The 135,263-nt window shown below is 42.1% G+C and overlaps 1 protein-coding gene across 2 annotated transcripts; it reads right to left on the bottom strand.

Annotated features, from left to right (window-relative positions):
- Positions 1–18,688: 18,688 nt before the first annotated feature.
- LOC126354788 (proton-coupled amino acid transporter-like protein pathetic) lies at positions 18,689–98,347 on the bottom strand. 2 transcript variants are annotated; one of them, XM_050004696.1, is made up of 10 exons: positions 98,166–98,347; positions 57,775–57,845; positions 53,791–53,895; positions 52,161–52,311; positions 45,325–45,449; positions 41,491–41,575; positions 35,703–35,984; positions 26,548–26,726; positions 22,064–22,233; positions 18,689–20,027 (listed from the first exon to the last, which is right to left on the bottom strand). In XM_050004696.1, exons 1-10 carry the CDS (start codon positions 98,181–98,183, stop codon positions 19,789–19,791), a joined length of 1,425 nt encoding a protein of 474 aa, XP_049860653.1. In that variant the 5' UTR covers positions 98,184–98,347; the 3' UTR covers positions 18,689–19,788. The 2 variants fall into 2 exon arrangements, with proteins under 2 accessions (XP_049860653.1, XP_049860655.1); XM_050004698.1 differs by lacking the exon at positions 98,166–98,347 and adding an exon at positions 76,161–76,461.
- Between the last annotated feature and the right edge of the window lie 36,916 nt (positions 98,348–135,263).

Raw genomic sequence — 135,263 nt, 5'->3', positions numbered from 1 at the left:
AATCCGATGAGGCAGATGTGGTAGACCATGAACTGGCGTCTGACACACTTAATGGTTAAAACATCCACACAAAAGCAGGTTGTCTCATTTCTTGACTTTCAAATAAGACGAAATGTCGTCAGGTGGTCATTGTACCAATGTGACAAACTTTAGCTCCGCAACAGGAAGCTCACAGAACACCATGTGCAGCGAAGTAAGGTAGATACAGTTATTCCATATTCGCTATAATTTGACCTCTTGCAAATGGACTACGTCTCAGACTGCATTAATTTTTAAGGTGGAAGAAATGGGTCATTAACTAATTGAGAGAATGATTCATAACTTTTCTCTGTTACACTCACACACACACACACACACACACACACACACACACACACATACACACGCGCGCGCGCGCTCTCGAGAACTATCCATTGACAAAATTTAGTGTCATAATGCATCTCGCAACATCTAAGAAACGCAACAAAACTCAAAAAATGCAATGCACCTCATAGAAAACCCGAGCATCACAATAATATGATGCAACAAAGATAAACAGTACATAAAACTGGTAAACTTTATCGCAGGGAGATACTATAACTCTTTCTGCCATAAATTTGACGCCCCACGCGCCACTCACATTAATTCCCACTAAAGGCGTACCATATCAACAATGCAGCAGCTACAGAAAGTAAAATGATGTAGCGTGTGATGATGGAGGTGTACCACCATCGATGATGTGGCGTTTGAGGGAGGACAGATACCCTCATTAATATCCTAAGATGTGACATCTGTTGAAGTAATAAAAACCCTACCAACTACCACTCATATGGCATGTGTTGAAGTAACAATAACCGCATCAACCATTAGCAATGAAAATATAAACCAGAAGAAAAAGGACCAAGTCACTGTAGACGGTGACAAGAGCAGCAAGGCACACAAACTTATGAAAACATATAAGCCCAAAAAACTAAATGTGGAAGTAAAGTTAACTCTCACAGTAATCACTGTAAACAAGACACAAGGATAGAGGTGCATAAACAGATAGTGGGTAACTTGAAGGACGAGCGGGAATATCATTATAAGCAGGAAGTAACAAATCATAGAAAGTCTGAACTGAACAACACACAGAATGAACAAGTACCAACCAATTTAGGAGGTTTGAACTGAATTTAGTAGGCTCGAGCATAGCTATATTCTTCAAATTGAGCAAATACACTACTGGCCATTAAAATTGCTACATCACGAAGATGACGCGCTACAGACGCGACATTTAACCGACAGGAAGAAGATGCTGTGATATGTAAATGATTAGCTTTTCAGAGCATTCACACAAGGTTGGCGCCGATGGCAGCACCTACAACGTGCTGACATGAGGAAAGTTTCCAACCGATTTTTCATACACCAGCAGTAGTTGACCGGAGTTGCCTGGTGAAACGTTGTTTTATGCCTCGTGTAAGGAGCAGAAATGCGTACTATCATGTTTCAGTCTTTGTTAAAGGTCGGATTGCAGCCTATCGCGATTGCGGTTTACCGTACCGCGACATTTCTGCTCGCATTGGTCGAGATCTAATGACTGTTAGCAGAATATGGAATCGGTTGATTCAGGAGGGTAATACGGAACGCCGTGCTGGATCCCAACGGCGTCGTATCACTAGCAGTCGAGATGACAGGCATCTTATCCTCATGGTTGTAACGGATCGTGCAGCCACGTCTCGATCCCTGAGTCAACAGATGGGGACGTTTGCAAGACTACAACAATCTGCACCAACAGTACGACGGCGTTTGCAGCAGCATGGACTATCAGCTCGGAGACCATGGTGGCGGTTACCCTACACGCTGCATCACAGACAGGAACGCCTGCGATTGTGTACTCAACGACGAACCTGGGTGCACGAATGGCAAAACGTCATTTTTTCGGATGAATCCAGGTTCTGTTTATAGTATCATGATGGTCGCATCCGTGTTTGGTGACATCGCGGTGAACGCAAATTTGAAGCGTATATTCGTCATCGCCATACTGGCGTATCACCCGGCGTGATGGTATGGGGTACCATTGGTTACACGTCTCGGCCACATCTTGATCGCATTGACGGCACTTTGAACAGTGGACGTTGCATTTCAGATGTGTTACGACCAGTAGCTCTACCCTTCATTCGATCCCTGCTAAACTCCTCCATTTCAGCAGGATAATGCACGACCGCATGTTGCAGTTCCTGCACGGGCCTTTATGGATAGAGAAAATGTTCTGTTCAAATGGCTCTGAGCACTATACGACTTAACTTCTGAGGTCATCAGTCGCATAGAACTTAGAACTACTTAAACCTAACTTACCTAAGGACATCACACACATCCATGCCCGAGGCAGGATTCGAACCTGCGACCATAGCGGTCGCTCGGCTCCAGACTGTAGGTCCTAGAACCGCAGGGCCACTGCGGCAAGCCAGAAAATGTTCGACTGCTGCTCTGACCAGCACATTATCCAGATCCCTCACCAATTGAAAACGTTTGGTCAATAGTGACCGAGCAATTGGCTCGTCACATTACGCCAGTCACTACTCTCGATGAACTGTGGTGTCGTGTTGAAGCTGCATGGGCAGATGTACCTGTACACGCCATCCAAGCTCTGTTTGTCTCAATGCCTAGGTGTATCAAGGCCGTTATTACGGCCAGAGGTGGTTGTTCTGGGTACTGATTTCTCAGGATCTATGCACCCAAATTGCGTGAAAATGTAATCACGTGTCAGTTCTAGTAGAATATATTTGTCCAATGAATACCTGTTTATCATCTGCATTTCTTCTAGTTGTAGCTATTTTAATGGCCAGTAGTGTATTATAGAAGATGAGGATGATTCTATTTGCTCCCTACAACGATGCAGATGGACACGAAAGAATGGAGAACTTGTCCGCTGATGAGAATGAGCTTGCTGACCTCCTGAGACAGGTCTACAGGTGGCGTTTGGAAGTTTCCAATACTAATAAAATTTACAAAGGACTTATTAAGCGTCATGGGAGGGTGTACATTGACCTACAGCAGATGAGAAGGAAGTGCTACGTGTCCAAGAGGCAGTCGTAGGGATGTTGCAGTTCAGTCTCATGAAGAGAAGTATCGTAAGTGCAGAATTCATCAGATTGTCTCAAGTGTTTAACTTTGATGAGCCTTCAAGAACTTTAGTACAGAAATGGGTAGTAAATGTTTGTGCTCTCCCCCACCTCCGCCCCCTTCCCTGGACGAAGATAACAGTAGATAGAGAGGCTATAGTTGCTATAGTGATAATGGACACCAAGTAGCTTACTACAGAAATTAAGCAGTTGTGAAATAAAACTGTGGTAGTTACCAAGGGTAAAGACACATGGGTACTGGCGTCGTCTTATGCCAAGTACTGCTACAGGTTTCAGCCATATAGAGACATGATTCAACAGATAGCAATTAACTCAAAAAGGAACAAGATGATCTTTGCATCCGACATCAATGCCAGATCCATCTTGTGGCATTGTGGTCACACTGATGGCCGAGGTCAGATCTTCAGTGGTATTCTAAGTGCGAAGAAACTGTACATTGTTAACAGAAAAGGAAAACCATCCACATATATTTGAAATACAGGTGACAATAGCAATGTAGAAACAACTACATAGCTATAAATACAGAAAAAGATTGGACTGTACATTTGAATCTAATGAAAAGCAATCATAATGCAATCATCAGTGTCACAGAGACTTAAGCAGATCAGGCACCATCATTGCATAAATATGTATTAAGCAGGGAAAATAGAGAGAGGATTGAAAACTATGTAAGAAATAAACTTATAGAAAGCGTAGATGAAAGTGTATACCTAAGGAAACACGGACTTCAGCAAATGTTACAAACTGCCCAAGGAAAGTATGTACCACCATTCGAAAACTAGACCACATCCACTCGGAGACATTGCGTCAGGTCACACTACAGTTAACGCTGTATTCAACAAATTTATTAAATGGTGCCATTTGGCTGGTACGGGCTCCAGTAGGCTGGAACACATCTAACACAGTAATTATTAAAAAGGCTCAGGTAGGAATCCACTAGAATCAAAACCAAAGCGACTAATCTGTTTGTTAAATACACTGCCAAAGGCACATGAGAGGCTTCTATGTAACGATCTTCAGGCTCACACGGACACCATGGTCTTAATCAATATAAATTTGGCTTTACACAGAGAAAATCCATTGTCGAAGCTGTAAATCGTATTTTTAAAATTGTGGAACAGCCACTACAGAAGCAGGCAGTTGCGATTCTTATAGAGACATCTGGGGCCTTCTATAATTTTTGCTGGCCATATTTGCACGATTTCGAGAACTACAGGTGCCAAGATCCCTCTATAGTAGTCCCCGAGACTAATGGCAAGAGGGCAAGTGCAAGGTGTAAAAAGGATTATCAAATGATGTCGACAAGGTTCTATCTGCGAATCTATCTTTGCGATATCACAAATGAACCTCTCTTGAAATTAATTGAGGGAGATGAACGTTCAAACGAAATCGTTGCGTATGCAATCTTAGAAAACAAAGTCAGTGGTATGCTACACATAATACAACAGTGGTGCAACCAATAAAAAAAGGGTCATTGCAAATACACTCCTGGAAATGGAAAAAAGAACACATTGACACCGGTGTGTCAGACCCACCATACTTGCTCCGGACACTGCGAGAGGGCTGTACAAGCAATGATCACACGCACGGCACAGCGGACACACCAGGAACTGCGGTGTTGGCCGTCGAATGGCGCTAGCTGCGCAGCATTTGTGCACCGCCGCCGTCAGTGTCAGCCAGTTTGCCGTGGCATACGGAGCTCCATCGCAGTCTTTAACAGTGGCAGCATGCCGCGACAGCGTGCACGTCAACCGTATGTGCAGTTGACGGACTTTGAGCGAGGGCGTATAGTGGACATGCGGGAGGCCGGGTGGACATACCGCCGAATTGCTCAACACATGGGGCGTGAGGTCTCCACAGTACATCGATGTTGTCGCCACTGGTCGGCGGAAGGTGCACGTGCCCGTCGACCTGGGACCGGACCGAAGAGACGCACGGATGCACGCCAAGACCGTAGGATCCTACGCAGTGCCGTAGAGGACCGCACCGCCACTTCCCAGCAAATTAGGGACACTGTTGCTCCTGGGGTATCGGCGAGAACCATTCACAACCGTCTCCATGAAGCTGGGCTACGGTCCCGCACACCGTTAGGCCGTCTTCCGCTCACGCCGCAACATCGTGCAGCCCGCCTCCAGTGGTGTCGCGACAGGCGTGAATGGAGGGACGAATGGAGACGTGTCGTCTTCAGCGATGAGAGTCGCTTCTGCCTTGGTGCCAATGATGGTCGTATGCGTGTTTGGCGCCGTGCAGGTGAGCGCCACAATCAGGACTGCATACGACCGAGGCACACAGGGCCAACACCCGGCATCATGGTGTGGGGAGCGATCTCCTACACTGGCCGTACACCTCTGGTGATCGTCGAGAGGACACTGATTAGTGCACGGTACATCCAAACCGTCATCGAACCCATCGTTCTACCATTCCTAGACCGGCAAGGGAACTTGCTGTTCCAACAGGACAATGCACGTCCGCATGTATCCCGTGCCACCCAACGTGCTCTAGAAGGTGTAAGTCAACTACTCTGGCCAGCAAGATCTCCGGATCTGTCCCCCATTGAGCATGTTTGGGACTGGATGAAGCGTCGTCTCACGCGGTCTGCACGTCCAGCACGAACGCTGGTCCAACTGAGGCGCCAGGTGGAAATGGCATGGCAAGCCGTTCCACAGGACTACATCCAGCATCTCTACGATCGTCTCCAAGGGAGAATAGCAGCCTGCATTGCTGCGAAAGGTGTACATACACTGTACTAGTGCCAACACTGTGCATGCTCTGTTGCCTGTGTCTATGTGCCTGTGGTTCTGTCAGTTTGATCATGTGATGTAGCTGACCCCAGGAATGTGTCAATAAAGTTTCCCCTTCCTGGGACAATGAATTCACGGTGTTCTTATTTCAATTTCCAGGAGTGTATACCCGGCAATTAAAATCAACAACACAAACGCAGGAGCCAGAGTTGTAACTCAGAATGGGGGGGGGGGGGGGGGGGGGGTATTACACACCGACGAACGACATAGCTTCAGTGAACACTTGCAACCATTGACGAACAATGCCGAAAGTATCCATCGCGAACTGGCCACACTAAATTTGACACAATGCAACCACTTACAGACATAAGAAGGTACTAATGTGCACTTTTTGAGTCGGTATTGACCTTGCAGCTAGTACATGGGCAGAGAGACTCTTTTCGTCATGAACAGGATCACTGTTAGGCAGGGGCAGAGCAGTGTGCTGCCTAGAGTACCCCAGGTGTTCCGCACCACATCAGTTAATTCTCGGTATGTTGTGCTTGGAATACACACGATCGATATAACTACCAGATATCAGGCTGCATCATACTGGTTGAAGATGGGTGGACCTGAGGGAGGGATGTAGATCACTGGGCGGCCAATATAAATAGACTCCAGCTGAAAAACTGACATGTGGATACTTCGCAAAAACAGTAGGACGAAAGTGATAAGGGTTGTCGAATCTATTCATTTTCTCCCAGTATCCAGAAGCGCTTACGGATGCGCCGTCAATCCCATCGGACGCATGATTAATTCTGTCTGGACACTGCCCTTATCCTATCCAGTTGCGGCACCTGTCGCTTTCAGAAAACAATCGATGCACGTGTGGGGAAATTGGTTCCCCAGAACAGTTTATTTAAAAATGCATTAGATACAGGCAGTTACATAACAATAGAGAACACATAACCGAAACTACAGTATACAAAGCACTGAGGAATACAAATACATGGACACAACTGTACAAAATCGCTAACATCATTTCAAAAGCGGTACATGATATGCATACAGGCTCATCAATTCAGAAGACGTAGAAGAAAAATATAAGCCGACATAGATAGTTCGAGTAACTCCACTTACGGCAATGAAATGAGTGGCAGGAACTACACTGACACCACATAGGAACACAAAATACACCCAACATAAAACATATAAACAAAAGCAGCAAGTAAAATAAACATTAGGTAAAGATGGCAATTTATATCTCAATATGAACGAATGTAATTAAATGTAAAAGTAACTATAATAGTCAATGGATAGATATTGTTCTAGAATCCACGTTAAATTTGTACACATCGTTGTTAAGAAGTAATGCAAATAAACACATCATTGTAAATTTAATAATATGAATGTAATTCATATGTACTATGAAATAACATGAAGACACTAAGAAGTAATTGAAACACAGTGTTAATTTAGAACAGCAACAAATCACAAATATTATGCAATATATACAATATTAACATGCATAATACTCAAAGAAACCAGTTTTATGATATAAATACGTTCTTATGAGATTAATAATTAGATTTCCTGTGGTTCTTCATGTCTTTCTACAGCCACCTAAGGTTTTTATATATATTAATTAAATTACATCATGGTAGGATATTTTTCCAAAGCGACACAAAATTTGTTTACTTACTATACGGTACTAGTAGCATCAGTTGTTTTGTATGCTGGCAAATACTAACTCAGGACGCTAACAAACAATACCAACACATCTTGTGTTAGATCTGCATGAAGTGAACAAATCGAGTTTTGCCGAGGAGTGATGTACATTGAATATTACTAACATCTGTAGCACCAGCTAGACTTGTTCAATACTGAGTCCCTCCCCCTAATGTTGTAACTTCCTTTGCACGCTTTGTAGTTCTTTAGCGGATACAGGGGAGGTGAATAGATGTGGTTCATGGGCAGGGAATTCAGACATTAATTTATTCTACATGTGATTTATTTTCCATCCAATATCAAATAGTAAAATAATACACAACTTTGCTTGCTGTAGTTGTAGCGTCGGCTGCTAAAAGTAGACGTAAATGTTTTACAGATATAAGGGTTTACAATTTAGTCAGTCCCCAGCACAACGATTATTCCGTAGATGACGAGCCGTGACCTCTAAGAAAGTCTGTAAATGTTATGAAATGGCAAACACAAAAAATTGTGTATGAATGTTTGCAAATTAAGAGACACACCGATGGACCTCCGGAGAGTGGATGCTTGGACATCATTGGCAGTGCCTAAGTGTTGGTGGCTGCAGCCTCGTGCTGCGGTGGCGGCTGTAAGAAATGCGTCGGCGTGACTGGCGGGACGCGCTTTTTGAAGTGCGGCCGACTTGATGGTGGCCGATACCACACCCAGATATGTTGGTGAAGTGACATCTGTATCTACCCTTTCGTGTCGTCTTTTCTTTTCTCTTCAAAAATTGGCACTAAATTTGTAATTCTCTACTTCCAGATGCGTGTATTTCTTCTTTCAAAAATTGGTGTCACAGCTATAAGTAAATAAAAGATAATACCAAAGAGTAGACAAAAATAAATCAACGCAACCACGCCTCCACGTGGAGTAGAATGGGCAACAGTGCCCACGGCCTCAACTGCATAGAAAAATTCTGTTGTGCGATGGTGGCCGTGTGTGCTGGCTGAGACGCCCGTTTGGAGCACTGTGACCCGCATGACTTAATGAGATGGCAACCATAGCAGTCCTAATCCAGCTTGAAAAAAAAAAAAAAAGCCGCTTGTGGACTCGACTTGAAAGCTGATGCGCGCTTACGTGAACAAAGCAGTTACGTCCATTCACAAACAGTACCATCTACTGCAAGCACACACAGAAAACATTCTGAATTATAATACTTGTCGAAAAACTGCCAAAAACATCGTACTTACGACTCAGGTTATTACATTTTATATTATTACATGGTTAACCTGGGTATCCTGCACAGTTCAAGTTGTTTGATAGCCTTTTCTCCCCGTTCATTAAATTTCGTGGAAATTACTTTACCAATTTGCTTTTCAAAGTCCATTTAAAAAATTCTTCGGTCAGTTATCGTCTATGTGTGTCAAACTGCTTCATTAAAATTCTTCCTGTTCAACTAAAATATAATTTATTAGCTACTTTTTGGGCAGTTTCCACTAGACCTGTCTGAACTTCAGTCATTGTAATCTGCGCTGACAAAATAATGCCTTCTTACATTAGTACAATACTCATAGTTTGGTTCAAAAGATATACACTCCAGGAAATGGAAAAAAGAACACATTGCCACCGGTGTGTCAGACCCACCATACTTGCTCCGGACACTGCGAGAGGGCTGTACAAGCAATGATCACACGCACGGCACAGCGGACACACCAGGAACCGCGGTGTTGGCCGTCGAATGGCGCTAGCTGCGCAGCATTTGTGCACCGCCGCCGTCAGTGTCAGCCAGTTTGCCGTGGCATACGGAGCTCCATCGCATTCTTTAACACTCGTAGCATGCCGCGACAGCGTGGACGTGAACCGTATGTGCAGTTGACGGACTTTGAGCGAGGGCGTATAGTGGGCATGCGGGAGGCTGGGTGGACGTACCGCCGAATTGCTCAACACGTGGGGCGTGAGGTCTCCACAGTACATCGATGTTGTCGCCAGTGGTCGGCGGAAGGTGCACGTGCCCGTCGGCCTGGGACCGGACCGCAGCGACGCACGGATGCAAGCCAAGACCGTAGGATCCTACGCAGTGCCGTAGGGAACCGCACCGCCACTTCCCAGCAAATTAGGGACACTGTTGCTCCTGGGGTATCGGCGAGGACCATTCGCAACCGTCTCCATGAAGCTGAGCTACGGTCCCGCACACCGTTAGGCCGTCTTCCGTTCACGCCCCAACATCGTGCAGCCCGCCTCCAGTGGTGTCGCGACAGGCGTGAATGGAGGGACGAATGGAGACGTGTCGTCTTCAGCGATGAGAGTCGCTTCTGCCTTAGTGCCAATGATGGTCGTATGCGTGTTTGGCGCCGTGCAGGTGAGCGCCACAATCAGGACTGCATACGACCGAGGCACACAGGGCCAACACCCGGCATCATGGTGTGGGGAGCGATCTCCTACACTTGCCGTACACCTCTGGTGATCGTCGAGGGGACACTGAATAGTACACGGTACATCCAAACCGTCATCGAACCCATCGTTCTATCATTCCTAGACCGGCAAGGGAACTTGCTGTTCCAACAGGCCAATGCACGTCCGCATGTATCCCGTGCCACCCAACGTGCTCTAGAAGGTGTAAGTCAACTACCCTGGCCAGCAAGATCTCCGGATCTGTCCCCCATTGAGCATGTTTGGGACTGGATGAAGCGTCGTCTCACGCGATCTGCACGTCCAGCACGAACGCTGGTCCAACTGAGGCGCCAGGTGGAAATGGCATGGCAAGCCGTTCCACTGGACTACATCCAGCATCTCTACGATCGTCTCCATGGGAGAATAGCAGCCTGCATTGCTGCGAAAGGTGGATATACACTGTACTAGTACCGACATTGTGCATGCTCTGTTGCCTGTGTCTATGTGCCTGTGGTTCTGTCAGTGTGATCATGTGATGTATCTGACCCCAGGAATGTGTCAATAAAGTTTCCCCTTCCTGGGACAATGAATTCACGGTGTTCTTATTTCAATTTCCAGGAGTGTATTTTCTTAAAAAATTCTGCCTTCTTCTTGACCTGTCGCTTACTTGAACCAACTGTCCTGCTGCTGTGGTACTGTGCTCAAACTTAACTAATAGTTTGTTTGCATCCATTTTTTGTTGTTTGGTAAGTTTGCATAAACATAAAAATAAATACGATCAAAAATCCTGTTCTATTTTGCTCCTGTAAATTAAATAATTAATTTCTCACAATTCTAATTATAATTTTGCAAGCATGTACACATGATTGTGTCTAAAAATGGTGTCTAACACAATAAAGCAATGTAACAGTGTTGTGCATGCAGGAAACGTCCGCAGTTAGAGACAGCCATCTTGATTTTGAAATATATAAAGTAGTTGCTTCTATTATTACTGGCCTATTGAATACTAATTTAGTCCTGTTTAATTTTGCACCAACTAAATTTTCACTAAAAATGACGGTCTTTTGAAAATTGGGATTTACCATTAGCTACTTCGCTCCAACATTACCATTAGTTTTCTGCCTCTAAGCTTTGATATATACTACAAGTCTGAAGATATTCTTCTCAGAATCATTGCTTCCAATCATATGTTTCTGTGCATTAATCTTGATAGATGATTTCATGCAGGAAGCGTGTCTAAACGACAATATCACAAAAATTTTTAATACCAGTTTACGATGGAAGATTTGTTTTGGATTTTTGTGATGAATAACATAGTTTTTTCTTATCACATAAAATAGAAGTTTACTTCTTTGGCTTGTTACCATTAGATCGTGGTGCCAATTTTTCAGTACATAACGACAAAAATGAATGAAAATCGGAAAATTCTTCCTATATCTGATCTACTTCTATAATGTACCCTACATCAGCAACATATTTACTTTTTTCACATGAAAAGTTCAACACTTGCTGGAGAAAGCGATACAGAAACGGACGCTGGAAGATACTGCATTATTACTCAGCTGTAAAGACTATTCGCATCAAGATATGTAATATAAGATTCGTCAGTAGATAACTAGCTATGAAACTGTTGTTTGCCGTGACAGTCTACATGACCAATGAACAAAACTCTCTCTAATGCCGCCTTCAATAAAGTTGTTCATTGTCGGTAACAAGCTAGTATTCTACTAGAGTAATTTTCAGTGCAGCATCCCATGAAAACTAGGTGAAATAGTGTAATGAACAAGATAAGTTCATATGTTTTCAGAGAAAGGCTATAAAAGCTTTTGAATACATCAACAAATAGTAGTACATCGATTTTTAAATACAGAGCAGAACACTCCTCTCGTGTCTTACATTTGAGCAAATTCCACACACTGCATACCCTATGGTCCTCGCCTCTTATGTTAGATTCACTTTTTAGAACACTGTGAAGTTTCTCAGTTGGATGTAAATGATCTTCTAATATACACTTTTCTCATGGGCTAAATTAAAATCATTATCGTCAGGTATACAATTCCTCATCATCTTGAGTTTGTACAATTTAAAATTGCGATACACAGATCTCAAGGAAACTTGCCAAAATGTGAGACGAATCCATAAATCAGAATTTTATAATTCATCTCCACTCTCGTTAGGTTACTGAAATACTGTGCTTAAATGATTTATACTTCTCCATATCCGATGGAAGCACAGGTGAAATATGATTGGGACTGTAAAACAAGGTCTATATTTCAAGTTAAAGTAGGCATTTGCAGCACCCCAATAGACACTAGCAAAATGGCAGCTATCTCTATGTTTAACATCCCCTTTCTTAAACAGTTCTTGGCAAATATGGCAGGCCTCGCGGGACGTTAAACACTAATCTCCTCCTCCTCCTCTTATGGCAGGCCTCTGTTGAATGAAATGCTAATTCTTCTTCAGGGCTATTTGGCAACTAAAACCTAGTGACTGTCTTCGTAATTACATACAGCCTTTCAGCGAACCATGTCGCAGAGTTGTTACCTCTGTACAAACTAAACTCTGAAAATTCTTTGCCGTAGCTACACCATAACACGATATGTAAAGAAATACACTGGATGGTGTATGGAAATGTACTTGATGGAAATGCAAACCTGAGCTACTGCTACCGCGGCAAGTAGCAAATAGCTCTAGCATGTGTTCTACATCAGCATAAATTACAAATGGAAGATGTATCATGTTGCTAAACTTTGGAAATTGTATGTACAAATTCCTACCACCAGGCATAATACGGTGGAATGGATTACTGTGTCCAGTCAGCTCACATACCGTTATGATGGAGTGATGAGGAGTAATGCTGATATGTGGTAGAATTAAATGGTTTTTATGCAACAGAAATTGTATGTATGTGTATTAGCAACCTGCAACATTAATAGATTTACATGACTCTTGTGTAACAGGGTTGGCATGTTCAGTTAGTGGTACAGAAAGTACTCTACACCACACACCATTAGCACGCTTGCGGATATTTGGTAGGTGTAGATGTAGATGTAGATGTAAGGTGCATTGTGAAATATTTTCTCATCTTTCTCGTCCACTAAGAGCAGCCATTTGTAACCAAAATACGAGATACTAAGCAAGTTAACAGAGACAAATTATTCTGCTTTTTGAATATATGTACATGTTTCAGCTTGGTAACAAATGGTTACTGAGAAAAGTTTAACTTGCTTGCGTATAGCCAATATGAAGACAGAATCTGCATTCATATTTATGGGATACAAAACAGCTACAACTGACCACTTCAAACAGGCACCTCATTTGAGTGAATGTTTATTTGTTATTACTTTTGGCAGTTTTTGTATAGTCTTCCATATAACCCTTTATTGTAATTAACATTAACATAGTGGAATGGTTTCTTTTAATGACCAATCAGAATCTATCTCTTCTTTAACATGTTGCCAACAACAGTAGTGGAACACTATTCATCACTGATTCTGCAAGGCATTCAACCTACCTTTTTTATTATTGGGTAGATTTCTTTTATGTCGCCTGACGTATTCAAGAGAGAATTGCAGACTGGTGAATAACTGATTTTAATAGGTTGGCTAATTTGAAGCTCTCTGTTCTCAGAGACGGAAAAATCGGCTTCCAAGAAGTGTCACGGGTCCTTAAACCGAATTCGACCACCTATCACTCCCGTACTAAATTAATATCATCGTTGTTCATCTCGCAGTCAGATCCCCTCCCAGTCGCTTCAGATGCTGCAACATTGGATAGAAAGTACCTCTATTGTCTTCCGTTTCAGAAAGTGATAAGTAGGTGGGACATGTGAGATTGTCAACAGTAATTTGAGACCTGCATATTGGAAAGCTGTGTGTGTGTGTGTGTGTGTGTGTGTGTGTGTGTGTGTGTGTGTGTGTGTGTGTGCGTGCGTGTGTGTGTGTGTGTGTGTAAGAGAGAGAGAGAGAGAGAGAGAGAGAGAGAGAGAGAGAGAGAGAGAGAGAGAGAGATCAAACGAATGAACATGGCTTGTTGGAACACTTTTGCAGTTATTTACATTGAGGCGACAAATGTCATGCCATACCTCCTAATATCATGTCAGATCTCCTTTTGCCTGACATAGTGCAGCAATTCGCCCTGCAGAAATACTGAACATACAGCCTCTATAACTCCGAAAGTGTTGCCGATGCAGGATTGTTTGCACCAGCTGACCTCTCGATTATGACCTGTTGATGTTTCATGAAAAGCACGCGTGGTCCAGAGATAGCATTCTTGGTTAGTGAACAAAACGTCATTGGTCCTGAGCTTGAAACCTACTAACGCTTAAATTTTGATTAATAATCAGCATTGGCAGCCGAAGACTTCCAGCATAAGAGGTAAACCTCGTTCTGCCAACAGCCTTGTCAAAGAGGACGGACGAACAGACAGAGGATCAGGGCATTCTCTTATCCTTAGGGTGGGAAACTGGCCATAAAGGCGGAAGAATCAGCAATGACCAACGGCATGAGGATGCCGAAGGCCATGGAAACCACTACAAAAGACACGTAACGTGTATCCACTGGACATGTGGCCTGTAATTGAAGAGTGTCATGATGATCTCTTCATCGGCAAAAGATTTCGGAATAGTCTCCCATTGCGATCTGTGCGAGGGAACCGCCAAGGGGCAGGTGACTATGAGAAAAAGATTGAATATTCAACGAAAGGATAATGTTCTACCAGTCGGGCCAGTATGGAAGTGGAATGTCAGAGGCTTCAACGTGGTATGGATGCTAGAAAATCTGAGAAGGGAAATGCAAAGGCTTAATCAATATATATCAGGGGTCAGTGAAGTGAAATGGAAAGAAGACAAGGATTTCTGGTGAGATGAGTATAGAATAATATCAACGGCAGCAGAAAATGGTATAGGGTTGTAGAAAAAAACGGTTCAAGTGGCTGTGAGCACTATGGGACTTAACATCTGAGTTCATCAGTCCCCTAGAACTTAGAACTGCTTAAACCTAACTAACCTAAGGACATCACACACACCCACGCCCGAGGCAGGATTCGAACCTACGACCGTAGCAGTCGCGTGGTTCCGAACTGAAGAGCACAGCTACCGCGGCGGGCGGGTGTAGAACAATAGGAAGGTAGAGCAGATTGTGATTTACTGTGAACAGTTGTCGTCTGATAAGAATCGACAGGAAACCAACACAGATAACAATAGCACCGGTATCCATGCGACGTCGCATGATGAAGTTGAAGAGATAAAGAAAGTATGTGAGTATATTGTAATGGTAATACAGTGCGTAATAGGAGATGCAAATGTAATAGTCAAGGGGACTGGAATGCAGTTGTAGGGAAAGGAGTCGAAGAAAAGGTAACAGGAGGATACGGTCTTGGGACAAAGAATGAGAGAGGAGAAAGAGTAATTGAGTTCTGTAATAAATTTTAGATAGTAATAAGAGTATTCTATGATATTTTAAAATAATAGCAAGTGGCAGCAATAAAAGTGCAAGACCTTGAACGACTAATTGGTTGGTTGATTGATTTGAAGGAGGTGACCAGTCAACGAGGTCATCGGTCCCATCGGATTAGGGAAGAAAGGGGAAGGAAGTCGGCCGTGCCCTTTCAAAGGAATCGTCCTAACATTTGCCTGAAGAGATTTAGGGAAATCAAGGAAAACTTAAATCAGGATGGTCGGACGCGGGTTTGAGCCGTCGTCCTCCCGAATGCGAGTCCAGTGTGTTTACCACTGCGCCACCTCGCTCGGTAACGACAAATTATTATTGAGAAGTATGAAAGGTATGTTGCAGAGTATTGTCATTTTTGTTTAACATGTGTGGAGAAGTTGCAATAAAGGCATAGGCGTAATCGAAGGAGCAGAGCAGGGGTGGGGATGGGTGGGGAGGGGGGCGGGTGTCAGGAGAGAGTGCTTGCTCCCCTACCTTACAATCAGGGTACAGGGTTATTATTCACTACAGAATTATCGTTAGTGATTTTCCTTTATTTATAACCCCCTCCCCTCCCAGATCCCTTTAGGCCAAGTACAGATGATCGGTTGTATTCTGTTTGTTACGTTCTAGATAAGGGGGTTTATGTAGGATCCTTATCACTATCAGGAGTACACAATTTTATTCATTGCAGAGTTCTCATATTCTTCTGGTAGTCATTTCACGTGATTCCTCTAAATGTCTTGTTTAAGCAGTTTTGGCTTACGTGGCTTGCAGCGTGAGAAGACATGAATCTGACTTGCTCATTTAAATCAAAATTGACATAACTCCGTCGCCCCCCGCCCCCCTTCTCCAGAAAAATTTCTGCGGATCCTCGTGACTGAAGTTAGCGAAATAAATTTAACAGAGAGGAATAACAGCATAAGTGAATAGACGTCAATGTAAAAGTATTCTTACAGAACTTCCCATCTAATCAAATGTAAAGGAAATTTAGTTTTTCTTTTGTTTGGAATAATATACAGAATGCATGGCACTATATACTTATTGTTGAGGAGCACATCTAAGAATAAACTGATAAATATGAGTATAAAGATAATAGTACCTAACATCAAAACAAGAGAAGAGTACAAGCATTGCTTCTCCACAACACAGAGGTAACAGTTAATCCACACTGCCCTTTGTATACTTTCGCCAGGCGGTGCACACTGCCATCGAATCTGTGTTTCAGACTCGCTATTCAGAGCATAGTACAAATCGTCATAATTTTTCACTTATGTTTTCTTAAGTCTTCGGACGACTGCAATAAGCTCCAATAAAAGTGCATTAGCTTAAGAAGAACAAATGCGAGGGTAACGTGAAGAGTTCTTGAGGGTGAATTTGTTTGTTAAAAATTATAATAGTTCTGAAGCTGAAGTGGTATAACCTCGTATAAAGTTCTTGTGCTGTTCTAGGTGTAATACATCTGATCTGCACCGTCTGCAGGAGATGACAGCTGGGATCGACATATGTCTTTGATACACAAGCGGTGTGACTGGCTATAAATGGAGTGCCGTCACTTGCATGCACAAGCAGTGAATCAGCAGTGAAAGAAAGACGGTTCCTTTGTTCTTCGGGCTGGAATTATGGAGTGGAGGAAGAATAGAGACTGCCCCAAGCACCGTTTTCCCCTCTTTGACATTAACTGTTTGATGTTTGCTTTTGAAGAACGCTCCGTTCTAACAGTTGTCCCCAGCTTTCATTAAGGTTGTAGCCATTGACCCTAATGAACGCACTGGTGCAGTTGCAAATATTTAACGTTTCGTTTAATGTAGACTCCTAGTGCTGCGGAGCGTGGAATAGGGTTTAGATAGCTTCAAAGCGAAACCCATGTCCTTTCATAACAGTATGAAACCTTTGTGACAGTAGATCACCTTTCATTAAACACAGCATTTCTTTAGTTTTTCGTGATGGACTAAACACTGTCCTAATGCCATATTTGCCATGATACACTTCGCAAGGGGTAAATACGTAACTAGCGATACTACGAAACTTTTAAGGACTAGTCTAATGAAAAACTATGTGAGAATTGTCTCGAGTTCAGCACACTGCACCCACCATAATGCAGGACTTCGTGAGAAAATGAAGACTAACGTACTTAGTGTAAGAATCTTCACCCATTTCACTACATTGTGTCGCACTCCTACTTATTTCCACACCCCATGAAATTTGTTCCTGTTTTATATCATTTTCAGTCCGACCAAGAAGTTGTAACTAGAAATGAATGATTCGGAGCCCATTCAGAATAGCAATTCAGGGAGGGAATTTACGCCCTACGCACACATTGGACTAAGATTAAATGCATTGGCTTTTAAATTTTTTATATTTCCTGCTATTCATTTTTGACATTAGGTGCTGGACTTACATCTCACTCCCAGTTGCAAAATGGGGTCTAAATATCAACTGATTGATGTTTAAACAATTTTGAACGATCGAGAAAAACTGATATTCGCATTTTTCTCTGTCAGCATTCAATAATGCAGATTTTGCATAAAGCTATGTCGTATTTATTTCTTAATGTAAAATGAACATGCTTCCTTTTACACGTCTGTGTCAACAACTACTTCATAGGCCATTAACTGTTCACCTACTGTGAAATTGAGGGACATACTTCACGTGGATTAACTTCACATTTTAGTTAGGCAATGGAAGCTTGATGTGTTGAAAAGAATGAAAAATCGTAATTTATGTACCATCAGTACCTTTAGATAAATTTTTGTCAGAGTTATGTTGCCATAAAAGAAAGAATTTTGTAATGAAAATATATCAGATTATAAATTAGAACGAAACGCACACAACATGACTTCTTTAAATAGCTCTATAAACAGTAATATTTAGCAGATTAAATTGACGACGTAGATTTATGGACGACACATTTGCAAATATAAAAAAAAATGCTTTGCCCCAAGGAGAGAAGTTTAAAGTTTTCCTCGTATTCCTCAGTAAGTCAAAATAGCCTACATTTCATGACTGTAGGTAGCCAATTTTTAGAAAAATGTGTGGACTCGTTAGAAGTGTGTAGTTCTTACACAGTGTGAAACATTTCAGCATTCTGTAAAACGACAGCCCTATTGCGGGAAGTGACTACTTTTAACTGCCAATTTATACTGATAAACAAACAGTGTGAGAGTAAGCCAGTGATTATGCAGTTTCAATAAGAAGGATATTTTTTTTGTTATTGGAGATTTAGTATTTACGTGATAATTATTTGCTGCTACGTGTTGACTTTCTCTAAAGGTGTACAACTAAAATTTAATCATTGTCAATATTTGAGACACGCACGAGGAAAGAGGGAAATCAAATAAAACATAGTCAAATATACTGGAAAATAAATATAATTATCAGTATCACAAGCAAGCCACTATTCATTTTCAGTATCTCGTGACGAGGACATATTAAAAGTGACATTTACATTACAGCTGCAAATGATACAGTTCTTTAAACAGGTACTGGTATTGCTTCACATTGACAGAAGCGAAACAATGATGTGCGACTTAAAGTTAGGCACTGTTAAGCTAGTAATTGCAAACTAGAAGTAACAAATTCCGTCAACGTGGATTATATTTGGAATTGAATACAAAAATTCTTACTAATATAAATAATAACTCATTACATTCATGCACTTAACAAAAATAGTTATGCTTCTACAAACAGAATGTACAATTGTATTCGGCCAATGTTAGTTGCACAATTTGTTGAATAATCGTTCAATACAACTGCAGTTATATTTTCATTGCTTTTTTATAACAACGTCAAATGAGTTGTCATAGACACTTCAGACAACTTCATATGAAAGCTAATCACCCACACTGTAAGAAAAAAATTCGAAGACACTACTATTTATCCCCATTTGTGGCATAATAGCTTTTACAGAGAATGAAAAAAATGAGTGCTACACATGAATCAGTGGGTACAGATGTTTTCTGACAACTGCAAATTACATCTGATCTGTTTAGCAAGTGTATATATTTTTCTCACAACAGCACATCATCCAGTCATCGTCACCTTTGTATTTTTTGTACGCTTTGGAAACTGCTAAATATTTGTATGTTGATGTGTTGCGTGTCGAGAGTCATTGTTGGACCCGGAATGTAGCAACATAAATACAGCGAGAAAACACACATACACACACACTTCTCAAACACACGACATAAACACACTAAAAGAACTCTGATATAGGAACTTGATTCGCAAAGTCCGTATCCACCACTTCTGTCCTTCGCAGTTCATGCATACAGTTCAACAGCTACAGTCCGGTTGAACTTGTCACTGATATTCTCCTCGACGCCGTAGATTGTCACACGTTTAATGATCAGCAGGCGTACAAGCCGACACCACATCGAGAACATCTCTCGCGCAGACGCTACAGCAGTGGATCCAGTTTTCAGTCCACGGGTTTCCAACTGCAGTTACATCAGTCTATACTGTGTTGATTATGTCAACAATACTAGCGTAGCAACCAGTTGCTAGGCCGAAGAGTGAAAAGGTGGCGATGAAGATGTCTTTCCACATTCTCCAGCGCTTCCAGCCGAGGCCCTCGTCCCAGAAGACGACGATCTCCAGGATGGGTGGGCAGAAGAGTCCCAGCACGGACAGGAAGACAGCTCCCACCAGCGACACGATGGGCTGCAGCTTCGGGATGGCTACCGCTATTGACACTGAAACAGAAAAGAAAAAAAAACTGTAGTTTATTGCATTGGCTCTCGGCAATGTGATTTCTGGTGTCAAGCGGACTTGGCACAATTCGTTATGGAAACACAGTGTTGTCTATACAGGTTGAGCCATAGCGCCACCGATAAACTTTCAGAGGTGGTTGTATGGACCAAAACTAGAAAAAAATCCCGTAAGCATGGGCTCTAAATTGCATACCTGAAGAGATCTGAGAATTTTCCCAGTAAAAGTAATGTATTTCACAGTATCGTTGATGAAAACATGCTCATAGCTTTTAAGGTGTGCATATTAGAGCACATGTTTCCTGACAATTTTTTCCTCGTCTTGGTCCATACTAGCGCTTTTTAGATATGGAAAGCAAAGAGCTGTCAGTAGAAATGTGTCCAACAATAGCGAAGTGGAACAAGTGCTCATAGCTCTTAAGGTATTCACTTTGGAGCTCATGTTTACTGAACATTTTTTCTTGTTTTGGTCCTGTGTACGTTTGCCGGGAGTTCTGGCTTACTCTATACACGGAAACGACTACTTACTACTGGCACGGTAGTGTCTTTGAGTGACTTTTGGAGGACACAGAATGGCTTCGATCGAATTTATGTTTGGTGTGAGGAATAGCATCTTCCTCCACCTGTGGGAAAATGTAATGAGGGTGAGTTGGAAAAAATCATCCTTTAATATTTGTGTACAGTATTAGTGGCGTTCTGCTGGACACAGTCACTTCGATTTTAAACCTAGGTATAACACTGAAAAGCAACAGGAAGTGGAACGAGCACCTAATGCCGGTTGTAGGGAATGCGAATGGGCGATTTCGCTTTATTGGGAGAATTCCAGGTACGTGAAAATGTCTATCTATAAATGAGACAGCGTACAGAACACTTGTAATACCTATTCTTGTGTACTAATCGAGACTTTGGCTTCTCCACCAGGACGGATTAAAGGAAGACACCGAAGTAATTCGGTTTAGTTCTACCACATTTGTTAGCGGTTAGTTTCATCAACACGCGAGTATCGCGCATATGCGCCGTGAACCGATGGGAATTGGAAGAACTGCATGTTTGCCGTCAGCAATAGAAAATTATTCTTTGATTTCTACTCTTTACTGTCATAGCGATCTTCTTCAAAGGAAGAAAGAAAAACTGTTCATTATATGGATGTGCAGATCTGCAGATCCACTTTCCATTGGTTACTCGCGTTACCACCTTAATGATCGTTCTTTTTAATCATAGAGAAGTCAGTTTTGTGTGGTTTTCACGTTATTATCTAAACATTTTATGACTGATGGTTTTAAAATTATCCAGTGGAAAGTGGAATTATATATCCGTCAGATATACATCTTTTTTCCTCCTGTGAAGCTGGTCATTACGACGGATAACAGTAAAAAATACACAATAAACCTGTGCATCTGATGGCCACCATGCAATTCGTCAAATTCCCGACAGCTGTGTCAAGTTATCTCATTAAACTGACAGCTACATGGCAATCACTTGAGGGAGGATGGCGCTCATTTCACAAAACACTGCTGAGAAAGTTTAGCGAACCAGCATTTGTGACAGGCTGCAGAATAATCCTACTGTCCCCAACAAACGTCTCACATGCGTAGTGCAGACCCTACCTGAAGACATCAGGGCTTGTACAGAAGTAAGTCAGTTGCTTTCCGTCGCACCATTTGCTAATGGCAGGGAGGGGAATAACAGGGAAAGAGAGTACTCTCACTCATGTACCGTATGATGGCTTTCGGAGTGTGTGTGTAAAATGGGAAGTAGGAACGGTATCATTACTGGCTTTGAATTTTTTTAAATCATCAGACGTTTTGAAATAGTTACGTAGTAAGAAGTCAACAAACGAGTAAAGAAGTGTTTTATTGTATCTGACTAAAGTAAACGTAAGAGGAAGACGAGGGCATTACAGGTGTACATTGACTGCCAATAGTTTGTTGCTAAATCTGTCTTTTTCTTACTCGTTAGAATAACGACTTACGAGAAGTATTAACAAGAGCATAATGCGAGTGACTAGCAATTTTCCTTACCTGAAGCGAGGACGACGAAGGTGCGAAAGACGTACTGGACGACTTCGGCCCTCTTAGGAGAGACCTTCTCCAGGATCATGGAGAGGGCGATGTTGTTGGGCACCATCACCGCCAGCCCGAACGTCACGAGCGTAGCCAGCGCGATCAACACGTTCACCGCCTGCGCCAGGCTGCGGCCACAAGAGAGCGAAACACGTCAGCACAGTACAGGTAGACTCACAAGTCTCGAAGAAAAAGTAGAAACGGAGCCGAGGTGTGAGTTCCTGAGCTGCTTTATCTCTACTGCAGTGTGTAAGTAACAGGTAACGCCTGTCTTGCATTCAATCAGACGCTACTGTGAGTCTACCAGACAGTCGCATCTGTCTTGCAATCCTTAAATTAAGAACGATCAGCGATCGCGTCGTTGCCCAAGAATACCAGCTGCTTTATTTGTGAGCAAACCTTTATTTGTAATTATTATGAATGCTCTGAATGTGACTGAATGTTTATAAAATTTCTTCATCAAAAAAATGTTGTAATTGGTTAGTTCAGTATGGGAAGTGATCAATTTAATCAGATCATCTCTGCAGAGGTTAATAACGATATAATTTTGGTGGGAACGGCCGTCAGCCAAAGAAAAAGCAGTGGCGGAACACTGCGGGAGTCGACTGGAAACTGGGACTTTCCGAGTGAAGAGACGAAGGGAGCGGTCTGATACTTTGTGTCGTAGCTGGAGGAAGGCAGACCTGCCTGTGGTAATGTGCGTGGTTTAGTCGTATAGGTGATTGGCTCGGGACGGTGAATGCCCCCTATAATACTCCAACTTTTGAAGGGATTCTAACTTACGAGAGATCCGAATATACCACAGAGTAGGATTCAATTTTTTTCCGCTTGTATTACGTTACTGAGGATAGGCAGAATATTACTTACTGTTCTTCGTGTCCCGTGTGATAATTTACAAATCATCGTGTTCAACTCTGAACTATTTGAGCTAGTCAGTCATTCACGTATTGTGAGCATGAAATGGATTTATTTTTCGCGACTCTTTGATGACTTTTTAGTTTGAAAATTTTTTTACCGTTATCGAAAAGTTCTAGACGTAACTTTATTGCATTTCATAAATATATTTTCTGTCTATCTTCCCGTTTATTTCAGATGTCTTTTCTTGAATAAATATTGTTCCACATAATTCCCTGTCGTCTAAACCAAATACGGATGCTGGAATAGAACCCTTCTCATTAGATTATTGCCGCGCGGGATTAGCCGAGCGGTCTGAAGCGCTGCAGTCATAGACTGTGCAGCTGGTCCCGGCGGAGATTCGAGTCCTCCCTTGGGCATGGGTGTGTGTTTGTCCTTAGGGTAATTTAGGTTAAGTAGTGTGTAAGCTTAGGGACTGATGACCTTAGCAGTTAAGTCCCATAAGATTTCACACACATTTGAACATTCGAACACTAGATGATTCACTTAACTTTTATTTCGTATTTCTTTATATTTCATTAACCCAGATTTTAGCCAATGGATGGATTGTTTGTCTGCAGGATCACAGATACAGTTTATTATTTGCAGCGAGTTGGATGTGGCTCTACACTTTGACTACATCGAGCTATTCTTTTTAAATAGAACAGCGCGTAGCCCGACAATCAAAGGTACGAACAATACGAGGGAAAATCGCTACTGGTTTACTCGTCTGGACTGCTATTTGGAAGAGCAACTACTCAGCATCAACTGTTAGGTAACTTCGCAGTGAAGAACTGGCGATAGTCTCATTTACGTCGTATTTTACAACCGAGAAATAAAAGGAAGTCTATTAACTCTTCGCGTACAGTTTACGAGCACACCTTTGTAGTGTGGTGTGCATGATGCATGTCTGCTTTAGGCCACTGCTCGTTTTTGTTGCAACCATTTTTGTCGATGAAAATATAATTTTGCAACTCTATATCATTTGCCCACCCCTTTCGCTGAGTGTTTAGCGCGTCTGACTGCCGTACGGGGGGCCCGGATTCGATTCCCAATAGGGCAGGAGATTTTCTTTCTGTGGGACTGGTGTTGTCTTCATTACCATTTCATTTATAATGAACACGCAAGTCGCACAATGTGGCGTCAACGGAAAAGACTTGCATCTCGCCGGCCAAACGCCGCCAGGTGGAAACTTCCGACCATCAATGCCATAGCATCGGTTCAAATGATTCAAATGGCTCTGAGCACTATGGGACTTGACATCTGAGGTCATCAGTCTCCAAGAACTTAGAACTACTTAAACGTAACTAAACTAAGGACATCACACACATCCATGCCCTAGGCAGGATTCGAACCTGCGGCCGTAGCGGTCGCGCAGCTCCAGACTGAAGCGTCTAGAACCGCTCGGCCACTCCGACCGGTGCCATAGCATCGTTACAATTTGTATTGTTCAATGGTAATGACTTTTTCCACATTGTAATACCGAATCCGCTAGATGTACTGACTTTGGTAAGACTTTTTTGTTATTCTTGTAGTGCAATTCTGTATCGTAAGAACTGTGAAATTTGAATACAAGTAGCATGGATGTCCTTGTGTTGTTCATAATATCATATACGTTTAAGCCTGTCAGTTCGTGTATGTATGAGCTCAGTTGAATATGCTACTAAAAAAAAAAGAAAAAAGAAAAAAAAGTGGACTTGGCTAGCACTTTGATGGGTCATCGTCCCGTCTACCGCGTGAGGTCAGTTAAGGAGGTACCTAACTGAGAAGGCCACCAGGCACGAAAACTGACAACAGCTGGGAGAGCGGTATGCTGACCACATACCCCTCCGTGTGCGCTTCCAGTAACGCCTAAAGGCTGAGGATGACACGGCGAGCGGTCCGTACCGTTGGGCCTTAAGGCCGATGTTTGTTTTTGAGACGTTTGAATAACATCCTATCGTAATCGCCGGTCTTCTATAATTAATCGCCAGAGATGAAATGTTTACATTTAACAAGGTAGTGCAGTAGCTTGATCCGTCGGAAACGCCATTCCTACATGCACCATCAGTGGGTAGAATGGCGTTATAGGAAGCCGACGTCCCTGCATACGGAGCCATTTGAAGCATTTTTCAAACACAAAAAGTGTTGGGCAAATTTCTATTCACGCGCAAATCTTACCTGAATGTGTTTTCATGTGTTTCAAAAGACTGTTTTCAAAGACCATTCATCCACCAACACTTCCAGTTACTCAGTATATTCTAGCAAAGAAACTGAATTCCTATCACTACATCACAATGTTGCGCAAGAAAGTTTTTTTTTTTTTCCTTAGACTCATGGGTATTAAAATCCATGGAGAAGAAATAAAAAATTTGAGGTTCGCCGATGACATTGTAATTCTGTCAGAGACAGCAAAGGACTTGGAAGAGCAGCTGAACGGAATGGACAGTGTCATGAAATGAGGATATAAGATTAACATCAACAAAAGCAAAACGAGGATAATGGAACGTAGTCGAATTAAGTCGGGTGATGCTGAGGGAATTACATTAGGAAATGAGACACTTAAAGTAGTAAATGAGTTTTGTTATTTGGGGAGCAAAATAACTGATGATGGTCGAAGTAGAGAGGATATAAAATGCAGACTGGCAATGGCATGGAAAGCGTTTCTGAAGAAAAGAAATTTGTTAACATCGAGTATAGATTTAAGTGTCAGGAAGTCTTTTCTGAAAGTATTTGTATGGAGTGTAGCCATGTATGAAAGTGAAACATGGACGATTAATAGTTTGGACAAGAAGAGAATAGAAGCTTTCGAAATGTGGTGCTACAGAAGAATGCTTAAGATTAGATGGGTAGATCACATAACTAATGAGGAAGTATTGAATAGGATTGGGGAGAAGTTTGTGGCACAACTTGACCAGAAGAAGGGATCGGTTGGTAGGACATGTTCTAAGGCATCAAGAGATCACCAATTTAGTATTGGAGGGCAGCGTGGAGGGTTAAAATCGTAGAGGGAGGCCAAGAGATGAATACACTACGCAGATTCAGAAGGATGTAGGCTGCAGTAGGTACTGGGAGATGAAGAAGCTTGCACAGGATAGAGTAGCATGGAGAGCTGCATCAAACCAGTCTCAGGGCCGAAGACAACAACAACAGTCTCATGGGGCTGTCTGAGTGCTTGTCTTTGACGGGAAGATGATTATCAGTTCTTACTAGACAATCGCTTTGATTAAAAGCACTGGTATAAACTTTTCTGATTCCAAAAGTGTTAAAACGCAAACAGTAGTAACAGAAACTAAATTCGATCACAGTGTTCGCCGATTGTCTGTATCTTCACACAAACTAATATAACCGAACGATTACTGTGAACTCAACCTTCGACATGAACATGTAAGTATGTTAATGGTTTTAAAGTTTTAACTTACATTGACTGCACTGATGATGACCACACAGTGACCGCAATCGGGATTTGCCATAAATGTTATTTGCTGTACCCTTTACTGCTTACTAATGAGTTACGTTACTGTCACCAACTATTGTTACGAGATCTTAGAGGAGTCAGGAACACTTACATCTCATTTAGGGGCAGATTGAGAGTGATGCTATCCATGGTGTCCTCGCCATACTTCCAGTAACCGACGAAGCCCATCATGGCGTACAAGCCGACGACGATGGAGAAACCGATGTTGAGAACTCCAGGGCAACCTAGGAAATGGCTCGGTTTCTTCATGCTGTTTTCTACCGGCAAGACCTGTAAAACGTAGTATGAGCTTTTTGCACTGATCCGGCAGCGTGTACAGCCAAGATTAGTTAAGATATTTTCACTTGCATTTTATACAAAGTGGTCAGAAACAGTGTGAAATGATTGTAAAGGCGTTGCAGGGTAGGTTGTACTGAGAAATAGATGTTTACAATATTCGATACGTTGGGTCGTTTACGATTTAATTAGTACTGAAATTAGACAAGCCCAAATTTTCCGTCCCGCCAGATACAATTAGTGTCAGTTTTTCCCATAGCGTAGATGACTGCGTACGAAACTGCTCAGTATTTGACTCGGGTTCCATTCTTACTACCGTCCCATGTCAAAATATTGTACCGCTCTCTTGTTAGCTTTTGGAAACCCAAACGAAGAACACGCTAATTGCAGTCCTAATTAAATCAGAAACGACGCAACGTACCGAATATCTGCTTAACAACTTATTCTCAGCATAATCTACGCTGAAACAGCCATCCAACGTTTCAGACTGATTCTGGCGATATTCTGTAATGCCATTCGAATAACATTTCCAAACAAAAGACAAGTCAAGCCGTTACCAGACGTATCTACTACTCGTAAATATTGTCTATGTGGTGTAGACATTTGTAGAGTGTTTGTTGTTAAACTATTATTTCAGATTCTTGGTCAGTATAATTTCACACAAAAGACCCTTGTTACTTTGTAATGGACTCACAACAACTAGATAAGTAGGTGAACCATGTTTGTAAGTGAAAGAGCTCTCCAAGCAGACAATAATAGCTTCCAAAAACGAACGCAGTGAGTGATAGGAAATGCAAACTGGGGAAAATTTAGAAGTCAACTTTCCAAGAGAAGGCTTAACTGTTCTATTGTCTAAGGGCCGAGACTTCAAGAGACGGTTTTAAAAACGAAATCTGTTGATATCATTTATCTTACTATAAAAGACAAGATTTCTGAAAATACGTATTTGAAGTGTAAAAATATCTTATTGAATCTTAAACGGTGGATAATTTGGTTGCAAAAAATTTGAAAAAATTACATCTACTGCTTTAGAAAGATTTTAAAGATTTAGTAGGCACCGAAACGACGTATTTTTAATAGAACCAACTACAAAAGCGGTATGTTAACGACTATCACCACAAAAGTGTTGCATATTACCTTAGTTTTTATGGCTCTGGAGGGAGTGCCAGATCGGAATACAAAGACTGTTATAACTAGCTGATGTTATTAGCGACATTCTGTGCAACATGTACGCAAATATGAGGGAAACTATGCAGGACTAAGAAATTGTAAGTCATTATCTGCAGATGTAAATACTGAATACTATGGCCCAAAATAACGGGTACTGCTCTCTGTAGTCTTTGCCGAAGCCTCTCACACAGTTACAGCAGTCTCTCTTTTACGTCCTGACAGATCCTTCTGGTTCATTATCGAAAATGTCTATTACAATCAATGTGAGCGTTGATCACACAGCACTACGTAAGGGAAATTGGAGGCTTCCATTCACTGGTAATACATAGCGGAACATTTGCACGGGCTGTGCTGCAAAAGTGCATGGTTGCGAACGATCTTGGGTCTGGTGTTCTAATGGTAAAGTGGGTACTGAAAACCGAAAAGTCGTGGGATTGAATCTCAGTCTGATCACGAAATATTTCAATTTGTCTTTAACTTCACCTAAACCTCTCAGTGATGTGATGACTCGTGAGGAACGACATGCGATTTAGATTTCACGTTAAACTGTAGTTCCCCTTTCCTTGCTGGAATCACTTGGGTAGTTTAGGGACACACACAAAAAACCGAGTGGCCACCTGTCGAAAGATCATCGTGAGTAGCAAGGAATTATTATTATAGCGAGAGTGATCCATGGTGGGTAGACCAAACAGAGAGCATGGAGCATAAGCAATCAAAGGCAACGAAATTAGAGGCTTGTATACCTTGTGGTAGTGTGAAATAGAAAGCATGAAAAATCTGATTTCGTAGGCAGTCTAAATTATTCGTATAATGCCTGCATTCGTGAGTGATTGACGTGAAACAGTAGGACTTTTCTCACTGTTCACAGTAAGCATCGAAAGCTCAAACCATCTACAAAGCAGAATGAGCCATAAGCTATTTGGGAACAACATTTATTTTTCTCTACGATTTGTGCTTGTAGACTTTTCGAGCCAATGAGAGAATTACTTCGGCAGCGATTATGAGAACACTGCAATAACTCCATGGTGCAACAGAAACGAGTTGGCTGCCACGTGAATGGCGCTTTTTGCTACGCCAAGTCACATGATGTAATAGTGTGCATAATCGACGCTCTTGAGATTGCACTCACAAGCAATTTTCGTCCTGCGGAAATAAGATGGAAGGATCACTACACTACTGATCATTAGAACCGCAGCGCAGCATGCAATAAAAATCAAACTAGAGTACTGGATGAGTAAGTGACTAATACATCATCACAACTGCACCTAGTAGGTAGACGTAACGTCATCTACATTCCAAATATAAAAGAAAATTACGCAGCGGGATTCTCATTCATATGTTGCATATGAATGTTGTTTCTCTTTTTGTAATAAATGGTTGGGTCTTGTGTTGGAAAGAGAAACATCTATCAGCACATGTTATATTTTGGCAGTGGCAAAATTGTGCCCCGTGAGAGTAGTTCATCATTCTGCGTTATTGTTCCTCGCATTGGTTGGGATCCCACGATAGTCATGCAGATAAGGAAGCAATGAATTGAAGGGGGTCATAGTCAACGCCAAGCAGGATTTTAATGACCCACACGACTAAGGCCCACGTGACCAACGCCAGAGAGGGCAGACAAATTGTTCTCTCAGTCGAGCAGGATTGTGCAGCTATCTCACACACCTTAAGCCAGAAAATGAGCTTATCTGCAGCAAGATAACTATCCACATAGATAGTGCGACAACTTCTGTAGCACCACTGTCCGGTAACATGGTGACCGTTCACGTGGCTTCTCTTGACAGCCAGGGGTAAGGCGCGCCCAACGACAAGACGGGCACAGTAGTGCCATCACATCGTCTAAACAGACGAGACCTGTCTCTGTTTACAACACGATGGACACATATGTATCTCAAAGTCCCGCAAAAAACGAACGACGCCAGATTTCAGTCGTCATCGTCATGTGGGTCTAACACCTGGTATGATGGTATGGAATGCAATTGGGTGTTTGGTATACAACACGATCAATAGTGCTTCGCTTAGACATTAATTCGGACAGTACCCTTTACATATGTGATGTCTTAAGACTAGTGGTTGTGTGCTATCCTACAGGTCTCTGTTGTGTTCCCAGCAAGATGAGGCAAGTCTGCATGTTCCCTCTACTGTCCTTGGATACGTCGAGATGGAGGGTGTTAGGCTGCTGTGCGAGGCAGCACAATATCCAGACCAACTGAAGATATCAGGTCATGGATGGACGAGACTGGCACTTTGTCGCCAGCGACCACGAATGACGATCTCTGGCACAGAGTTCAAACACCATGGAAGCTCGACTCATTGTTTAGCAGTGTTGGAATCATTATTGTTTCTCAGAGTTGCAACTCTGTGCACTCTAGTACTATGGAAGTTATCCCCTGGTACCATAACAGTTGCCCTGTCATCCTGTCCCTTCTTCACATATGTTCCTTTCTTCCACGATTCTGTGGAGAACCTCCTCATTCTCATTCCCAACCTTATCAGTCCACCTAAGTTTCAACAATCTCATCTCAATGCCTTCGATTCTCTTCTGTTCTGGTTGTTCCACAGTCTATGTTTTACTACCATATAATACAGTGCTCCAAACATACATTCTGTGCAATTTCTTTCTCTCGTTAACATCTATGTTACATACTGGCGGACTTCTCTTGGCCAGGAATGACATTTGCTCCAGTGCTAGTGTGCTTCTTATGTGATCCCCTATTGTAACGTTGTAACTTTAGGTTCCTCGCTGTCCTCATTTCTGTTACTTGTCATTACCTTGGCCCTGCCTCGATATACTCTCAGTCCATGTCTTGTACTCATTACACTGTTTATTCCATTCAACACATCTTGCAATTCTTCTTCACTTTCAGTGAGGATAGCAATGTCATCAGCGATTTTATCTTTAATATCCTTTCAGCATGAACTTTAATCATATTCTTAAACCTTTCTTTTACTTCACTGATTGCTTTTTCGATATACAGATGGAAGAGTGAAAGACTGGATCTTGTCTTACACTCTCTTTAATCCGAAAACTTCTTTCTCGGTCTTCCACTCTTATTATTTCCCCTTCGCTCTTGCACATGTTATATATTACCCGTGTCTCCCTATAGCTTACCGCTGCTTTCCTCAGAATTTCCAACATCTATCACCACTTAACATTGTCGAACGCTTTTTCCAGGTCGACATATCCTATGAATGTGTCTTGATCTTTCTTCAGTCTTGCTTCCAACGGAAACGACACAACAGCTTCTCTAGTGCCTTTACCTTTCCTGAAGCCAAACTGATCGTGATCTAACACATCCTTAATTTGCTTTTCATATTTCCGTGTATTATTTTTGTCTGCAACTTGGATGCATGACCTGGTATATTGATTCTCTCAATTGTCAGCTCTTGCGATCTTCGGAATTATGTGGATAACGTTTCTCCGAAAGTCTGATGGTAAATCGCTCTGATGGTAAAACGCAGCCTCATACATTCTACACTCCAAAGTAAATAGCCTTTATTTCCACTTCCCCCAATGATTTTAGAAATTCCGATGGAATGTTATTTATCCCTTCTTCCTAATTTGATCTTAAGTCTACCAAACTGCTTTTAAATTCTGATTATAGCACCGGATCCCTATCTCTTTCCTGACGACTCCTATTTATTATTCTATCACGTCATCAGACAAGTCTTCCCCTTCGTATAGCGCTTCAGTGTACTCTTTCCATTTATTCACTCTCTCCTTCGCAATTAACAATGGAATTCCCACCGAACTTACCACCTTCGCTTTTAATTCTACCGAAGGCTTGTTCTGTCCTTCCAGTATGCTGATTCCACCCTTCCTACTATAATTTCTTTTTCGATGTCTTCACATTTTTCATGCAGCCATTTTCCCTTATCTTCCCTGCACTTCCTGTTTATTTCATGCCAAAGTCATTTGTATTTCTGTATTCCTGAATTTCTCTGATTATTTTTGTCCTTTCTTCTTTCGTGAATCAGCTGAAGTATTTCATCTGTTATCCATGGTCTTTTCTCAGCTGTCTTCCTTGTACCTACGGATTCATCAACACTGAATCTATAGCCTGTGACAATTTCAAACATATCTCACGCTTCTTAGTGATTCCGTATCTCACTTGTTTGTGCAATGATTCTTGTGACTAGTATTTCAGCCTACTCATCGTTACTAAATTGTGATCTGATTCTATATCTGCTCATGGGTACGACTTACAATCAACTATCCGATTTTGGATTCTCTGCACGACCACGAAAGTGATCCAACTGAAATCTTCACGTATTTGTAGGCCAAATATGCCTCCTCCTCTTATGGTTCTTCAACAGAGTATTCGCTATACCTACTTAATATTTATTGCACACCTAAAATTTTCCCTCTTTCGTTTCTACTACCAAGTCCATATTGTCCTGTAGCCCTTTTTTCATCTCCTACACTTACAACCGCTTTCCAATCCCCCTGAGTATTATATTTTCATCTCCCCTTACTTACTGAATTACTCGTTCAATAGCATCATATACTTCCTCTATCTTTTCATCTTCTGCTGGCGACATCGGCATGTATACCTGGACTATTCTTGTCAGTGTTCATTTGCTTTCGATTCTGATGAGAATAACTATCACTAAACTGTTCGCAGTAACTCACTCTCTTCATAACGAATTCCACTCCCGTTATACCTTTTTTCACAGGTACTGATATTAACCTATACTCGTCTGACCACAAATTCTTGTCTCCTTTCCATTTCACTTCATTAACCTCCACTATATGTAGAGTCAACTTTATTATTTCGCTTTTCAGATTTTCTATCTTTTTCTTACCACGTTGAGACTCCTGATCTCCTCGCTCAGGCTCGTAGAACGTTATCCTTGCGTTGATGATTCAATATTTTTCTCACGGCGACCTACCCTTGTCAGTCCCCTCCTGGAGATCCGAATGGTGTACTACTCCTGAATCTTTTTTCAATGGTGACATCATCATGCCACTTTTTCAGTTACAGGCCACATGTCGTGTTGATATACACTGTGTCTGTAATGCCGTGGTTTCCACTGCCTTCTGCATCCTCAAGCCGTGATCATTGCTGTTTCTTCCGCCCTTAGGGTCAGTTTGCCATCCGAAGGTAAGAGAGTCCCGTAAACCTGTATGCTGTCCTGTGACCCTCTTTGACAAGGCCGTTAGCTGAATGAGGGTGAGTTCTTATACCGGAAGTCTTTGGCAGCAATTTCTGGTGATTCTTATTCAAAATTTTAGCAGTGCCGTGGTTCGAACCCGGGACCGAGGAGGTTTTGTTTATGAATGAAAGACTCTGCTTCTATATAATGGGTGCATTACATTTAGTTCTTACCCAGTGAAATCTGACCAGGCAACGGTTTTCCAGTTATCTAGGGTCCAACGGATACGATCACGAGCCCAAGACAGAGACGCTGCAGGCGATATCGTGCTATTAACAAAGGCACTAGCGTCGGCTGTCTGCTGCCATAGCCCACTAACGCGAAATTCTGTCGGACTGTTCTAACGGATACGTTTGTCATACGTCCCACATTATTTGCTTATCTGTTAGCGCTGACAACTCTATGCAACTGCCAGGCCGGAACCCTCTGTATTGTCCGTGGTGAGAGGGAAAGCCTGAAATTTGGTATTCTTGGCACGCTCTTGACTCTGTAGATCTCTGAATACTGAATTCCCTAAAGATTTCCGAAATCTAGTGTCCCATGCGTCTTTCTCCAAGCCGCGGTGGTCTCGCGGTTCTAGGCGCGCAGTCCGGAACCGTGCGTCTTCTACGGTCGCAGGTTCGAATCCTGCCTCGGGCTTGGATGTGTGTGTTGTCCTTAGGTTAGTTAGGTTCAAGTAGTTCTAAGTTCTAGGGGACTGATGACCACAGCAGTTGAGTCCCATAGTGCTCAGAGCCATTCGAACCAATCTTGCTCCAACGACCACTCGGCATTTAAAATCTGTTAACTCCCGTCGTGTGACCATAATAACGTCGGAAAACCTTTTACGGAATTCGCCTGAATACAAATGACAGCTCCACCAATGCATTGCCCTTTTATGGTTTGTGTACGCGATACGACCGCCGTTTATACAGGGTGTTTCAAAAATGACCGGTATATTTGAAACGGCAATACAAACTAAACGAGCAGCGATAGAAATACACCGTTTGTTGCAATATGCTTGGGACAACAGTACATTTTCAGGCGGACAAACTTTCGAAATTGCAGTCGTTACAATTGTCAACAACAGATGGCGCTGCGGTCTGGGAAACTCTATAGTACGATATTTTCCACATATCCACCATGCGTAGCAATAATATGGCGTAATCTCTGAATGAAATTACCCGAAACCTTTGACAACGTGTCTGGCGGAATGGCTTCACATGCAGATGAGATGTACTGCTTCAGCTGTTCAATTGTTTCTGGATTCTGGCGGTACACCTGGTCTTTCAAGTGTCCCCACAGAAAGAAGTCACAGGGGTTCATGTCTGGCGAATAGGGAGGCCAAACCACGCTGCCTCCTGTATGTTTCGGATAGCCCAAAGCAATCACACGATCATCGAAATATTCATTCAGGAAATTAAAGACGTCGGCCGTGCGATGTGGCCGGGCACCATCTTGCATAAACCACGAGGTGTTCGCAGTGTCGTCTAAGGCAGTTTCTACCGCCACAAATTCACGAAGAATGTCCAGGTAGCGTGATGCAGAAATCGTTTCGGATCTGAAAAATGGGCCAATGATTCCTTTGGAAGAAATGGCGGCCCAGACCAGTACTTTTTGAGGATGCAGAGACGATGGAACTGCAACATGGGGCTTTTCGGTTCCCCATATGCGCCAGTTCTGTTTATTGACGAAGCCGTCCAGCTAAAAATAAGCTTCGTCAGTAAACCAAATGCTGCCCACATGCATATCGCCGTCATCAATCCTGTGCACTATATCGTTAGCGAATGTCTTTCGTGCAGCAATAGTAGCGGCGCTGAGGGGTTGCCGCATTGGAATTTTGTATGGATAGAGGTGTAAACTCTGGCGCATGAGACGATAAGTGGACGTTGGCGTCATTTGGACCGCAGCTGCAACACGGCGAACGGAAACCCGTGGCCGCTGTTCGATCACCTGCTTCACTAGCTGCGCGTTGCCCTCTGTGGTTGCCGTACGCGGTCGCCCTACCTTTCCAGCACGTTCATCCGTCACGTTCCCAGTCCGTTGAAATTTTTCAAACAGATCCTTTATTGTATCGCTTTTCGGTCCTTTGGTTACATTACACCTCCGTTGAAAACTTCGTCTTGTTGCAACAACACTGTGTTCTAGGTGGTGGAATTCCAACACCAGAAAAATCCTCTGTTCTAAGGAATAAACCATGTTGTCCACAGCACACTTGCGCGTTGTGAACAGCACACTCTTACAGCAGAAAGACGACGTACAGATTGGCGCACCCACAGACTGCGTTGTCTTCTATATCTTTCACATCACTTGCAGCGCCATCTGTTGTTGAAAATTGTAACTACTGTTATTTCGAAAGTTTGTCCGCCTGAAAATGTACTGTTGTCCCAAGCATATTCCAACAAACGGTGTATTTCTATCGCTGCTCGTTTAGTTTTTATTACCGTTTCAAATATACCGGTCATTTTTGAAACACCCTGTATATGTGCGTATAGCCATCCCCTGTCTATATTACCTCAATGAATACAGTATAAGCACAATATGTAAAATTTCTTTATTTACTGTGTTTCAGGTGTTGCAATCTTAAGGGCCAGGAGGGTTGAGTCTGTTTCGCGAACCCCTTCTCAAAAATGGTCAGCTTTATGACGGAAGACTTCAACTCACCACGCCGATGCACTCCATGGCGAAGATCGCAATGCTGAAGAAGATGGGCAGCTGTGCGACAGTTGCGAAGTTCTTGCGCTCAGCGATGTCCGGCAGGTCGCAGAACATGTAGTAGAGCGTGATGCCGCAGCTGACGCCCACGGCCACGTTGGCCGCGTGCGAGAAGGGCACCAGGTACTTGAGCTCGCGCAGCACCCCCAGCACCAGCAGTATGGGCAGCGGCATCAGCAGGTAGTAGCGGATGTCCAGCTCCGCCATCGCGGGTACGTAGTACCTGCACACCTGCCACGCAGACACCCGATCAGCACCGACGGATACGCCAATAGACGAGTACACAGGAGGTACAGGGAGAAAAACGTCATCTGCTAACTGTGCAGAACTCATACTGCAATTCTAATAGTAAGAGTGGGCACCAAGAGTTAGCAGTAGGCGGGAAGCCGGTAAAGGCCCGTCAACACGCAACGATCTGTCTGCGCAAATGTCTGCGCACATCACATCTGCGCAGACAGATCGTTGCGTGTGGACAGAAGATTTGCACCAACCTGATGTGTGTGCAAACCTGGAAGTTGGAGTTGGAGGTTTGAGCGAAACCTCTCAAATCTGTGGGTTCAAACCACATCTGCGCAGACAAGTTGGAGCGTGTGGACAGGAGATCGCCGCAAATCTGGCACAAAACAGCTATTTGATCATTCTAGTGTTTGTATTTGTGCGCACAGGGCATTAAAATGGCTGCTACTCGTTAGTGTTCTCGAGAGTTTGTAGGTGAAGTCACTGAAATAAACAGAAACCACCAATGTTCGAGGAATATCAAACGTAAAGAATATAATGATCGAGACAAAAAGACAGCAGCATACAATGCTCTACTTGAAAAACTGCGGGCAGTTGACGCTTCGGCAAACAGAGAAAAGGTAGTAAAAAAATTATTTCGTTGCGAACTGGCGAAATTATGCGGATGGATGTTGAAACTTATAATTATCTCTTAAAGCTTGTAACCCCTCATATTATGAGAAAAATACTTGTATGAGAAGGGCAATTTCTCCTCATGAACGGCTGGCGGTAACATTAAGATTCCTAGCAACAGGAAGTAGCAACAAGGATTTAGAATTTTCATCTGCAATATCGAAACAAGCATTGAGTGAAATAATACCCAACACATATGAAGCTATTTACTCTTTCCTGAAGGATGAGTTCATGAAGGCAAGTCAAGTAAATTAAGTCTGTCAGCGAACTGTTTACGGTAAAGAGTTATCCAAAGTTCAGAAATCTAAAAGATCTGGTGTAGGAGTAGATCTAGTATACCAGCCAACGTTATGGTATTTTGATCTGCTTGGCTTTCTTAGTGATCAAGAAACACCAAGACCTAGCAGGAATACAACTGAAGATGAAATTGGAGTATTAATGTGCGAGGAAATGAAACACGAGGTAATGTAAAACAAAACAGGTTCGCCCTGTAACTCTCGCAGTAAATTTACTTGAGAAAACTGCTTTCGCTTTAGCAGCCACTGTCTACATCATTTTGACCGCTTTCTCTGTTTCCTGCGGTTGGTCTGAATGTTTTTTGCAACATACGTTGCGAACACTGACCACAACAGAATTTCCTCCATTTCTATATTTCAAAATAACTGTATTAAATTTTGACGTTTACGGGGAGCGTAGTCGCTTGCCACTGATATTTCGTTTCTACACCGACAGATGGCGGGCGAGTAGTAGATTGGGGTTTGTGTCGTGTGAACATACCACATTTGCAGCGATCTTCTGCATGTACAGACATCTGCACCGATGTCTGCGCAGACAGATCGTTGCGTGTGGACCGGGCTTAACAGAATCGTATCCATTCCCCAGTGTTATTCGTTCTGTGGATCGAACAAGAAGCAAAGAAATCTAAGGAGTTTAAGTTCAGGAGCAGAGATAAAAACATCAATGAGTCGAATCAAATCAGGTGATGCTGAGGGAACTAGATTAGGAAATCAGACACTTAAAGTAGTAAATGAGTTTTTCTATTTGGGACCCAAAATAACTGATGATGGTCGAAGTAGAGAGGATACAAGATGTAGACTGTCAATGGCAGGGATAGTTTTTCTTAAGAAATTTGTTAACATCGAGTACAGATTTAATTGGCAGGAAGTCTTTTCTGAAAGTATTTGTCTGGGCTGTAACCGTGTATGGAAACCAACGTGCACAATAAATGGTTTAGACAAGAAGAGAAGAGAAGCTTTCGAAATGTAATGCTAAAGAAGAATGCTGAAGATTAGATGGGTAGACGAGGTACTAGTGAGGAGGTACTGAACAGAATTAGGGAGAAGGGGAATTTGTGGCACAACTTGACTATAAGAAGAGATCGGTTTGTAGGACACGTTCTGAGGCATTAAGTGATCATCAATTTCTTATTCGTGGGAAGCGAGGAGGCTAAATATTTTAGAGGGAGACCAAGGCTTGAATGCACTAAACAGATTCAGTAGGATGTAGGTTCAGCAGCTACTCGGAGATGAATCAGGCGCAGGATAGAGTAGCATGGAGAGCTGCATCAGACCAGTTAAAAAATGGTTCAAATGGCTCTGAAAAGTGTGGGACTTAAGTTGAGGTCATCAGTCCCCCAGAACTTAGAACTACTTAAACCTAACTAACCTAAGGACATCACACACATCCATGCCCGATGCAGGATTCGAACCTAGAACCGCTCGGCCACCCTGGCCGGCCATCAGGCCAATCTTTGGGCTGAAGACCATAGCAACAACAAAACAACAATCCTCGATGATATGGTAATTCTGACAGACACGGCAAATGGATGGAACATCAGTTGAAAATTCAGACAGAAAGAGGCAAGAAGTTTTGAAATGCGATGTTACAGAAGAATACTGAACACTTGATGGATGGACAGAGTTATTATTGAGAAATTGGCAAAGAAACTATAGCACAACGTGATAACAAGAAGTGATCGGCTAATAGAAAACATTCAGAAGCATCAAGGAAATGTCAGTATGGTAATAGAAGAAGAGTGGAAAGAAAAAGAATTAGTTAGTAATGTCAAGTACGCAGATTCAATTGGATGTTGGTTGAAGTAACAGTTACGTCGAGATAAACAGGCTTGCATGGGATAGACTAGCATGGCGACAACAAAAACCATAACAAAAGTAACAAGTCAATATTCTCTTTAAGTCAGTGACGTTTCTGCTTTTATTGTACTAAGGTCTTCATTCCTACATAAATGAGGTAATGATTTCACACCAGTGTTTACAGGATGCTTTCCAGCAGCAGACTAAACTTTTCATCGTCACAAAAGAAGTAGCCTGTTAGTAATATGATAAAGCAATGTTTTATTTACATCACTGCAACCCTACTTGAGCCTGCAATGTATAAGGTTATCTCTCAGATAATTGGACAGTATAAATAAGACTAGAGATAATCAGATAAAAAGACAAAGAAAGGAGAGACAGGCTGATAGTGACGAAATTATAAATTATGTTTTAACTGTGCCTCTCGGAATCTTACTTCAAGAAGCCAGCTATTTTTAAAGCAGCTTAGATATGTGTCACCTTCTGCATCATTTTTTGTCAGCATCGTTGTGATGATTAATGGACGGACTGTCAGCAGTTTCTAAGCACATCATTATATCAGTGCTGCTTTGACAGTACCGCAGCCCTTGAAATCCGTACTTACTGTTTCTCCGATTATTCATTAATAACAAGCTTTCGAGGTATTTCTTTAACAGGAGCAGCTCCCTCTAAGTGGCTCCTTAGTGATGACATCCAAGGCTTAGAGACAACAAAATTCTTAACAGATATTTGGACAAGATAAACGTTACTCAACAATACTGATGAATTGTAGCCCACCCCTCATATGATTCTCAGAAGCATTTCAGTTGGGACGAGTACTTTCCTTGTATGATAGTACCAGTTCATGATACAGAAATAGGTTAGCTGTTCTTATCGAGGCAGTTGTTATGTCTCAATCGATCACGATATCAATGTATTGCTCAGTACTAATGTTTACTTGTCACTTGCTGTTTGAGAACACCAGAGAGTCTCTCAAAACAGTTTGCTAATTTTCTGCTTTAGATGATTCGAATATTTTTCTCTAAATAATCGCAAACGAGAACTTTTGAAAGTATCGAATATGAATATGTGCTTCATATTTTTAAAAAAAGCGATCTATAAGTGATGTATCACGTTTCATTGTGCAGAAACTCTTCTGATAAACATCAGATGATTTTCTATGGTTACTGAGTACGATGCATCTTAAGAAGCCACGGAGACCACATTGGCTCCCTACATGTACAATTTCGCCATTAAATAACTATTTCAGCTTGAATTTCCACATTTCACTCATCACGATGTCAGTATGTGGGGGAAACGTTATCAAAGCGTCAAATCATGCCAGCAGAGAATATAATATGCAGTGTCGAACCGGGCGGTTCCATACAACTTCTGTTTTCAGTACATGCAATCGTCTTATTTCTCTCTAATGCCAGCATGAACTACGAATGTAGGTGATTAAGAGCCTATGGCGTCACAGAAGTTCAGTGTCGAAACACCTTCCCTTTCCAATCCCACAATACTAAATCTTAGCAGGAAGAGGGACGACTTGAAATTAAGTTGTTGCAACATGAGTCAGTCGTGCAATATGCAATTCGGTAGGATGGAGGCACAAATCAATCAATCTGATTTATTTCCGTAGAGTGACTGTGGAGAAAGAGGGTGAAATCCGCCTTCTGAAAATAATTTTTTTGGAGGGGGGGGGGCAGTTTTGTGACTGAATTCCCTATAATTAGACTCGTGAAACTTTTCGCTGAATCTACCACACCCGGAGAAATTTACTGGTAATAAAACAAGTGCTAATTTATGATTCGATGACAGAAAAGCATTAAGACTCAGGCGACGACAGAAACCGAAATTTTGAGTGTTATTTTGCGTTAATGATAGTTTATTTCCTACATATTGTTACAGGACTTTCGTTTATTTCCGGCCGCTGTGGACGAGTGGTTCTACGCACTTCAGTCTGGAACTGCGCTGCTGCTACGGTCGCAGGTTCGAATCCTGCCTTGGGCATGGATGTGTGTGATGTCCTTATGTTAGTTAGGTTTTTGTAGCTCTAAGTCTACGAGACTGATGACCTCAGATGTTTAGTCCCATAGTGCTCAGAGCACTTTGAACCATTTTTTTTTCGTTTATTGCTCTCTTAATGTGCTTTGCATGGTAAGTAAATTTGTTTCAATCTGCTATAACGATTCGTGTGTTGGATCGAGAGTTTTAGTCTTATGTTTAAAAGAATGTATGTTTAAAAGCATGTACGCTTAGTCATTTCTGTTGCAAGACTGAGAGAGGTAGCGCAGTGGTTAGCACACTTGACTCGCATTCGGGAGCAGGACGGCTCGAATTCGCGTCCGACAATCCAGATTTAGATTTCCGTGATTTCGCTACATCGCTGAAGGCAAATGCCGGGATGTTTCCTTTAAAGGACACGGCAGATTTCCTTCCTCATTCTTCCCTAATTCGAGCTTGTGTTCCGTGTATAATTACCTCCTCGTCCTCTTCTATTGCAAGGTTTGCGGGCTTACCGAACGTACGTGCACTCACGCACGCACGCACACACACACACACACACACACACACACACACACACACACACACACACAGGACACAGGAGAGCGCACGACTTCCCCCTCCTCCCCACCTCCACAGTCACCCACGCTTAAATCAGAGTCAGTTACACAAGTGTCGTCATCAGGAGCTTGGAAACATAGAAAATAGTTTTCCTGTGTAGCAGTTGTGTTTGCAAAATGCAGACTCACCTGCTGTACCGAAGTGGCGAGCAGCAGCAGGTACACGGACGACGCTCCATAGTAAGATGACAGGATCCCGACGTTCACGAAATTCCTGTGAAGAGGACTGCGTGAGTAAATCGAATGCCAAATTAAGAGCAGCGGCTGACAAGCAACGTAATTATTCACAGTAAATACATTTTGCGGCGCTTGAGTAAATGAAACACCTATAACTAATTCTAAAACCACAGTTAAATGACTGAGATCGTTACTGGTCAGGGCATGGCACTTACAGGAGATGAAGGTGGCAAAGTCCGGCCTCCCATCCGGATTTATGTTTGACGTTGTTTGCCTACTTGGATAAGACTGATGCTGGGATGGTTCCTTTCGAAACCACACTGCCGATTTATTTCCCTATTCTGGACCTATCTGAGATAGTGCTCCGACTTTAATGACCCCTTCCTCCACGGGTTGCTGAAGCTTAAGGTTCTGTCTTTAAGGGAATGAACAAGTAAGGAAATAATTTGAAAGTGAATGTTACCAACAAAGCAGAGAATATACACTGATAAGCCAAAACATTATCACCACCTGCTTAATAGCCTGTTTGTCCGTCTGTAGATCAAAATACATCACTGATTCTGCGCATCAGGGATCCGACAGTTTGCTGGTAGGTTCGTAGAGATATATTATATTTCTACGCACAGGTAATGTAATTCGCATAAATAAAGGGTCACTGGTTTGCGTACACAGTGATGGCGCCCAATAGTGACCCAGATGGATTCTGTAGGGTTTACGTTAGGTGAATTTTATCTCTGAGGCATCAGCGTGAGTTTATTGTAATGCTCCTCAAACCACTGCACAAGTGTTATCGCTCCGAGGCGCGGACAATTATACTGCTGTAAGATGACGTCGCCCTTGGGGAAGACATCAAGCTTGAAGGAGTGCAAGTGTGTCGCAGCTGTCAGTGTGTCATCGATTACTAGCACAGGTCCTATGAAAGCAAAGGATAATGTCTTCCATAGCATAATTCATCTCGCACCAGCCTGCGTCCGAGGAGCGCTGCACATCTAGAGTTGCCGTTCGCTTCGATGACGTCTTTTGTGGACACGACCATCTCCCTCGTGTGTCAAAAATGTGATTCAACGGAACGGAGGAGCCGACACGTTTCCTTTGATGAACGGCAGAATCCCGATGGTCCCGCGCCCACTGGAATCGCAATCGCCGATGTCGCTGGGTCAACATGTGAACACGTAGTTGTCTGCTGCGGAGTTCCATGTTCAACAACGTACGATGAATGGTGTGCTCTGAAACACTTGAGCGTGCACCACCATCGGGAGAGATGCCACCGATCACCATCTGTCCTACTTTTCAGAGCAGACAAGCTTCCAGACAGTGCTAATGAATCATTAAAATCGTGTCTGTTAACATTGTTCATCTGGATGATATGTTGCTGGGCACTTACGTTTTCACGACACCGAAAACTTTTCGTTTAAGTCTCTCTATTCTGTTCGTTATAGCATGGATGACGGAGTCAACGCTGAGTGAAGAATTCGTCCATTCTACCCTAAAGTGCTTTTTGTATGACCTGTTGCGACAAAGCCCTTCATATCTCTGCATCTATAAGGAATGGTAAAGTTTTGCATTGTAGTAAAATTTGTCTATTTAATGTTGTGGGGGTATACGGAACTCTGTAATAGAACCTTCTAAGTATTAAATGTTGTATCGTATGTGTATCTCCTTGAAACACGTTACCATGTCGGGAAGACTTTTAATCCTAATTGCAGAAGGCGCCGCTGATCACTATTTTTAAATTTTTACGTGAAACGTCTTACCGATTTGCTCACGAAACGAGACACTGCAAATGTAGTTCGCAGAAGTATAAAATAAAAAGACACGCGCAACAGAGGTAGTTGCGAAAGTGTGTAGAATACAGATGAGAACTACATGACATTAATCAAAATATCCACGGGTGTACTGCCGATCTATAGTGTCCAACGGGCACGTTCACAGGAGCTCAGTCCGTCAGTTCACCTGATGATGGCGACATGTTTGATCGCCGAAATATTGTGCCCGTTGGACACTATAGACCGGCAGTACAGCCGTGGATATTTTGATTATCAAATACGCCGGGAGAAACTCAAGAATCACACACATGACATTACTTGTTACTAAACTAATACGAGTAATTTGTATTCGGAATAAAATGGCTCTGCTTTAATGAAGACTTTTAGATATCTTTTTATCTTTGTATGAAACATGTAAGCCAGTGGACATATCAGTTACCAGAAAACTGAGCGTTTGCTCTTTTTGCCCAAACAGTGTGTGTCGTTGTCTGAACCTTTTACTGTCCACTTTTCAATTCAATATATGGCTACACACCAGGAAAATAGTGTGAAAGATTTCCTAGTCATATTTCCAAATCTAATTCCCTCATGGTCGCCTGATTTAGTAAGACGACTGTTTAAATGCGACAGACGTTTCTCCTTCTTATACGAGGCGTGAAACCATCTTCTCACACACAAACACTATACAGATGCCATTTCTGAATGGAGGAACCAGCTGCTTACTTATTTCTGACAGACGGAATGTAGACAGTGTTACTTCTACCAGCAACATGTGCCACATTCAAAAGGAGACCTTCGGTGTAGCGCCATTGTATATAATCCCAGTGAGGGAACGTTCTTACCGAGAGGGGGCGTGATTATATTCGGAGTTGCATAAGCGCAGTTGCATAAGCCGAGTTAACGGCTTCGCAACAATTTCGTCTTTTCTAAAAAATGCTTTCCGCAGTTCGCTCCTTGATGAATTTCTCCCGATCAGCACAAAGAGCGGTTATCCAGTTCCTTCACGCAGAAGGGAAGCATGCTTCACAAATTTATCGTAAGATGAAAGTGGTGTACGGAGAGCTGTGTCTCATATGGTGTACAGTATTTTGTAGGGATCAGCGTTATGAGCATCTTCAGTAATGAGTCCCGCTTCTAATTGAGGCCCGATGACCAGCGAAGACATCCCTGGAGATGCCCCGGACGGCGGTGGGTTACGAACCCCACAGTCGCCCGCAGTACGGTCCGACAACCAAGTGTGATGCTATTTCATTCGATATCAGGACTCTCTTCGGTGTCATCCGCGGCGCCTTAAAAGCACTGAGGTACAATGACAATACTCTGCGTCCCGTTTTGTTGCCCTTCAAGGCAAACCATCCTCTTCTTACATTTCGGCAAGAGACTACCCTTCGGAACACGGCGAGAGCTTGTCTTCGTGCTTGCCAAACCCTACCTTGGCCAGCAAGATAGCCGGATCTCTCTTCAGTTGCTAACATTTGGCGCATCATGGGCAGCACTCTCCAATCATCTTGGAATTTTGAGATCTAACGCGCCAGTTGGGCAGAATTTGGCACGATGGTCCTCAGGTGGACTTCCAAAAATTATCATTATTCCAAGCTGCATAACTGTTTGTCTAAGGACCGGAGGTGAACCAACATGTTGTAGACTCGCTCAGTTTGTGTAGATCTTCTTCTAGAATAAATCATAGTTTGTCTGAGGTAGTAATTATTTGTTTGTCTATATGTGTACATCACATCCATCACTTTCCGTCCCATTCTGATAATTCCTTCATGACACGTCGGTTGTTTTCTTCTTTTACATTTAGTTTACTTCATGGCAACCAGAGGTTTATTACATACCGCCTTCTTTGTGTTGTAATTTTATTAGCCAGCATTTTATACACTTTCGAGAAGAAGAATTCATTAAGCAGATACACCACAGTTGAGTTTAAATGCTACATGTTTCGTTAGAGACAGTATGCAGTGGTAGTTATATTATTGCTAGTTATTAAAATTATCATCGGCTCGATACAATTACTCACTTTGCGAACGTGGAGTAGGAGCGGAGGACTGGAAACCTGGAGGTCTTGAAGGCCGCCTCCGCGGTCTCAGCGAAGGCGAGCACCGGCACTCGCTCCCGCCGGCACAGCTCTTGGGAGCACCGCACCTGCAAAGCAACGGACCCTGGTTCAAATCCCGTTGGTGGCACCACCGCGAGCGACCGCAAACGTTACACGGACCACTAATGACTACTGACATTCTAAAGTTGTCAAGTTCGACCTAGGCCTGTTAGCTACCCAGTATTATATATCGGAGCCTGAGCTACATGCAGTGATGTAGCTGAAATGCTAGCATTGAAGTCCATCACATAGAGGGTCCATCAGAAAGACGCGTTTCAGAAAACATTTGGCTTCTGAGCAGCAGTTTCCTCATTCGCACATCCACTACAAATCCCAAAGCTGTAAAATTAAGTTTGAACTACGCTGTAAAGAGCACTGCTTATTGCTTTTCTATCACTACTGTATCCTCAAAGCAAACAAAGTTCTCCTATGAGGTTCTGCAGAGATTATTTGACAGACCTACAAGCTTCACACTCCTCGATATCTATGTTAGTACTGCAAAATGTAACACATTCCGTATGGTCCTCGTCGGCATTAATTTATTTCTCAGTTCTAAATCTTGTGTCTCATTTTCCAGTTATTAGTTTCTTCCCACTATATGCACTTACTACACGAAGAGAAATTTGATGAGTACACTTATATGAAACTTACCTTCTCCATCACAGTACTATAGCGTGACCAGAGGTAAAGAAGAAGGCTGTTCGATTAAGTCTCGCAGTACCGTAAACGGGGGAAATGGGGGTGAGGGATAATTGATGCCCACCTTTTGAAAACAGTGTAATCTGGTCAGTTACTTAATATTTTAAAATTTTGGAAAAGCTAATTATTGGTTATAATTAATACTTGTACCGTATTCCATAAATGTTTAAAATTTTTAAGTTGCACCTAACCTTGATATGTATTAGTAGCAGATGCCACTTTCCAGTGAATTTAATGCTCAATATCTTCAAGCTCAGGACCATGTTGTGAGTAAAAGTCACAACAGCTCACGACATTTGCATTTTTTAATTTTTTTTCCTTGTTAGTCATAATCCCAACTGGGGTACAAGATGTTACTGAAAATGCACTGAAATTGCTGTGAACGTGTTAAAAGATATTTACAGGTTCTGGAAGATACATACACATCAGTACCTTTTAAAAAGTATGTTGTTAACATAACAACAATCTTCAAATGTTGTTTTTTTTTAACTTCCTTGCATGGGATGGATATTTCCCCCTTTCCTTTTTAATACATGGACTGACGTAATATACGCTATCGGAGAAACCTTAACAGTGTAGTAAATACACTACGAAATGTTATATTCAGTATACTCTTTCTGCAAGTCCCAACACCCCGCCGGTTCAGCGTGATATTAATCCTACCACCCGATCACATACACAAAAATCAAGGCCAGGAATTCGTAGGACAAAACTAAGTTTCTTCGGTTACGAAGACGATGACATGTTTCTTTTGACAGAAGGTTATGGTGAATATTGTCGAAACTGAATATCAGTCACGTTCTTATCTTAAAACTGGTGTGATGCTAAATACATCGCTAGTTCAAATAAATGAGTGACTAGGAACATGGCCAGACGCTATCTTCCCGTTACGTCTTTGTGCTAGAGCTACCAATAAGGTTTGCCACTGCAGACTGAAACTAGGGCAGTGTACCTGTTTTTGTCCTTCTGTTTGGCTTATCAATAAAACAACAAGGAGAGGACGCTACTGATTGCTCTGCAGAAAATGAGACAGAAGTTTGACAAGCTGCGACTGATTCACCTTCACAAAGGAAGTTAAAAGTTTTCGTTAGAAGAAAGGAGAGAGGGGCAGGGAGAAAAATAGAAAAGAGGGACAACGAGAAAAAAGATGGAGCTCAACTACAGAAAAACCTTTAGATACATGGGCTCGAGAAGGCTACACAGTAACAAGGACAAGAACTCTCGACCTTTCACAGGCATGGTGCTTTATTTATTTATTATTAGGGCTGAAGTGTTAACTTAGTTGTATTTACTTTGTAGTACACGACATTAGGAAGCGGGCTCGTTCTGTGAGCTTCATTTCAGTCGATGACCTGAAAAATTAGATTTTCTCACTTAGAGATCTGTTTTAATCGTAAAATACCGTTCAATAGAGAAGATCGCACAAAGTATTTCTTTATTTAAAACAACCGGTTGCAACAAACTTTACTGTCATTTTCAGGTCTTAAAATCTTTTTGTTGTAAAACATGTTCATTTTACTCTGAACCTCACGCACAAGATGCCAGATCGATAAAAATCAGCAATATAAAAGGCTTGTCATCACTAAAATAATTATTGTGAAACATAAAGCACCTTGTGAAAAAGGCGATGTCCACATACATATTGCTCACCGATGCTTGTTACACCATACATCTGTTTACGTATTGTGGACGTATTTGAAATAGTACAAATCCACTTTAAATTGCTTAAGGTACGCGATAGCTAACATCATAGAGTTATGAGAAGGGAAAGGCATCGTACAATTCATTCAGAAAATTAGCTATGAGAATGCTTTGTGCAAGGCGTGCGCCGGATTTAATGAATACTAACCGGAAGAAATTGCGTAAAATCATTTCTCAGCATTGTATAGTGATTTTAGATTTAACAGTTTGTATTCACGTATTTGTCACTGTCGATAAAATACAGGTTCATTACTTTACGCTGGAAATTAAATGGCAGTCACGCAGTAGTTAGAAACTACTTCTACCGAAATATGAGAAGTCGATTTAGTCAGCCGGGAAGGCTGCAGGCACTGCCAGCATTTTACACTTAGCTCCTTTGCGAAGGCCGAAGAAAAGCGTTATTATTATGCCCATGGGATGTGCACTTCGCCGACGTAGCCTCAAAGAAGCTGTGACAAAGAGTACTCGTAATATCCTACTTCTTCCAGAAAGCGTTACGACACCTTCTTCGCCATCATTTCCAGGAAGTATCTGTCCGTGCCTCGGCATATGATGCGCACCTTCTAGCCTTGAGACTGTAAGAGCCAAGGAAAGTCCCCTCTGCCCTCCAATTACGTAAAGACTGTAACAGAAAAAAACAGTATCACATGAATCGTCATGTACATGATCCGTGCTTCAAGGAATAAACGATCCGCAGGAGTTGTCTGCTTCTGTCTTTTTTCTTTTCTTCTCTCCGTTTTTGAAAGTGGAATCCTGCTGACTACGAGGATAGAGGAAATTTTTTTCATGACAGAAATCAATATATTTCCAACAGACGCAGCCACCCAAGCTTTGATCTTAGACTTCTGGTCAGCAGCGTTAAACAAAGTGCTGTAGTTTCAGAGTGTGAAGGTAGGTTCACACGGACTGCTGCGGTATTTGATCAAACAAATGAATAACTCCACAACAAAGTTTACTTATCAATCCCTGGATGATAAAATACAGTTTTTTTCTTTAACAGACTCCTAATTTCTTCTCGCAAGAAATTAAAGCTGAACCATCTTCGACAGACGTCCTCGCGGCGGAAGGAGTTACGGTATTTACTTGTAAAGTTCTGTGTCTGTGGTTTCTAGTAGCTGACTTCATGATTGCTTTCCTTCACCATATAAATTTAGATATGCGCCATTACTGGCGGACACTACATTACAATTAAGTCTGCATGTTTCTGTTTCCGGAGAGTTTTGGTTATTTAGCCATAACAAATTGTTGTCAGACACATTTGTTTTATAGTACTATCTTATTAATAAAAAATTGTTTTTATTATTTGCGCATTGACCTAAAAACGAGAAATAGTTGGCGATTTAGGAACTGGTTGTTGCAGCTCTCCATGCTACTCTATCCTATGCAAGCTTCTTCATGTCCCAGTACGTACTGCAGCCTACATCCTTCTGAATCTGCTTAGTGTATTCATCTCTTGGTCTCCCTCTACGACTTTTATCCTCCACGCTGCCCTCCAATACTAAATTGGTGATCCCTTGATGCCTCAGAACATGTCCTACCAACCGATCCCTTCTTCTAGTCAAGGTGTGCCACAAACTCCTTTTCTCCCCAATTCTATACAATACCTCCTCATTAGTTATGTGATCCACCGATTTAATCTTCAGCATTCTTCTGTAGGACCACATTTCGAAAGCTTCTATTCTCTTCTTGTCTAAAGTATTAATCGTCCATGTTTCACTTCCATACATGGCTACACTCCATACAAATACTTTCAGAAACGACTTCCCGAGACTTAAATCAATACACGATGTTAACAAATCTCTCTTCTTCAGAAACTCTTTCTTTGCCATTGCTAGTCTACATTTTATATCATCTCTACTTCGACCATCATCAGTTATTTTGCTCCCCAAATAGCAAAACTCCTTTACTACTTTAAGTGTCTCATTTCCTAACCCAATTCCCTCAGCATCTCCGGACTTAATTCGACTACATTCCATTATAATCGTTTTGCTTTTGTTGATGTTCATCTTATACCCTCCTTTCAAGACACTGTCCATTCCGTTCAACTGCTCTTCCAAGTCCTTTGCTGTCTCTGACAGAATTACAATGTCATCGGTGAACGTCAAAGTTTTTATTTCTTCTCCCTCGATTTTAATACCTACTCCGAACTTCTCTTTTGTTTCCTTTACTGCTTGCTCAATGTACAGGTTGAATATCATCGGGGAGACGCTACAACCCTGTCGTACTCCCTTCCCAACCACTGCTTCCCTTTCATGGAACTGGTTAACACATAGAAAAACTGTGCTCTTTTACTGCTGTTTCCTAGCTAGTCCCTTACCTTCTACAAATATACTGAGGTGCCAAAAGCCATGGGAACTGATATGCACAAACACAGGTGGCGGTTGTATCGCACACACAAGGCATAAAAGGGCACTGCATTGGCGGAGCTGTCATTTCTACTCAAGTAATTCATGTGAAAAGTTTTCTGACGTGTTTATGGACTCCTGATAGGAATTAACAGACTTTGAACGCGAAACGGTAGTTGGAGCTATATACACGGAACATTCCATTTCGGAATCAACGAACTGCATAATCCGAGGTGACAGTGTCAAGAGAGTGCAGAGAATAACACATTTCAGGCATTACCTCCCGCCACGCCGAACGCAGTGGTTGACGGCCCTCATTTAACGACTGAAAGCAGCGGCTTTTGATTTCAGATGTCAATACTAATAGAAATAATCGTAAAAATCTACGTCACACGTACGACGGACGTATCCCGGAACCACCTTCTCAATAAGCCGCTGTGCAAGCTGGTGGTGGCTCCATAATTGTGTGCGCTGTATTTACATGAAACAGATTGGACCCTCGGGTTCAACTGAACCGGCAACTGATTGGACGGCTACTTGGACACCATTTGCAGTCATTCATGGACTTTATGTTTCCAAGCAACGATGGAATTTGTATGCATGGCAATACGCCACGTCACCGGTCCGGCGATTGGTTTGAAGAACATTCCGCACTCAGATCGCCCGACATGAGTCCCATGGAACATTTATGGGACCTAATCGACAGGCCACTTCGTGCACAGAATCCTTAACCGGCAAAACGGTTAAAGAGGCAACATGGCTAACAATTTGTGCAGAGGAGTTCCAAAGCCTTGTTGAGTCCATGCCACCGCATCTAGTCACGACACTACACCGGCAAAAGGAATCTGACACGATATGAAGCGGTATCTCATGACTTTTCTCACCTTTATGCATAATTTATGCACCGTCTTTTGTGACAGTACTAAAAGTCTTGTTTAGACCTTACGTATTTCGTCATCCAGTGTTACGTGAAGTGCAGATAGTGGAAAACATTTGCAGAACTGTTTACGAAAATGTTTCAGATTTTAATTGTTGTGGAAAACCTCCAGCTAAGTTTACAATGGATAACATAGTGGCACAATGGCGCGAGAAGTGCTGCGTAGCGAATAAGAACAGTAGCTATACGTAACGATCTCGAACAGCAGAATACATTGGTCGAGTGAAAGAAAGCCTCCAACACGATCCGACGAAATTTCAATATTGTTTCTCTGTGCAACTGGAAATTTTGTGATCATCGCGTCGAAATGTTATCAAAAAGTTCCTTCATGTAAATCCTTACAAGTTTACTGTTCTCCTTGAATTAAAGCGTACAGGTGAACTTGAGACCTTGAGTTCTTCCGGTGGTTTCCAAGTAAAATGGAATTAGGACTTTTGAATCCGCATTTTAATTTTTTTATATGAGTCTGAGTTCAGCCTGTCAGAGTATGTAAATTCACAGAACGTGCGTCATTACGTAAGCACTCTGAAAAAGCTGTTGCATAATCTGGAGATTGGTATTTGGTGCGCAATGTCCGCTCTCCGCATCGTAACAGTATTCTCTCATCCAGCTGTTAATGCTGAACAGCACGTCCAGAAACAGCTTAATCAATATGGTTATCAACTCACGGAAGAAGAACGACTGTGTGGATATTTTGAGCAAGACGAGAAAGCAGCAAGCACCTTTATGACAATTCTGTCACGAGTGCAAGAGCTGTTCGGTGATGAGAGGGCAGTCAGTGTCCTTGTGATTTCTATATGTGGAATAAACTAAAGGGGCAGGTCAACATAAGTAGTCCTCATACAGTGAAAAAGCTGTTGCTGCTATGCTATCCGTTAGCCAGAGTTTGATAAATCGAGCACAACGCTGCATCGTTAACGGTAGCCGGCATCTTCTATGTTTTTCATTAACAAAGGTCAGTCCCGCGTCAGTCTTACTGTAGGGATTTACCGGGTTAGCTTTATTTTTCCCAGCCTGTATTAACTATATCACTAGAACATTTTAGCAAACTGGAAAAAATGCTGAGAAGCTCTTACCAGCAATTGTATAGTGTGGTTGAAGATGAAGGCGATGACGAAGGTAGAAACCAGTCCAAACGCGAGCCCGGCGTTCTTGAAAGCATTCGGCATCACCAGGAAGCCGCTGCTCAGAGCCGACTTCAGCAGGTGCGCCAGTGCACCGTAGTCGCTGCAAAAGGCGAGAAAGGTCGAGTGACTCAGTGGCCACATTCAGCAAGATGCGTTGGCAAACGGTCAATTCTCTCTCTCTCCCTCTCTCCCTCTCCTCTCTCTCTCTCTCTCTCTCTCTCTCTCTCTCTCTCTCTCTCTCTGTGTGTGTGTGTGTGTGTGTGTGTGTGTGTGTGTGCAGGCAAGAGTGGACTTGCGCGTCTCTGTATGTAAGTGGTTGTGCCTGTGTGGATCCGTTTCTGACAGAGGACGGTTATTTAATTAGCTGATATTGTTGTAACAATAGTGTTGCAGGAACTGAATTTTGGGTACTGCTATCACATTGAACCGTCTCAGGAAAGGGAACTCAGTATGTCCAGGTTTGTTACAGTTAGTATTACCTATCAAATCAAGTTACACTGGAACACAAGAACTTGGCGGAATTTGTCTCTTTAACTAGATTAAACCTGCTGTTGTTTTCCACAAAGAGAATTAAAAACACAAAAATTCAGATACGTCCTCTCTACAGACTATTACAAAGACGGAACCACGGGTTTCAGTTGTTTAATATAGTTTTGTTGGTAGCTGCACTAAAGACAATACACGTCAAAGGAATGTCGATGAAATGTATTTTAACTGGATTAAAGCTTTCGGATGAGAATCATAGCCAGAAGTGTTTTACTCCATCATCTTTGGCTGACTTCAGCGCACCAAGTAAGAAGACTAAGTGCGCAGAAAAAAGAGATTTTGTTTGTAAAATGATTTCCATTCTAACAGATAATGAGCTGTGGGTGAGTATTAAGAGCATTTGACTTTTTCTGTCGTTAAAAGCATGTTATTCTTCTTTTCACGAACTGCATTCTAACCAATTCTTAAAACTGATATTTAGTTGCCTATAGTTGCGAAAAATTCAGTGAGAAAAGTAGAATAGCAGAACACTATGTATAATGTCAAATCCTTCTAACAGACAAAACGAATATATGAAAGTGAAGTCATAAGGTTAAGAGAAGGTAAGTTTCACACGAGATAAACAGACACTTGGGCTGCACGAAATGCTCGAAATCAAGAGGAACTGCAAGAATAATCTTGAACAGCTAGTGAATGAACAAACAGACCAGTTTCTCTCCATTCCTGAATGATTACCCAGTCCATTATAATTAAGTGGTGCCCCAATAAAAATGTATTTTATAGTAATTCGTTTCATTACTCTACTATTTTCAACTAATACATAGTATATTTACTATTAGCAGTTAATTATTTTGAAGATTCTTTTTTTTTTTTGCTTTGTTCTATCAGTGTACATAACAAAATCTTTGCCTGCAACGCTAGACGACGGGCTAATAACTCAAAATCTAGACCGAAAAAAATGAAACAGTGGTAAAATAGTGATATTTTTCCCTGTAATCATATTTTGCCGCTGCCTACAATGAATTCAATAAATTATAAAAAGTTCATTATGAGTGATTCTACTATACACAAAATTATGTCCATGAATACTTACGAGTAGGCATTTTCGCGGTTCCTTTCCGCGAATGGATCGTAGTCAGCTGTAGCTGTGGGGGCCGAACCATTCTGCACGCCGCTCTTTAAATCCGTCACGTTCACCCTGTGGAAGAGGAAAGCGTCACACACTAAGCGCGAGGTGTCGTTCACATTGTGCCATGGCTCTTTACATACTGGAATAAACTTGAAACTTCCTGGCAGATTAAAAGTGTGGAATAAACTTGACACATCGTCGTTCTGCAGGACTGAGATTTGTTACGTAACTTAACAGCTTTGTTTCTACGATTAAACGTTTCATGCAAATAAATTTCGGTGATGTCATCAAAATCTGAAAAGTACACTTATCTAGGATAATTGCGTGTACAATAGTTATAAAGATTGTAGTTTTTGCAGATGTTCTATACAGCACATTTGCAAAGATTAAGAGAGTACTGAAAGACAGAAACAAATGGAGTTCTCACAGGAACAAAAGGCATTGTAGGGGATCTCAAATTAGATTAAGTTCGGTAATTTGACGGATTTTTTTTTATATTCTCTAACGTCATCTTCTTCTATACCATCTCCTCGACCAGCTCTGACCTTAAGATTAAACGGGAAATTTATTCCAGCATCCTTGTGATCTCTGGATTGGTAGGCCACAATCTGAGTCTGAAAAAAAAGTGGGGACCGTATTTCACCACGTGCCTTGTGAATATCCGATTTCCAGGTTACCTTCCCTGTTGAATGCTGATTTTCAACATAAATAATGAAAGTATACAGAATTCTTGCACGATGACGTAGCTCATTGCATAAAACCAGGGATGTATTTCTAATGTCATAGACATCACATTGATAACACAGTAAGCAGGTACACACCAAGTGCAACGCCATGGAAAAAATTGCCAAACAGGACTACGTTGCACCAACAAGTGAAAGAAGAACCAGAGTTCTCGTAAATTGATTTAACAGTAATTGAAACAACGTTTGAGAGAAACACCTGAGAATATAGAATCCCTAACCAAAAATTAAGTATTTTTCCAGAATGGTCTCACACGATTCACCTTAAGACAAAGTACGTATCATAATGACAATACGATAGTGTACCTAGTACCCAATGAGTGCCTAGTAATTTTGGATTAATAAATAAGTTTAGTCCCAATGAATTTAAATGCTCATATTGCTAATATAGTTGCAGTGATCAGTAACGTTGTTCACTGTGATATATTATTAATTGCAAATGTTAATGCAGTAGAACCTTACTTATTTAGTAAGCAGTAGGAAACACATATCGGCATATTAACGGCTATCATTTGGAAGTACATATCTCCAAATTTTCCGTAAGGCATATAAAATTGTCTGAAACAAATTATCTTTCGCATTAATTAACATTAAAGCTTTTGATCACTGTTAACTTCAGTTACAAATTACGTCAAAATTAGTGTTAGATTCTTAACTTTGGCGTTATAATTTTGTTGGTATATTGTATTTTCCATCTGACGTTCATCATTTATTAATTAATTCATTAATTAGAAAGTTCAATATTTGGAGGGTAAAAAATATTTTATTTAATATGTCTACCGTCAATAATGAGTAGTGTAAAACATATTGTTCGTAGGCGAAACTATACAGGGTGGTCTATTGATCGTGACAGGGCCAAGTATCTCACGAAATAAGTGTCAAACGAAAGAACTACAAAGCACGAAACTTGTCTAGCTTGAAGAGGGAAACCAGATGGCGCTATGATTGGGCCGCTAGATGGCGCTGCCATAGTTGAAACGTATATCAACTGCGTTTTTTTTAGAAATAGGAACGCCCATTTTTAATACATATTCGTGTAGTACGTAAAGAAATATGAATGTTTTAGTTGGGCCACTGTTTTCGCTTTGTGATAGATGGCGCTGAAATAGTCACAAACATATGGCTCACAATTTTAGACGAACTGTTGGTAACATGTAGGTGTTTTAAATTAAAACACAGAACTTAGGCACGTTTGAAAATTTTATTTCGGTTGTTCCTATGTGATACATGTACCTTTGGTTTTAAATTAAAACACAGAACTTAGGCACGTTTGAACATTTTATTTCGGTTGTTCCAATGTGATACATGTACCTTTGTAAACTTATTATTCTGAGAACGCGTGCTGTTACAGCGTGATTACTTGTAAATACCACATTAATGCAACAAATGCTAAAAATGACGTACATCAACCTCAATGCATTTGGCAATGCGTGTAACGACATTCCTCTCAACTGCGAGTAGTTCGCCTTCCGTAATGCTCGCACATGCATTGACAATGCGCTGACGCATGTTGTCAGGTGTTGTCGGTGGATCACGATAGGAAATATCCTTCAACTTTCCCCACAGAAAGAAATCCGGGAACGTCACATCCGGTGAACGTGCGGGCCATAGTATGGTACTTCGACGATCAATCCACCTCTCATGAAATATGCTATTCAATACCTCTTCAACGGCACGCGAGCTATGTGCCGGACATCCATCTTGTTGGAAGTACATCGCCATTCTGTCATGCAGTAAAACATCTTGTAGTAACATCGTTAGAACATTACGTAGGAAATCAGCATACATTGCACCATTTAGATTGCCATCGATAAAATGGGGGCCAATTATCCTTCCTCCCATAATACCGCACCATACATTAACCCGCCAAGGTCACTGATGTTCCACTTGTCGCAGCCATCGCGGATTTTCCGTTGTCCAATAGTGCATATTATACCGGTTTACGTTACCGCTGTTGGTGAATGACTCTTCGTCGCTAAATAGAACGCTTGCAAAAAATCTGTCATCGTCCCGTAATTTCTCTCGTGCCCAGTGGCAGAACTGTACAGATGTTAAAAGTCTTCGCCATGCAATTCCTGGTGCATAGAAATACGGTACGGGTGCAATCGATGTTGATGTAGCATTCTCAACACCGACAATTCTCGCGCAATTTGTCCGCTACTGATGTGCGGATTAGCCGCTACAGCAGCTAAAACACCTACTTGGGCATCATCATTTGTTGCTGGTCGTGGTTGACGTTTCACATATGGCTGAACACTTCATGTTTCTTTAAATAACGTAACTATCCGGCGAACGCTCCAAACACTTGGATGATGTTGTCCAGGATACCGAGCAGCATACATAGCACACGCCCATTGGGCCTTTTGATCACAATAGCCATACATCAACACGATATCGACCTTTCACAAAGCGAAAAAAGTGGTCCAACTAAATTTCTTTACGTACTACACGAGTATGTAATAAGTATTGTGGTTCCTATTTAAAAAAAAAAAAACGCAGTATATCCATTTGACATACGGCAGCGCCATCTAGCGGGCCAACCATAGTGCCATCTGGTTTCGCCCTTCAAGCTAGACGAGTTTCGTTCTTTGTAGTTTTTTCGTTTGATGCCTATTTCGTGTATTTGGCTCGGTAACTATCAATGGACCACCCTGTATATAAATCTAGCACATCTGAGGTCAGGCAGCCTGCGGCTGAGCAACGCCTACGTATCTTGTCGAGAGCATTATGCCGCAGTCCGAAAGCTAAAATTCTGAAACATTCGCAAATATTGCGTACACTTCGTTTTTGTTCACTCGTGGATTTAATTCTTGACTTCTGTGACAGTAATTACTCATTAATTCTCAGTGAGGACTTATTAGAGGAACGCAGTGATTACTGAGTTCTAAGAACAATGATTGGTCAGCAGAGCAGTATTTATGAACTTACTGAAGTGTTTTAAATCCATATCTGGTGTCGACCACAATATTGCTATAACTTGTTACCAGAACTAACAGATCTATGCTAGTTTTGGAGCCCGTGCAGCCACCGAGAAGAACAGAAGAGACTTATGCAATAGGAAGCAGGTATGTCGCAACATGTAAGCATTTGAAAGTTGATGACATGATTCTGATGTCACTATCTGTTAGTAGATGTATCAAAACATTATGAAAGAGACACTTGTGTTTTGTGTTTTCTATATGAAAGACGAAGTGTCGTTACTTACGGAGGATTGAATACGCTCAGGGTGATGACTGTGTCGCTTTCACGAGCGACGACGTTTTTCTCCCGCCGCATCTGCAACAGAGCAAGCAAACGTAACACATAAACCACACATAAAGCTGTATGACGACCAGTGAAGAGGAAGAAAACTTAATAAAATCGCTTTTAACACGATGAAGTTGTTGAGAAGATAAATAATTTACAATTTACAGGGAAAGGGAGAAAAGGAAAGAGGTTGGAATTAACAATGAAATAATGTGAATAACTTGGAAAAATTACATCACTGCTGTATAAAAAATATCGCAAGGCTCATTCGAAATAAACAGACCTAATAAGACAGTTCTCCTTTCGTTGTTCCTTCGTCATTATAGTACATCAATAGTAATTCATATGTAGGTACTATAGGAATAAGATGAAAGCAAATAAGACATATACACTGCCTCAGAGTGAAGTTTGTGACGACAAGGAGGTAAGAAGAAACGAAAAGAGCTTTGCAACATACATTTCAAAATATCCTACCGCATGAAATAAACGAGTAACCATAAATTTTCTTAATGTAAAAAGAGAAGAAAAGAGTATTTAAAGCAAATCACCTAACGTCTATCATAAAGGTAAACAATGCATCGATGACGGAAAAGTTCCAATAATGTATAACTGAGTCCGCTATCGTTATAATTAGGTGCGTTGCACAGCAAATATCACGTGCATAACCTTTTTTTTTTTTTAGAACACATTAACTGTCAGCAACAACAAACATGGTTCCATACGGATGCATGGGTACCTTGACCCACATTCCCCGAGGTCGGAGGGAAATTCAACTGGCTAGCAAGCTGTCGATCAGATGCCGGAAGCTTTGAGATTTAAAACAAAATTAACCAGTAAAATCGCTATATGGCACGACTGCATATTGGCGTAACCAGCCTATCGCCTCACCAACGACTGAAATACTTCTGTTGTACAGTTTTTCAGGATAATTATCTTTGCACTTAATCAGCTGCACAACCTTCCTTAAATATTTTCGAAGTGATTCAAATTTTAAAACGTTTCCATTTGGAGCATAGAAAAGAGCGGACGTACGAAGACTGTAGTGAAATATGAAGTCGTGACTCGGTATACAGCACTTTCTATTCTACGAAAGTATCTCCGCGCTTGGAGATAAAGGTTTTACAGTGGTTTCCCCAATTCTATGAAGCAAATGCTGAATTGGTTCCTATGAAAAGGACACAATCCATTTCTTGTCCTCATCCATTCTCCATGATACAATAATTCGTATTGTTGCTTTTGTTCAAAAGTCAACCGTCTTACGAGGGTGCTGGCCGAAGTGGCCGAGCAGTTGTAGGCGCTATAGTCTGGAACCTCGCAACCGCTACGGTCGCAGGCTCAAATCCTGCTTCGGGCATGTATGTGTGTGATGTCCTTAGGTTAGTTAGGTTTAAGTAGATCTAAGTTCCAGGGGACTAATGACCTCAAGTTGGGTCCCATAGTGCTCAGAGCCATTTCTTAAAAGGGGCAACGTGAACTCGGCTAGGTGTAACATGGGTTCGAAAGCTTCCAGGAATATTATGGAATATGAAATCGATTACTCAGCCGGACTCCCGAAAACTCATTATACAAGGAACAGTAGATTTGCTTTCAAATAAACCAGATACTTCTACATCTACATCCATACTCCGCAAGCCACCTGACGGTGTGTGGCGGAGGGTACCCTGAGTACCTCTATCGGTTCTCCCTTCTATTCCAGTCTCGTATTGTACGTGGAAAGAAAGATTGTCGGTATGCTTCTGTGTGGGCTCTAATTTCTCTGATTTTATCCTCATGGTCTCTTCGCGAGATATACGTAGGAGGGAGCAATATACTGCTTGACTCTTCGGTGAAGGTATGTTCTCGAAACTTTAACAAAAGCCCGTACCGAGCTACTGAGCGTCTCTCCTGCAGAGTCTTCCACTGGAGTTTATCTATCATCTTCGTAAGGATTTCGCGATTACCAAATGATCCAGTAACGAAGCGCGCCCCTCTCCGTTGGATCTTCCCCATCTCTTCCATCAACCCTATCTGGTGCGGATCCAACACTGCAGAGCAGTATTCAAGCAGTGGGCGAACAAGCGTACGGTAACCTACTTCCTTTGTTTTCGGATTGCATTTCCTTAGGATTCTTCCAATAAATCTGTCTGGCATCTGCTTTACCGACGATCAACTTTATATGATCATTCCATTTTAAATCACTCCTAATGCGTACTCCCAGATAATTTATGGAATTAACTGCTTCCAGTTGCTGACCTGCTATTTTGTAGCTAAATGATAAGGGACCTATCTTTCTATGTATTCGCATCACATTACACTTGTCTACATTGAGATTCAATTGCCATTCCGTGCACCATGCGTCAATTCGCTGCAGATCCTCCTGCATTTCAGTACAATTTTCCATTGTTGCAACCTCTCGATACACCACAGCATCATCTGCAAAAAGCCCCAGTGAACTTCCGATGTCATCCACCAGGTCATTTATGTATATTGTGAATAGCAACGGTCCTATGACATTCCCCTGCGGCACACCTGAAATTACTCTTGCTTCGGAAGACTTCTCTACATTGAGAATGACATGCTGCGTTCTGTTATCTAGGAACTCCTCAATCCAATCACACAATTGATCTGATAGTCCGTATGCTCTTACTTTGTTCATTAAACGACTGTGGGGAACCGTGTCAAACGCCTTGCGGAAGTCAAGAAACACGGCATCTACCTGTGAACCCGTGTCTAAGGCCCCACTGAGTCTCGTGGACGAATAGCGCGAGCTGGGTTTCACACGACCGTCTTTTTCGAAACCCATGCTGATTCCTACAGAGTAGATTTCTAGTCTCCAGAAAAGACATTATACTCGAACATAATAGTTGTTCCAAAATTCTACAACTGATCGACGTTAGAGATATAGGTCTATAGTTCTGCACATCCGTTCGACGTCCCTTCTTGAAAACGGGGATGACCTGTGCCCTTTTCGAATCCTTTGGAACGCTTCGCTCTTCTAGAGACCTACGGTACACCGCTTCAAGAAGGGGGGCAAGTTCCTTCGCGTACTCTGTGTAAAATCGAACTGGTATCCCATCAGGACCAGCGGCCTTTCCTCTTTTGAGCGATTTTAATTGTTTCTCTATCCCTCTGCCGTCTATTTCGATATCTACCATTTTGTGAACTGTGCGACAATCTAGAAAAAGAAGCACAGTGTAGTCTTCCTCTGTGAAACAGCTTTGGAAGAAGACATTTAGTATTTCGGCCTTTAGTCTGTCATCCTCTGTTTCAGTACCATTTTGGTCACAGAGTGTCTGGACATTTTGTTTTGGTCCACCTACCGCTTTGACATAGGACCAAAATTTCTTAGGATTTTCTGCCAAGTCAGTACATAGAACTTTACTTTCGAATTCATTGAAAGCCTCTCGCATAGCCCTCCTCACACTACATTTCGCTTCGCGTAATTTTTGTTTGTCTGCAAGGCTTCGGCTATGTTTATGTATGCTGTGAAGTTCCCTTTGCTTCCGCAGCAGTTTTCTAACTCGGTTGTTGTACCACGGTGGCTCTTTCCCATCTCTTACGATCTTGCTTGGCACATACTCATCTAACGCATATTGTACGATGGTTTTGAACTTTGTCCACTGATCCTCAACACTATTTGTACTTGAGACAAAACTTTTGTGTTGAGCCGTCAGGTACTCTGTAATCTGCTTTTTGTCACTTTTGCTAAACAGAAAAATCTTCCTACCTTTTTTAATATATCTATTTACGGATGATCATCGATGCAGTAACCGCTTTATGATCGCTGATTCCCTGTTCTGCATTAACTGATTCAAATAGTTCGGGTCTGTTTGTCACCAGAAGGTCTAATTTGCTATCGCCACGAGTCGGTTCTCTGTTTAACTGCTCAAGGTAGTTTTCAGATAAAGCATTTAAAAATATTTCACTGGATTCTTTGTCCCTGCCACCCGTTATGAACGTTTGAGTCTCCCAGTCTATATCCGGCAAATTAAAATCTCCACCCAGAACTATAACATGGTGGGGAAATCTACTCGAAATATTTTCCAAATTATTCTTCAGGTGCTGAGCCACAACAGCTGCTGAGCCCGGGGGCCTATAGAGACATCTAATTACCATGTGTGAGCCTGCTTTAACCGTGACCTTCAGCCAAATCATTTCACAATTCGAATCTCCGTCAGTTTCCTTCGATACTATTGCACTTCTTATCGCTATAAACACGCCTCCCCCTTCACTGTCCAGCCTGTCTCCGCCTGTCTTCAACCTAATAATCGTAACCCATCAAATAGAAAACACTATTGGCTATTAAAATTGCTACACCACGAAAATGACGTGCTACAGACGCGAAATTTAACCAACAGGAAGGAGATGCTGTGATATGCAAATGGTTAGTTTCTCAGAGCATTCACACACGGTTGGCGCCGATGGAGACACCTACAACGTGCTGACATGAGAAAAGTTACCAACCGATTTCTCATACGCAAACTGCAGTTGACCGGCGTTGCCTGGTGGAACGTTGTTGTGATGCCTCCTGTAAGGAGGAGAAATGCGTACCATCACGTTTCCGACTTTGATAAAGGTCGGATTGTAGCATATCACGATTGCGGTTTATCGTATCGCGACATGGCTGCACGCGTTGGTCGATATCCAATGACTGTTAGCAGAATACAGAATCGGTGGGTTCATGAGGGCAATACGGAACGCCGTGCTGGATCCCAACGGCCTTGTATCTCTAGCAGTCGAGATGACAGGTATCTTATCCTCATGGTTGTAGCGGGTCGTGCAGCCACGTCACGATCCCAGAGTTAACAGACTGGGACGTTTGCAAGACAACAACCATCTGCACGGACAGTTCGACAACTTTTGCAGCAGCATGGACTATCAGCTCGCAGACAATGGCTGAGGTTACCCTTGACGCTACATCACAGACTGGAGCGCCTGCGACGGTGTACTCAACGACGAAACTGGGTGCACGAATGGCAAAACGTAATTTTTTCAGATGAACCTAGGTTCTGTTTATTGCATCATGATGGTCGATCCGTATTTTGCGACATAGCGGTGAACGCACATTGGAAGTGTGTGTTCGTCATCGCCATACTGGTGTATCACCCGGCGTGATGGTATGGGACGCCATCGGTTACACGTTTCGGTCACCTCTTGTTCGCATTGACGGCACTTTGAACAGTGGATGTTACATTTCAGATGTGTTACGACCCGTGGCTCCATCCTTCATTCGATCCCTGCGAAACTCTTCATTTCAGCATGACAATTTACGATCGCATGTTGCAGGTCCTGTACGGGCCTTTCTGGATGCAGAAAATGTTCGACTACTGCCCTGGCCAGCACATTCTCCAGATCTCTCACCATTTGAAAACGTCTGGTCAATGGTGTCCGAGCAACTGGCTCATCACAGTACACCCGTCACAAACTCTTGATGAACTGTGGTATTCTGTTGAAGCTGCATGGACAGCCATCCAAGCTCTGTTTGACAATGCCCAGGCGAATCAAGGCCGTTAATACGGCCAGAGGTGGTTGTTCTGGGTATTGATTTCTCAGGATCTATGCACCCAAATAGCGTGAAAATGTAATCACATGTCACTTCTAGTGTAATATATTTGTCCAGTGAATACCCGTTTATCATCTGCATTTCTTCTTGGTGCAGCAATTTTAATGGGCAGTAGTGTACGTTTTTAGTTCCGATGACTGTTTATTTCGTTAGTAAATGATTTCCCGTTTTTATAAGTGGATCAGTGTCTTCTGCGGGACTGACTTCCGTCACGTTGAGCTGCGTGTGCTCTCCACCACGTGTTATCGCAGGACGACGCGCAGCTCGGTCGCGGTCTGACACCGGCCGTACAGACTCCCAAGTCGCGACGCGCAACAGCGCAGCAGGTCTTCCGGCCGCAGCGTGACCTCGGCTGACGTGGATTCTGCCACGTGACGGATAAGGGTCAGGGTCACGGCCACGGCCGCCGGCGCATCTCGGCCGCTACTTCATTGTGTGCAGAGACCGACCACGCACTTCAGGCGCCGTGTGCGAGTGTGCAGCTTCTTCGGCGTTGCGTTACGAGGAACTTAATGTGTGTGCCCAGAGGTGCCACAAAAAGGTAGGAGGTTCACAACCACTGATCTCCGGCGTATTTGAAGAAACGGAATGCAGGTGTTGTTGAACAAAGATGGGGAGCGACTTTTACCTTGCACAAACCAACATAGCATTTGCTTAAAGTGATTAAGTAATTATGTTGCCGTTTAATACTGCTCTATCCCGTGCAATCCAATGAAGCTTATATCTCTCTGTATCTGCTTACTATATTTATCTCTTGGTGTCCCTCTAAAACATTTACTCTCCGTACTTACCTTCGATACTAAAGTGGTAATCCTTTAATGTCCTAGAATGTGTACTATCAACTGAGCCTTTCTTCTAGACAGGTTGTGCCACAAATTTCTTTTCTCTCCATTTTATTCAGTACCTCTTCATTAGTTGCAAGATCTATCCATCTAATCCTTAGCAATCTAAATATTCTTGTATAAACTGTTTCTCGTATATGTTTCACTTCTATATATGGCAACACTCAATACAAATACCTTCAGCAAAGATTTCCTAACATTTAAGTCGATATTGGACAGCAACAAATTTCTCCTCTTCTGAAACGTTTCCCATTTCCACTGCCAGTCTACATTTTGTATCCTCTCTAATTCTGCGATCATCAGTTGTTTTGCTGCCCAAATAACACAACCCATCTACTACTACAAGTGTGTTGTTCCCGACTGTAATTTCTTCAGCATCACCTGATTAAATTCGACTACATTCGAGTCTCCTTGTCTTACTTTTGTCGATGTTCGTCTTATATGCTACTTTCAAGACATGGTCTATTATATTCAGCTGCTCTTTCAAGTCATTTCCTGTCTGTGACAGAATTACAATGTCATCGGCGAACCTCAAAGCTTTTATTTCTTGTTCCTCAACTTCAATCCCTACTCCAAATTTCTCTTTGTTTCCTTACTGGCTGCACAGTGTACAGATAGGGGATAGGCTACAATTCCTTCGATTTCTCTCGACTCTTGTAACTGCCTTCTGGTTATTCTATGATTTGTAAACAGACTTTTGATTTCTGTGTTTTACCCCTTCAGAATTTCAAAGACAGTACTTCAGCCAACATTGTAAAAAGAGTAATCATCGAAAACCTAATTCATGACGGGCGGTCGGAAATCTGAGTCACGGAAGCATATTAATTATAGTGCCAACTAATTCGCTATCAGAAAGCGGTACAGAAGGCGGTAAAATGAAACAGCATGCCGTAGTGAATATGTCATCCGTACTGACCGCTCCTACGTATCGTATTTTACCAGATGCAGTCGAGTGAGGAACTTAGTGGAGTTGGAAGGCCAGTTGACAATACATGTATAACTGCAGTTGCATCAAAATAATTGCGATGTCCTTCCGTGAGTCTCCGGTTACAATGAGAGTCAGAACTCCAACTTTCTCCCGTATATCACAGAATGTCATTTTTGATCGTGACCCAGACATTAAATTGGAATTGTAACACCGTCAGCCGACGAAATGTTATTCCAGTAAAGAAGATTGTACAAGGTGAATCAGAACTCTGCCGACAAAATTTTGGCCTTTTTTATGGGGGGGGGGGGGGGGGTTCTGAGTGTATTCGGTGTATTCGTCTTCAATGAATAGCTAGAGAGTAATTACAAAACTGTGAAATATACGTGCAGACAGAAGCGGTGACTGAAAATTTGTAGCAACGCCGGACTTCAAACCCGCTGTTCACTATGCTGAGGCACTCTGGCAAAGTTACTTGGCACAACAGCAGGGACTGCCCTAGTACACCTCCCTCCTCAATCAAAATTCCCGTCCACCCTCAGGCAACTTTGTGTTCCACTTAAACTCGAACAGCGTTGCAGAAGATCTCCAACTGTACTGGAATAGCACCTGTCACCGAAAGTAACAGTGGATCATGCCTGAAACCTAGGCATAGGTCTTTGAAAAAACATAGTTTCATTCGATTAAAGCACCTATGCCTGTGTTTCAGGCAGGATCCACCGTTTCGTTCGACACTGAGGAGCTATTCCAATATAGTCAGAGGGCTTCAGCAATGCTGTTCGAAGTAAATGGGAATACCAAGTGGGCTTAGGCATGGATGGGAACTTTGACTGAGGAGGGATGCGTGCTGGGTAGAAAAAAATGGCTCTGAGCACTATTGGACGTAACATCAGAGGTCATCAGTCCCCTAGAACTTAGAACTACTTATACCTAACTAACCTAAGGACATCACACACATTCATGCCCGAGACAGGACTCGAACCTGCGTCCGTAGTGGTCGCCCGGTTCCAGATTGTAGAGCCTAAAATCACTCTGCCACTCCGGCCGGCATGCTGGGTAGACTGTACAGTTGTGGAAAGGCACTGTGCCAGGGTGGCGTACTGGTAAGCGCATCTGAATAGTGAGCAGGAGACGTGAGTTCGAATCCTCGCCCTGTTACAAATTTTCGTTCGTCGCTTCAGTCTGCATATAGATGTTCGACTCTTGAAAACGTCCTTGAGAACATACAGTTTGATTAAACTGAATTTCGTTTGATTTCTTAACCACATTTCCCTCTCTATTGCACTGGAAGTATATATGCATTGGGGGCAAATATCGCTCTGTGTACTTTGCCTGGAATCACTCTTGTCCCATTCACTCACGATCCTTCCCGCTGAGAACGGTGACACCCTCAAGCTTGCATTCAGTATTACAGGGTGCTGCCTGTGCTTTGTTTGTTGCACATTAACAGTGATAGAAAGCAGCATGGACAGCTTTATTAGTGAAGATTTGGCTAGTAGGTATGTTGTGTATGGTTCCACTGTATGTAATTGAAGAACTGTGCAATGACGCTGTTCTGAGCTGTTCCTGCTGCGACGGCAACATCACATCAGTCTCGCATCCACAAAACGTTCAAATGTGTGTGAAATCTTATGGGACTTAACTGTTAAGGTCATCAGTCCCTAAGCTTACACACTACTTAACCTAAATTATCCTAAGGACAAACACACACACCCATGCCCGAGGGAGAGCTCGAACCTCCTCCGGGACCAGCGGCACAGTCCATGACTGCAGCGCCCCAGACCGCTTGACTAATCCAGCGCGGCAGTCTCGCATCTACATAAAGGCGCTTATTCAGTGTGTTTCATGTACCTTTTAATGATTGCATATTTCAGGCTTTTTCAGTATTGTAATGGTAATTTCAGGGGAACAAAGATAATTAGGAGTAACAAACCGTATAAATCGTAATTATATTATTACTCCTTAAACCAAAAACTCAGAAAATATCCCTGAAAAACCTCTGAAACTTAGTCGATAGAGTCCGTTCCCATCCAGTATGCTGGTCAAATACTCGCAGATTGTTGCTTCCTCACAAAGTCCGACAGTTTAACGGAGTTTGGCAGCGCACAACTTTAAGCAACCAAAGTCATTTCTATCCGTAGATCTATAGCGTAGCTTACTGTATAGTACAATACTATAGTATAATTTGCAGTAACTATACCAAGCGATGAATACAAGCGTGGAACTATTAACACAGCACGAAATTAGTTATCACCTACTGCCAGACATTGAGCACTGGAATAACTTATGACTTTGCCCTAGTGTAACTTTCTTTTTCTATTTTATGTTCAACAGAATTCATTTTCTGACGGACACGAGGATCTGCACTCACCAATGGATCTGACCTATTGGAAGGCATCGCCTTGTTGGTCAGTACAACCGAAACTTAAATCGATAGTGTATGATGATATGTCTGATGACGTGATAGCAGAAGAAACAGGAGTCGTCAGGGCTGAGACGGAGAATTCAGTAATAGGATGGCTATGGACGAATTAAGACCAAGTAAGGCATAAGGGATAGATAACTTTCCATCAGAGTTTGTAAAATCATTTCGGGAAGGGGCAACAAGACGACTATTTAGCTATTGTCTTTAATGTATGAGACTGAAGATACATCATCAGACTTTCGGGAAAACATTATTCACACAATTCCGAAGAAAGCAAGGGCCTACAAATGTGAGAATTATAGCAAAATCATCTTAACAGCTCATGCATCCAGTTTACTGACAAGCATAATATATAGAAGAATGCAAAAAAAAAATTGGGGATATGTTAGATGACGTAAGTTTGGTTTTAGAATAGCTAAAAGCACGAGCGAGGCAGTTCTGACGTTGCGGTTGGTAATGGAAGAAAGAATGAAGAGAATTCGAAACACGTTCAATGGATTTTCGACCTGGAAAAAGGCGTTCCACAATATAAAGTGACGTAAGATGTTCGAAATTCTGAGAAAAATAGGGGTTAGCTATAGGGAAAGAAGGGTAACATACAATACGTACAAGAGCGAAGCAGGAACAATGAGACTGATAGACCAAGACGGAGTGCTCGGATTAGAAAGGGTAAGACAGGCATGTAGTCTTTCGCCCGTACTGTTCAGTCTATACATCGAAGAAGCAATAACGGTTGTAAATCAAAAGTTCGAGAGTGGGAATAAAATTCACGGTGAAAGGATAATGGTGATAAGATTCTCTGATGACATTGCTGATCTCAGTGAACGTAGAACGTAAAGAGGAATTACAAGACTTGTTGAAAGGAATGCAGTCTAATAAGTACAGAGTATGTATCGAGAGTAAATCGAAGGAAGACGGAAGTAATGATAAATAGAAGAAATGAGAATTGCGAGAGAAATAACAGAAATAAGAATTGCGAGAAACGTAAAATCAGAATTGTAGAAGAAGTTAAGGAATTCTGCTACCTAGATAGCAAAATAACCAATGACGGACGGAGCAAGGAGGACATAAAAAGCAACGTCGTTCTGGCAAAGAGGGCATTCCTAGCCAGGAGAAGTCTACTAGTATCAAACATAGGCCTTAAACTCGAGGAAGAAATCTCTGTGAATAATGGAGCACAGTACTGTATGGTAGTGAAACACGGACTATGAGAAACCGGAACTGATGAGAATAGAAGCTTTGAGATGTAGCGATACAGAAAAATATTGCAAATCAGGTGGACTGATAAAGTAAGAAATGAGGTGGTCCCTGCAGAATCGGCGAGGAAACGAATGTATGGAAAACACTGATAAGAAGAAGCGGTAGTACATATGTTAAGACAACAGGGAGTAAGTTCTATGGGACTAGAGGAAGCTGTAGAGGGTAAAACCTGTGAAGGAAACACAGATTGCAATACATCCAGCAGATACATGAAGACGAAGATTGCAAGTGCTACTATGATATCAAAAGGTTGGCACAAGAGAGGAATTTGTGACTGCCCACATCAAACCAATCAGAAGAATATCGAGTCAGAGAAAATGTCTTGGTCATCAAAGGTGCCCTGAGCAGCAGTTTTTCAGCGAGCAATGTGTCGAGCAATGTGTGGGCGTCACCTTCTGCGGGACATCCCTGCGCCATACTTCCACCACTGCTGTGTCCGGAAGTGATGCAGTGAGGCAGCTGATTGCAGGAACGTGATGATATGCGGTTTCACACATCGGAATGTTGCGGTCGCCGCTTGTCGTAAATGTCCCTGAGAAATGTGTGGTTTTGCAGGAACTACGGGAAAGGATTGCAATACGCCACAATACCAAAGACGATGTTTTCAATTGACCATACAGTAATCGTCAGAATAAGTACCTGCAATGTGATCGTCGAAATATAGTCACATAATAGATTCTATATGAATAACAGGGCAGCCTGTAGGCTACTCAGCAGGAAATTGTCATGTCTGTCGAACCTTCTAGAGAACATTAACGTTAATCTATAAATTGAGCGTGGAGTATGTTTCTGTTGGAGCTACAAGTCTTTGTCGTCATAGGCAATATCTTTTATGTGTGGAGATAACTGATGAAAAAATTGTGTGAGAAGATGCAGGACTTCACGTTGCTGATTGTCGTTCATCTTGTTCTACGCAAGGCGTTCACTTCAGTTAATTCATCCTCGCTACCGAAATAGACAAACCTAGAATGGTAATTGCTCATTTTGTATACACTCTTCAAAATTTCTTTACGGCCTTTCGTAGTTACGCCAGAATATTTTGTCGTTTTGGTAGGAACAGTGCTGTGAGACATTTCTTTATATATTTTTATGGAATTTTTCTTAATCGCACAAACAGGTAACAAGTCTGGCCGTTTTCAACTGCTAAGCAGTCTTCGTTAGAACAGGCACAACAAAGAACCTCTGCCGCAATGAAACATAAAATAAAATCGTCACATGTTCATTTACAGTAGAAAACAGTAGAAGTTGCGATTATTACCAATTATAGAAATTACAGGACATTAAGTACTCAAACGTTTGATCTGCCTATGTAACTCTATGTAATGCGCCAAACCATTTCACCCACTGGCCCGTCAGTGACGCTGTTTTGTAAAAAAGGACACTTTTTTAGTTAGCCTCAGGAAAATAAACTGAAATAGATGTATCAAAAATTTCAAGACTCAGTACTTGTCTTAGGCAGGTGTGATGCGGCAGTAGAAATCCCGTTTTGCATTTGACTTATCTACAAAGAAATACATCCGGTGAAGTGATGCAGCCTCTTGGGCAATCATATCTCACTGCGGGAAAAAAGTGACACAAGTCAAAAAAACGACAACTTTTAGTTTGTCAATGAAAAGTGCGTGTGAAGTGCACCAATTTGCACGAAAAACATCACTCTGCCTCGCAAGTTGTCCGGTACAGGGCATTTCTGTCAGTTTTGTTGTCGGTTACTTAATGATTCACCGCGGGAAGGACAGCGTCGGTTCAGTGTTGCTAACGGCGGGTGTGCGTGGCTCAGTCAAGAAGAGCTGAACGGTCAGCGTTGTGACATTTTTCTGCATAATATAAGTTGAATGTAACTGTTAGTATTATAGGCTATTAGACTGTCTCTATTTATACAGTGTCTGCATCTCACATTACAATGTCGTTCAGACACGCTTGCATGAATGCACGTATGTCTAAAGGAACATTGTTTTAACGATAACAGCTGTTGTAAATATTATAAAACTTCGTGTGTTGCAGTGTACAAGGAGAAAAGGGAAATTTCTGCTACAAAGAAAGTTCGTATTACATCCCTTTTCTCAGCGGAAAGTATTGCTATATTACAAAAGCCCATTTAGGAATTTATGTTCTCGTAAATCGGTTTCTTTAAACTTTAAATATTTGATGTTCCTTATTAAATTGTATTAATTTTCATGAATTATAATGTTGCCTTTTGTATTTCCTTAACAAAACACTACCAACTTTTTTCTCAATCTATATTCAAATTAAGTACAAATTTCACCCGAAGGAGATTCGAATGTCATATTACAAGTAAAAATAAGTTATATTATTTGGGTTGGGAAAGTGGCATTTTGTATTACATGAGGGTCATAATAAAACAAAAAAGTTTTTAGAAAACCAAGGAAAGTGACAACTCAGAGAACTAATTAATAGTCACCTGGCAACACTTTACATTCGGTGAGAACAGAAGTACATTTCCTTATTACTATTGCCTAGAACACAATGAAATTTAATGCCAAAAATTCTTACTTGAAATTTTAACGAAGTTATAGCGTTTTTATATAAGTTTTAAAGAATTCTTCATGTCGACTTTTTCCAAGTATTGCATTTTTGAGTTGTGTCACTGTTCTGAACGTGGTGTGATACGTATAACTGTCATTTCAAATCTAAATAGTAAACGCTCTATATTTGGGGCACGACCCTCCCAATGTCTCATACAGACCTAAATAATCGTGCAGGATAAGAGATGGCAGCAGCGTCGCGTAGATGCTGATTCAGGATCATAGAGCCCATGGAAACCGGAAAAGACGCTGTTCGTAGTAATCGGCAGTGCTGAGTGTGCATCAGGCGATGCTGAGACAACAGGAGAGATAGGCCGTGCTGTTATTTATCGTGGTTGCCTGGCGCCAGTGGTGGTGGGGGTCGGGAACCCCAGGAAACGGCGGCTGGTGATACAGACTTGACCCATCACCACCGACGGCCCCTGTCCAGCCACAGTTTCCTCGTATTTAGCGCCACTGATAACAGAAGCCACGCCGTTTCAGTCTTAACACTCCTCCTAAGAAGACTACCTTCACAGAGAAGTATTACATCTCACTGACGGATCTCATTTTTCAGCTTCTACATCTACATACTCCGCAAGCCACCTTCGTACGAAGACCTCACAAATTAGCTTGTTGTCACATTCAAGACTGCATCGACAGCTCTTGTACAGTTAGTCTTAAATTACATAAATATTGGCGGAATGAAGAAATAGAAAGTAAGAAAACCGTTTCATAATTAATTTCATGAGAATATTGAATAACGCTAGGCAAAAGAGGAGAAGATGGTCTGTGGGAATACTCAAACATTTCTCTTCTTAAGAAGTAATGGATATTATCCGAGTTGTCTTTAATTAAAGAAAAGTTCACAGTCATTTAGCCTTACCTCCAGGGTCATCGCATAACCTTCAACGTCCGACAGTTTCATGCAAGGGCGGCTGCATATCATATTCGAGGCCTCAGGCACTAAACTTTATTACAGCTTAGTAACCGTTAAAGTATGGATACATATTGTTGTAAACTTCAGTTTCACTATTATTCTGAAAATGTATCAGATTAAAAAAGTTACTTTTTTTCGGAAAGCATCACTTTATCTGACTCGTTTTTAACAAATCGCAATCCGACAAGCAGTTAAAAAATGTTCAAATGTGTGTGAAATCTTATGGGACTTAACTGCTAAGGTCATCAGTCCCTAAGCTTACACACTACTTAACCTAAATTATCCTAAGGACAAACACACACACCCATGCCCGAGAGAGAGCTCGAACGTCCGCCGGGAGACAACCAGTTAAATCGAAAGTGACCTGACTTCCACAGAATTTTTCTGACTGCGAACTGAAATTATGGGGCACATACACACGTGTGTAAATGGTCCTCAGAGACGTCGTTGTCGTTCACACGTCATTATCTTTTCCACCGCTAGCAACGCTTGTTAAGTCGAATACCATCATTTCTTCACGCCACAAACAACGGCCACGAAAATGGTAAGTAAGCATTCCTCACGATAGGGATATACGTGTGCGATTCTTTTGCAGAATTGCTACTGAAATAAATAATTAGATTTTTTTCCGAACGAATTATTTATACCATGAACATAGTCTCACGTTCGATTACGAAAAGTTACGTTATTGTTACAGTTGCCAAATCGAAATGAACTGAGATTGCTGCCCTTGTGTATCTGTCCCGACAGCTCCGAAAAAGACCTTCACATTTTGCAAGCGTTGTAAACCAGTGGAGAACTATCCAGTGAAGACATACCAACTTCTTTTTTTTATCTGACTGTTTATTGCGATTCATTTCTGCCGCAATACTTGCATGTTTCTACTCTGAAGCGCCAAAGTAACGGATATAGGCATACGTATTCAAATACAGCATATGTAAACAGATAGAAATTGTCTGGTGCAGTTGTTAGATCGGTTAGTGCTTTTACAGTGGCAGGTGGAGTGATACGAGACCCATGATAAGCTTAGGTACGACTCTGACAGGTGACACGTACATAAGCATCCTGCCAGATCACCTGCATCAATTCATGTCCATTGGACATTTCGACGGACCTGGGCAATTCCAACAGGACACTGCGACACCCCACAGGTCTAGATTTGCTGAAACGTGGCTCCAAGAACACTCATCTGAGTCTAAACACTTCCGCTGGCCAGCAGACTCCTCAGACATGAACATTATAGAGCATTTCTGGGATGCCTTACAATTTGCTAATCAGAAGAGATCACCATCCCTTCGTACTCTTACAGATTTATGGACAGCCCTGCAGGATTCATGATATTACTTCCCTCCAGCATTACTTCAGACATTTGTAGAGTTCATGCCACACCATGTTGCGGCACTCCTGAGTGCTCGAAGGGGCCCTACACGATGTTAAGAAGGTGCCTCAGTTTCTTTGGCTCTTCAGTGTATAAGCTCTTAAGTATCTTGACATTAGTTGGTCCAAGGAGTTAAGACCAAACAAAATCCGTTTTTTAGTTTTATTAAATTTCTCTTATTTTAGGTCTCAAAATCAACATGAGCCAGTTCACGAGTGACGATAGCATTCCCGGTAACAGAGATTAATGACAAATCAGAACATTTTGAGAAGACAACGGCCTGGCTATGGTATTTTATACAGAACCATTGATGACAATGTAGAGGAAAACGCATTTTTAGGAGGACCCTAAAATATTTTGTGTAGAATTTCCAACCAATAAACCGATGGTTTCCCCGATACGACGTACATGGGCACCTTATAGTACAGTCCTCGAAGATCGAAACTATAGACGAGAAACACTTTCCAACGTGTGTTCGACAAGCTTATGTGAAGGCAGGCTACAGCGTATGCCCATATACGTTCCGAAATAACAGGCGTGTTGCGAGAAGCATATACAACTATCCACAGTGGATTCCCGAATTTCCTCTACACTACCAGCATGGATGGAATACAGGGATGAAATACACCAAAGCTTTTGAATATTTATTAATGTAGGAAATGAATTTCCTCTGTGAGTCCGCTATCATAAGATTGTGAATCATTATTAAAATTTCTTTATTTATTACGACGTTTCACCTCCTACGAACATGAGATATCTGCAGTCTGACGATCTAGCCTATTTTATTCACAAGCTTTTAAATATTCCCATACAAAAAATTTCAGCGTGTTCAAGTCGGGAACTGGGAAGCCACGGTACGGGCGAGCCAAGGCAGATACACTAGCTGTCGCAACGCTATTAACGGTACTTGTGTATCCGGAATTATATTCATCTGAAACTAAAGTTGATTTATTACTTAGCAACTTACGCCTCACTTGTGGTGTTTCAAAACAGATGTAGCCTTAGAGGCTTAGACATTAACACTGTTGTAATATATGTATCACAGCACTTGCGGGTACGTCGTATTGGGGAAACGTTTAATTTTCTGACCTATGTTTATCCGCGTTATTTGCTTGTTTCACTAATTCCCACACGCTCCTTTCATTTGTACGAGTAATATATATCCTGAAGATACAGTTGAAGACACACGTAATAGTGTATTTCAGAATTTTGTAGAATGTCGCTGTTTATGCCGTTAAATTCTTTTATCAACTCATAGATCATAGAAAATACCGGAGCTAAGTACAGAATGTTCAGATTTATTTTAAATTATTCTTCCTTTTTCATCTGGAATATAACACCTCTCAGCAGCTGGGTTACCGATGTCTAACGCAGACTCATTTTGAAGCGAAATAAGAAGGATCATGGTCTTTATAAGTAATGACTATCGCGCTCTACTGACTTGTACAGCAGGCCGTAGTGGCCGAATGGTTCTAGGCGCTACAGTCTGGAAACGCGCGACCGCTACGGTCGCAGGTTCGAATCCTGCCTCCGGCGTGGATGTGTGTGATACCCTTAGGTTAGTTAGGTTTAAGTAGTTCTAAGTTCTAGGGGACTGATGACCTCAGCAGTTAAGTCCCATAGTGCTAAGAGCCATTTGAACCATTTGACTTGTACAAACACGACACTAAGACAGGGAACGTGGAGAGAAATTAAAAGACGGCTGAACCACAGAAGACATCGGAAACAGATTATTGCAGACAAAGAAAGCCATTTTTACCAAATAAGGTTGACGGTTATCAAGTTTCGACGTAGACTCAGGGAGCAATTATGTAAGTGGCGCGTCTGGAGTACAATCCAGTAAAAAGAACGCCGGAACTGAAGGATAGTGTGGTTTTGTAAAACGATATTAACAATTAAGGGGGCAGCAGGAACCGAGGGGGACAAGAAAAAATCATTTGAAATGTTCACTAGAAAAGCGCCATGTTAGTGGAAAATTTGATAATTTAGTGCTGAAATATGCGACATTGCGGAAATACTGTAGGGGAAGTTTGTCGATCATGCTGGGTGTGGTAAATAGTGTCAAAACGAGAGACATATGGTAGAATGAAATGGAGAACAATATCAAATGATATGAAATAAAAAGAAATGATTGGTCATCTCACAGTAACGTGTCCGACATGATAAATATGCGTAATAATGTTTACATCGGTCGTGCATGGCATCAAACTCTTTCTCACAGTCGAGGATTCAGTTGGCGTTGCAACATATTTTGATCACAGTCAAAGCTGAGTACTAGAAGAAGAACAAAGCCTCAGACAGCAAAATAACACAGTAAAATATACTCTAACCTTCTGACGAAATTTTCACACGATATTTGGGACTATTGTTAGAAACTAACTTTCCAGCCGCTGGAGATGAAATCAGCAGTGCAATGAAATTATACTCGCTCGTAGTTTTTGATCCAAACTAAGTGTGCCATAGTCTTCTATTGGGCAACTTGGTCAGATGTTTTGCCGAAAAGCTGCTTACCTTATACAACACGAGGAGCTCTGGGTGGGAACCCCCTGTCGTCGGCTATGCGACTTTTACAGCACCTGCGTCTGTCACGGAACGGCCTGAGTTGTCGGCTGCGGCAGGTTGCTTTCGGAGGAGCCCAGTAGGGTGGCAGCCCTGTTGGTCGCAGGTTATGGTACAACAGTGGTCGGTGTGTCCCGGCCGTCACTTTTATACGTGGGACTGCTAGCCGGCCGACGCCGCCTCCTACTCCTCAGGCTGGCGGACGGCGTGCCGTCGTCGCCGGCGTGACGTACGTGGCGCTCGGGAGTGGGGGCAGTGAATACTACGTTCTACCTCCAATAGAGGGGAAAGGCGGGAGGGAGGAGGCAGGGGTACTGTTCAGATGAACTGCGGGGGGAACCCCGGCACCACCTGCGAAAACCACCGCCTCGAGGTCTCGCAGCCCTTCCCAGAGGCAAGAACAGGCCCGGCTTTCTCCCTAGGGATCCTGTGCAGCTACTTCTCCAGGTATTGATCTACCACCAGAATCAGACTGAGTGGCTCACATCTGTCAGTCTTCATTGCTATCTCTCACCTGCCTGTACCACTCTCTCCTTTCCCACATATTAAGTCAAAAACGGAAAAGATGCAAGAAGTCACTTTTTTTTCAATTCGTCAAGTTTGGAAGCCTAGACTCCATCAAAAGGCTATGCAAATCGTATAGCTCATACATTTTCCCACAATGTTTCTTTTTCATCCTTCCTCAGTTTCCATCTTCCTCCTCCAGTCTACATTCTCCCTACTCGAACCTCGATTTTCCACACCCCGCCCTACATCTATCCTACTGCAACCTAAATCATCCCTACTCCAGCATCCTCCCTACTCTAACCAGCACCCATTCTCCCTACTCTATACAGCACCCTTCTTTCTCATTTCCTGCACCCCACTTCACTCACCTTCCCTCTCGCCAACTCATTATCTACGTTATAAGAATAATACACATACACATACATGCGCACACCCTGTAAATAGTCTGTTTAGGTTTTTATGTTGGTAACGTCATGTAGCGCTTTGTATGAAAATCACCGACTGTGCTGTGTGCAGTCTGTGGCTGGTTTGCATTGTTGGATTTTGCTACTGTAGTGTTGGGCAGTTGGCTGTTAACAGCTTGTAGCGTTGTGCAGTTGGAGGTGAGCCTTGTTTGTTCTCTATCAAAATCTCTCGTCTGCTAACTATGCCTATCAATAGTTAATGCCTTCAGTAGTTAGAATCCTTTATTTAACTGGCAGTACTGGCGCTCGCTGTATTGCAGTAGTTCGAGTAAGGAAGAGTTTTGAGAGGTAAGTGATTCATGAAAGGTATAGGTTATTGTTAGTCAGGGCCATTCTTTTATAGGGATTATTGAAAGTCAGATTGCGTTGCGCTAAAAGTATTGTGTGTCAGTTTAGTGATGATCAGAATAAGTAAAGAGAGAAATGTCGGAGTACGATCAGTTTTGCACAGCTGTTTGAAAATCCAACCAGCACAGTAACTCACTAATTTTTCTAAGAGGACGTTTCAACCCATTCAAAACCACAACATACGTATTGTTTAATTTGTGAACAGACCTAGACGATTTCGCGTTGCTAACGGACTATCTTGTCATCCATTACCATTTTGCTTCATTTAGATTCAGTGTGGATGGATATGCAATCTTCCAGGTGTTGTCAGCCTTCCTAATATTGGAGCCGCTATTTCTCATTCAATTTTCCCCAACCAGCTTGGAGCTATAGTGATTGTATGTTGATATTAATGCGCAACACCACAAAACTAGCAGGAAAACACTAACGTAAGCTACAGAAAACGGAAAATTTCAAATCATGTGAGTGTTGTGTTACTTTTTCTTTATTTTTAGCACGATAGTTTCCTGCATTAGTGACAACATACAATCAATACAGTTCTTCGGTCAGCGTGTGTGACTGCCATGTGGAGATCTCTCATATAATTACCCGTAACGTCAGTAATAAATGCTTCACGGAGATCTTGCCGCGTCGAACTTATCACTCTCAACTTTCATCATATTCAACAGAGTGACAAACATGACGTAGCATGATCTCTGTGAAGAGTTTGTTCCACAATGTCGCAAACCATGTGCTGCTTATAAAAACAGGATTCCGAATTACCAAGAAGAACATGAAACAGTGAACGAGGCCAGTGTAACTCCAATTGCAGCATTTGCTGAGGAAAAATTAGCAGAAACAGTAATTACCATAGCACAAAATTGACTAAAACGTTGTAAGTAACTTTTACGACATATATTTGGCACTAACAAGTGTTGGTTCAGAAACCATAAAATTCGGGTCTCTTGTGTGACGAACTGTCTTAGATTTGAAGTCTCCTATCGGTTACGATTTTTTTGTTGTTTAAAAGAACGAAACATGATAGTTAGATAAAAATTTCTGTAGCCAATACGTTTAAGGAAAAAATATATTTTTTCAAGTTTTCTTCTTTAGTCTTTGTAACCATTATCTGATCCTGTTTATGACGGAAACTGGCTGTAGTTAATGTCATAGGAGATTTTCTAATACTTAAACAAAACACTTACTTGCCGTGGCTTTCAGCGATTCGTAATCCAGTTAAACTACTGGCCATTAAAATTGCTACACCAAGAAGAAATGCAGATGATAAACGGGTATTCACTGGACAAATATATTGTACTAGAACTGACATGTGATTACATTTTCACACAGTGTGAGTGCATAGATCCTGAGAAATCAGTACCCAGAATACCTCTGGCCGTAATAACGGCCTTGATACGCCTGGACATTGCCAAAAGAGCTTGGATGGCTGTCTATGCATCTTCAACAGAATACCACAGTTCATCAAGAGTTAGTGACTGGCGTATTGTGATGAGCCAGTTGCTCGGACACCATTGAGCAGACGTTTTCAAATGGTGAGACATCTGGAGAATGTGCTGACCAGGGCAGCAGTCGAACATTTTCTGTATCCAGAAAGGCCCGTACAGGACCTTCAACGTGCGGTCGTGCATTACCCTGCTGAAATGTTGGGTTTCGCAGGGATCGAATGAAGGGTGGGGATACGGGGCGTAACACATCCGACATGTAACGTCCACTGTTCAAAGTGCCGTTATTGCGAACAAGAGGAGACCGAGACGTATAGCCAGTGGCACCCCACACCATCACACCGGGTGATACGCCAGTATGGCGATGACGAATACAAGCTTCCAATGTTCGTTCACCGCGATTCGCCAAACACGGATGCGATCATCATGATGCTGTAAACAGAACCTGTATTCATCCGAAAAAAATTACGTTTTCCCAATCATGCACCCAGGTTCGTCGTTGAGTACACCATCACAGGCGCTCCTGTCTGTGATGCAGCGTCAATGGTAACCGCAGCCATGGTCTCCGAGCTGTAAACGTCGTCGAACTGTTCGTGCAGATGGTTGCTGTCTTACAAATGTCCCCATCTGTTGACTCAGGGATCGAGACGTGGCTGCACGATCCGTTACAACCATGAGGATAAGATGCCTGTCATCTCGACTGCTAGTGATATGAGGCCGTTGGGATCCAGCACGAAGTTCCGTATTACCCTCCTGAACCCACCAATTCCATATTCTGCTAACAGTGATTGGATATCGACCAATTCGAAAAGAAATGTCGCGATACGATAAACCGCAATCGCGATAGGCTACAATCCGACCTTTATCAAAGTCGGAAACGTGATGGTACGCATTTCTTCTCCTTACACGAAGAATCACAACAACGTTTCACCAGGCAACGCCGGTCAACTGCTGTTTGTGTATGAGAAATCGGTTGGAAACATTGCTCATGTCAGCAAGTCGTATGTGTCGCCACCGGCGCCAACCGTGTGTCAATGCTCTGAGAAGCTCATCATTTGCATATCATAGCATCTCCTTCCTGTCGGTTAAATTTCGCGTCTGAAGCACATGATCTTCGTGGTGTTGCAATTTTAATGACCAGTAGTGTATATTCCTACTTAGAGGTTTCTCGGCGGCAGTATAATGGCAGTTGGTGTTGATCTACTACCTTCCAATGGCAGACACAAAATGAGTAGTGATGACGATCATGTTACAGTACTGATTATCTTTTCTTGTCATGGGTCCCCAGTAATAAAACTTTTAAAAACACGTCACTACCTCCTTTGATTGGTAAAATTACTTTATTTACAACTTACACAACTGCAATTACTTTTATATCGATTTGCAAGTGGAACATTTCTGAAAAATAAGTTCTACAGAACAATTTCGTTTAGTAGAAGCGGAAATACAAAACTACCAGACGGCGTATTAAATGTCATCGTCACATACTTCATAATCGGTAAATGTGTTCATAATAAAGTGACGGGAGAAAACACTGCAACACCAAAAAGTAATTAATGTAGAGCAATTAAATTCAGTGAATACATCTGTCTAGGCAACATATATACGTGACTGACATGCAAAGTCAGAGGTTGATATAAGCACGAGATAAGGCATTACAAATGTGAAATGATGGTACAATAATATCCGATGTAAACGCCGAAATATTGAATGCAAGCATGCATTCATTAAGTATTCCATTCAAACTATGGAACAGAAAACTGGGGATGTGGTAAATGACAATCAGTTTAGCTATAGGAAAAGTAAAGACACCAAGAAGCTAGACTGTAGAAAAATCAAAAGATTTTCGTAGGACTCGTCGACTGGAAAAAGAGTTCGACAATGTAAAACTGTGCAAGATGTTCGAAATTCTGAGAATAATGGGGAAATCTGAAGGGAGAGACGGATAATGTACAATATGTACAATAGCCAAGAGGAATAATAAGAATGGACGCCCAAGAACGAAGTTCTCGGATTAAAAAGGGTGTCTTTCACCCCTATTGTTCAATCTTTATAACGAAGAAGCAATGAAGGAAATAAAGAAAGGTTCAGAAGTGGCATTAAATTTCAAGGTGAAAGGGTATCAATGACACAGTTCAATGATGATATTCTTATCCATAGTGAAAATGAAGAAGAATTACAGATCTGCTGAATGGAATAAAAACGCTAACCAGTGAAGAATATGGGTTGAGAATAAATCGAAGAAAGACGAAAGTAATGAGAAGTAGCAGAAATGAGGACAGCGAGAAACCGAACATCAGGACTGATGGTCACGATGTAGATAAAATTAAGGAATTCTGTTACATAGGCCGCAAAATAACCAATGACGGGCGGAGCAAGGACATAAAAAGCTGACTAGCACTGGTAAAATGGGCATCCATGGCCAAGAGATGTCTACTAGTATCAAACACAGGCATTAATTTGAGAAAGAAATTTCTGGCGCTGTACGTCTGGAGCACAGGATTGTATGGCAGTCAAACATGGAATGTGAGAAAATCTGAGCCGGCCGCGGTGGTCTCGCGGTTCTAGGCGCGCACTCCGGAACCGTGCGACTGCTACGGTCGCAGGTTCAAATCCTGCCTCGGGCATGGATGTGTGTGATGTTCTTAGGTTAGTTAGGTTTAAGTAGTTCTAAGTTCTAGGGGACTAATGAGCACAGCAGTTGAGTCCCATAGTGCTCAGAGCCATTTGAAACATTTTTTTTTTCTTTTGAGAAAATCGGAACAGACAAGCGAAGCATTTGAAATGTGGTGCTACAGAAGATTGTTGGAAGTAGGTGGACTGATAAGGTAAGGAATGAAAAGGTTCTGTGGAGAATCGAAGAGGAAAGGAGTATGTGGAAAACACTGACAGGTAGAAGGGACCGGTTGAGAGGGCATCTGTTAAGACATTAGGGAATGACTTCTTTGGTACTAGAGGGAGGTGTACAGGGCAGAAACTATAGAGGAAGAGAGAGATTATAATACATCTAGTAAATACTTGAGGTCGTAGGTTGCAAATATTGCTCTGAGATGAAGTGGTTGACACAAGAGAGCAATTCAGAATACTGACGAATAAAGGAAGAAAAGAAGAAGCTCCTGTATTGGTTTGTTGTAGTCATCTGTGTCCAGTACAATGGTAGCGTTGCCTTTGTCTGCCTGTGCCACGACCAACTGAGGGTTCTTCATCAGCTCCAAGGTATCACGTCGTTCCTCCCTGCTTATGTTTGCTTTGTATGCCTTTACATCAGTCAGGACTCGTGCCGTTTCTTGTCGGATATTCTCTGCTTTAGCTTGTGGTAGATGACGTGGTCACGGTCAGTGATATTGTCGCTCCATTTTGTGGCTTGTTGAAAGGTTAACCTGTCGACCTTCTTCCAGTCTCCTATCTCCAGCTTTCTTGTCAGGAAGAGGTGCGGTTCACACAGTTTACTGTTGTTGTTGTTGATGTTGTCGAGTCTAATACGAATGTGCCGGATCCTCTTTCTCAGTAAAGCCTTATTCGCTTGTAAACAGATATTCTTAGCCTTGTTCGATTTTATACGGAACGTCAGCTGTAAGAGTCTTGGAGCTACATTGGTGTCACGACATCTTCTCAAGAAGGCAGAATCATTCAGCAGTTTACCTCTTCAGAATGAGATTTTCACTCTGCAACGGAGTGTGCGCTGATATGAAACTTCCTGGAAGATTAAAACTATATGCCGTGCCGGGCCGAGACTCGAAATCGGGACCTGTGCCATTCGCGGGCAAGTGCTCTATCGACTCAAACCCCGTCCTCACAACATTACTTCTGCCAGTACCTCGTCTCCTACCTTCCAAACTTTACAGAAGCTCTCCTGCGAACCTTGCAGAACTAGCACACCTGAAACAAAGGATATTGTGAGGGTGGGGCGTGAGTCGTGTTTGGGTAGCTCAGTTGGTAGAGAACTTGCCCGCGAAATGCAAAGGTCCCGAGTTCGAGTCTCGGTCCGGCACACAATTTTAATCTGACAGGAAGTTTCAGTTTACCTCTTTTTAGTCGCAGCGATTAAAGCTGCCTTATGTTTCTGTATACTTCCTGCCCACACAGGTTAGTTAAATTAAGCACAGGCTTCCGCGTCCTCCTCCCACCATCATCCACGCACAAGTTCCCCCTTCACACTTAAACCATGAAAGCCCACAAGATCAGCGATGACGGACACCTGAAGGCGAAACAATCACACCTTTCATCCGTTTCTGCAGCCATCGGTTGTGGCAAGAATATGACAGAGGAAACTATGACTATAAAGTATGAAGCCAATACCGAATACCAGAAAGAAGCACAGAACAGAGACCTATTACCATACGTACAAGGGGTCACTGAACGAGTGGGCAAAATTCTCCACCGAGTGAGCATGAAGCCAATCATTCGGAGCAAAAATAAAATAAAAAATGTTACAGGTCCAACAAAAGATGCTCTCGAGAAGCTAAACACCGCAGGAGTCTACGACATCGGTTGCGACTGTGGGCTGGGACGTGTAGGCGAGACGGGCGGCCGATATCACAAGCGCCGGCCGCGGTGATCTAGCGGTTCTAGGCGCTCAGTCCGGAACTGCTCGACTGCTACGGTCGCAGGTTCGAATCCTGCCTCGGGGATGGATGTGTATGATGACCTTAGGTTAGTTAGGTTTAAGTAGTTCTATATTCTAGGGGACTGATGACCGTAGATGAGAACTCCCATAGGGCTCAGAGCCATTTCAACCATTTGATATCACAAGAATTGTAGCTCATGAAAGATATATCCGTCAGGCACATGGCACAAGGGCCGCGATCGCGGAACACTGGGATGAATGCGATAAAGAGATACACTACTGGCCACTAAAATTGCTATAACACGAATATGATGTACTAGAGACGAAAAATTTAACCGACAGGAGGAAGACGCTGTGATATGCAAATTATTAGCTTTTCTGACCATTCACAAAAGGTTGGCGCCGGTGGCGACATCTACAACTTGCTGACATGTGGAATGTTTCCAACCGATTTCTCATACACAAACAGCAGTCGACCGGGGTTGCCTGTGAAACGTTGTTCTGATGCCTCGTGTAAGGAGGAGAAATGCATACCATCACCTTTCCGACTTCACTCGCGTCGGTCGAGATCCAATGACTGTTAGCTGAATATGGAATCGGTGGGTTGAGGAGAGTAATACGGAACGCCGTGCTGGATCCAAACTGCCTCGTATCACTAGCACTCGATATGACAGGCTTCTTCTCCGCATGTTTGTAACGGATCGTGCAGCCACGTCTCGATCCCTGAGTCAACAGATGGGGACGTTTGCAAGACAACAACCATCTTCAGGAACAGTTCGACGACTTTGCAGCAGCATGGACTATCAGCTCGGAGACCATGGCTGCGGTTACCCTTGATGCTGCATCACAGACAGGAGCCCCTGCGATTGTGTACTCGACGACGAACCTCGGTGCACGAATGGTAAAACGTAATTTTTTCAGATGAATCCACGTCCTGTTTACATAATCATAATGGTCGCATCCGTGCTTGGCGACATCGCTGTGAACACACATTGGTAGCGTGTATTCGTCAGCGCGATATTGGCGTATCACCCGGCGTGATAGTATGGGGTGCCATTGGTTGTTACACGTCTCGGTCACCTCTTGTTCGCATTGACGTCACTTGGCACAGTGGACGTTACATTTCAGATATGTTACGCCCCGTGGCTCCACCCTTCATTCGATCCCTGCGAAAACCTACATTTCAGCAGGATAATGCACGACCGCGTGTTGCAGGTCCTGTACGGGCCTTTCTGGATACAGAAAATGTTCGACTGCTGCCCTGGCCAGCACATTCTCCAGATCTCTTACCAATTGAAAACGTCTGGTTAATGGTGGTAGAGCAACTGGCTCGTCACAATACGCCAGTCACTACTCTTGATGAACTGTGGTATCGTGTTGAAGCTGCATGGGCAGCTGTACCTGTACACGCCATCCAAGCTCTGTTTGACTCAATGCTCAGGCGTATCAAGGCCGTTACTACGGCTAGAGGTGGTTGTTCTGGGTACTGATTTCTCAGGATCTATGCATCCAAATTGCGTGAAAAAGTAATCATATGTCAGTTCTAGTATAATATATTTGTCCAATGAATACCCGTTTATCATCTGCATTGCTTCTTGGTGCAGCAATTTTAATGGCCGGTAGTGTAATAATCCGTGAAGCCCGCTGACAGGTGGGAACAGCCATTTACACTGAGGAAGATAATTAAGGGAGGCGATAGGAACGGCCAAGCGACCCGCCAAGTTGAACAGAGAGCACGGCGTCGTGGCTGACAGCAATGACATAACTACGTTAGGACAGCGCGCGCAATGCAACTCCCACAGGCGCGCCGGAGACAGCGGTCGTCGTGCATATTCACCGAGCGCAGTGACGTCGCAGCCCGCACCTGCCATCTAGTAAACTCCACTGCGGCACAGCTACCGCCTGTTTCCAATTCGCCTGTTTTCACCAATGGCAAGGAATAATGTAAACACCAACCAGGCGCTTCTTTATGCGCCAGTGACGAACGTTAATATAAAGACCAATAAAGAACGCCTAACATCCCTCCTCCTATCCTGAAGTACACTACGAAATTACGTAGTTTCCTCCGCTACTATACAAAATCCGTCATTCAGCTCAGCACAAAGCCCTGATGGAGGACGTTTGCAATAGTGCCCTAAACGTCGAACAATTATATATACTGTCAATTCGATCAACGGCGCATAAGAATTATACTGATAGAGATATTCGCAAAGATTCGAAATGGACATCGACAATACTTAATCCGCTGCACCAACCACGAATGGGAACAGAAGTTGGGAGAGTAGTACTGACATACTCCTCGCAACCTTTCCCTGTCTGCTCCCCTCCCTCCACGCAATTTCTACTCACGCCATACCGCGACTTGCCGGATACAAACAGTACAAACAGACATAAACTGCTTAGGCGTTTCGATTTTATTCTGTAGGGTCGCTTGGGCTAAGTCCCTCCTCACACAGAGCAGCTGAATTGAGGCTCGTTGACGGCGAAAGTTAATAGCTGGTAGTTTGCGAATCATTTCCTGTATAGTTGAGTAGGACTCTGCACATGCCGCGGCTGTAGAGTAACACGCCAACAAATCGTTCACAACGTGTTGCTATCAAGTTATCAGCGTCTTAGAGTCCACAATACGAAGCGATGTGAGTTGCGTCACTTCCTCCACGAGAGCTCTGTATTGTTTCATTTAAAACATGGAGGATTAGATTTTGAACATCTTCTTTGTACGAGAGATACAAAAATATGTCATCTTATACGACTATTAATATTCTAGCTTACTGCACGACAGATTTGAGAAAAAGCATGCAGTGGGAAGAGAAGCACAAAGGACAGGTATGTAGTGCACTGTGTTTCATGTACCGTGCGGCAGTGAGATCAAATAGCAAGAAAGAGATAAATCAAACGGGTAGTTTTATTTTCTGTGACTAGCTTTTGATACCGTTCCTCACAAGCGACTTCTAATCAAGCTGCGGAGCTATGGGGTATCGTCTCAGTTGTGCGACTGGATTCGTGATTTCCTGTCAGGAAGGTCGCAGTTCGTAGTAATAGACGGCAAATCATCGAGTAAAACTGAAGTGATATCAGGTGTTCCCCAGGGAAGCGTCCTGGGACCTCTACTGTTCCTGATCTATACAAATGACCTGGGTGACAATCTGAGCAGTTCTCTTAGGTTGTTCGCAGATGATGCTCTAATTTACCGCCTAGTAAGGTCATCCGAAGACCAGTATCAGCTGCAAAGCGATTTAGAAAAGATTGCTGTATGGTGTGTCAGGTGGCAGTTGACTCTAAATAACGAAAGTGTGAGATGATCCACATGAGTTCCAAAAGAAATCCGTTGGAAATCGATTACTCGATAAATAGTACAATTCTCAAGGCTGTCAATTCAACTAAGTACCTGGGTGTTAACATTACGAACAACTTCAGTTGGAAGGACCACATAGATAATATTGTCGGGAAGGCGAGCCAAAGGTTGCGTTCCATTGGCAGGACACTTAGAAGATGCAACAAGTCCACGAAAGAGACAGCTTACACTACACTCGTTCGTTCTCTGTTAGAATAATGCTGCGCGGTGTGGGATCCTTACCAGGTGGGATTGACGGAGGACATCGAAAGGGTGCAAAAAAGGGCAGCTCGTTTTGTATTATCACGTTATAGGGGAGAGAGTGTGGCAGATATGATACACGAGTTGGGATGGAAGTCATTACAGCAGAGACGTATTTCGTCGCGGCGAGACCTTTTTACGAAATTTCAGTCACCAACTTTCTCTTGCGAATGCGAAAATATTTTGTTGAGCCCAACCTACATAGGTAGGAATGATCATCAAAATAAAATAAGAGAAATCAGAGCTCGAACAGAAAGGTTTAGGTGTTCGTTTTTCCCGCTCGCTGTTCGGGAGTGGAATAGTAGAGAGATAGTATGATTGTGGTTCGATGAACCCTCTGCCAAGCACTTAAATGTGAATTGCAGAGTAGTCATGTAGATGTAGCAGCGCCACTGTCACTCTCCAAAATTAAATTAGACTGTGGAAACGAACAGAGAGAACGACGGGAAAACAACAGAAAAGGCACAAATTTTCGTTAACTGTAAATATGTCAACTTACGAATGATTCTATAAAAAGCAGCTAATTTCGAATCTGTTTGTTGTAGCTCTTTCACTGGTGCAAACACCCCGCAGTGCATATTTCTTGGTTCAAATAGCTCTGAGCACTATGGGACTTAACTTCTGAGGTCGTCAGTGCCCTAGAACGTAGAACCACTTAAACCTAACTAACCAAAGTACATCACACACATCCATGCCCGAGGCAGGATTCGAACCTGCGACCGCAGTGGCCGCGCGGCTCCAGACTGTAGCGCCTAGAACCGCTCGGCCACTCCGGCCGGCATCATATTTCTCTGGAATCAGAATCTGTACTCAACGCTACGAATGTAAAAAAATTTAAAAAAATCGTCGTGTGGAACAGAAGACAGTACCCCTTCTCCTGCACGCTCGCACAGGGCAATTGCAGCTCGTCATTTCGGAGTTGGTGCCGTGTGCGGTACTGATTTGCGTGCCAGTAGGCAAACAGTTGTCAACTTAGGTCTTCAGTCCGTTCATTAACCTTCGAGTCGCATCCGCAACAACTTCGCAACGATAATCGCAAAGCGACGGTAAGGGAAGCAGTATGGACGTTGGCAGAAGAAAGCAGGCAGTATGGCTACTGTACAATAAAGCTATTATTACACTGAATCGGCAGAAATATAAATATTTTAAATTATTATTACTGACTTAAGGTTTGTGCATACAGTTGAAACTGTTCTCGCCACGCAGCAAATCTTTCTTTGTTAAGCTTTGAATGATAGAATTCGACCAATACAAACACAAAACAGTTTAAGAATGATATTTGTCTATATCATTTCTCTCCCGATCCCGTTTCGTTAGTAAAATCCTCACAACGCTTTTCAGCACATCTGAAACCACGCGGCGCTCTTTTTAATCTTATCATGGTTCTCGTTGCGAGAAGGCTACCATATTTCAAGGTGTTTCTTGACCTCTTCAAACAATTCCACATCGAAAATGGCTAAGTCAATGCCGCGCGGGATTAGCCGAGCAGACATGGACTGTGCGGCTGGTCCCGGCGGAGGTTCGAGTCCCCCCCTCGGGCATGGGTGTGTGTGTTTGTCCTTAGGATACTTTAGGTTAAGTAGCGTGTAAGCATAGAGACTGATGACCTTAGCAGTTAAGTCCCATAATATTTGAGACACATTTGAACATTTGCTACGTCAACGGAAGGCTGACGGCCGTTCTTGTTAGAGTTGTGAGCATGTGCTCACTGCTAATTTCTCCTACAAATACCGCTACTTTCTGGCGGTCGGTGACATCGTTCCGAAGCAGCAGTGGTCGGTGAGCTCAAGTGTCTCGCTGTGTCCTCGGTGTGATTTCGCCGTTTCATTGCAGTAATGTGCCGGACCGGGTGGCCGAGCTGTTCTAGGCGCTACAGTCTGGAACAGCTCGACCGCTACGGTCGCAGGTTCGAATCCTGCATCGTGCATGGATGTGTGTGATGTCCTTGGGTTAGTCAGGTTTAAGTAGTTCTAAGTTCAAGGGGACTGGTGACCTCAGATGTTAAGTCGCATAGTGCTCAGAGCCATTTGTTCCATTTTGCAGTAGTGTGCGTGACTCTGTTGTTTTGCGCGTGTTGCTAAAACGGGCAACAAAATAACGCTGCGAGCTCGCGATGTTAAATTGCTAGTGTGCGTTGAGCTTAATACTGTCTCCACACGTGACGAGGCAGCTAATATTGATGTGGAAATTCAAAATAAAAAGACAGTGCCTGTGTTGGTTGGCATGTGCTAATTAACGTGACTTTGCAATTGTTCAGGCAGATAAACTGCCGCATCAGGCACGAAGTTTTAATTTGTTACTTCTTTCCTATTAACTGTTTTCACAATGTGCTTTGCAGACCGTATTCTTATACACCATTGAATATTTCAGCAACATTATATCAGTATCCAGCACGCAGTTGAGGAGGTGTGACAAACTCAGAGACGCAGTGAACAACTGCCGCATTATGCAAGACGTTTAGGTTTATTATTTCTTTGTTACTAACTGTATTCGCAGCACACTTCACCGAACGGAATCCACGTATTACCCTTAATGAACCTACAAAATTATATATCTTTGCACAACACGTAGTTCAGGAAATATGCCGTCATAAACATTGAGCTGCGTGGAAACGAAACTGCAAGAGAACGGCCACGCACGTGTAAAACGCTCCTCCTAAATCCCTAAACGTCTTCAGTCAAATTTGGTACACGTACTACTCGCTATCTGGATAGAAATACTATTGGGGGTAACAAGAAGCAACTTCCTATTAGGATCGGGACAATAACAAGGAGAAAGAAGCGGATACGAGGAGATGGACAAACAGAGAGGGGGAAGGAGGGGATGGACACAGATAAGTGAGAGGAGGAAATGGACAGAGAGAGGGTGAGGGTGAGGTGAATAGAAGAGGGTCATATGGATAGACTGTGGGGAGAAGAGGAATTGGACAGAGAAAGGAATAGAGACAGGAAGGAGATTGGCAACGAGAAAGGGAGAGGATCTGATAGACAGAGGCGGCATGGAGAGAGGAAGAAGGAGCTTGACAAAGTAGAAAGAGGGGTGAGGAGAAGGAGATGGACAAAGAGAGGAGGAAGCAAGGATAGACGTGATGAGGAGGAGAAAAGGGGAAGATGAACTTAGATAGGAGAGGAGATGGACAGTGGGGACAGGAGTAGACTGAAAGAGGGGAAAGGACCAGATGGATAGAGAGAGGGGGAGGAGGACGTGATAGGAAGAGGTGATAGAAAAGGGGGAGGAGCAGATGGACAGGGAGAGGTAGGGTAGGAGGTCGACTAATAGAAAATTGAAATACGTAAATATATAGCCGGGCTACGCTGAGTACTCGGATAGTAAGTTTATAAACTTCACAAAATAGGACAAACTCACTCCTGAGTGATCCCAGACTTATATTTGTATAAAATAGAATGTTACAGAAATCATTTGCATTAATTTAATAAGGAAGTCTCTCAAACGTGCAAAAAACAAGACCGCTGTGGCGCTAGGCGCTTCATTTCGGAACCACGCGCCTGATACGGTCGCAGGCTCGAATCCTGCCTCGGGCATGGATGTGTGTGTCGTCCTTAGGTTAGTTAGGTTTAAGTTATTCTAAGTTCTAGGAGACTGATGACCTCATCAGTTTAGTCCCATAGAGCTCAGAGCCATTTGAACCATTTTGAACTTCTGAAGGACTTCATCTTTAGCAACTGAATGCTACTAAAAACTATGGTTTTTTACGAATCTTTAATATGCCGTTGCCTAAAAACGGCATAATTTCGTAAGTCGCGAGTTATAACATAAAGAACTAAATAAGACAATTGTTTAACTACCAGTATGGCGTTTCTCTTCAGTTTATTACAACAAATGGTAATAATAACGAAGCGTTTGCGAGAGATCCTCAATGTGCTGGGGATTAGAAATAGTACACATGCATAGAGTGTAACTTCACAGCGTCTTGCACTTTTGTTTAGTGAATAAAATACGAGTTTACCGAATATCAGAGCTGACTTGCGACAGGATTCAAGACTTCCTTGCAGACTGAACACGTCGCTCTTCACGGAACACAATCGACAGGTGATTTCGGGAGTATCCCAAGGAAGTGTGATAGGACCGTATATATACATAAATGATATAAAGCGTCGGGCGTTCTATGAGACTGTTAGCAGTTGATGCGGCTCTCTCTCTAAGAAAAAAGCAATACCAGAAGACAGTACCGAATTGCAGAATGTCCTGCAGACGACTGATGAGTAGTGCAAGCTCTGGCAGTTGACGCTGAACGTAAATAAATTTAACATATTCCTCATACGTAGGAAAAGATCTTCACCACTGTAGAACTACACTACTCATCATGAATCGCTGGAAACAGTTTATACCGTCAAATATCTACGAGTAACCATCCAGAACTACATTACGTGGAATAATCACATAAAAAAATAGTACGAAAAGCAGATGTCTGACAGATTCATAGAAAGGTTTTTAAGGAAATGTACCTCATCCGCGAATGAAGCGGCTTACAAGGAGTTTGTTGAACCGAGTCTTGAGTACTGTTCATCAGTATGGGATCCTTAGCAGGTAGGACTGATAGAGGAGATGCCGAAGATACAACGAACAGCGGTGGCTTTCGTCACGGGATAGCTTAGTCGGCGCGAGAGCGTTACAGCGATGCTCAACAAACTCCAGTGGGAGACGTTGCAAGAGAGGCGTTGTGCAGCGCGGAGATGTTTACTATTACAACTTCCATAGAGCTCTTTCCGGGTAAAGTAGCACAACATATTCGTTCCTCCCATATACAGGGTGTTACAAAAAGGTACGGCCAAACTTTCAGGAAACACTCCTCGCACACAAAGAAAGAAAATATGTTATGTGGACATGTGTCCGGAAACGCTTACTTTCCATGTTAGAGGTTATTTTATTACTTCTCTTCAAATCGTATTAATCATGGAATGGAAACACACGGGAACAGAACGTACCAGCGTGACTTCAAACACTTTGTTACAGGAAATGTTCAAAATGTCCTCCGTTAGCGAGGATACATGCATCCACACTCCGTCGCATGGAATCCCTGATGCGCTGATGCAGCCCTGGAGAATGGCGTATTGTATCACAGTCGTCCACAATACGAGCACGAAGAGTCTCTACATTTGGTACCGGGGTTACGTAGACAAGAGCTTTCAAATGCCCCCATAAATGAAAGTCAAGAGGGTTGAGGTCAGGAGAGCGTGGAGGCCATGGAATTGGCCCGCCTCTACCAATCCATCGGTCACCGAATCTGTTGTTGAGAAGCGTACGAACACTTCGACTGAAATGTGCAGGAGCTCCATCGTGCATGAACCACATGTTGTGTCGTACTTGTAAAGGCACATGTTCTAGCAGCACAGCGAGAGTATCCCGTATGAGATCATGATAACGTGCTCCATTGAGAGTAGGTGGAAGAACATGGGGCCCAATCAAGACATCACCAACAATGACTGCCAAAACGTTCACAGAAAATCTGTGTTGATGACGTGATTGCACAATTGCGTGCTGATTCTCGTCAGCCCACACATGTTGACTGTGAAAATTTACAATTCGATCACGTTGGAATGAAGCCTCATCCGTAAAGAGAACATTTGCACTGAAATGAGGATTGACACATTGTTGGATGAACCATTCGCAGAAGTGTACCCGTGAAGGCCAATCAGCTGCTGATAGTGCCTGCATACGCTGTACTTGGTACGGAAACAACTGGTTATCCCGTAGCACTCTCCATACAGTGACATGGTCAACGTTACATTGTACAGCAGCAACTTCTCTGACGCTGACATTAGGGTTATCGTCAACTGCATGAAGAATTGCCTCGTCCAGAGCAGGTGTCCTCGTCATTCTAGGTCTTTCCCAGTCGCGAGTCATAGGCTGGAACGTTCCGTGCTCCCAAAGACGTCTATCAATTGCTTCGAACGTCTTCCTGTCGGGACACCTTCGTTCTGGAAATCTGTCTCGATACAAATGTACCGAGTCACGGCTATTGCCCCGTGCTAATCCATACATCAAATGGGCATCTGTCAACACCGCATTTGTAAACATTGCACTGACTGCAAAACCACGTTCGTGATGAACACTAACTTGTTGATGCTACGTACTAATATGCTTGACGCTAGTACTGTAGAGCAATGAGTCGCACGTCAACACAAGCACCGAAGTCAACATCACCTTCCTGGCGGCTAATCGAGGAAGTACAGTACATAATGACGAAACTAAAATTAGCTCTAATATGGAAATTAAGCGTTTCCGGACACATGTCCACATAACATCTTTTCTTCATTTGTGTGTGAGGAATGTTTGCTGAAAGTTTGGCTGTAGCTTTTTGTAACACCCTTTATAACTTGCGAAATGACCACGACGACGAAACTGGAGAAAGTAGATCCAATACAAAGGCTTACCGACAGTCGTTCTTCCCACGCGCCACTCGGGAGTCTAACAGGGACGGGGGCACCAGTTAGTGGTACCAGAAGTACCCTCACCACACAGTGTTAGGAGGCTTGTAAAGTATGGTGCAGATGTGGACTATAAAACCCACCACATAAGAGCTTCAACTGAAAATGACAAATACAGTATGCCGACTCGCAAGTTCTGTTTGTAACGCTGAGAGTGTTCTAGCTTCTTGTTGGTTCTACTGGCGTGTTGCCGAAATATAGCAGTAATTTTTCTGTATGTTACGTGACAAAATAGCTCCTCAACGTGAAACATAAGGAAGTCACAAAACTGGTACAGCTTCACGTCAACGTTAGCTAACCAAAGGCGTTCTCGCAAGGAACGAGACAGCTAACGTTGACGTGGACGCAGACGGGACATCTGACCTCACGAAACGCAGCACTGTCAGCACACGACACGAGCTCTGCGCTCTCAGCGCTCTCCAGCGGCCATTGTCGATTTTATTTGGCTCGCAAACCATACAGTTTACGAAAACGGGCACGCGTAAAACAGCTGCGTTAACTCTGTTAGCTATTGTCAGAAGAGGAGCGCAGAAAATCGCAAAAAAGATTTTGGATTCGTAGATTGCTTGAACAGCGAGTTTCTGTTAGAGGATCACTGCAGTATGCTATATAGCGTTCTGATAAACATATCAGTAGAAATTAGTTAAGGAATAATTTCTACTGATATGTTTATCAGAGCGCGATTTTCTCCGCTCTTCTTCTGGCAGTAGCTAATTGAGTTAACGCAGGTGTTTTACGCGTGTCCATTTTCGTAAACTGTATGCACAAGGAAGACAGAAGGAAACTGCGCCTGGTTATAAATGGTAAAGCTGTCAGCCACGAGAATTCCCCAAAATATCTCGGTATTAAGCTAGATCGCAGCATGACTTTCAGACAACACCTAACTGATACTGCCCAAAAGTTAAAAACGAGAAATAATCTGATCAACAGACTGGCAGGCACCACTTGGTGTTGTGATGCAGCTACTCTACGAACTGCTGCACTGGCACTGGTGTATAGCGCTTCAGAATACTGTGCCCCAGTCTGGAGCAGAAGCCCGCACGCCAAAAAAGTGGATGTACAAATAAATGCCACTCTGAGAACCGTCACCGGCACTCTAGGGCCAGCCCAGTTGAGTGGCTTTCGGTGCTGGCAAACATCGCTCCTGCTTCCGTACCTTGAGAGAAACCAACCCAGGACATAGTAGAAAAAACTGAAGCAAACCCAAGGCTACGCATACATGCCGACATGGGAGACTCAAGTCCAGGAAACCTGTCGTCTGAAGTAGAACATTGGGCACAGAGGGTCTCGATGCTGAATGGAAGAATGCATGGCAGGGTCTGAGAAGAGGTGTCGTGGAAAACCATCACTAATCAATGACCCAACCAAAAGGGTAGAAGGCTTCAATCTCAACAGGAAACACTGGTCGGCTCTAAACAGGTTTCGCAAGGGAGTTGGACGATGCAGACAGCAAAAACCAAATGGGGCTATACACACGATTCGTGTTGTGACTGTGGCGAGTTACAAACAATGGACCATCTTCTGGTTTGTAACATTTATGGTTTCAGAGACAGCTCTCTGATGTCGCTCTATAATTTAACGAACAATGTCAGGAAATGGCTCCATAATCTTAATGTTACTCTGTAATTAATTGTCTTCAATTTATGTGATTTTTGTTCCATTTAATGTAATAATGTAGTTTCCCTGACATAATTGTAACGTAATAACTGACATAATTGGTTTCCACATTGTAAGTTCCAAACGTTTATTGTGATTTAAATTAATCTTATATGTTCTTTGTAAAATGTATCTGAAAGATCGAACGAGAAATAAATGATTCCTTAACTCAAATTTTCATCTCAGTGTCGGTTTTAAACGAACTATGGTTTAGGTATAGTCTCTAACGGCAGTTTGCGCATGCGTATTATCCACATTCTCGATGTTTCATTCACTACTAACACTTTGAAATAATATACTTCATTACATAGATTTGAAGATCGAGATTCATTTCGTAATTTCACTTGAATCGAAGAAGAGATTTTTCGAAGGTGCATACCATCACTGAAGAAGATATTTACCTTCAAGACACCAAATATGGGCCAGTCCATAAACCCAGAGATGGGGACATATATTTTACAGAAAGTTTCACAACAGCAAAAACCTACAGTGAGTAAAGTTACCTTCACACATACTGGGAGCTGGCGAAACATTCCAATTGTTGGCCTCTGCATCTGGAATTGCTGCAAACTTGTTAGTTATAACAGGTAACACCGACTTTTGAGATAATACTTGTAAATAAAAAAAAACGACGCAGAATAATGTATAGAGCAATACATTTAAAAATACCGGTGGGGCTGGACGTAAACTCGCTACCTTGTTCATCGCAGCTCAGTGGCCCACGACGCTATCAATTCTGCTTTCTTCATCGTTCTTGTCCTCTGCATTTGGTCTCGGCGGACATGACACCTGTTCAGGTTAAGCGTTGAACATATCACTTGTTTTACTAATTTTTATTTTGTTACAGAGCGTAGCCAGCCCTCTGACCGAAAACCCTCGGCTAGCGTGACGGCGTTAGAGCTTCAACACAGTTACCTGGCTACCGCACATGGCAAACACTGTTGTAAAGATCGTATCTATAAGTGTTATTATATGATATTTAGTATGGAAACTGTACCAGAGAGACATACTTTGATAAATGTTGTGCCGTAGCATTGAAAAGGTACACTTTCGTAGTATATAAGCTATAACACTAAAATTAACTACCCGATTCCTTTACCTACCGATATGTAATTTATTGACTTCTTATTATAACACATCATAGCTAAAACGACGCATTTTGTGGAAATCTTCCTTTTGTTGATGCTTCGAAACAGCTTATATTAATTGTACGTACTCGATGAAAAAAGAGACACACAGACACGTTGTTTAACGCCGTGCAATAAGGCGGCAGCTATGTTCTGCTGCCAACGTACAACGATGTCGCATCTCTTCGGCCACATTCCGCTTCATGAAGCAATATGCCAGATTCATTTCAGGCTCCGCAGAGTAGTGGTACGCGGAATTCCACACTTCGACGTCACCAGCTCCTCCTTCACGTACTTTTTCAAGTTCCCTGAGAGGAAGGCTGAAGGGCAGACGCAAATCGTGTGGCACTGTGTTCCGGACTGACGCAGCGGAAGAACACAGAGCGCTGCTGCAGACTGACTTGACTCACATACAGGCGACGCCACCTGCGCTGCCTTGCAATGGCACGCGTGGCAGGTGCCACGTTAATCGACACTGTTGGTACCCCTCCACACGCTACTGAAGGCTTGGTTGCATTCATCTTGATACTGCTAAAAATGACAAATCTTCTTTGTCCTTAAAACTGTAGATTGCGCTATAACCTTGCTGTTCTTTCCACTCATCGTACTCCGAGGACAGAATTCAATAATTTTATTGACAACGACAACAACTTACCGACACAGAACGTATAATACCAAACTGACGCCAGCGAGTCCTGTGACGTCATCTTCTAACTCTACACCTCCGCGCCTCTCCGCCACAGCCGACCCGTCATTTGAGCCTGTTGTCGGGAGTCGACTCACTCAGAAAAGCGAGCGAGAACACGAGCTAGCAAATATAACAGCGAACCCATGATATTCCCGCTACGTATTCAAACGTTTTGAAAGAAATTTCCACTGTTAAACTGTAAATTACTATTAACTTAATTCACACAATCATGATTTCGGCTTTATAGCAATTCTTGATTGCAGGTTGAAATGTCACAAAATGACCGACCTTACTAGATGATAGAAGCACTTCATATGTCAATATGACTGACTGGTTAGAAGCGAATATTGTTCTCTTTACACATATATTGATAAAGATATATCGTTTTTGAACACAACTGTGGATATACTTCAGTACTTAATATCGATTCAAACGAAGTCTAACTATTATGTAGACATGTACACATTTTGGAGGCGTTAACGAACCTGAAAGTACCAGAAAACGTGACGTTAGGGCGAAGTGCAATCTCTAATGGTGATTAATTGTTAAAATAAATTACTGAAATGACTGTTAAACAAACAAATCGCTATTAGCTCATAAAGGAAGCTGTACACTGCACTGCCCTGCAAATCTCTGGTTACACCTACCAGGAGGGAGACAGGCTAAGCAGCGAAGCTGAAGCTGTACACTCCAGTACGCATCAGTAAAAGAGAAAGAGGCGACAGGTATGAAGCGACCGCAGAGCCCAGTTCTCAGAATCGCCATACCCGCGGTTCCCGTTAGCACTGATGTAACAGCAGCGCCTTGATTTGTGACGCACGCAAACCGACCAATAGACGCATAAACGCTCCGTTTCTGATATCAAGAAAGAATAGGCTGACTGAAACGAAGACGTTTAATAAACTTTGGTCTGCAAAGTGGCTAGGGAGACACAACTCACTTGAGTGTCAAGTATTGTCCTAGTTAGTTCTAGCGTACGTGAAATGTAAACTTTTCGATCAAGTCCCCATGGAACTGTATCGCTTTTGGCACAAAGCACGAGTGATTGAAACACTACTTGAATGAGTACAGAGGGTGCAAGCTTAAGTCGCGTCGGGCAAATCGCTGGACGTACCTCGCTAACCAGATCCATGTCGAGAGAAGCCTCCTTGCGCCAGCGAAGCAGTCACCATCAGGTGTGAACCAGTGACCGTATCCAGTAGTACAGTTTGTCAGCGAGAGCACGTGACCACCGGGCCTGAGGCAGACACAGCAAGTAGTCTGCGATGCTCACGCGTGGCCTGCCGTGTATATACTGGCGGTTTTTGGCTCGCGGCGCGGCGTGCGACGTTCCGACTGCAGCTGCGAATAGACCAGCTGATGCAACGTAAACACTACTGGGAAATCGCCCACCACCCGACTTACCATAGCTGGCATGATTTTCCATGTGGGAAACCTAGAACTGTTTACTATAGGCCCAGTACTATTGAATTCTGGCTCTACTATTACACTGCTGGTCATTAAAATTGCTACACCACGAAGATGACTTGCTACAGACGCGAAATTTAACCGACAGGAAGGAGATGCTGTGATATGCAAATGATTAGCTTTTCAGAGCATTCACACACGGTTGGCGCCGGTGGTGACACGGACAACGTGCTGACACGAGGAAAGTTTCCAATCGGTTTCTCATACACAATCAGCAGCTGACAGGCGTTGTTGTGATGCCTCCTGTAAAGTGGAGAAATACGTACCGTCACGTTTCCGACTTTGATAAAGGTCGTATTGTAGCCTATCGCAATTGCGGTTTATCATATGGCGGCATTGCTGCTCGTGTTGGTCTAGACCCAATGACTGTTAGCAGAATATGGAATCGTTGGGTTCAGGATGGTAACACGGAACACCGTGCTGGATCTCAACGGCCTCCTATCACTAGCAATCGAGATGACAGGCATCTTAGCAACATGGCTGTAACGGATCTTGCAGCCACGTCTTGATCCCTAAGTCAACAGATGGGGACGTTTGCAAGACAACAACCATGTGCACGAACAGTTCGACGACGTTTGCAGCAGCATGGACTGTCAGCTCGGAGACCATGTCTGCCGTTACCCTTGACGCTGCATCACAGACAGGAGCGCCTGCGATGGTGTACTCAACGACGAACCTGGGTGCACGAATAGCAAAACGTAGTTTTTTCGGGTGAATCCAGGTTCTGTTTACAGCATCATGATGGTCGCATCCGTGTTCGGCGACATCGCGGTGGACGCACATTGGAAGTGTGTATTTGTCATCGCCATACTGGCGTATCACCCGGCGTGATGGTATGGTGTGCCATCGGTTGTTACAAGTCTCGGTCACCTCTTGTTCGCATTGACGGCACTTTGGGCACATTGAACGGTGGACGTTACATTACGGATGTGTTACGACCCGTGGCTCTACCCTTCATTTGATCACTGCCAAACCATACATTTCAGCAGGATAATGCACAACTGCATGTTGCAGGTCCCGCACGGGTATTTCTGGATACAGAAAATGTTCGACTACTGCCCTGGCCAGCACATTCTTCAGATCTCTCAGCAACTGGAAACGTCTGGTCAATGGTGGCCGGGCAGCTGGCTCGTCACAACACGCCAGTCACTAGTCTTGATGAACTGTGGTATCGTGTTTAAGCTGCATGGGCAGCTGTACCTGTACACGCCATCCAAGCTGTGTTTGACTCTATGCCCAGGCGTATCAACGCCGTTATTACGGCCAGAGGAGGTTGTTCTGTGTACTGATTTCTGAGGATCTATGCACCGAAATTGCGTGAAAATGTAATCACATGTCACTTGTAGTATAATATATTTGTCCAGTGAATACCCGTATATCATCTGCATTTCTTCTTGGTGTAGTAATTTTAATGGCCATTAGTGTACATTCAAAAAGATCTACATGGTTCGGTAGAAATAAAAATAAAGTTATAGCATGCTTATTAGGTATACGGGCTAGGACAAATGGGCTGCATAATCCCGTATAATTTTAAATTGAGCATTACCTATGACAAACATATTGTGACGTTTCGATGGCGACACATAGTTGCCTTGCTTACTCGACCTTATCTATGTTGACTTTCATCGTAAAATTAATAAATATTATAGAAATGGATGGGTATGTATGTCTGTATTTTCCACGTCTCTTACTAAATCACTGGAATTACTTAAATTACACTTGGAACTCGTCACCCTTGCTGTCAGACAACAATTGCTGAGGGGTTAAGAATCACCGTTCTATCCGCTACAGTCTTCAACCGCGCGACCGCTACGGCCGCAGTGTTCGAATCCTTCGTCGGGAATGGATGTGTGTGATGTCCTTAGGTTAGTTAGGTTTAAATAGTTCTAAGTTCTAGGGGACTGATGACCACAGGAGTTATGTCCTATAGGGCTCAGAGCCATTTAAGAATCATCTCTTTGTCATACTTTGGGAGATATGATGTCATAAACAATGAGATGCATGAAAAACTGCATCAGGCACTTCTTTGACACTAACTCTATTCGCAACATACATCGCTGACAGTGTCCACATATTCCACCGAATGTACCTACAAAAATATATCATTGTGTGACACACATTTCAAGAGGTACAATGCCACAAACACTGAAATAAGTAGAAAAAAGACCGCATCGTGCATTAAGTTTTAATACATTTATGCTTTTTATAAGACACTCAATCCTACTCCCGAGTCGATTAAAGAAATCCCTGACGCCTGGCAACGATTTTGATAGCTGTCAACCGCGAATGGCAAACGGCTGTAGGCGAAAAAGATAGGTGCCTATAGAGGTATGAAGAGACATTGTCGTATACAAGTTACATAATCCAGTTGTAGACACATGAAGCAACTGCGCCCAACGGACGGAAACTGTCCGCGATCATGTTTCTTAATGTGCTTACTAATACATTACTACCGGGAGGTTACGAGGTGCGTCGTTGAGTACACCATCGCAGGCGCTCCTGTCTGTGATGCAGAGTGAAGGGTAACCGCATCAATGGTCTTCGAGCTGACAGTCCATGCTGTTGCAAACGTCGTCGAACTGTTCGTGCAGATGGTTGTTGTCTTGCAAACGTCCCCATCTGTTGACTTAGGGATCGACCATGAAGTGATGACACTAATTTTCTTTGCAAGATGTGGCAACCCTACTGGCTTGCATAGGCACAATGTCTTTCACTGTGGTCTACAAGCTGCTTCTAGTCTAAGCGGCACATCGATGCAACTGCTTAGTCGTGAGTTCAGCTGTAATAAGTTAACAAGTGTTTGTGTCTCTCGTCACGGAAATGGAACTGCGTAATATTGCGCAACGGTATGCCATTTCTTTTTGCGTCAAATTGGATGAAAACGCTACGACAACTTACGGTAAGCTTTAGAAGGCTTTTGGAGAGGAGGTTTCGCCAAGAGCTGAAGTTGTTGATGGCATAAAATGTTTAGTGAAGGCAGAACGAATGTTGAAGACGAAGACTGCAGTGGACGACCGTGCATGCTAGTGTGCTTCTTTGATTCCAAGGGAATGGTTCATTAAGAGTGGGTGCCTCCTGGACAAACAGTTAACCAACATTACTGCAAAGAAATTTTAGAAAGACTTCGTAAAAGAGTTCTTCGTGTCGGTGCCAACATTGCTGATAATTGGATTATGCATCATGAGAATGCGCCATCCCATACTACTCTGTCATACAGCAATTTTTAACCTCAAAACAAATTTCAGTACTACTACAGCCACCTCTTTCACCAGATATCGCTCCCGTCCGACTTTTTTCTATTTACAAGAGTCAAAACGGCTGTCAAGGTACACCATTTCCAAACAACACAAGATGTCCAAAAAGCTGTGACGAGGCCTTCGAGGATATTACAGAAGATGAGTTCCAGGAATGTTACTTTCAATGGCAGAAGCGCTGGAAAAAGTGTGTGCAATCAGAAGGGAACTACTTCGAAGGAGACAACACTAAACTTGACCAAAACGGTAAGCAACATTCTTTTTTCACCTCAGTCTCATTACTTTATTGTCGCACCTTGTATAATTGATGTTCAGCTACTTAAAAAGGTCCGCTGTGCGCTGTAATTACCGTATGGCAGCGGAACTCGGTTGATATTCTAATGCGTTAATGAGGAAACGATTTACGCTGGAAAATAATTAATCCAAATGTTGGCCACCACTTGCAAATCTGACTCTGTCGGTACAAGGAAGCCGTATAGGAACATTTCTGCGTATGATGGGTTGGGACCGAGAGGTGGGCAGGAAACGTCAAATAAGTGAGATAGGCGTAATGTTGATATTATTAACAAAGGCATAATTTTGATAATATTAACCGTCGCTTAGGTAATTTGTTTAACATGATCACCGGATGCGTCGACGGGATGCTGCACGGCGCCAGATTTGCACCTGCTGGTCCAATATTGAACTAATTTTTTCCAGAATAAATCGATTCCTCATTAACGCAATACAGAACCTACCATGTTTTTCTGCCCTTTGATAACTACAGCACACGCTGGGCCTCTCTGAGCATCTGCACTTTAATTTTAACCTCCTGGTACCTTATGCATATTTCTCTGTACAACTGTTTCATAATTTCAAAGGTGGTACACGATCAGATGGAAATTATTTCTTTAGATAATTCAGTACAAAATCATCTCATTTTTTGTTTTGTTTTCGCTTCTAATATAAAATTGGCAAAATGAATACCAGGAAATGCCGGGTTTGTCAGCTAGTAAGAAATAAAACATTTCTCCTATTAAGAAAGTAAGCGTGCAAAACATGGCAGAAGCAAATGTGACATCATGAACATAGTGATGCAGGTAACGATAGATTTTGTTCAATCAGAAGTCACTAGTGGCTTTAAATTCAAATATGGAATTGGAAAATGCAATATATGGAATTGGAAAATGCAATATAATATATGTGTGTATGTATTGAACTGGGGAACTAGAAACGACGGAGAGGCTTCGTCCCCGCCGTAGCCCTCAGTGGTTCACAACCCCACAACATGCTACAGCAGTCCGCTTACCCCACCGCAGCCCCACACCGAACCCAGGGTTATTGTGCGGTTCGGCCCCCAGTAGGCTCCCCCACGAACGTCTCATTCTAGGCAAGTGTAACCCCAATGTTCGCGTGGTAGAGTAATTATGGTGTACGCGTACGTGGAGACAATGTTTGCGCAGCATTCGCCGACATAGTGTACCTGAAGGGGAATAAGGGGAACCGGCCCGCGTTCGCAGAGACAAATGGGAAACCGCCTTAGAAACCATCCGCAGGCTGGCCCGCACTCCGGACCTCGACAGTAATCCACCGGGTGGATTCGTGAAGGGGACCGACACGCCTATTCGCTCAGGAAGCAGTGCGTTAGACCGAACGGCTAGCCGGAGGAGAGGCGGGGGGTGCTAACATTCTCAATCAGTGAGATCGTTGCCTGCAATGGAAAGGTGGATTTCCAATGAAGTCATTTCTGGAGCTGCGAGTTAATCTATATCAGGCTACGAGTTACACCTATTCCTATATACACTGTCCTCTGTCCTAAAGGTGGAATGTATCTTTGCCATCTTCAGGTAAAAATTGATATTTGTATAACAAGTACAAGAGCGAATGAAGCGAAGACGTGAATAATGAGAGAAGAGGTGCCTAGAGACACTTCCCTCTCCCCCAAAACAGTAGAGTGAAACTCCATCTATAGGGTCCGCACAAAATCAGCGGGAGCCAGTATCAGTGAGACCTCTGCTAATAATACTCCTGTTCGTAATATTTGGAGGCGGAGGTCAGGTAAGTTCGGACTGTAGAAGACATACCTGCAGTTCCAGAAATTAATTGAAAACTAAAAAAGAAGTGTCAGACCTTTTCTTAGTAAAACTTAAACTGTAAACCGCACCTGGTATTTTATTGATTCTATTAGTGAATATAGTTAACCAATATTTGTTGCAGTCTGCCTAGTTAGGATAGTAATAAGTAGCCAGCCATAGAGGATAAACTTCTAAGGTACGTGCGGCGTTAATTCAAGTTCTGACCGCGAGGCTAAAACGCATGCCCTGTCAGTTCTCCCACATTATGATTCTGTTCCTTCCAAAATATTATATTAATGATGAAGAGGTTTTAATACGTGAACACTTTTGTACGTTCAGTTATTTTGTTCCACTTTAAAATCAAGAAACATGTGTCTGCTGGTTTTGGCTGCACTCTACAAATGCAGTCACCGTTTTTATCACGTGTCTGTATGATTTTACCATTGTCTTCTCAGTAATATCGTCTTTTCATTACACCAGTTTGAAACCTTTCCGTCGAGTAGATAAAAGAATTAACGATTGAACTTAATGCGTTTAGACGATATCCTTCCCGTCTAGAATGAAATAATTTAACTAACTTTATGGCTAAGTAAAGAAAGAAAGATAACTGAACTTTTTGAGCCTTGCAGCTTTCCTGTCTGCACCTACTACTGACATCGTGTCTGATGTGATAGTCTTTAGCGTACACATTGTTGTACGCCTTGTGCCTTTATTTGTAACAATATTCATGTGACTGATCAAAAGAAGATTATTTCGACGTGAACACGTAAGCTTACGCCGTGGCCCTTAGTACCGGTTGTCTATGCGGTGAACCTGAAAGCATACGCGTATATTTTCCTTACCTTTCATTTTACTGGGTCGCCTGTGGATAACGTCATCTTATTGCATATCTCAATATACTCACTCTGATCTATTGTTGATAATTATTTGGGTTGGCATTCATTTACTGGGATTGCAAAAATATGAGCTAAAACTGTACTTATTATTCATTTGCTCCTCCGATTGAAGTTACTGGTGAAAAATTGAATGTCATTATTAACGAAAAAAATTGAGAAAACTCAACGAACGTTTTGTGATTATTGGGTTCAATGAAAAATAATACGATATTGACTGAGATAAACTGATCCATTCTGAAAATGATTGAATGTAAATTTTTAATTCTTTATAATAATTCAATTTATAAAACTTTAGTTTGGGGATCGTTTACATAAAACAGATTATAAATGTAACAACGAACTTAGGATATGCAGTTAGCGCTTAAATACCTTTGATGTCTTCATGACGTAGATTTTTCATAATTCATGAATAATTACCAATTGTATAATTATAGTATTCTTCAAGTACTATAAAGCTGGTGGCGAACAGGCACACCGCTCTGTCTCTACACACAACTTCACTGCACAAAGGTTAACTCAAGGGGGTTCTATGGACAATGCTGCGCACTTCTCGCCGCGCTCCCTATGTATCAATGCGCGGGCTCTCCCGCCAACAACGAGCTTGCTGCGGATACACCACTGTCGCCATCAATATGCAAAGAACTTAATTAAATTTTACAAAAAATTTTTCTTAACATTTTTCATACGCACTATAATTGTTATTTCTTCAGGTTACCATCCATTCGGCAAGCTGTTGCACTCAGCGACTGTTATATTGACTTGTAAATTATAGACTGCAGCGATCAGTCGTCCTCTTTAAATTTTATTGACAGATCTAGATTTCAGCTAGAAGCCAGCCTTTCTCAATGCACTATTATTTTTGCTGAATGCATGTAATGCCTGTTGGTCGGGCTTCATCCACGGTTCACTGAATATTGTTATTTACATATCTCTTGGCTTATAAATATTTTTCATCAGTTTATTACTTTGATTTATTTTTGTTTTGGCCTGTTTGATTTTCTTTTGACATATTTCAAGTTTCCCAGAAATAAAATATAGTTCTGAGCTTCAAAATTCTAGCTTTGCTCAACCACGCAAATACGAATACTACCCGCATTTTAACTGTGGCGCGACTATCAGTAAAATCTACCACTTTTACGCACGATCACGAGAAGCGCAGGCACTTATGATCTGCCCTGTAAGCATGATCCAGCTCCGCTGACAATATTCCGCAATATAGAAAACTAATTCATTCTTTTACGTTCGATGCGAGGAGCACGAGCTTCCGGGAGCAGCCCTGCGGCCTTGCTCGGGTTCGTCTGACTCTCTTCAAAACCGCCATACGATCTTCAGGCGCCAGTCTCTCCGTTGTACAACTGCGGGTAATCCCCGTCAGCTATGCCGCAAAGGAGCGAGAAGGTAATTCGATCATTGTAGTATCGAATCGATATATATACCCTTACAACACAGGATTTGTTGAAAGAAACCGTTGTTTCCGCTTTGCTGTTCATTAATTCAACAGAATTATTTGTTGCTCGAACCGTCCACGGGTATACTGCCGGTTCTTAGTATCCAACGGGAACAATATTTCGGTGATCAGACATGTCGCCATCGTCAGGTGCGCTGACGAATAGAGTTCCTAAGGGCGGGCGGCAGATTTCCAAAAGAAGAGGACACAACTACACCTGAATGATGCGTTGGAGTTAAGGTGATACCTTGCGTACTGTGAATCAGTACGCACCTGTGTAACAGCAGTAAGTGGCTAACAGGGTGCACTAATATCCAAACGTCTTTTGTTCATAAATGATAAATCTGTTTGGAATAGGGTTGGTTACTGCGATACGGTTAACATGTACAAAGCTAGCAAAATGTACAGCCAGTCACAGAAACATAAACTTTCCACAATCAATGAAGCAACGTTTGAAAGGCGATAGTTGACTGCATGTTGGACGAATAGAAGACAATTCGTAATTTACAACATAACAATCTCGTACGAAAGAATAAGGACATACACTTCACTGAAACAGTTCGTTTCATGTCAGCACAAGAGGTGGCCTTCAAAGGGCGTGATGAATCACGTGGGTCTCTGAATAAAGGTAGTTCGTTGGCCCATAGAGGTCGTCTGTGAACAGGACGAAAAGCGGAAACATCATTTAGAACACTCTATCGTGTTCTAATACTGAACGACTTAATTGTTTACCTTTCAAACACGTTCATGAGTGAAGTAAGAATGGAGAAAATTGAAACTAACTTTACTTCGGTTTTTGTGAACGAAACAACTGATGTGAATAGCTTCTGGCAGGTCGCCTCAGCCTTTCACTCCGTTACAGCTCATGGTCGAGTCCACGTAAGATTTTTATAATTCATTCATATTTCTGACGACAAAACAGCCGAGGTCCTGTATCACACTATGGTGTAACTAATAGACAGATACGGGTGCAATTAAAAACTTCTCGCTCATAGTTACGAAGGAGCTGCAATCAAGGCTGGTCAGTTAAATGGATTGCAGTCTACTGTGGAATACACGTTTCGTCCTGCAATGTACATTCACTGTTTCGCTCACCGACTGAATCAGCGTTATCGCAAGGTGTGTCAAAGATCAAAAAGTGCAGAAGTTTCCTCCTCACTTTGAATGGTCTATCTACTTATTTTCCTCGTCAGTCAAAAGAACCAGGGCTCTAAATGAGGAAGTAAAGAAACGGTTGCATAAAGTGTCTGCCACGCTGCTCAGTTCTACATTTCGTTAAGCGAAAACCATATACGACTACATTAATTAACTGGTTTCACTTTTTAATGCAATAATAGATTCAACCCCCCCCCCCCACCCCATGAACCATGAACCTTGTCGTTGGTGGGGAGGCTTGCGTGCCTCAGCGATACAGATAGCCGTACCGTAGGTACAACCACAACGGAGGGGTATCTGTTGAGAGGCCAGACAAACGTGTGGTTCCTGAAGAGGGGTAGTAGCCTTTTCAGTAGTTGAAAGGCCAACAGTTTGGAAGATTGACTGATCTGGCCTTGTAACAATAACCAAAACGGCCTTGCTGTGTTGCTACTGCGAACGGCTGAAAGCAAGGGGAAACTACGGCCGTAATTTTTCCCGAGGGCATGCAGCTTTACTGCATGGTTAAATGATGACGGCGTCCTCTTGGGTAAAATATTCCGGAGTTAAAATAGTCCCCCATTCGGTGTGGAATTAGTGAAGTTCGGTGGCAGGAGGAACAAGACTTTTGGTCAGGTGACTACAGGGTTATAAATACAAAAGCAAATAGGGGTAATGCAGGAGTAGGTTTAATAATGAATAGGAAAATAGGAATGCGGCTAAGTTACTACAAACAGCACAGTGAACGCATTATTGTGGCCAAGATAGATACGAAGCCCACACCCACTACAGTAGTACAAGTTTTTATGCCAACTAGCTCTGCAAATGACGAAGAAATTGAAGAAATGTATGATGAAATAAAAGAAATTATTCAGATAGTGAAGGGAGACGAAAATTTAATTGTCATGGGTGACTGGAATTCGAGTGTAGGAAAAGGGAGAGAAGGAAACGTAGTAGGTGAATATGGATTGGGACAAAGAAATGAAAGAGGAAGCTGCCTGGTAGAATTTTGCCAGAGTACAACGTAATCATAGCTAACACTTGGTTTCGGAATAATGAAAGGAGGTTGTATACATGGAAGAACACTGGAGATACTAAAAGGTATCAGATAGATTGTATAATGGTAAGACAGAGATTTAGGAACCAGGTTTTAAATTGTAATAAATTTCCAGTGGCAAATGTGGACTCTGACCACAATCTAATGGGTATGAACTGTAGATTAAACTGAAGAAACTGCAAAAGGGAACAATTGACAGGACTGGGGGAAAGAAATACAGTAGAAGAAGGATGGGTAGCTTTGAGGGATGAAGTAGTGAAGGCAGCAGAAGATCAAGTAGGTAAAAAGACGAGGGCTAGTAGAAATCCTTGGATAACAGAAGAAATATTGAATTTAATTGATGAAAGGAGAAAATATAAAAATGCAGTAAATGAAGCAGGCAAAAAGGAATACAAACGTCTCAAAAATGAGATCGACAGGAAGTGCAAAATGGCAAAGCAGTGATGGCTAGAGTACAAATGTAAGGATCTAGAGGCTTATCTCACTAGGGATAAGATAGATACTGTCTACAGGAAAATTAAAGAGACCTTTGGACAAAAGAGAACCACTTGTATGAATATCAATAACTCAGATGGAAACCCAGTTCTAAGCAAAGAAGGGAAAGCAGAAAGGTGGAAGGAGTATATAGAGGGTCTATACAAGGGCGATGTACTTAACGACAATATTATGGAAATGGAAGAGGATGTAGATGAAGATGAAATGGGAGATACGATACTGCGTGAAGAGTTTGATAGAGCACTGAAAGACCTGAGTGGAAACAAGGCCTCCGAAGTAGACAACATTCCATTGGAACTACTGACGGTCTTGGGAGAGCCAGTCCTGACAAAACTGTACCATCTGGTAAGCAAGATGTATGAAACAGGCGAAATACCCTCAGACTTCAAGAAGAATATAATAATTCCAATCCCAAAGAAAGGAGGTTTTGACAGATGTGAAAATTACCGAACAATCAGTTTAATAACCCACAGCTGCAAAATACTAACTCGAATTCTTTACAGACGAATGGAAAAACTAGTAGAAGCCGACCTCGGGGAAGATCAGTTTGGATTCCGTACAAATACTGGAACACGTGAGGCAATACTGACCTTACGACTTATCTTAGAAGAAAGATTAAGGAAAGGCAAACCTACGTTTCTAGCATTTGTAGACTTAGAGAAAGCTTTTGACAATGTTGACTGGAATACTCTCTTTCAAATTCTAAAGGTGGCAGGGGTAAAATACAAGGAGCGAAAGGCTATTTACAATTTGTACAGAAACCAGATGGCACTTACAAGAGTCGAGGGACATGAAAGGGAAGCAGTGGTTGGGAAGGGAGTAAGACAGGGTTGCAGCCTCTCCCCGATGTTATTCAATCTGTATATTGAGCAAGCAGTAAAGGAAACAAAAGAAAAATTCGGAGTAGGTATTAAAATCCATGGAGAAGAAATAAAAACTTTGAGGTTCGCCGATGACATTGTAATTCTGTCAGAGACAGCAAAGGACTTGGAAGAGCAATTGAACGGAATGGAGAGGAGGATATAAGATGAACATCAACAAAAGCAAAACGAGAATAATGGAATGTAGTCGAATTAAGTCGGGTGATGCTGAGGGAATTAGATTAGGAAATGAGACACTTAAAGTAGTAAAGGCGTTTTGCTATTTGGGGAGCAAAATAACTGATGATGGTCGAAGTAGAGAGGATATAAAATGTAGACTGGCAATTGCAAGGAAAGCGTTTCTGAAGAAAAGAACTTTGTTAACATCGAGTATAGATTTAAGTTCAGGAAGTCATATCTGAAAGTATTTGTATGGAGTGAAGCCATGTATGGAAGTGAAACATGGACGATAAATAGTTTGGACAAGAAGAGAATAGAAGCTTTCGAAATGTGGTGCTACAGAAGAATGCTGAATATTAGATGGGTAGATCACATAACTAATAAGGAAGTATTGAATAGGATTGGGGAGAAGTGAAGTTTGTGGCACAACTTGACCAGAAGAAGGGATCATTTGGTAGGACATGTTCTGAGGCATCAAGGGATCACCAATTTAGTATTGGAGAGCAGCGTGGAGGGTAAAAATCGTAGAGGGAGACCAAGAGATGAATACACTAAACAGATTCAGAAGGATGTAGGTTGCAGTAGGTACTGGGAGATGGAGAAGCTTGCACAGGATAGAGTAGCATGGAGAGCTGCATCAAACCAGTCTCAGGACTGAAGACAACAACAACAATAGATTCAAATGAGATGTGGGAGGACGGTGCCGATACCGCTGCTCGTAGAGTTGAAATCATGATGCAAGATGTGTTTCAAGTTCATTCTACATGCTTTTTAGGATTTTTTCTCTCTCACTGATACATTTCAAGCCAGAGCTTACGGAAATGGTTATTGTATAAAAAAAACTATTTAATGTTGGGGACAAAATGTGACTGACTTGAAAGAGTGTGGGAGTCATTCATGGTCAACATGTAAATACAGACCCAAGGCATGATGTTACAGTCCGTTTGGGAACTTCAGAAGAATCTATTACAAAATTTAGGGCAAAGTGCTCGAGCATAACAAGACAGATATAGCAACTCGTATTCTGTTTTAGTTTTGTATTTTTAGACATTCTCAATTTTGATCTGTATAAACAGTGTCTTTCCGGCCGGTGTGGCCGAGCGGTTCTAGGCACGTCAGTCTGGAACCGCGCAACCGCTACTGTCGCAGGTTCGAATCCTGCCTCGGTTATGAATGTGTGTGATGTCTTAGGTTAGTTAGGTTTACGTAGTTCTTCGTTCTAGGGGACTGCAGATGTTAAGTCCCATAGTGCTCAGAGCCATTTGAATCATTTAAACAGTGTCACGTTGATCTTTGATTTGTCACAAAAATATAGCTATCGATCATTTTTTTTTTATTTTCCCACTTAATATCGCAGCTAATAGTAACACATATTTTAGTAGAACTGCTTGATAATGGCGTTGGTGATTTGTTAGTTTTATTTTGAAGAGCCCCTGAGGTAAGAGTCTATGAACTTATTTTAACCACCCCGCATCCAGTACTTCAGTTAAGAAAAGTTTTTCGGTCGTGAAAAGCGCGTTATGTAATTTGGAGAAGGTTTACTAACTTAACTATGTTTTCAATTGGAAAGGAACTCCTGAGGGTGCATGACCGACGCCTCCCGCCGTCGGTTCAAATGGTTCAAATGGCTCTGAGCACTATGGGACTTAACATCTATGGTCATCAGTCCTCTAGAACTTAGAACTACTTAAACCTAACTGACCTAAGGACATCACACAACACCCAGTCATCACGAGGCAGAGAAAATCCCTGACCCCGCCGGAAACAAATCGAATCCGGGAACTCGGGCGCGGGAAGCGAGAACGCTACGACCATGAGCTGCGGACCCGCCTCGGAAAAGTAGGACCAACGCTTCTCGAGATCAGGGATCGTGCCTGGTCCTTCTGTTCAAAGCAAGTAGCTACAAACATAGTTCTACTCGAAGCTCTAAAATATTTTCCGCATAAGTCGTAAGTAAAAAACGCTTCTCTGTACGTTGAGATCAAAAGAAAATGAGCCTCTAATGTTTAAAAGTTGATTAATGACTTTTCTACCAAATCGTTCAGTGTTACGCAGAGTGCTTCGCGAGAAAATAAAAGTTTTTCATAGTCCAGAATTTTCTACAAATTTTCTTTTTTTACATTATTAAATGTATTTACAAATTTGTTGTCAACGTAGTCGATTTATATACCCTTCTTAACAACTGTCTGCCTCAGTAGCTGAGTAGTCAGCATGGCTGACTGCCATGCAGCGGCCCTGTGTTCGATTCCCGGATGCGTCGGAGATTTTATCCGCTCGGGGCTGGCTGGTGTTTTATGTTGTGATTATCATCATTTCATTAACATCGACGCGTAATTCGCCGAAGTGGCGTCGGATAATATGGCTCATACTATGCGGCCAGACAACACCAGATAGGTCTGCAGGCAATAACGCCATTCGATGATTACATTTCAGTTTGATCATTAAAACTGGCCCTGTTATTCATTTTAGTTTTCACTTCCATGTTTTATTTTCTACGAAACTAATTTTCCCATATGGCATTCTAGAAATTGCTACAGCTTATAAGTTCGCCACTTGTTGCGTTACGAATTTTGAAGCCAGCCAAAACGTCTGTCTCCCCATCTCCCTCTCTCTTTCTCTCTCACTCTCTTTGTCGTTTTTCTTTAATGGATGGATAAAAGAGTGCGTTTTAGTCTATATAATTATGCACTATGTAACTGCGGAAAGTTGGTGCTGTTCGGATACAGCATCGCCGACATTAAGTCCTCAACAAAAGAGTCACCAGTCATATCATTTGCAAACCAGATATATAAGAAAAATATTTTCCGATTTCATTTCTAGAATATTAATGTGCAAGCCCAAATCTTCCATTACCAGCTCTTTTTGATGAAAATGACATCCTTGGATTCTTATATCAGTCCACATTTCACATCCAGCTTTCATAATAATTTCTTGAAAGTATTCTCCTGTAAACATACTTCTGGGATACATTTTCAGACCTAGATTATACCATTTCTCAGCAGCTGCTGAAAATACAAGGTGAAAAATGAAATTTTCTTATTGTTGGACAATAAAAACAATTGGAACGTAATGTTCAACAACACCATCGATCGTACACTGAGCAACACAGTTTAAGGCACACCGTTTTGAAACCCAGTGACTGCCTCCCAGTGCGACTTCCTTGAAACAGTGGAAAAAATTACACCCTTAGACGTCACAGTCGCGCTTTGCGATGCTTCAAACCGCATAGTGTCGGCACATGCAAAATAAAGGACAGGGCTTAGAAGCTCGTGTTGGCTGTAAGGTAGATTAATGATGCCACATTGCCACCAAATTTCACCTGAGTTCTGCCCAACACCACCATAGGCGTATGACAGGACTGGAAGGTCATCACACTCGCTTCTAGCAAACGTTTCACTCCTTCTTTTGATGCCTCTGTGATGGAGATAAGAATCGCGAAACTCAGTGGTTTTCTTATCGAAGACCGAGGAAAACATTCCAGACGTAGAGCAGCTCGGCATTAAAAGGTCTCAGGAGATGGCATGAAGTTCGTCAATGAAACTGCCCCACCCCTTGTGAAGCTGATTCCCACACATTTTGCGATCGAAAACGGTAGTTCGCAGTGCGATGAGCAACAGAGTGACATTGCTGACAAAGCTCGACACTATTTACATCTTCCTCTCCCCCATTTCCCACCCTCTCTCCGCAACCAGATGATTCAATTCTTCTCGAAGGACATCGTGAGGACACAACATCAAAGCATGACTATAATTTTTGCTCTGGTATGTAAAACCAGTTGACGTAATTTGGAAGCGAGCCACGCCTGCTCTAACGCCTGAGAGCAGGCAATCCCTTCGACACCCATTTGAGTCAGCATGCCGGCACACAATGCCCCTCACATGAACTTCTGAGGTTTGGCCTTTTTCTCGAATGTGACGATACCTTCGATTTTTAAGTGTCGCCAAGCCCAAAGGGCGATGTAGCATTGCTGCAGGCTATTGCATCATTACAGCGCCTAGAACCGGTAGAGTGAGAGAGCTCGGGGCTACCACCTGTTTGTAAATGGACTTTTTCCAGAGACATATGTTCTGTTGTCTGCTATACCCACCTGATTGCGGGAGGCGTGGGTCATGCTCCCACTCTTGCTGCAGCCTACGACCTGGCGGTGAATGAATTCGCTGAGAATAACGGGATCCATCTTAATTACATACAATATAATTTCATCTTTAAGTATGACATTTCACTCCTTTTTTTACAAGATCATTACACGCCACTGGGACAGATATGTAGACTCACCTACAATGTTATTTAAAAACAACTGTTTCAACAGTCGTCAAGGAATATGCGCTAGGAAATACGATTTTTTAAAAACTCATCAGACTTAAACGTTTAGTCTCTGAATCGTCTCTACAACAATTTCAGATACAGGTCCGGTGGCGCAATTAAATTGCTTTCGCGGAAATAAATATGTTTTTGAAAGAAAGCTACTTCCTACTTGTTCCCTCGTCCTTATTCAGCTTTTCTGTGTTTCTAATAACTGCAACGTCCACGTGATTATTAAAAGTGCCTAACAGCCTTTGGAAAAAAATGTAACCCTTGCACCAAGTTATAGATGTATGATTCTGTTCTGTTCTCTAAATCCAAATGTTCTTTTGTTTCCAGATTTAGAAAATTATTTAAATAAGTACTCCATAGCCACAGGAATGTGGCACGAATACTTATCTGGCAGGAGAGGAGTTTGTCCCAGACAAGTATGGGAAACAAGCCGCTGCTGTGAGCAGCTGCCGGTGCGACTCGCTCGACCGTGCCGCTACTCCACCACGTAAACGATAAGTGGAAGCGAGGCGTGGACTGGTATGCGGGACAGGAATTCCAATACGTGTGGCACTTTGTGGATTGCAGCGAGACCCGAGGGAGAATAGCTGGTGGCCGTAGAAATACTGATTGCTCATTTATAGAATTTTCTAGTTGCCGAATAATTTTGTACAGAGAGCCGTACCGAGTCATTGCCACAACATTCATAATTGGAGAACACCAGACCAGTCAGTCTAATCACCATTTGGATTAACTTAATATGAATTGTTATATTCTGTACATTAAGTTATTTTCAAAATACAGTTTTGTTGCATGATTGTAGTGTGCGCTAATGACCTCAGAAATTACTACACAGGATAGGGTCGTGTTCTCGTTCCCCATACTGAAAATATTCCTGATTATTATAAGTTGAAACAAACGAATGTTTATGGATATTTTCCGATCGTGTGATAGATGTTCGCTTCTTGTGGCGCACTGATGTTTGCTTTTGACTGCAGGTGGCTCGGACCGAGTGTTGGACACCTCTAGTTTAGTCTATGCACCGTTGTAAGTGATTTGTCTTCAGTTTCCTGTATTATCACCTGGTCGTCGGCATAAAACATTGTATTTAGAAATTTATGTCCTTAGTTCTTGTATCTTAAGCTATTGTGTCCCATCCATTCCCTGACCATTTAATCGGTGTAGACCTTGAACAGTGTAGGTGACATATTACAGACTTGGCCGGCCCGAGTAGCCGTGCGGTTCTAGGCGATACAGTCTGGAACCGAGCGACCGCTATGGTCGCAGGTTCGAATCCTGCCTCGGGCATGGATGTGTGTGATGTCCTTAGGTTACTTAGGTTTAATTAGTTCTAAGTTCTAGGCGACTGATGACCTCAGAAGTTAAGTCTCATAGTGCTCAGAGCCATTTGAACCATTTACTACAGACTTGCCTCACTCCCTGATTTACCTCTACTTCTGGCGTCAGATCTTTGCCAGTATCTGTTCTTATTTTAGTGATTTGGATCACCCTTGGAATACTTCTTTTCTCTAATACTGATCAGAGCTTTTTTGTGTTGATGCGGTCAAGTGCTTTTTCGTAATAATTTGTTTCAGTGTGAAAACATCGTCGGCACATCTTCCTTTATGAAAACCTGCTTGCTGTTCTAACAGAACTCACCATGAGATATTTTGAAGCCTTTCATTAATAAACTTACTGTACATCTTATAAGAAGCATTCAGAAGACTGATTACCCTGTAATTATTTTTGTTACCTCCGTCTCCCTTTTTAAACAGTTTAATAACTTTAGTGCAGCTCCATTCTTCTGGCATTTTACCTGTACGCCAACACGTATTACATAGTTTACAGAGCATTTACAATTCAAGGAATGTTCCACTATATCAGATGGCGTACTGAAAAGTAATGCCCCAGAATTTTTATCAGAAACCTCTAAAAGCTTTTTTAAATAAAAGAGACGTTATTAACATTCCGCATCTTTATTCTTTGTGTCTACGTGTTTGTTCATGTCTACATATTTGTAGCCCTCTGCCGGTAGAGAGCTCCGAATTGCAGCATGTGTCATGGCGGTGTGTAACGTAACTATGTCGGTGTGTGAGAAACAGCGAGCACTAATACGATTTCGAAATGGAAGAGTTCATCCACAAATGGAACACCCTCTGCTTCAGCAAAAATACCAGACCACACACGCGCGCTGCCACATCTACACCAATCTGACGCGCTCGGTTCACTGACGTCGATCATCCTTTGTGCAGTACTCATCCTCCACACTGTCCCGATTTGACGCCACCAGATTTTTATCCGTTGCTAAACTTAAAGAACATCTTTGAGAACAAAGTCAAACATTCTACAGTAACTGTACCAACAAACTGGTCTGTCATTGGTAGAAATATGTCCTTCGCCAGGGTGACTAATTTGACAATTAAATACTTAGACATGAAGAATAAAGACGTAGAGTAAATAAAAGTGTTAATAAAATAAATGTAAATAAATTGTTAAAAATAAATTTTAATAAAACTTTTTTGATTGATAAGTCACTTAGAGTTTTCACATAAATTCGGAAGCACTACTTTTAGCACGCCCTTGTATTATCAGTTCCGAGTTATTCCATCTAGTGCAGCTGCTTTTCTGTTTTTCGCTTTGTTGAACGCTTATTTTTGTTGTTTCAGATCTATTACATCTGTCCCTTACTCTGCCTATGTGGGTTGGCTCTTCTGAATCTGTATTATACATAATTTCTTATTATGATTTCTCCATTCTTCGGAAGGAATGATAGTTGTATATGCAGTACCATTATCGGTTCTTTTCCGCTGTCTGGTCAGTTTATACACTATTTCCTGCCTACCATGCTTGTAATTGTATCCCATGAAGATCTGTATGCCTGTCTAACTATTTTTTGGATTCCTTTCTGATTTTATTGTATTTCAGTTTAGCTTCTTCACTCTCTTTCAACAATAACTCCTTTTATGCTCCATTACTCTTATCTATAGCTTTTGATTCGACTTCATTGCAAATTTTAAGTCCCGTTCTTCGATTCTTTTTGAGTTTTTCACCTAGTGCTCCTTTTCCGGCCTCTCTTACGATATCTTTTAATGTTCTTCGATTCTACAATTCTATGTAAGTTTGGCAGCATTTGTTGGAGTACCTTAGTTAACCAGAGTAGATGCACCGTAAAAAATTTGTTTTGGTACCTTTCATTTTCCGTATTGTTCCGTTTTTAAGATCATTCCCACAGCTGAGTCCTTGATTTAAGAAGATAATGGGTCGTGTTTACGTTTCTCTCCCCTGAAGCCAAATTTTCAACTTCTATCATGTGATCAATAGGAGCTCTTTTTCAAACCATGTGTATTTAAATATTTCTTTCTAAATGTTTCTTTCTTTTCAGGAAATGTGTTGGTTATTTTCAGTTCATTAAAGGCGACAAACTCTCTCCGTTTTATATCATTGTTATTAATGGCATCTTCTCGATTTTTGCTACCAACGGCTGGCTATACCTATTAGTACATTTAGGTCTGCCGCCCAGGTGATATGGTCAGTAACGTTTATTTTATTCAGACGTTTCTATAATTCTTTGTAGTACTGATCTGCTTGTTCCTTTGCTCCTTCCTTTGTTGCGTGGGTTGCTATATCTGTGTGAATCCTCAATAAATTTTCAATGTATAATGATCCTTTTATTTGCTAAAGCATACTGCCATATGTTCTCTCCCTTATTCTGTCTACCATTACTGCCATTCCACTATGTGCTCTTCGTTCAGAACTATCATACTGTGTATAGAAAAAGAATATTTCTGGATACTGAGTTGACAATGCGTTCAGATACTGAACTGAGGTACTGAGTGATATTCAGTTACTTTTTGATTTCTGTAATCGCTGCTGTATTGACATTATGATTTATAGGTGTTTTGTTAAGTTCGCTGTCATTTGCGCAAAACCCCGTGCATTCCATGTAGCAATATTGAATATGTCTTTCATTTCGTAATTCATAAGAATTTCCTTGCCTGGTTGTCATTCATGATTTCCGGCTTTTGTAGAGACTTACTGTGAGACTTGCTTGTATGAAGATTTGTAAATAGATAGGTTACTGGCCTTAGCAAATAACTCCTAACTTGGAGCACCAGGTTTTGTCTCACAGGTTTGCTCCCATGGACAAGCTACCTTCACCACTCCTGAGGAGGTCTACCTCCCCTGTGGAAGCTAAGACTAATCAATAAAAATGTAACACCTTCAGGCCTCACATTCTGATGACATCGGAGTCGAACAAGCAAAAATTGGCGCAGAGTGGCCGATAGGGAGGAAAACCTATGAAGAGATCTGATTTCCTCCCAACGTGCACAATATTAAAATAACTTATGGGAATGCAGCCAGCAGTTGTCGACGACGTTACCTGGTAGTGTGCACTGTACGTTATTTGAAGAAAACAGAAGAAGTCTGACTCATATAAGTGGAAGCCATGCCAGACTTAGCTAAGGGTCCAAGTGGTTGGCCCCCAGACACATCCGAAAAGGGAACCCCCTGGGGAACTACTCTCTGTCTTGTCTCTCACCTTCTGACTGTGTACCATGGGTGATCTTGACAGGGCGTTGCACTTGTCTCTCACCTACTGAACAGTGTGGCATGGGTGACCGTGACAGGGCATTGCTCCCACCAACACAGCTGTTTGGATCATTAAGACACACAGACATCCTCATCACATTAGACCACGAAGAAGATAATTAAATCCAATGCTTAGACTACACAATTTTAATGGATCGTTATCAAAATTATTAGAAAAAACCTTACAGAACAATCAAACTTGGTTATTAGCAGTGAAATAGTTGTGTCATTACATGGGTAGCAGAACTACATACCTTTTGCGCACGTGGAATATGAAGGCCAGGGTGTAACTAATTAGTATTGCAGTAAGGTTTGTTTAACTGCATTCATGACCATTTCACTTGAAACTTTCCTAAGAAAACAATTTTCATAAGCACTTATACCTATATTGACTGTCTTTGAAATCAGCACAAAAATTTACCAAATGATTGAGGAAAACATTATATCAAAATTTTCACCATTAAGTGTCGATTCCTTAGCATACTAGGATGTGAATTCTACGGTGTCCTCATTTAGACTGAGCTGCGTTCTTAATCGATGTCCTTGTTGGAAAAATCCTGATATGTATGACCACATCATGAAGTAAATCGAAGCGCAGGAACGTTGCAAAGCTAATTCTGTTTTTAAATGGCATACTTGGGCAGACACAGTCGTGCTAGAATTTTTTCTTACACTTGACATGTAAACTGGTGTATGATGTAGCAGCCTAACCACAGAAATTGTGATGCACTGAAGTCACTTTTGGCCAGAGAAGCTCCAATCTAAGTGTTGAGACACGGCCCCCAGGTCACGGAACTCGGAAAACACGGAAAGTGATAAGACGGCTCATATTGCGGCATTGACTGGGTATTTCTTCGTCGCTGTACTCACAATCCGCACTAGACAAAGACCTCTAATGTAAATACGTCTACGGTTTATCAGGCAATTGCAACGGCACAGTTCACTGGTATGTTCTTCAGGGAAAGCCCCTCAACAGCAGCAAGTAAACCGTTTACAGAGCTTTGTTTTTTTCTTTTTTTCCCCTAATTCACTAGCCCTTCAAACATTTTGTATGTCAGTAGCTAAATCAGGCGTAGCAATTACAATATTTTTAAATGCGAACATTTTTAGGTTAGGCTTTACCGTGACTGTTATTGACATTAAATGAAACAATAAGTTTACTGTTACCAGTCACTGTTTATTTGTTTCCACGACGCGTTTCAAAGGTTTAAACCTCCATCATCAGGTGGATATACATCAGTTAATATGGCATTTGTGTGTTTGTGTTGTGTTACGATTTCTTTGGAGGAAGTTGTGACACTGTCTAGTGGAGAAAACAAAACAGTATTTCAGAACTTGGTCTGTTTTGACAAAAATTGAACTTGTATCTAGCAGTAAACATAAATTAAGTAAGGTAAAGTACCTCCAGTGGTCACAGGATCCTTTCACAGTCGTAACACATCACATGAACACTATCATATTGTATAAACAAATATGGCGTCGTAATCTATTAGGTGCATGGATCGTACAGCAAAAGAGAAAACGTTCTCACAAAGTCCAGAGAATATACGTCCTAACAACATTATTACAGAAAACTTTTTTAAATGATTTGGAGGTGTTGAATACATTTGTTGGAGTAAATACTTCAGGCAGTAAGTAAATACGATTTTGACAGCTTAAAATAGCATAAAGTTCATACTCATTTATACAATCAGGTGAGGTGTTAGAAACTTTAAGTACAATAATCATATTGGCTACAGTGATAAAATAAAATAAAATAATACACAATTGACCATTCTTATAGGGGTTCATAGGTAGATATGAAAAGCTGGAGGCAGAGGGGAAGGAATATAAAGAGAACATGAGAGGGAGGGAGAGGGTGGAGAGAGAGATTGTATGACAGCAAACTTTACAAGGCAAAGGATCTTAAGATTATATCTGTTGCATGTATTAACTGTCTAAAGGTTGTGGTAATACATTGCTAAATGCTTAAAAAGTGCACATGGATGTGCATTTGTATCAGCAGTTGTATACATAGTTTCAAGCTGACAAGTGGTACAAACTGTTGGTGTGCTTGTATATCTGTAAATGAAGTCAATCTCCTGTACACTCAGGGCTGTTATGGTAACATAAATAAATATTAGTGGTAAATCTTAGGGTGTGTGTGTGTGTGTGTGTGTGTGTGTGTGTGTGTGTGTTTGTGTGTGTGTATGCTTAGCAGTTTTTAATGACGTAGGCAGTTGTTGAAAACGGAGATGATACTACTGTAAATATTGTCATTTTTGTCATTTAAGATGCATTCAGGTTGTTTAGTTTGATGTTTGTATATTTGGAGTGTTTCAAGGATGTCTAGTTTTCTGCCTTTTGGTTGGATGTGTAGGATGCTGATACTTGTGTTGTTGACATGGTGTTTTGTTTCATGCATTGCCACCCACCTGCATGAAACAAAACACCATGTCAACAACACAAGTATCAGCATCCTACACATCCAACCAAAAGGCAGAAAACTAGACATCCTTGAAACACTCCAAATATACAAACATCAAACTAAACAACCTGAATGCATCTTAAATGACAAAAATGACAATATTTACAGTAGTATCATCTCCGTTTTCAACAACTGCCTACGTCATTAAAAACTGCTAAGCATACACACACACAAACACACACACACACACACACACACACACACACACACACCCTAAGATTTACCACTAATATTTATTTATGTTACCATAACAGCCCTGAGTGTACAGGAGATTGACTTCATTTACAGATATACAAGCACACCAACAGTTTGTACCACTTGTCAGCTTGAAACTATGTATACAACTGCTGATACAAATGCACATCCATGTGCACTTTTTAAGCATTTAGCAATGTATTACCACAACCTTTAGACAGTTAATACATGCAACAGATATAATCTTAAGATCCTTTGCCTTGTAAAGTTTGCTGTCATACAATCTCTCTCTCCACCCTCTCCCTCCCTCTCATGTTCTCTTTATATTCCTTCCCCTCTGCCTCCAGCTTTTCATATCTACCTATGAACCCCTATAAGAATGGTCAATTGTGTATTATTTTATTTTATTTTATCACTGTAGCCAATATGATTATTGTACTTAAAGTTTCTAACACCTCACCTGATTGTATAAATGAGTATGAACTTTATGCTATTTTAAGCTGTCAAAATCGTATTTACTTACTGCCTGAAGTATTTACTCCAACAAATGTATTCAACACCTCCAAATCATTTAAAAAAGTTTTCTGTAATAATGTTGTTAGGACGTATATTCTCTGGACTTTGTGAGAACGTTTTCTCTTTTGCTGTACGATCCATGCACCTAATAGATTACGACGCCATATTTGTTTATACAATATGATAGTGTTCATGTGATGTGTTACGACTGTGAAAGGATCCTGTGACCACTGGAGGTACTTTACCTTACTTAATTTATGTTTACTGCTAGATACAAGTTCAATTTTTGTCAAAACAGACCAAGTTCTGAAATACTGTTTTGTTTTCTCCACTAGACAGTGTCACAACTTCCTCCAAAGAAATCGTAACACAACACAAACACACAAATGCCATATTAACTGATGTATATCCACCTGATGATGGAGGTTTAAACCTTTGAAACGCGTCGTGGAAACAAATAAACAGTGACTGGTAACAGTAAACTTATTGTTTCATTTAATGACAATATTTTTAAGCATCATGTTTGCAGAAAGAGGGAAGACGTTAACTAAGAAAGCACGATGCAATACAGTCGCATTACAAAATGCTTAAAACACATGATTTATGATCCGTCTGAAAATGTAGCGAAGTAGCGAAGGCACTGCGTTAGACACTTTCGAACTTTCCTGGTGGCAGAAAGCGAGCTCTCATCTCTGTCTAGTTTTAAGCCTTGTTTTCGATCCTAAAGAACCATGTCTGTATATGGCCCATTTAGCAGAAATGAGGATTACATAAAACCGAAAAAGATAAGAAAGAAAGTAATTAGCGGATCTAAATACCGCGGAACGATAATTATCAAGGTAGATAATTATTTTTGAAATCATGAAACTCTTCATGCCTATGGTTGATTTGTAACTTATACATTTATACATGTAAAATACAAGGAAAAGAACTTTTAACTGGTTGTTTGAGTTAGAAGGCAGAAAAATAGATTTAGTGCTACCTCCTGTAATAGGGAGGGCGCCGTTTCACTTCCACAAAATATACCTAAGGAGATTAAACTACCTAAAAGTGTTGCACATAAGATCACGGAAATTGTAGCAAACAGTTCGATTGCAAAGAATTATCAAAGAAACCTCAGGTTGGTTGACAATGATATCATTACTGCAGTGTACCAGTGCAACTACTCCAGTGATTAATCCTCTCTCTTCTTTGTAATAAAATCTCAGATTTTGAATTTAAGTTTCCATAATAGGATAAAGGTATTGCTTTTCACATTTTCTGAATTACTCAGAGGAGGGGGACACTGGATTCTTTTCGAATAAATTAACGTTCAGGCAACGTAGAAAATATGTACTACCACTTTCTTCATGAGTAAGTCGCACTGCAGATGATGGATACATGTATTATCTGAGGCCGTTGCTAAAGATAAATTTTATTCATCTACTAATTCAAATTTTTTGTCACTGACTTGGACAATGTCACTACAGAAAAGTCGGTCCGACATGAATTAAAAACACGTTTAGTAATAGAGCTACAAAAACCCTCGATACTTTTGACCGTCAGAGAATACACTTTAAAATTCGTAGAACAGTCTCTCGTAGATAGCTGCAGTATAAGAGCATTTCGTTTTATCATGACATTAACTTTATGAATGAAATAATAACAGTTTATCGTTTAAAATGTAACGCCATTGGTTACGTGTTTATTTTCTAAGAGTAGCAAATGGCGCGAATATGCGGGGAAAGAACTCACAGGAGCAAAAGGAAGTGGGAAGGATGCAGCACGTTCTGTGCTTACATAATAAATACCATGATACAAAAAGCATGGTTATAATTGTAATGACACTGATGAACGAGTGAGACACTCGGCTGGCAAAATAAACTTCATATGCAGGTAATACACTGATCAATCAGAACATTGTGACCACCTGTCTAATAGCCGGTATGTCCACCTCTGGCACGGATAACAGCGGCGACGCGTCGTGGCATGGAAGCAGTGAGGCTTTGGTAGGTCGTTCGAGGTAGTTGGCACCGCACACAAGTCACCTAATCCCATTAAATTTTCGGGGAGGTAGAGCGGGGAGAATGGGTTGGGATGGCGATGAGCTGTGGCACGACGTTCATTTGTTCGACAGTGTTCAGATCTGGCGAGTTGGGGGCCACCATACCAACTAGAGCTCGCCACTGAGTTCTTCGAATCACGCTATCACATTCCTAGCGTTGCGACATGGAGCATTATCTTGTTGAAAGATGCCACTGCCGTCGGGAAACATGATCGTAATAAAGGGGTGTATGTGGTCTGCAACTAGTTTACGATACTCCTTCGCCATCATGGAGCCTTGCCCTAGCTCCTCTGGCTCATGGATGTTCACGTAAGTGTTCCCCAGTGAGAAACGGAGCCGAAGCCAGCTTGTCTCAGTTCCAAGCACAAGTGTCAAGGAGCTGTTCCCCTCGAAGACAACGTATTCGCCCCCTCCCATCGGCATCATGAAGAAGGTATCGGGATTCATCAGACCATGCAACGCTTTGCCAGTTTGCCTAAGGTCACGTGCTCACTTCTGTCGTAGTTGTCGATTGTGTAGTGTTAATGTCGGCACATGCGTGGGTCATCGGCTGCGGAAGCCCATCGTTAGGAATTTTTTGTGCACTGTATGATCATACACATTTGTACTCTGCTCAGCGTTAAAGTCTGATGTTAATTCCACCACAGTCTGTCCGGTTTTACTAGTCTTCCAAGCCTACGGCATGAGACATCTGTAATGAGGGGTGGCCACCCAACCCAACGACGTCTGGGCGTTGGGTTGGGTTATTTTGGGTAAGGAGACCAAATAGAGAGGTCATCGGTCTCATCGGATAAGGGAAGGACGGGGAACAAAGCCGGCGGTGCCCTTTGAAAGGACCCATTCCGGCATTTGCCTGGAGCGATTTTAGGGAAATTACGGAAAATCTAAATCCGGATGGCCGGACACGGGATCTGGGCGTTGTTTCATCTTTGTTTCTGCACGTGTTGAAGACACTTCTCGAGCATCAGGCAAGTCGTGCACTTTTCGAAATGCCTGTGCAATCCTCTGGACAATCACAGTTTGCCCTCGCTCAAACTCAGATAGATCGCGCGCCTTCTCGTTCTAGACACGTACAGCGCGCTCACTGATTTTACATGCATCGTGTGTGTGTTTGACTAACAGTCATTCCTCTCCAGGTGATGCTGCTGTTGCCTGGACGGCTTTATTTCGGTAGTATATCGGTGGTCACAATTTTCTGGGCGATCAGTGTACATCGGTGTATGATTATTTGCAAATCTATTGCATTATGATGAACCACAGTTTCCACTAATCTTTTTTGTGTTGGTGGGGGAGGCAAGTATTACGGAACCACCAAGGGAATCGGCCATTTAGGGAGGAATCATACTACTGTTTGCCTTATGGGATTCACGAGAACGTGAGAAAACAGAAATTTTCATGGCATCACACGGGTTTGAACCGCCTTTCAGTGGACTGTGAGTCCTAAGCGCTAACTGTTGTGCTACCTCGCCTAGTAATCGGATAAGATGTAATTGTCTACGGTTGGTGACTGTGAAAAGCCCTCAATAGCAGCAAGTAAACCGTTTACAGATCTTTGTTTTTTCTTTTTTTCCCCTAATTCACTAGCCCTTCAAACGTTTTAAATAATTAATACGTGATTTAGTTCACTGGAAAGAGCAACGACCTACATTATGAGTAGTTATACTATATGAAAAATGTAAATGAAAAGTCAAAACAGGGAAATCTATATTTTAACTGCCTTTGCTGCCTCTGTTGGATGCTTCGAAAACGTAACAGAAAACCTGAAGAAATCAGCCTAGTGACCTTGCACATTATAAATTAGTTGTATTTAAATCCTGACATGAAAAAAAATCACCTGTTTTGTCAATTGAAGTCTGAAACTAGTGATATTTTTAGATGATCACATGTTAATCAGCAGCAAACACGAAATTTATAAATTTTGCCATAGGTAAGGTAATTGTATTTAAGGTAAATCTAAGTTGTATCATACAAGTTAATCACTAGGATGAAGGTTTAAATCATATACAGTTCTATAGTCCACACTCCCGTTTTACAACTGAATGGTGCAGTGACTATTATTTTGCACCCATATATCAAATCAGTTCAGTGCAAAACTATATCCAGTCATCCCCTTTTAATGTTTTATAGTTTCGCTTAACGTTGAGACGGTTACGTTAATAGGGACACAGTGCACTTTCCTCCATCCTACCACTACATCTTCGACGAGGGTAGAAAAATTTCAGTTCAATTTCTTTGCTTACGCTGTCATAGTCAAATGGTTGGCGTACCTCGTGCCTTGACGTGCTACTAGAATAACACGTCGAAATTTTTTGCGACTCCATTGTATTTTTCTTTATTTTCACAAACGTGTATTCTGTGCGCTAGCATCGGCAGACTCAAGTGCATTTTTTCGACGGCATTCAGAGATGTAGAGACACGTGAGGTTTCTAAAGGACGCCTCAGTTTCACTGCTGCGTTACAAAAAGAAGAAAAGGTGGACATGTGATCTTTCTTTCCAAGTGACGTACTTCGGAACTGTACACCTGCGCCTTCATATTCAGTATTTTAAAATGATAATCTTCTTTCTCTCATCTTCATTATGCTGTCGAAAGTACTCCTAATGAGTTGAAAATTGACGATGTCGATCCATGTCGCCAGGAACAAGAACTTGCAAACAAAGCTTAGTGGTGGAAGTATTATTACTTGCTGTATCTGCCATCGCAGTCGGTATACTCTCATTGCAGGATCGTCAGTCCAGATCAAACGCATATGTCTCTCTTACTGCTTCCCAATTTAACATTCTTATTTTTAATCAAACTATGAATATATTTACCTTCTTAATTTTTTTTTTTTTTTTTTTTTTTTTTTTTTTGTGTTCTTCAGTCCGATTTGATGCAGTTCTCCATGCTACTCTATCCTGTGCAAGCCTTTACATATCCGAATAACTACTGAAACCTTCATCTTTCTCAGTCTGCTTAATGTATTTATCTCTTAGAACCCCTCCACAATTTTTATCCCCCACACTTTCCGTCAATACTAAAATAATGATCCCTCGATATCTCAGAATGAGTTCTATCAACTGATCCTTTCTTTTAGCAACTTGTGCCACAGATTTCTTATCTCCCCAATTCTATTCCGTACCTCCTTATTAGTTACGCAATCTACCCATCTGATCTTCAGCATCTTATGTAGCAGTACATTTCATAACCCTCTGTTGTATTGTTGTCTAAACTGTTTATCGTCCATGTTACACGGATACACTCCGGACAAATACATTCCGAAAATATTTCTTAACATTTAAATCTATATGTGATGTTAACAAATTTCTCTTCTTCAGAAACGCTATTCTTGTCATAGCTAGTCTACATTCTATATCCTCTCTACTTCGGTCATCCCAGTTATTTTGCTGATCAAATAGTAAAACGCACCAGCTTCCGCGGCCGAGTCGCTAACGCAGGTTTGTGCAGTGGCGCTCAAATCTTGGGTAAACTGGTCCGAATCCTGGTGGTGGGAAAAATTTTACTGCCAGTGTTTGGGCAGAAAGGGGAGGAGAGGCGGTGGTATACAGTTCCCGACCGTCAGGCTTTACACCACTGTCCTCGTAGAAGAACCATTCTTCTACACATTGTCTCATGAAGTGAGGGCTTGTGACGTTAATTGTTGTGGGTGATCCGTCCGTCGGATAGGGACGTTAAGTTCGGTGGCCTTATTGATGGTTTAGTCGAGGAGTATGCTATGTGGCCGGACCTGGTTTCTCCCTCTCCCTTTTCTCATAATCATCACCACCACCACTATCGAACAACACAAAGAAGATTACACTTCTCTCTCTCTCTCTCTCTCTCTCTCTCTCTCTCTCTCTCTCTCTCTCTCTCTCTCTGTCTCCCTCCCTCCCTCCCTCCCTCCCTCTCTCCCCCTGACACATACACCTACACACACACACACACACACACACACAGAGAGAGAGAGAGAGAGAGAGAGAGAGAGAGAGAGAGAGAGAGAGAGGGATAGAGAGAGAGAGAGAGAGAGAGAGAGAGAGAGAGAAATAGAGACAGAAACACGCAAAACACAGTACATGCATGCCATCATACAAATATTGTAATGGAGCACGTTGTAAGTAAATAACCAAAAAACAATTACAGCTTTCATCGTCTCGTTCGCTAATGGAATACTTCCAACATCACCTGATTTAATTCGACTACATCTCTTTATCTTTGTTTTGCTTTTGTAAATACTCATCCTACATCCTCATTTAAAGACAATGTCTATTCCGATCTACTGCTCTTCGAAATCCTTTCCATTCTCTAAAAGAATTAGTGTGTCATCGGCAAACCTCAAATGTTCCTTCACGTACTACGTCTCGTCATCACTGGATTACTGTTAGCAAGGTGCTTCCAAATAGAATGATAAATAGCTTGATATTATTTCTTGTCCCTAGGATCCAGTACATGCTCCAGATTTCTCTTTGGTTTTCTTTAGTGTTTGCTCAGTGTTCAGGTTGAATAATTTCAGTTACAGACTACTACTGTGTCTCAATCCCTTCTCAACCACTGCTCCCTTTTCTTTTTTCTGTACTCTTACAACTGCTGTATAGTTTCTGTAAAAGTTGTAAATAGTCTTTCGCTCCTATATTTTATCCCCGCCATATTCAGCGTTTCAAAGCCAGTATACCAGCCTACTTTGTCAGAAGGTTTCCGCAAGTCTTTCTCGTTGTTCTCGCCCCCCCCCCCCTTTATTTTTGAGTTGTCTGTCTACTTACTGGTTTGATGCGGCCACCCACGAATTCCTCTCCAGGGCAAACCTATTCATCTCAGAGTAGCATTTGCAACCTACGTCCTCAATTATTTGCTGCATGTATTCCAATATCTGTCCTCCTTCACAGTTTTTGCTCTCTGCAGCTCCCTCTAGTACTGTGGGAGCCATTCCCTCACGTCCTAACAGATGTCCCGTAATCCTGTCCATTCTCCTTATCAGTGTGTTCCACATATTTCTTTCCTCTCCGATTCTGCACAGAACCTCCTCACTCCATACACCTAATTTTCAACATTAGTCTATAGCACCACATTTCTTCTGTTCCGGTTTTCCCACAGTCCATGTTTCACTACAATACAATACTGGGCTTTAAACATACATTATCAGAAATTTCTTCCTTAATTTAAGACCAATGATTGATACTAGTAGTCCTCCTTGCTCCGCCGTCCTTGGTTATTTTGCTGCCTAGGTAGTAGAATTTCTTAACTTCATAAATTTCGTGACCATCAATCCTGATGTTAAGTTTCTCGCTCATCTCATTTAAGCTAGTTATCATTACCTTCTCTTTCTTCGATTTACTCTCAATCCATACTCTGTACTCGTTACACTGTGCATTCCATTCAGCAGATCATGTAATTCTTCTTCACTTCAACTCAGGTTAACAATGTCATCAGTGAATCGTTTCATTGATATTATTTCACCTTGAATTTTGATCCGATTCCTGAACCTTCTTTTTATTTCCATGACTCCTTCTTCGATGTACACATCGAACAGTAGGGGCGAAGGACTAAATCCCTGTCTTACATCCTTTTTAACCCGACCACTTCGATCTTGGACGCCCACCCGTATTATTGCCTCTTGGCTCTTGCACCTGTTATACATTACCCGTCTCTCCCTATAGCTTACCCTATTTCCGTCAGTATTTGAACATCTTCCACCATTTTATATTGTCGAACGCTTTTTCCAGATCGACAAATGCTATGAAGGTGTCTTGATTTTTATTTAGTCTTGCTTCCATTAACAACCGCAGCGTCAGAATTGCCTCTCTGGAGCGCTTATCTTTCCTAAAGCCAAACTGATCGTCATCTGACACATCGTCAGCTTTCTTTTACATTCTTCTGTATATTATTCTTGTCAGTAACTTGGACACATGAGCTGATTGTAAGATAATTCTCACACTTGTCACCTCTTGCCGTCTTTGGAATTGTGTAGATGATATATTGCCGAAAGTCAGATGGTACGTCGCTAGACTCATACGTTCTACACACCAACATGGATAGTCATTTTGTTGCCACTTGCACCAATGATTAATATTATGTATCCCTTCTGCCTTATTTGACCTTTGTCCTCCAAAGCCCCTTTAAATTTTGATTCTAATACTGGAGCTCCTATCTCTTGTACATCGACTCCTGTTTCTTCTTCTATCACATCAGACAACTTTTCCCCCGTCATAGAGGCCTTCTTTGTACTCTTTCCACCTACACGCTCTCTCCTTTGCATTTAAAACTGCAATTGCCGTTTTAGACTTAAAGCTACCACCCTTGCTTTTACTTTCACGGAAAGGTTTTTTCGTTTTCCTATATGCTGGGTCAGTCCTCCCGAAAATCATTTCTTGTTCGAGTGGTTCACATTATTCGCGCAGCCATTTAGTCTTAGCTTCCCTGCACTTCCTATTTGTTTAATTCCTCAGTGACTTGTATTTCTGTATTCCTGAGTTTCCCGAAACAAGTTTGCACTTCGTCCTTTCATCAATCAACTGAAGTATTTCTCCTGTTACCATGCTTTCTTCGCAGTTACCTTCTTTTTATCTATGCTTTTCTTTCGGACTTCCGTGATTGCCCTTTTAAGAGATGTCGATTCCCTTCAACTGTACTGCCTGGTGAGTTATTCCTTATTGCTGTATCTATAGCCTTAGAGAACTTCAAACGGATCTCGTCATTTTTAGTACTTCCGTATCCCACTTCTTTGCGTATTGATTCGTTCTTAAAATTCAGCTTACTACTACATTGTTACCTGAGTCTATATCTGCGTCTGGGTACGCCTTACAATCCAGTTTCTGATTTCGGGATCACTGTCTGACCATGATGTAATCTAACTGACATCTTCTGGTATCACCTGGGCTTTTCGGCATCTTGCGATTCTTAAACTGGGCATTCGCTATTACGACGTGAAATTTATTTCAGAACTCAGTTCGTTTTTCTCCTCTCTCATTCCTTGCCCCAAGATCATAGTTCTGTGACCTTTTCTTCTATTCCTTCACCTACAACTGAATTCTACTCCCCCTGCCTATTCGATTTTCGTTTCCCTTTACGTACTGTATTACCCTTTCAATATACTCATATACTTCCTCTTTCTCTTCATCTTCGACTTGCTATATCTGAATGTACAAACATCAAAAAGAGTTTTGCACCACCTCGGTTCCGAGAATTCTGGAACCTGTACAGAAAATTGGAACTGAGTTCAACATAAACATCATTTCCGCCCTTTTAACTGCTCATGAAAACGATACATCGCATGTTTACCACCATACAGCGAGACCTTTAGAGGTGATAGTCCAGATTCCTGTACATACCGGTACCGCTAATACCGAGTAGCACGTTCTCTTGTATAGATGCATGCCTGTGTTCTTCGTGGCATACACAAGTTCATCACGGTACTGTTCGTCTAGTTTGCCCCACTCTTCAACGGCGATTAGGCGTAGATGCCTCAGGAGGGTTGGTGGGTCACGTCATCCATAAACAGCCCTTTTCAATCTATCCCAGGCATGTTCGATAGAGTTCATGTCCGGAGAACATGCTGGCCACTCTAGTCGAGCGATGTCGTTGTCCTGAAGGAAGTCATTCACAAGATGTGCACGATGGGGACGCGAATTGTAGTCCATGAAGACGAAAGCCTCGCCAATATGCTGCCGTTATGGTGGCATTCATGTATAGTACAGCCGTTACAGTGCCTTCCATGACCACCAGCGGCGTACTTTGGCCCCACATAATGCCATCCAGAAACAGGAGGAAACCTCCACCTTGCTGCGCTCTCTGGACAGTGTGTCTAAGGCGTTCAGCCTAAACGGATTGCCTACAAACACCGACGATTGTCTGGTTCAAGGCATATGTGACAGTCATCGGTGAAGGGAACGTGATGCCAAACCTGTGCGGTCCGTTCGGCATGTTGTTGGGCCCATCTGTACCGTACTGCATGGTTTCGTGGCTGCAAAGATGGACCTCGCCATGGAGTTGTGCATGATGCAGCCTACTGCTCACAGTTTGAGTCGTAACACGACGTTCTGTGGCTATATGAAAAGCATTATTCAACATGATGGCGCTGTTGTCAGGGTTTCTCCGAGCCATAATCCATAGGTATCTGTCATCGACTGCAGTAGTAGCTCTTGGGCGGCCTGAGCGAGGCATGTCATCGAAAGTTCCTGACTCTCTATATCTCCTCCATGCCCGAACAACATCGCTTTGGTTCACTCTGAGACGCCTGGACACTTCCTTTCTTGGGAGCCCTTCCTAGCACAAAGTAGCAATGCGGACGCGATGGAACAGCGGTATTGACCGTCTAGGCATGGTTGAACTAAAGACAACACGAGCCGTGTACCTCCTTCCTAGTGGAATGGCTGGAACTGGTCGGCTGTCGGACCCCTTCCGTCTCATGCATTGTTGTTTACATCCTTGGGCCGGTTTAATGACATCTTTGGTCAATTGGACTGTGTCTGTGTTACAATATCCACAGTCAACGTCTATCTTCAGGAGTTCTGGGAATCGTGGTGATGCAAAACTTTTTTGATGTGTGTATATGTGAACAGACATTATTGGTGTTGGTTTGCTCTCAGTTCTGATTAGAACAACTCTGTTACTGAACTGTTTACATTAACGCACTCTCTACCATACGATCCTATTCATAACGAATCCTACTCCCATTATAACATTTTCTCCTGATATCGTTTTATACTCATCTGACAAGAAATCCTTGTGTTCTTTCCATTTCACTACACTTACCCCACTATATCTAGATTGAGCCTTTACATTTCCCTTTTCAGATTTTCCATATTTGGAATCACATTCAAGCTTCTGTGATTTCACGCCCCAATTCACAGGACGTTAACCTTGAAACGTCCTCTTTGAACAATTATACATGAATGTGCTTAAACTGACACACAATATTTTTAGCGCAACGCAATCTGACTTTCAAAAATCCCTACAAAAGAATGGCCCTGACTAACATTAACCTATACTTTCACAACTCACTTACCTCACCAAAAATCTTCGTTACTAGAACTACTGCAATACAGTGAGCGCCACTACTGCCAGCTAAATAAAAGATTCAAACTAGGGAAGGCACTAACTACTCGTAGGCATAGTTAGCGAATGAAAGATTTTGATAGAGAACAAACAATGTATTTACCTTAATAGTCATTATATATATATATATATATATATATATATATATATATATATATATATATATATATATATCAGTTCATGACATCCATTCTTACAAATTTCAAAACTCCGCCATCTCTCTCCCCACATCCGCCACTGCTGGCGGCTCACCTCCAACTGCGCAACGCTACGCGCTGCTAACAGCCAGCTGCCCAACACTACAGTGGCGAGTATTACAACAATGCCAACCAGCCACAGACTGCACACGGCACAGCCAGTGATTTTCATACAGAGCGCTACGTGGCGGCGGCGTTACCAATAAAAAAAACCTAAACAGCCTACTTACATAGCCCCCATGATCCCCACAAAAAATTTTAAAAATTGTTTTGGGCAGTGTCCAATACAGATTTGAAATTTTTTTTCATAATTACTGTAAGAAATATATCAAATGCACACAGTTATTAATACAATGTTAGTCAAAAGCTAATATGTTCTCACAGTCCCATAAAGAAAGTCCTGATCATTCATCACTGTAAAATTCCAGATTTCGTTTTCTCAAAGTCTGAGCAGTAAAAGAAAATGCACACAGAAGTAGTGGATTTCCATGCAGTCTTGAAGAAGTAGTGTTGTCCTTCCAATGGAAAGACAGTGCTGACACTTGACATGCAGACAGGTAATGGACCATAACAGAGCAAACCCAGGGCAGAGTCAGTCGAAGTTGAAGACTATTGTTAGGTAGGTCATCACAGAGCAGACCCACTGTAGTCTGGTAGAGATTATGGTATTGGTGGTTCACCAGAGGTGCAGACCCACTGCAGTCCTTGTAGAAATAATGGTATTGGTGGGCCATCGAAGGTGCAGACCCACTTCAGTCCTTGTAGAGATGGCCAGCAGCCATCTGTTGCGACTGTGCAGGTGCACAATCACCATCGAAGAGTCTTGTGGACAATATAGCAAGTCCATAAACCACCACTTGTGCACTCACAATTTTTTTTGGAAATGTCCTTAGAATGAGCAATGCTGTTAACCAGTCCCTTGCTGAATTATTAACACACGTGCAAACACTAACAGTACCTACTTCTCATATATTGTCCATATACTATGACCACAGAAATGTGTGTAGTGAAATGTAACTTACAAGTTACTTAATTTGATGAACTGGTGTCAATTACAATTTTATAACATGAGAATACAATAACAAAGGTACAAAATATATCATTAAAGAACATAATAGTACAGATAACATTTGCAGAAATACAGGCTTTACAAAAGAATCGAAATAACAAATACATCAGTGTTACAAAAATTACGACATAAGTACATACATAAAAGATCAGAATAACTTTTGAAACATGAACTTCACACATGAGTATTAGAACAAAACAGAATAAATAATGTGTAAACATGTTTACGAAGTGAATAACATGTTATTAATACAAATTATATTTGAGGATAACAGTATTCCTCATCATAGTGAATGTAGCTTAGTATTAGAAGAGAAAAAATTCTATGAAACAGTACACAGAGACAAGAAGAAAATAAATACACAAGGGTACACAAACACATAGTGGGATAACACAAAAGGAAAGGACAGGGTTTGTTTTCAGTGTAACATTTGGTACTGCAGTCCAACCCAAAACTTCATTCCATAGATCGTCCCTCTTATTTCAACATTTGCTCCAGCCGAAAAAAAAAATCCTATCCCAGCATGCTTTCTGTATTCTGTTCAATCCTCTTTCAAAAATAGTTTTTCTCCACTGTACACTACTTTTTTGGCCAAACCATTTTCTTATAGTTTCTCTATGCTTTTCTTCCAATTCATCATAGTTAATTTCTTATATAGTCTACCCCCTCTTAAGCTAACTTGAACCTGCTGAGCTCAGATGCTAAACTAAGGGACGACGCAATGCAGCAGCACAAAATAATTAACACAAACAGCAATGACAAAAAAATACAAGTAAGCAAAGCAAGCAGCAACAAATGTAACTACTTATACTTAAACATGACAAACCCACAAGCAGAAAAAATAGTACACTAAAGACAACAACACACGTAAGGGAAATGTATATTCACATCTTAATGTCTATATAATTAAAGTGGTGCACCACAAAAAACTAATTTTACAGAAGATATTACTAAGTAGTTGAAAAGAAAAT

Source organism: Schistocerca gregaria, chromosome 3 (assembly GCF_023897955.1).
Source record: "Schistocerca gregaria isolate iqSchGreg1 chromosome 3, iqSchGreg1.2, whole genome shotgun sequence".
In the NCBI taxonomy this organism is placed as follows: domain Eukaryota; kingdom Metazoa; phylum Arthropoda; class Insecta; order Orthoptera; family Acrididae; genus Schistocerca; species Schistocerca gregaria.
Note: the sequence above shows the minus strand (reverse complement) of the source record. Positions and strands in the feature narration are given on the sequence as shown.

Bases quoted from the DNA above. Each gene is read 5' to 3' on its own strand.
- LOC126354788 (XM_050004696.1), bottom strand. The intron at 52,312-53,790 runs GTAAGTATTCAT...CGCCTTTTGCAG, and splicing joins AACCGCGAAAATGCCTACTC to CGACTACGGTGCACTGGCGC. The intron at 22,234-26,547 runs GTAAGTGTTCCT...TTGTGGCCGCAG, and splicing joins AATCTGCCCCTAAATGAGAT to CCTGGCGCAGGCGGTGAACG.